Source organism: Aulostomus chinensis, chromosome 9 (assembly GCF_037954235.1).
Source record: "Aulostomus chinensis isolate RoL2024-O1b breed Wild chromosome 9, RoL_Achi_v1.0, whole genome shotgun sequence".
Classification (NCBI taxonomy): domain Eukaryota; kingdom Metazoa; phylum Chordata; class Actinopteri; order Syngnathiformes; family Aulostomidae; genus Aulostomus; species Aulostomus chinensis.
Window position 1 is genome coordinate 25,735,992 of NC_141328.1, and position 143,239 is coordinate 25,879,230.

General features: G+C 44.8%; 5 protein-coding genes across 9 annotated transcripts; 2 read left to right on the forward strand and 3 right to left on the reverse strand.

Annotated features, from left to right (window-relative positions):
* Nucleotides 1-4,350: 4,350 nt before the first annotated feature.
* On the forward strand, nt 4,351-14,602 carry perm1a (PPARGC1 and ESRR induced regulator, muscle 1a). Its single transcript, XM_086212774.1, has 5 exons — nt 4,351-4,591; nt 7,103-7,745; nt 8,104-11,552; nt 12,704-12,820; nt 13,105-14,602. The coding sequence occupies exons 3-5, from the start codon at nt 8,129-8,131 to the stop codon at nt 13,239-13,241; spliced, it is 3,678 nt and encodes a 1,225-aa protein (XP_086068900.1). The 5' UTR covers nt 4,351-4,591; nt 7,103-7,745; nt 8,104-8,128; the 3' UTR covers nt 13,242-14,602.
* Nucleotides 14,603-15,094: 492 nt separating this feature from the next.
* Nucleotides 15,095-29,190, reverse strand: plekhn1 (pleckstrin homology domain containing N1). Of its 2 annotated transcripts, none has more exons than XM_086214576.1 (16): nt 28,841-29,190; nt 27,119-27,209; nt 26,878-27,039; nt 25,614-25,694; nt 25,004-25,094; nt 22,605-22,738; nt 22,042-22,191; nt 20,931-21,011; nt 20,749-20,824; nt 20,362-20,507; nt 19,578-19,730; nt 18,608-18,844; nt 17,962-18,117; nt 17,341-17,568; nt 17,060-17,120; nt 15,095-15,934 (listed from the first exon to the last, which is right to left on the reverse strand). In XM_086214576.1, exons 1-16 carry the CDS (start codon nt 28,912-28,914, stop codon nt 15,750-15,752), a joined length of 2,106 nt encoding a protein of 701 aa, XP_086070702.1. In that variant the 5' UTR covers nt 28,915-29,190; the 3' UTR covers nt 15,095-15,749. The 2 variants fall into 2 exon arrangements, with proteins under 2 accessions (XP_086070702.1, XP_086070701.1); XM_086214575.1 differs by having other exon boundaries at nt 17,341-17,571; nt 28,841-29,189.
* A 9,168-nt stretch (nt 29,191-38,358) lies between these two features.
* Nucleotides 38,359-50,198, reverse strand: klhl17 (kelch-like family member 17). 2 transcript variants are annotated; one of them, XM_086214580.1, is made up of 12 exons: nt 49,975-50,198; nt 47,202-47,466; nt 45,680-45,801; nt 45,356-45,577; nt 42,746-42,862; nt 42,430-42,643; nt 41,662-41,806; nt 41,151-41,318; nt 40,923-41,011; nt 40,711-40,784; nt 40,432-40,613; nt 38,359-39,198 (listed from the first exon to the last, which is right to left on the reverse strand). In XM_086214580.1, exons 2-12 carry the CDS (start codon nt 47,413-47,415, stop codon nt 38,970-38,972), a joined length of 1,776 nt encoding a protein of 591 aa, XP_086070706.1. In that variant the 5' UTR covers nt 47,416-47,466; nt 49,975-50,198; the 3' UTR covers nt 38,359-38,969. The 2 variants fall into 2 exon arrangements, with proteins under 2 accessions (XP_086070706.1, XP_086070705.1); XM_086214579.1 differs by lacking the exon at nt 49,975-50,198 and adding an exon at nt 49,267-49,460.
* On the forward strand, nt 49,798-69,434 carry noc2l (NOC2-like nucleolar associated transcriptional repressor). 2 transcript variants are annotated; one of them, XM_086214577.1, is made up of 18 exons: nt 49,798-50,527; nt 50,894-51,040; nt 51,141-51,324; nt 51,401-51,638; nt 52,831-52,921; nt 53,015-53,093; nt 53,259-53,369; nt 53,473-53,586; nt 53,703-53,891; nt 54,773-54,912; nt 56,234-56,345; nt 58,454-58,567; nt 60,976-61,077; nt 61,672-61,815; nt 65,739-65,852; nt 66,064-66,205; nt 68,090-68,176; nt 69,115-69,434. In XM_086214577.1, the coding sequence occupies exons 1-18, from the start codon at nt 50,508-50,510 to the stop codon at nt 69,246-69,248; spliced, it is 2,262 nt and encodes a 753-aa protein (XP_086070703.1). In that variant the 5' UTR covers nt 49,798-50,507; the 3' UTR covers nt 69,249-69,434. The 2 variants fall into 2 exon arrangements, with proteins under 2 accessions (XP_086070703.1, XP_086070704.1); XM_086214578.1 differs by lacking the exon at nt 49,798-50,527 and adding an exon at nt 50,568-50,685.
* Nucleotides 69,435-71,008: 1,574 nt separating this feature from the next.
* samd11 (sterile alpha motif domain containing 11) lies at nt 71,009-124,119 on the reverse strand. Of its 2 annotated transcripts, XM_086214581.1 has the most exons (13): nt 122,758-124,116; nt 121,553-121,644; nt 110,074-110,249; nt 101,153-101,262; nt 93,217-93,309; nt 88,751-88,915; nt 82,995-83,148; nt 77,300-77,415; nt 77,025-77,103; nt 75,250-76,076; nt 74,152-74,285; nt 72,955-73,065; nt 71,009-72,722 (listed from the first exon to the last, which is right to left on the reverse strand). In XM_086214581.1, the coding sequence occupies exons 1-13, from the start codon at nt 123,458-123,460 to the stop codon at nt 72,459-72,461; spliced, it is 3,024 nt and encodes a 1,007-aa protein (XP_086070707.1). In that variant the 5' UTR covers nt 123,461-124,116; the 3' UTR covers nt 71,009-72,458. The 2 variants fall into 2 exon arrangements, with proteins under 2 accessions (XP_086070707.1, XP_086070708.1); XM_086214582.1 differs by lacking the exon at nt 72,955-73,065 and having other exon boundaries at nt 122,758-124,119.
* Between the last annotated feature and the right edge of the window lie 19,120 nt (nt 124,120-143,239).

Here is a 143,239-nt window from a genome sequence, read left to right on the forward strand (position 1 = left end):
CTTCGACTTGCCTCTTGTTACCTAAGCTCTCATTTGGCCTCTGGCATCATACAAGTGAAGAGTCTCTTTCCTTGGAGAGCTGCTCTCCGTGAGACCCAGACGAGCACTTGTCAGGGAGCCACCGTATTGTTGCGTGAATGGTGCGGCCTCGATGCAAATTCTTCCACACTCTCAGGCGGCAAAGGCCAGCATTGACTGACTGGTTGTGTTAATTTAGCTGCCTTTCAGCCCTACTTGATCCACAGTCTTCTGGACCTCAATGGCAAAAGAGTTAAAAACATCTGAAGTGTTGGTACAAGAATGTGCCATTCAATCCCAAAGCGACAATCAACCAGCTGTGGTTAAACAAACCGGGGTGCTAGATGCTACAGTTTGCTTCAGCGTCAAGACTCTGTTGTCAGCCATTGATAACCTCTGAGTGGCTTCAACACGGTGGGTGATCCGCATCAATAGGAAGCTAACAAGCTGAAGATTTGAAGGAGGAAATATGACGCTGTGGAACCACAAAGAAGCTGTAGCTGTTACTGCAGGGAAGGACTTGAACCCTCTCACTCTGCCCACTGACAGAGCTGCGACTGTGGCAGCTCAACGCCCACTCTCACCAGCCGGCTGACTCACATCAAGAGGGCATCCAGGGCACAGCACAGGAAGACAGGCATTTGACTCTTGGTGTGTGCACCTTCTATGCCAGTAAGTGAGCACAGAAGGACTGCCCACTCTAGCTGTGATTTATCGGCTGCTTTTGACAAGGTTGCAATCTGTGCCACACACATTTCCTTACTGCAGAGACGACACCCTGAAAAACTAACCCCATGTTTCTGCGGCGGTTTCTTGTGCAAGAGGTAACTTAATTACTTTATGGCACAGTAACTCTGCTCATATTAAACCCGAGACAATTCAAATGTGGCTTGATGAGATTCTTTCATCACTACAGGCCTTCAAAATAGTTACCGCTGCCATGAAGGTGAACCTTGTTAACAGTTTGTGTGCATGTCTTACATTCACTTTGCTGCTTTTACACAGATATTTCTGAGTAGCTGAAGGCAATTTAGTTTTTTTTTTTTTTTAAATGAAGACGTGTGTAAAAGATCAGTCATAATGTTATCAGTCCCAGGCTGTGTGCCCGTATGCCATGTAACCACGTGGGGGGGGGGGGGGTGTCTGTAAAGTGGTGTGTGTCTGGTATACGTGCCATAAACCCATGAGGCTATGTCATGAGACGCTGGACTGTTTTCTGATCAAGTCATGAGAGCAGTCAAAGAGATGAAAATTGAGATCTAAAACCGTGACTCTCACTGAGTCAAAGAAAGAAAGCTGGAGGAGCAAGATGAGTCGGAGAGAGAAACTCGTGAGCCACGACCTGAGAGAGCAACAGAGGAGCTTGAAGCCATCGATCGCTGCACTGTCAGCCTCGTAGAGTAACTGAAGTCACGAAAACCACCCCCCACCCCCACCTTGAAAATTCCTGCAGTCAGCCACGATGCTGCCTGATGACTTGGATGGAAGAGAACTTTTAAAGGTTGGTTTAAAATTGCGAGAAGTGTTTTGAATGATGAATTTAGAGAAACGCCACATACGTTATATTTCTGTGGTCATGAGGTTCTGTGGTGTGGTAATGGTGTGGTCACTGCAATCAAAATGTTACTGAAGCAGACACGCAGGCTGTATGATAACCTTATTATGCAGAAACATTATGGGTTACATCAAAATATGTTAGTCCAACAGTATTGCATTGTCCCATGTATGTCCCATCTAAGTCATGTGAACTGCTTTACTAAAGCTGGTGAACCACATTTTAACAACAGCAGTGGAACATTTGCATATAGCATGCATAATTTAGCTTAGCATAGCTTTTGTATGTAAAATGTAAAAAAATAAATAAAAATAATAATAATAATGATTGAATTTTTTTTTTTTTTTTTTAATCGAGGAAAGGAGAAATTTGTTCTCAGTGCAAATATAAATTTGATTCCTCTGATAATGTCAACTGAAGAAAAAACCCATTCAGGCTCAAGATGCAGACTGGAAAATATTCCAACAAAAGGTCTATTCTATCTCCATTAATACAATTCTGGGATGCTTGGAGGTCAAATTAAATGACAGTTTTGTTTTATAACTCAAATCATTCATAAACCTCTGTCCTCAGACCCTCTATTTCTGCGAGAAAAACGACCCCTCCAAAAAAAAAAAAAACACACACAAGTCACAATTCAACAAACATAAACTCTTAGCATCCGCTCACAGATTCACTGAACTCTTTACATTCAGCAGCACTTCCTTGACTTGGAGCTGTGTGTGGTGGTTCTTGCAATTTTTGTAGGTCCCACTTCCATGCAGCAGCAGGTGTGATGTCACTTCCAGTAGTTCTTCATGTCTGACTGTTGCGCGACTCTGTCTGCGAGCTGTGGCGAGGAACGAGGTCAAAGGGCTGCTTCATGCTATGTGACGTGCCTGCTGAAGTGATGACAGCACAGGAGCCTGGTGAGAGCGGTGGACGGACGGCTCCAGCGGCGTTCCTCTAAACTGTGTGGAGGCATGCAGGAGGTGAGTGACAAGGCTGCGATGTGATTGGCTGTACCACTTCCTTTTGTTCGCCGAGTCACTGATAACCCTGGTGACCCAGGCAAGAGGAAGGAAGGCCATCACTCGGTTTGTGGGAGTGGGATTGTCAGTTCTTTGTCCTCAGATAACTTATTAACTCACTAAGTCCACCGAGGGAAGAATGATTTCTCCCATTACTCACCATATGGTTAACCCAGAGCGAACAGCTTTCAGGGGTCCGTCGACAGAGAAGTGGAGACAAGAAAGGAAGGACGTTCTTTCAGGAGAGTGAGTGTAAACCTGCAGAGACGAAAAAAGCCCTCAAATAAACTGGAAATAAGTAGATAAATGGGAGCTGACGCCGTTAATGAAACTTAAGTATTTCATCGTTTGTTCATTTTGTGAGTTTTTTTTTTCCAACGTTGAGTTCATGCTTCATATTCATAGAAATTTTGAGAAAATATCATGTCAACATCATGCAAACACAGCGGGGGGGGGGGGGGGAGATAAACCTGTTGTTCCAAGTAGATGGAGCAAACTTTGTTAACTGCCTTTTCACAGTTGAAAGCAGCTGATGTGGCCTGCAGGAGTGAATGTGGTTGAGACAGAGACCAGAGTCAGCCGGGGTCACGACACACCTCCGGTACTGGCTACAGACGTGTGATACAATGTCACGCATGAGCCTGCCGCTGAAAGTGTAGCTCTCACTCAGCTCACCCTCAACAATCACTTCAGCTGTTTCACATCAAGGGAGCAAAAAAAGAGAAAAAATGGTGAAAAAATAGGCTACTTGTTTAATGTGAGAGGCATCAGACAGCCTTCAGGCTGCAACACTGACAGAGGAATTCAAGTTTCTGTCTGAAGATCTTAACAGCAGCTAATGTGAGATGATGCGGTAGCGGAAGGAAGCCATAGTGATGGATCATGGTCTTCAGCCCTGAAACAGCTGAAGACTAAAGCAAATGATGTTTCTGAACTATGAAAGAATCTCTTTATGCAGCTTTAAGTTCAATTAAGTTTAACAGCTTTTAGCAAGTCAGCTGAGCTTCTAATCAAAGGAAAATAATCTGTGCAGACCTTCACCGATCATCGTAGAGGAGCATGCATCCATTTCAAATCGGTCATTAACTGTACAGATCAGTGCAGGTCCTATAGAGTGTACTGGAGTTGTGTTACTGGGATGGCAACCAAACTGAAAGCTATGAAATCTCACTTTTACAGTAGAGAAAAATATTGAGTATCTTTTAATATTCCGAGGGTCCACAGGTATTCAGCCGGATCACAGCACACAACTTTTGTGCCTAAGCAGGGTTTGTCATGTGACACGTTGCTGGAAAGCTAAGATTCAAACCATTTGAAGACACAATCGCCACCTTTTCCTGAGAGAGCTGATGCCTGCCTTCCCTGGGTTTTTATTTATTTCTTTATTTAAAAAATAAAAGGGCCAAAATGATGCATATAAAGAAAAACACTGAACCTGCTGGGGAGCCTTTAAACTCAATTTACAAGTAGGAAGAGGAAGGCTAAAGAATTAATACCTAACATTTCTTTGAAAGTGAATTTGTCAAGGCAATTATACTACATTTTGTATCTTTTAATCAATTGGCAGTCAGATTTATCGTTTTATTTATTTATTTATTTATTGCTTGCTTGTAGTGGAGCCTAAGCGCAGTTTAAGTATTGTGCCCGTTTGGAAGAGACCTGAGTCGGCTAATTACACATCAGCAGCGTCGTGCCGAGGTGACGTCACAGGCTGTCAGACGATGGTTGTTTTCCGCCATCTAGTGGTCGATCCCGGGTATTGCGCTTTAAGTGACGCCATCAAGCCCCTGGAGGAAGTCAGTGAGTTCAACTGATTTACTGAACGCAGACGCGTCTCAGAGTGTTGTAGTCTAGATTTCACGGCTGGTCTTTGTCAAGTCCTGCCCAACGTGATGAACAGAATCCCTGCACCTGCTTGTTGTGACCAGGCTCGTCGGTAACGAGGCCCGTGGGAGCGATCGAGAGAAATTAACCGTCCCGGGCCTTTTTTCATCACAGCAGCCCCGAGGTAAAGTCTGATCCACCAGAGTCGGCTTGCTGCTGGTTTTTGACTTGATCCCCAGTCAACCCAGTGCACTGATACTGCTGTTTTGTCGGTGACATTTGAGGTGAAGACAATAATGCTTTGTCAGTGCGCCTGATCAAATCTCACCATTGTCCAGACGCCTGCAGGCGGTACCTCTCTCTCTTTCTCTCTCTGCTCCACAGCGAGGAGAAACCAGTTTAGATTGTAGAGTGGAACCAGTTAGTTAGTCCACCTTCAAGTTTCGGACGTTAAAGTCGGGCCTCTGTGGGATTGGCGTGTTGAAAGATGAGTTTTGAAACTTTCAAAACGACTAACACCCTGACAGCATCTACAAATGTATTCATTTCACATCCATCATGCAGATTTGATCCCCATAAAGCGTTTATGTACCAGCCCAGACATGAAGGGTGTCTTGAGAACGTGTACATGGCAAACATGCAGCAGCGTCGGAAAGACGAGTCAGAAAATACATCATCAGGTCATCAGCTGCAGGGAAACCTAGATCAGCACACTGACCTGCAGCAGCAGCAGCTGTAAAGACATTCAGCGTGATTTCTTGTGTTGAAATGAAACTATTCTGAACATTGATTTTGAGGGGGGGGGGGGGGGGGAAACCCACTTAATATGTGGTTTTCAAATATATTTTTCAGTGTTGAATTCTCAGGTCTCTGGCCACTGCAAAACATAAAAGCATTGCTTCATTCTGTGGTTTTATGTCTCGTAATGTGATGATTTAGCAGGAGAGTGAATCAGCAATAGAACAAGAATGCGTACGCGAAGTGGACTGAAATGTGACCCGTTTGTGAGTCTTCTTCTTCTGGACACAGCAGAACATCACTTCATGATGTCTTCTCGTGGGCTCACCTTGTTTTTGACTCTCCTCTAACTCTCCTGTGTGACACACAAACGCCTCCAAACAGACTGTGTGCTTTCGAAACAGTCCCCCAAGATCCAAAAGGGGACTCTTTTTTTTTTTAACCCATTGCTTTGCCATAATTAAGACTGCACTCCTGTTCGGCACAAAAGATGCTACCAACCGAGGACGCTTGCTTGGTAACGGGACTGTACACAAGCTCCTCTCTGTTTAAACATCATGTCACCGAGCCGCTGTAGAATGTGCCTGTTTACAGGCCTTTGTTTAATTTACGCTGCATTGCCAGGCCTGACATGGTAAACAATTAGGCTGAAATTCTGTTGCATTAGCCGCAGTGAAGCAGCCCAAACAGATTTCAATCTTAAGTCCAAGAACTGACTCATAAGAGCCTAATCCTGTTGATGGAAACAGAATCCCACCCGTGTCAAAACGGCCCGCCGCCCCAGGTGCAGCAGCCACACAAGCCCTGGCTTGTCTCCCTTTATCACAGCTGATGAATTGAAAGGGCCCTCTTGGGCACGCAGCCCAGGCTGTGGTTTGCCTAATTAGAGGGTCTGTTTTCTCATAAATATCTATAGTGATGAAAATTAGGCAAATAAAGGCTGCAGTTACAGCCTGTGAAAGTGTGAGATGCGAATTCCAAACGCAGAGTGACACTGGAAAGAAGAATCTGGCTCGTGTGTCTTTGCAGATTTTCCAAATTGTGTCTTCATGGTTTAATACGGTGCATAATTTTATTTAGCATAAACCCAAATTCCCCTCTTTTGATAAAATGGAGAAATAAAACAGCACAGTCAGCGAGCGGTTGATCGATGCCACCTCACCCTCAGTAATCCATGCATCTGACTGCAATTAAGACCCATTAGGCATCCGTTAACAGTTTCACAGCTGATAATAAGATCAGGACTGATAGCTTATCTGTCGATCTTTTAGTGTCAGTGACATTATGACGGCAAGGATGGACCCGTAATCACATTGTCCTGAGTGATAGCTGCAAACAAAGGCTCAAGCCCCCCCAGATAAGCTGTCCTGCAGAAGCTAATCCCTGTTTTTAACCTGACATCTGTGCTTTAATTTCAACAACCTCAGAGCCTAATTGTCCCCCGTCACTCCCCGGAATGTGCGCTTGCTGATTTAAGGAGTTAAATGCAATAACGTGAAGGAAAATGTGCTTAGTTGAGAATGACGCAGCGACTGGAGGAAAAGACCGCAGTTATAGAAAAACAAGCAGTCGTCACGGGAAGGAAGGAAGCTCCTGTTTGAACCATTTGGTTTGGAGAGTGGGAGTTCTTTTTGACATCAAGATAATCGAAGAAAAAAAACAACTAAAGGTCATTTTCTTGCTTTTTTTCAACTTCTAAACGCAGATTTTATGCCTCACTGTGGTGGAACCCCCCCCTTCTTAGTGGCACGCAAACATTGTTGCCTGATAGCAATGAACTCATGATCCCTTCAGATTAATTACAGCTTGGCTACCGGAAGCTGCTCCTCATTAATCTACGGATTAAAACGGAACTTTTTCTTGTAAAACCATTAATTGGGTGAATTAGACTGCTGAAGCAATGCTTTTCTAGAGTGTGTAACTCGGTTCTTTTGTCGTCCTCTCTGTCTGGATTCAGGATGAGTCACATGAGACTCACTTGTTGCAGCCCCGGCCCATCCCGCCTCTGCTTGTTCTCTCCAGCAAGAGTCTGGCACAGGAAAGATGGAGCTCCACTGTCCTCCCATGACATCACAGCCGTGAGCGATCAGCTGACTGACACACACCTCGCGTGACTCATAACTGCTGAGGGACTGAAAGTTGTTGGAATCGAGAGCAGCTGACTGGGAGTGCGTGTGCGCCGCTTGGCTGTGACGTCCGACACCAAATGAGGATTAATATATTATATAAGCTCAGTACAATAAAAAGCAATGAATGTAGATCTCACCTACACCAGTTACATTGCAAGCTTAATCAAGTGATATTAAAAAGATAAATCCTTTACAACAATTTCTGCAGTTTGCCAGTGGAGAGTCTATTTAAAGTTGTAACATCACACCTCTGTTGGAAACGGCTGCTGCGAGAACACTGTGTGTGTAATACGTGATCAGGAGCACCAATCTATTTTTATCAAATCATGGGGCTTGACATACTGCGCGCTCATGAACGAGGACGCCCACCTCAGGACGTAAAACGTGCTCCTGTTCAAGTTCCAGACCTCCGGATCTTCACCTCCTGTAGGATCACGGCTGAGCCGGGCAGGTGGGGACCCTCAAAGACGCGTACGTACATCAGCACACAACTGGAAGTGCGGATTGACTGTTCTTGTTTTACTTTAATTTAAACTTTCAGTCAGTTTATCCCTTGCTAGTTGTATCGCCGCGCTTCATGTAGAGACACTTTCACAAGTTGATGCGTTTTATTTGATGAATATATCTGCATATTTAGCACTAGCATGTTGCAAACTGTGCAATTAGCTGGTTTTTCATCTGATGTCTTAACGAATGTGTAGATGACATTATTTTGTGGCACCTCCATGTTTGACAGTCTTGTTTCAGTGTTACGACTCTATGACGCTAAAATGACCTTCGGCTGTGGTGATTTTCTTTTGAATTTTAGTGCTTTTGATTGATTTTGCAGGTTGTATTGATCCCTCCCTGTTAAAATGGAGGATTTTGAGTACAGCGTGGAGATCTGCGACCGCGACTGGGAGTGCTTCCTTGCAAAGTGCGAGGAGTGTAACCTGCTGCCTCCATCATTAGCAGGTCTGGATGACTCAGGGATGAGTGACATTGATGATACGGGGTCCATTCTTGCTAAAGGCATTCAGAAACTTGAGCCAACAGCAGGCATTGTCGAGGCTGACTGCTCCATCGACGGCCCCCTAGATTGTGAAGCCTCACCCGTGGAGCATTACCTCAGTAAACATGGCGTCGGCGGAATGGAGAGCGTCCTCTCGGGCAGCGAGGAGGATATACACCTGCAGTCCGTCAATATATTCTTTGAAAGGATGAAAAGTCTTACCGAGATGGGGAGTTTTATTGAGCCGAGCCAAGTGAAAGCTGGAAAAAACAGAGAGGCAACACAGGAGGAGGAGCTGTGTAATGATGGGCGACAAGCCAGGAGCTGCACTGTGCCAAAAAGCATCCCCAAGTTAAACTCTGGGCCTGCCAGGAGTGAAACAGCAGGTTACAAAGAGACCACAGAGCCTGTCGACGCCATCAGCAACACAAACACAAAGAAAAAAAAACAGTCTGCTTCCAATATTTTTCATAAACCACCAGCCAGTAACTCAGAGTTCAAGACTAACATATCAGATTACATCGAAACAGAATTATTCATCAGAGTGGAAACCACAGTAAATAATGTAACAGTGCAGAATCGGTCTCATGACCAGCCGCACTGGACTTCCTGCTCAGAAACCACGCCTCTCACTGACAAGGTGGAAATGTGCAGGTCTCTTGATGATGTTAGTTTGTCGTCCAGCCGGTCAAGTCTCATCAAGAAATATGATTCACTGGGTCATCTAGAAATGGCCAAGGTGAAGGAAGACCAAAACCCTTATTTTTCATTTTCAGACACAGCAAGCACACACAAAATCCCGAGCCAGGAATCTTCTCCATCTGGATCTGTCAAGAGGAAGAGGAGGAAGAAGAGGCAACCCAGCATTGAGCCGCAGGAGAGCGAGAGGCCGGTGAAGCAGAGCGACTCCGAGGAGGAGCGGCACGCACGGACGGGAGAACAGAGTCTTTGTGTACCCAAGGATTTCCATTTGCCTTATCTGTCTACTTCATATTCAGTCATAAGCAATGTCAGTCCGCCTCGCTCCATCCCTGCAAGCCCATGCCAGTATTTACACGAGAGCAGAGTTGGACAAGGAAGGTGTGAAGCTGAAAATAATGAAAATAAGAGACAGGAGGTAACATCAGTGCAAACTAATGGCACTAAGGTGGCAACAAACTCACAACCATGCAGCAGTTTAGGCGATCTGAGTGGAGCTGAAACTGTCAAATCCAACCTGCAGGCCTCAGAAACCCTTAGCAGTGACGCAGGGAATCCACAGCACTCTGATCAGTTTAATCATTCTATCATGGGACGTGAACATAATCTGCTGGGTTCCGCAGAGGTCGAATCAAGAACCCACTGTATTTTACCGGACTCAAGTGATCCTGCCGTGGAAGTCAGCCAAAATGACAAACTATCCGCAGCTAAGTCAGTCTTGGCTCCAGAGGTCGGAAATTCTGGCAGAGACGATCCCACACTGTGTCAAACAGACGCTGAGCCTCCACAGCAGCTGGAAATTGTGTGTCACGACCAATATAGAGCAACTCAGAAGAACTCCGACTCCCTGTTAGATGACGTTCCCGCTCATGTGACGGGTAACAATTCACCACCTGATCGGCCTCAACATCCCTCCGGTTTAGCCGAGAACGTGGATCCTCCTGCGGAAGCTTTCTTAGATGTTTGGATAGAGAAAGCCGAGGAAGCAGCGGCTCCACCCGCTGATGAAGGCAACAAGAAGAGTGAATCTAATCTGGAGGTTTCTGATGACCTTCTCACAGGTTCCTCAGGTGGTACGTCTCTATCATCCTGCTGCACTCTGGACACGGTGTCTTCAAGGTCACTATCAAACGAAAGTATTGCAGACAGCTCATCTGTCAGTCAAAATGACTCCACAATTCATGCAGAGGAAACGTCCCACATCTCAAACACACACAAGAGAGAAGATGCAGCTCCTGAACCTAAAAGTCAGACTTCAAAAAGTAATTTAGGAAGAGCTTCCGCAGCTGGATGTGAGCCTGAAAAGAAACCGGATTCAAAGAATTCAGTGTTTGCCATGTCGTCCTTCTGGAGTGAGATGGAGAGGCTGACAATAAATGATATTCTGGGTTTACGGAGGATGAGCAAAGGTGCTTCCCCTGGTCCCCTGGTCCCCCTAGATGAGAGTGAGGAGCCTGACACACTGGCTGTGACAGACTCAGGTATTTTTACCCAACAGGATGATCTTGAGTCAGTGCGAACCAGCGTGGACATGTTCAGCGAGTCTAAATCTGTGGAGTCAAATCCACTTCCTGTTCTGGTGCTAGATGCTACCTCTTCCCCAAGTGTCATGTGGGAGAGCGAGCCCGTCCCTTTGGGAGCTGCTGTTTACCCCGAGACACTAACATTAACGTCTGTGACTGATGTTTCTCAGCCGGTTCTTTCTGCCAGCGCTCAAAACGGTTACCGAAAGATCTCCAAAAATGTAAGTGTGCACAATCTGCAAGCCCTGGCGTCAGACTCCTTCAGCTACGCGTGGAAAGGCCAAACCTTACAAACCTTAGATGAAGGCGAAACAGAACAAGAAGAGAACGATGGACATCCGTCGAAGCAGGACGTGGACACATCTTCATCTTCAACAGACGGCTATCAAACCTCCCTCACAGATGTATTTCAGTTCCTCTTTGGGGGGAAACAGTCGGTTCCCAGCCAGTCAGAACATTTAACAGCCTGCAATACTGGTGGAAGTTCGGTCTCAGAAAACTACGATCATTTCTTCTCAGAGTTTGACACGGAAAGCTTTTTCTACCCCCTCATCACAGCGCAGGATCAGAGTAAGATGGCGCCAGTGTTTTCCTGCTCTCGCTCGAAAAACATGCAGTTTCCTGAGGCCTACGACTACTTCTTTGCATCTTCTTCTTCGTCCGATGATTCCTCCGAAGAAGAGGAGGATGAAAGCTGCATCCCTTTGAAGGTGGTAACCAGGTTCAGCCAAAGGGAAACTCCAACTTCTACAGACATTTATGACAATTTCTTCACCGATTGTGACGTCAAACAGAATTTCTTTTGGAAAGCTGCGTTTTCCTTTAGGAATTTTAAGTTCCGGGGATCTAGGGTGGAAAAACAGAGTTCCAGTGCTTTGTCTCTTGTACCCGTGAGGCAAAGCGGCAGATCCCTTCAAAGGAAAATTCGGCCACTGAGTGCTTCCAGATATGAAGACATTAACTTTCTCGATCCACGTCTCTACCACCTTGATGACAGGATCTCCAGACAACTACTGCAGCATCCTCTCACATACGAGGACCTACAGACGGCCGTTCCAAACCCGAGTGAGTCCAACCGCATGTCATCAACGTTAGTGATCCGCTGCTGCCAACTGTTTTCAGAATGTCGGTTTTACCTTCAGATGCTCCTCGAACCAACTTTTCTTGTGGGCGTGAACTCTACAGACACGCTCACAACTGTCACACAATACCCTAGCAGCACAAGACGGCCCTCCGTTCTTTTACGTTTAGACCCAGGACTTGCCTTGATTTAGACCTGAGTGCGACAATCTGACAATTTCTCAGATGTCAGGTGAACTCAGAGTTGCTGCAAGAATGTTTTTTTTTTCATGAAATGCAGTCAAAAGTGAAGCAGATGTGTTGCTTTTAGCAAATTATAAATGCATTTTTTTCCCCCAGGAGTAGAAACATTGTGTGTTCGCAATGTGTTATGGCACTTAATCACTTAAAATGAGGCAGTTGTTTTGTGCAAATCTTAATTGGTGGGTAATTTGAAGTACAAAACAAGACTGGTTTAACTTCATGGACCAAACTAACAGTTAACGCTCACATGTAGTACAATCATCTGATTAATTACCCTTAAAAATGTTTTTTTATATCATAGTAAAAGTATTTGTACTCTGTCGTGGAGCTGTGCAGCTTTAGCATTGACACATCAGCTTCTCAGTCGGCCGTCACGGCCATGAGCAGGACAGTTTGTGTCAGCTGTCACAGGACATCGCTGCACTGCCTGCACCTTGTAATGAAAGCCAGCAGGAATGGTTGTACGTGATAACCTGCCTCCCCTCCATGACGGCCCTCTCTCTGCAGCTGTGAAGGTAAACAAGGATTCTCTCCGCCAGTCAATTATAACCTACTAATGTGGCATCTCGCACCAAGCAGTTGGCAGGATGATTATCTTTAATGCTCCGAGACTCGACATTTCAGACAACAGCAGCAGCGTGAAGCAGCCTCGCGTGTTTGCTCAGGTGAAATCTGTGTGAGCTAGAGGGATTTACCAGGTCTCACAGTGACGGAACAGGAAGTCTCGACGTGTCACACAGGCGTCATGTTCAGCTGTTGGTGTGTTAACCCCAATTATAACATCCCTGACCCCTCACTGGACACCCTGTCACCGTATGTCTGTGCTGCATTGCATTGTGTGGTATACTCAGCGATTACAGTAAGGAGTTAACACTCTGACACTTACTTTAAAGGGCTGGATTCGTCCCTGCTGCCTCTCAGACAGTCAGACATGTGTTTGGTCTGTATCGCGTTCGCTTCGTGGGTGCTGAAGACTGCAAACCCACAAGTTGGAGATGCCTGGAAGGCTGGTACGTACGTAAATAAATAGCACTGATGTATTAAGATAACATGCAACTCATGTACTCCTGGGAGTGAAATAGCAAAATAGTGCATAAGATTGCTCACTAAATTTCTATTCAGGCCACATTTAAAAATGATTGGGCAGGAACTTTCTTGAGGCACCTGATATTAGTCGAGTCACATGTCACTGAGGATTAAAAAGAACACCCACAGTCCAGATAAGACTATTTGAGCTGATGTAAACTGTCAGGAGTAAAGTGCTGGCTCTCCTTTCATTTGCTTTGTCACACAGTCCTGCTGGCAAATGTCAGCGCTCTGTCAGCAATCCGATACCTGCGAAAGTACGTCAAGGTGGAGGGAGAAGCAGCAGCCGCAGCAGCAGCAGCCAGACCCAAGCAACTGCAGCTCACCGCCACGTCGGATTCTTGACCTCTCAGAGTCTGAATGTGATCAAAATCATCGTTAATTTGCACTGCGGTAGCTTCATTAATCTTAACTGTTGTTGCTCACTGAGTTGAATGTACATATGTGGAGGTTTTACTGACGTGATATCCCATGGTCGCATTTGAGATGCTTACAATGATGTGGTTGGAAGTTGTGAAAAGACCAAATGGAAGGTTGAGAGGATTCTGACTTGCGCAAAGAAAGCTTCAGGAAGTGATGTGGGACGACTACAGGCAGCGTTGAACCACTGGATGGAGGTGATGTGGACTCGTCTGATGAGGGATCAGGCTGTTTGACTACTTTTATCCTTCAAAATAAATCTCTAATATGGAAATCGAACTAAACTCTATTATCAAAGTGGAATGTTATTTGGGGCGATCACGTGCCAGTATTTTATGATATAAAGGGCATTTTATTTTCATGGTAGAATAATTTATTTTTTTGTCTGTACAGTATTGTTGAAATGTTTATGTATTTTAGTTTTAACTGAAAGAAACATGTCTGAGATTTGTTTTACTGTTTTCTTTATTATTATTATCGTCATCATGGGATTCAGACTTGAAAAATAATGTATTCCGACACTAGAGGGCGGCACAAGCGCATATAAGACCCTGAACTGGAGTGTCACTGCTGTGAGCCCTGCAGTACCTTGAGATATTTGAAATAAATCTGAAATATCTGAGATATCTGAAACTTTACTGTGGTCCAATGTTATTAGTTCACAATATTGATAGGGAAATAGAGCAATGAAACTTTATTGTTTGTCATGCAGGAGGCCCTCTGTTCCTCAAGAACCTCATATTTTCTCCAGCAGATGGCAACATAGAGCTAATATGCAATGTGGCCTATTGTTGGTGTGCTTAAGTTGTTTTATTTTAGAAGCGTTATCATAAGACAGACACTCAGCAGCAACTCGACACTGAGCCCAGCGTTTCAAACTGACTTTCTTTTTTCTTTTTTTTTGCTGGCGCTGCGGCGAAGGTGGTTTGTTAATACTGTCAAAAGAAGTGAATCCAGTGGAGGCCTCCGTGTTTACTGGCTCCTCATTCACTGTTTTGTCATTTCTTTTATCTGAACACAGTTTCATCACTTCAAATGGTGATAACATGTACATACCACTGGTTAAAAGTTAAACCTCAGTGTGCATGACCAGCAACTCGCCGGTGAGCTCAGCGGAGAAGCTCAGGAGTCGATAGGAGAGTCAGACTGATGCCGGGGTTTTGGAGCCGATGTTTGGAATTGGAACATTTGGGGAATGATTTATTGACAGCTGATGGTTTTTATTTATAAAGCAAAACATCCTGGACAATCTTGTGTGCAATATTTTTACACTTTGCTGTGCAATACTTAACATGGTACTGTGCAATAGCCGACGCTTGCGCTGCCAAGCACTTGTGCTGCTCATATTTTTTGTAGTTCTGATCGTGTATTGTAATATATTATAGTTTTTTTTTTACTGTCGTTTATTGTAGTTTCTATTATTTATTGCTCTGTACTTTTTCTGTTGCTACTTCTCTGTTTCTGCTGCTGTAACATTGCCAATTTCCCCACTGTGGGACGAATAAAGGGTTGTCTTATCTTATCTGATCTTATAAGCACCGGCAGCACGTTGGACTGAAAGCATCAGATGAGAATGTAATCATTTATGGTCATATTATAGTCATATAAATATGTTCATGCTAGCATATTAATATTGCAACAGTTTGCAACACTCTGCTTGCTGACAGTTCGCCATATCGTCTTAAAAAGTAAATAATGTGTCAGTGTTGTCGTGTGTCGGCCCACGTAGGATTAAATATATCATTAGGATAAGACAAATTAGAGATACTGCAAACACATTGGTTCGGTTTTCCAGTTTTATTTTGAAATATAAATAAACACCTCAAACAAATGTGACAAAGGAAGCCACGCAGCTATTCTGGAGCAGAGATAAGAAGAAGAAGAAGGAAGAAGAAGCACCTGTAAGGCAGCCAGTTGAAACTACTTCTATTTGCTCAGACAGCGTAGCAGAATGCATGAAATGTACAACATTTACAAAAATATACATCCATTTCTACAACAAGCCTCGATGGAATGCTTTTTTAGCTTTAAGTCGACACAAAGAGAAAAACAATAGATTCACAAGTGAGGATGTTATAAAATACTTAAATAAAAAACATAGGGTTTTTGCACTCAATATGAAACCTTTGACAGTGCAAAGATATGACACTACAAAAATAAGATTAAAAACTACACATTATTTACACTCTTCCATGGTTGCTACATATCAGGCAGCTGAATCTTGTTTGGTGTTTTTCGCCTGTTTGTCTTCATACCTGCGCTCGCTGGTGCTCTGCCCGGCTGCCCAACATCAAACAGCTGAGTGGATTAGCTGCTTCCTACTGTACGCAGCAGCAGGGCAAACCCACGCTGTGATAGCTGGTTTTTATTATCCCTCTGATACGGATCTGTTGTTTGCACACGTCCAGACGAGTGCCGGGCTATTGTTTTGTTTTATGACCATCTCAGTTGGGTTGCCATGGCACCAAGGCCTCTGGCCCCAAAGTCTAATCCTGTCCAGTGTGTCGAAATTCCAGACGCTGGCGGTATCATTCCAGTATCACAGTTGTACTCCCAAATGTTGTCATAGTCCATTTCCTGGTCATCTGGTTCTGTGGGTTCAAGGTAGGAATGATGATCTGTGGGAGCGAGAGAAGATTCACTGTGGGTTTCTAGTTGCACACAATGGAAGACAAAACCTCCCCGTAGTCCCAACATGCTTTTATGTGGTGTCGACCTCGTTCCAGCCTATTATTATACAGTAAAACCTGTACAGTAGCATGCCACTACCACACCGTCTGCTTTTGCCTCTTTTATTCACACACCTGCTCGTGGTACGAGTTTGCCGAGAGAAAAGCCATAAAAAAGTGGGTTCTGTGCTTCAGCTCGTATGTGACACGAGCCTGACGTTATGACAGATTGTAACCCCGCACAGTTGGGTGCTGTCAATAACAGTGAAAGTCCAGTCCGAGGAACCGTGTCCTCCACGAGGGACGTCTGCACAAACAACGTTTCAAACTTTTACATTCCATTTCATTTGCACATTTCCTGCACTTTCAATTAGCCGCTAAGCTTCGCCGACGGACCCAAGAGATCGATCAGTGCAACGTGCACACCGTGTTTCATTTCTGGGTTAATGGAGTGCGAGCATTTCTCTGTGTCCTTGGTGGTATTTAGGTAGGCGGCTCTCAGAACTCTTGTGAGGAAATATGATGCTGCAGCCGCGATTTTAACGAGCCGCCATTGTTTGAAGTAGGGAAATTATTTCGCCATGACATGGTGAACCTACTCCCTCTCTCTCTACTCTTTTTTTTTTTTTTGACAGGATGAAAACTCTTCTGATCTTATTTTATGAAACCCAATATGTTTACTTTAAACCGTTGAACAGGATGTCTACAAGTACCACTTTATTGCTTTTTATAAAACCTTTTCAAGATAATTTCAAATGACTCCTATGACAGATTATATTTCTCTTGTTCGAGCAGCTGGGTTGAGGTTGAGGTTGAGCAGATATAAAAAAGATTGAAAAAGAGCTCGACTCATTTTGACGAAAAGAAATTTAAGTTGCATGAATGAAACCAGATCAAGTGTCCGTGGCAATGAAATCCTGCAAACTCAAAGTAAAGACTACTAATTACTTTTTACCAAATATTTATAACATAGCATGTAAGATTTTGAAGGCTTTCTTGTGGACCCATCGACACCCTGCTGCCCTCCTGTCTTCACCCCAGAGAAGAGAATGAAAGCATGAATCCAGTCCCTACCTGGCGAGTAACCGTAAGACATCTGGGAGGTGTTCATCGCAGAGTTTGACCTGGGGTGTACCTGTCATCAGATGTGAAAACAAGAGAAAATTACTTCCTATGATCAACAATAACAAACATTCTTGTCTTCGCTGTTGTATCTGTTTCATCTGCACCTGTTCAAATATCACCTGCAGCACAAATATACACACACATTGTGCTGCCATGCAGTGTTGCGTGTTGCGCCGCTGCATTCCAGGAACCGGAGTGTCCTGGGAGATGAGGAGCCCTGCGTTTCTCACCTGTTCTTGACCTTGTCTGGGTGCGGGCAGCAGCTTTAGCCTGGACACGGCCTCGGCTCTCCTCTCTGCTTGGCTTTGAGGAGTCTCCATCTCCAGCTCCAAAGTCTGTCCCTGGGTGACAGTCAGGACCAGGCTTCTCCTGCAGCGCCTGCCCACGGGAGGGGTGCAGAGCTGGAAGGACGAGGGTAGGAGCTGGGGGGCCTGCTGCTGGACGTCGAGCCTGTTCTGCTGCTGATGAGCAGAGGAGGAGGAAACATGTTAACACAGGCATCAAACATTTGGATTAATCACACATGAATATTGATTTTTTTGTATATATGACAACTGGAAACTGCACTTTTTTGTGGTGATTTAACCAAAACAGTGAAACAAGTGATTTCTAAATATCGCCTGATGATAAATCTCGCTATGAGACGGTTTGAGATGAAGAAAGATTAAATTAAAGATGAAATCAGGGTAAATATGCATGAACTCGAAGTGTGAACATGTTTAGGGATCAGCTTAGTTATGCAGACCTGTGACTGATTGCTGCAGAGTCCCTGCACTTCTTTCGCTTGCATACATGTTTACATGTGTCTTCACTGCTTGAAAGTACAGATCCAGTATCTTTGACCCTCTTACCACTGGCCCAGCCTCATCCAGGGAGTAGATTTCAGGGCTGCAGGGCTCATCATACAGGGGTGACAAGGGCTGACGGGGTGCACACATGTCCGAGTGGCGTTGTGGGGTACCCAGGGCGTAGTTGAGGGATGTCTGCGGGGTGCTCCAGCTGTTTGACTAATCACAAAACAGATCTCAGGGTTAGTTTAAAACACCGTGTGATGAGGAAAGTCTATCTCCAGCTTCCGACTCTCGTATCTATATTTCTAGCTGTCTCTCTCTCCCTCTCACGCTCGGAGGGTTCACAAGGCGATCACATAAGCCACACTGGGATTCAGGATCCAATTACCAAGTAGAGATTCTGGACTATAGCCAGACATGATCTGCAGCAGTGCTGCTGTGGCAGCAACCTGTTGCCTCACAAATAATCTGTCAGCTGTAAGTGATGTGTAGAACAACTGCAAAGCCGTCCACAGTGTTTTGTTGATGAATCATTGTGTCTTTTAACATCTATAACCTCATTTATAAACACATATACATCATCATTCATCTCAGCCCTCTGCTCGGTGTGTCTATTTTAGTTGATGCACACATGACATGTAAAATAAGTCAACAGTCTTGCAGGGAATATTCAGTTATCAAGTTATACGCCGGACTGAGTTATTACCTTGACAAGCGGGGCTTTCTCCAGGCGTTGTGGGCTGGCACGGTGCAGGGCAGAGTAGGGCGTGCTGTAGATCTGAGATTTCATGGAGCTCTCTGCAGGCTGGAGGTAGGAGCTGCGCTGCGGGGAGGAGTAGCGCAGTGACAAAGGTCGTAGGTCAGGCTTGGTGTGGGAGGACACGCTGTTGGTCCTGCTGCCCAGGCGGGCAGTCTCAGTTGAGGACGGACGGCTGGAGCTGTACTGTAGAGAAAACAATCATGGCAACTGTCAGACTTTATACCGTGAGTGATGTTTGAACCACCGAGCACTAGTAAACCCAACATTATACATTGTGCATTTTTCCAATCACCAATAGTTTTCTGGATCATTCTGTGTTTTTATTAACCCTCTGTTTCTTATTGGATGAAATTTATCTTCATCAATTTAATTGGAGGAGTGGTTGAACAGGTCAGAGGCTGAACAACAACATGTCTGCTGGGCTCTGAGCCCTTTCCAATTAAGGCTAATTGGATAGGCAGTCAGCCTACATAGCACTTCTGCCGAGGGAGTATCGTCAGAAGTCCTGATAAAGTCAAGAGCTGCAGGATTTTTTCAAGTTTGTGAAGTTAACAAGCAAAACTTTCCCTGCTGAATCAGCATATAAGGGCTTCATACTTACGTAGAAGTTGTTTTTAAATAATGTTCCCGCACGCATGTACGTGTGTGTGTGTGTGGGTGGGTGTGTATTTGGGTGGGTGTGAGTGTCTTTGTGAGGCTTGAGCTTTATCACCCGAGCCTTTGTAGCTGAAACAGGAGCGGTGTGTTAATTATTAACTTTGAAAAGTTGTGTAGCTCTGCTCCTCCAAAACAAACAAGAGAGTTTTCTTCATTGATGTAAAACTACCTGATCATATATTTATGTTTGAGCAAACATTGCTCTGTCGGTGTGTGCGTTTAGTTTATTAGTCTGAGTGCTAGCAACCTGCTGACTTACACAGAGGGGTTCAGAGTATCCCGGGGACAGAGGGTTGTCTTCATGAATGGGTAACTGGAGGTTGTAGGACCCTCGTCCACTCTGCGACTGGCTGAACTTTGAGGAGTCGGAGCGTCCTTGACTGTTTCCACTCCACCTGTCAAACTGTGGAGCCTGAGACAGAAATGGCGTAGATTCACATGATGACATCAGCAAACCTTACATTTTTGTTTCTGTATCGCTTTTATTTTTTACAAATACACTTTTTATTTTCTCTCCTGCATCAACTCTTTGACTTCAGAATGCAGGAAGAAACAGCCACGTATATTTAGCTTGACGCTAATGGCAGATGACGACTAACAACAGCGCCCAAACAAACTGTCCTGTACGTCATCCGGTATAATCCACATCTTCTTCATCCGACCACACACTCAGTAATCAACAAACACTTTGACTTGATCTAAAACAGATTATAAACCTTCCTGTTTTGAGGTCTTTCATAGCCATTAGCTTCAAGCTGAATATAGGTGGCTGGTTCTCTCTCTGAATACGAGAGTCACGTGACGTGGGAGGGAAAAAACTTCTTGCGAGCTCAAGATACCTGTTTGTGAGAACATTTTTCAATGAAGTATCGCTTCAATGTACAAAAGAGGCTGAGCTGCATTGTCTTGCTCTGTGTTCACTTGTATTCATCCTTAAATTCCCTCCAGTTACCAACCAGATGGAGATAGTCTGCCTTGATAGTTATGGATCAGCTGCAGCTGTGAATACTTTGACTGTTTCAGCCAAGGAGGGCGGGGCTCACCTCTCTGTGCGTCGGGGTGTAGATGATGTCATACACTGGGGGCGGGGGGCTGAGAACTGGAACATCAGCAGCTTTGAAATGCTGGATCCAGTCACAGAACTCGGCCCTATCCAGACAGGACACCACTATGGGGTTGATCAGCTTCCCTAGGAGGAAGGGGGTGGGGACAAAGCTTGTCATTCGGTCCAGTCACTCACTGGAATGTGCTTTGGTCAGATCACCATTCACTGAGGATAAAACCAGCTCATTCATGGAGGGTTACACTTTGTGACGCTAGCGGATTCATGATAAAGTCCCCCCTTAGCGGGAGCGTGCATAAGAATGTAGACTCATTAAAAACTCTTTCGCGTACAGAAACGCCAGAGAGGAGTGATTCAGTGTGTTTACCCTCAATCATAAATGTGTTGGGCTTGACGTCTTGGCAGGGCGTGGTCACGGTGATCATGTTGAGCGGAAGTTTTCCCTGTAATCATAGCGACGCTTTAACACAACAGTCTGATTGAACCCTGGATGTACTAAATACACACATAGATAAGGTCACGGGAGGGGTTCAGTGAGGTCAAGTGTACCTTGTAGAAGAGCCCGTCGTTCTCCTCTGATAGGATGATCAGCGTCGACGGGTACATCACCAGTAGTCTGTCGCTCTGCTCCTGTGGACACAAGAGCACGAGTGAGGGAAACGCCTGCGCCACATAGCTGGATTCATACTTTTCTCATCCGCTTTCCATTTCCGTTGTACCATCATTTCACCATCACTGAAAAACCTACTGAATGGGCGTTGTTTTGTTTTTTTTAAACATGTGGGATTACTTGTTCGCGGAGATGTTGTTTTCTTCTTTTTTTTTTAGAGCAGGTTAAAAGAAACATATTTCTATTTGAAAATAAAACCAATACAACAATTTTTATCTCAATTTTCAAAGGTTTCTTTTTTTAAGGCAGAATGGAGACACGTGAGACATGAAGCCCCTAAGTTCTTGGCCGTGCGCAAGTAAAACTAAATTGCTCAGACTAGTTTTTATCCTTTGTAAGAACCTGAAAGGTTGAGTCTGATTCCCAGTACCTTTAGTCAAACTGGCTGAAGGGCCATTTCAAGGTGCGGCAGTTTATATTTCCTCTCCCTCTGGGAGGGTGTGTCCATAGAGACAGCTGACATTCCAGCTGTGAGGTGAGTCGAGTCACTGCGTGAGCTGGGCAAATGCCTCTCATACACCCAGGCCCTAAATCTCTCTCACTTCAATAGGATTGCCACTGTTTCCCACAGAGAATTAATTGCAATTATCCACACAAGTCATGACAGGACGACTGGGTTGTTTTTTTTTATTATTGGATGTGACATGTAGCTGTGTCAGCATCCTTTATCCATGCTCATGTTTGAGTTGGTGAGTTTCTGACGCAGTGTTACTCCTCAACAGGAAAATACAGGTCACTTAAGTATTTGGAGATTTACGTTTTTCCATAAGATGGACGCCTCCATTTTCTCTGGCCCCTGAAATCACGTGTGTTGCACAATTTAGAGAAAGAGGTGAGTCACCTGCCGACAGCTGATGTCATCCTGCATTTTACCCAAGTCAAAAAATTCCCAGGGTTAGAAAACATGTCTGTTTTGAGAGTTACAGTCTCATGCACTGTATATTTCCATAAATAGTCCTGTGACTCAGATATGAAGGAGCGATGTTGTACCTGACAGGGGAGGTGCTGCAGTCGAACTTTTGTAACGTAGGCAATGGCGCCCAGGCTATCCCGCTGTGAGCCCTCCCACTCATAGATGGGCTCTCTGTTGACCGAGTTCCTCAGCTCCTCTTTGCCCTCGGACGTCTTCTGCTGGTTTACCTACAACAGAAACGGCAAATAATGAAAGTCAGAAGGAAGTGAGCTCACGAGTTTAGTTTGACACATCTACAGGTTCCTGTCTTTCACCCACGTCCCCATCTGTGGTTGTGGACTCAGCACTTTGAACCAGTACAGATGTGAGAACTGGTTTGATGCAGGCTGCTGTGCGGTCAAGGCCGCTCCCTCGTCTCCAGCCTTCAGGGAGAGCCAGCAGTGACCTACTTGACTCACCACATCTACATGCTCATGCACATCCTGCTTCTTCAGACATGCTTTTGTCCAAAGTATTTTCCTAGCTAAGCTGCTCACGTGGATCTTTTTTGTGTTGCAATAAACGTGCAATTTTTTTTAATGCACCTTGATAAAACATCTAGAGTGAAGATACAGAGACTTTGTTTGGGGAAAGAACTCACCTTCACTCTGGTGTAGTTTTCAGGTGCAACTGCAGTTCCTCCATTTAGCTCAATATTTTCTTTAAGCAGGCCAAACCATAGGTCCATTTCTTCTTGGTTGGCACAATAAACAATGATGGGGTTAAGGCTGACACCTGCAAGGGGCAAAGGTCACAAAGTCAACAAATGAAAGGGGTGACACATTTTTTCCAGAAAACTTTCTGACATGGTGGTGAATCATGAATCTTTTGGTGTTGAGAACTCAGCGCGGTGAAGGTTAACACATGTTCTCGACATTAAACCACATTTAAGACCTTTATTAGATCCCCCCCTTGACCTGCTTCCTTTGGCATGTAGCAGGACTCTTCACTCCCACAAACCGAGCACCCAGGAGGAACTAACAGGACTCGGGATGAAAAGATCTGGAATCTCCCTCTATCAGTCCGGCACATTCCAGAGATAAACAGCAGAGATGGCTATTTCATTCCAGCGCAGTGGCTTGAACTGTACTGGTCAGGAACTGCAGCCCGCGCCTTCATACGCCGCCAATCTGGACTCATCTTATTCATACTAGCACTTAATTGTACACCTCGATCATAAAACTCCCTTAAAAGTCCTGTTTTCCCACAGTTCAAACAAGAAAAGTGAAGTGAAAACTCTTCAGACTGAACCTCAGTTTACAGAGGTCTCTAACTAACTCTTGTTAAAAGTAATGAACTGCCATTATCTAACATTCACAGCAGCGTTAATTCAAACCACGTGAAGGTTTTCCGGGAATTTCATCCAGACCCTCCCATCCACGCTTTGCTTTGTCACTCGCTAACTCACCAGCACCACTAAAGCTGATTCATATTTTCAGCTCAGCGTGAGGAAGACGAAGGTCTCGCAGAGGAAACCTCCACATCTCACTTGACTCAGAATTCTGTCACGCTTCCTCCACATGTTTCCCGTCAGTGATACCTCCCGTCAGGTAAACAGAGGTTCAAACTGCTGAAATACAATACCTCAAGATAACAAGCCCGAGCTGGGAAATTGCAAAGTCAAGTATGAAAGGGAGAGTGTCAATATTGTGACAGCAGAGGTGTTTCGAATTTCAGCGAGATATCAGTAGAAAAATATAAACATAGAAGGCTTCTCATGCTTGGGAGGGACCTTTGATGAAGTGGGATTTGTCTTTTATTTGGTAATTTTACATTAATCCCTAACATCGCGGATTGTTTTGCTTCCCAGCCAAAGACCAAATCCTTTGAGTCCGTACAGCAGCTTATATCTACACCAGAATAAATCTGTTTCTGTCTATTCAAAGTTCAAAAGTGAAGCGGTATTACTACCAGGAATTAACCTGGCTCGCTTTTGGAATGCGCCATAGATTATCGGCAGTGACAAGGCTAAGAGCAGTAGCAGGGCTTATCGGCACGACAGCTGGGCCCAAGCTGAAGTGCACCTGTTGTCTAATAAGCTGGGGCTGGTGTGGCCCCCTGACCATGGGTAGAGGGGGCCCAACTCTAGTTAGTCTTGGGGTTGAGTGGAGGTGAAGAGGGTCCCAGCACCTTTGAATCACTGGAATGTGACAACATAGAAAATGCTGCAGCTTGAAAATAGCACGTGGTTTCTAGCCGTTTTTTTTTTTTTTTTAAGCAAAGTGTATTTTTTACTTTGTCATCGATGAGAGAGACAAACATAGCGGACCACCGGCAGCAGAACCGTCTCCTCATGGCCATCAAATCGTGATAATATGACCATTGCTTTAGTTCATCCTTCTTCCTTTTTAGAAGTTAACCGGCACACAGCAAAAAAAAAAAAAACAAAAACAAAAACAAACAAACAAACAAAAGTATAGCGAGTGTATTTGTCTCATTTCTGGTGAAAAATCTCAACCCTTAATATGAAACAGAACCAGTTAACAGGCAGTATCTCAGCAAGATTAAAGGGCTCCTTTTTAACAATCAAATCGATGATAGATGAAAACGGTTTGAATCATTTTCAGGTCATAAGGGTGATACTGATCGTGCCGGGTGGGGGGGGGGGGGGGATATTTTAACCATTTTTTTTCTATTAAAGGAATAATGACAGAATTCCAAAAATAAAGCCCAAGATTCCAAAAGGTTAGGATCATACACATCCAAACAGGGTATTTTCAGGTTGTAGTAAATTAAATAATCTGTCATTGCCTCAAGCAGAATTTACTTTAAGAGTATATTGTTTTAAACACAAGCCCTTTTATTTAACTAAGTGATGTTTTATATTCAGTATGATGCAATTTCTCTGAAGTGCAAATTGGACAAATATATGAGGCAAGACTTTGTTTTCCTGCTGGATCCGTGAGAACGACACGATGGATAGAACTCCAAAACGGATGAGCAGAACCCTCCATGACTCGGTGCCCACTTTTGTCTTTTCTTTTTGTTTCCCCAAATTACCGTTGATTTGAAAGGCGAACTCCTGAGGTTGGCTGTGGTTGCAGTTCTGCTGCAGGTTGCAGATGGTGAGTTCTTTCAAAGGCAGAGTTCCCTGCACACAAAAATCACAAAAAGTTCAGTCACGCTTCTTTGGATTCCCTCAGTCATACCCACTTTCTGCTCCATTTCATTTGCTGTTATGCTCTATTTGATTAAGCATTCCAGCTCAAAGAAAAACACAGGAGGAAAAAAAAAAAGTGCACGGTGACATTGAGATCAGTCTCTCAAGATGGTGACGTATTGAAGTCTGCGCTGCATTTGCCGTCATCAATATTCTGACTAATGCTGCAGACAGGTGCTTCGTTGTCTCCCGTGCAGTTGAGGCCTCCACAGACACACAGCCGTGATGATTAATGGCTGCTCATGCTTTATGAGACAGGTGAAGAAACATAATCATACTTTCTGTCTAACAACACGCTGCTGGTTGACAACTTACTTCACGTGTCAAAGGGTACGATGACATCACGTAAGACTATGCCTCCAAGGGACATTAAAGCCATAAACATATTCCAGAGAATGTGACTGCTTATTACTGCATACTGGGTGAGTTTAAAACAAAAAAGAAGCTCACCTGGTATGTCAGTCCAGTTGTGTTGTTGGACACAAAATGAAGGTGTGTCTGGAAGAGATCCAGGTAGCAGTCGTGCACATCCTGCAGAGAGAAGAAAAAAGATTTAAACAGTTGCTAAAATTAGACCTGAACGTGAGAATAAATGCTGAACCAGAAAACTGCAAAAATGCCTTTGCAAACCACACCCACAGGTGGCTTCATCCATCAGTACAACCCACTTAAAAAAGAACGAAATAATGTTATTGATCATCACAGTATACACCAAACAATTTTGATGCATAGCGTTCAGGTTGAGCGGGTGTGTGTGTGTGTGTGTGTGTGTGAGAGAGAGAGAGAGAGAGAGAGAGAGAGGCTGTACTTGTTCTCTATTATTCTATCTTCTTTTGTCTCTCCACAGTATTCTATAAAATGTGTAAGCAAGTCTGTGCAATTATAATTTTCTTAATACAGATATTTTAAAAACGGTTTTCTAGGTCACAATAATCATATCAAAGCCCCAGGAGCAACATTAATTAAGATTAATTGCCCGCTGGATTCCTGCAGCAGTTCTTGACCCTGGAACATCTTGCTCCTGTCTCAGCTGCTGATTCATGCATCATCTAAGCGTTTCGATTCCTTCAACTCTCAGAAATGTACACATTTCCTCACGAACCACAGAGTGTGTGATTAATCGTCTTTTTGGCAGCAACCGCTACTTTGTCAACACAGACTTAACCCGTTTCCTTCCTTTGTGGTAATATTTCGTAGATATAAAACACTGTGTTCTTCTCCCGTTGTGATGTCACTGAGCACGCCAACCCCTCGATCAATCTTCTCATCCGACAGCTGTTGTGTCACAACCCCGAGGAGTAGCGGTTCCCACCGTGTGGAGCCGGCGTGTCCTCTATCAGTTCCTGGGATCAGAGCTTCTCTCTCTACCCTGAGGTTTTCTCCCAGAGGTGTTTCACAACTTCAGCAGAGGGGAGCGTGTCCCAACACAGGCTGCGGTCCTCTTTGTGGAAAACTGATTGGATTATTCACAATCACGTCAACGCCAGCAGCCAGTTTCAGCGTTGGTGGCCGGCTGCAGAGCAACATCCTGTTACCCTTCACCTGTTCTGTTGGTTTTGACACTCATGAGGCCTCAGATGGATGACAGGCGTGATGTGTCATTGTGGGCTTGGTCATAGTTTTAATCCTCATTAACCACAATGGAACCTTGATCACCGTTTCTTCCTTGATATTTCAACACAGGGTCATGGGGAAGTTTATTTGCTCTGCTCACCTGGCAGTGGAGGAAACGGAAGCGGACTTTGGAGCTGTGAATCATGCGGCCGTAATTCTTCACATTGATGCTGCTCTTCTTCCAGCCACTGGCCGGGTCGTAGGGAAACGGAGGGTCCCATTTGATGTTCTCTATTGTCTGAAGGTCTTTGTGGGACATCTCCTGTAACCGGTCATTCCATTAGTCAACTACAGACATGGAGAAAACTGAAAAGCAATGAGACGCTTCAGATTTATCTCACCTTCCGTGGGGTGACAGTGCACAGGATATTGATGATGCTGTTGGACTTCTCCTGTCCCTCTTGGGGATTCTTCTTGCGAAACAGGCGACTGCTGCTCAAAAGAGACAAGAATCAAATGTTACTAATGTTTGCCATCCGCTCCTCATTTTCCAAAACGCAGGAACATTTCCTGTTTATGGGCGTTCACTATCATCCACAGAGATGTCCCACACACATCAGCTTTCTTTCTCCCAAATCTAAATAGCACACAGGAGCTGGACCCACTGATGATTTTCCCAACTATAAATCACAGTTTACGTCTCATGTCATGGAAGTTAACCGGAGCTTCTTCCTTCCTTTGTCTTCATTCTATCAATGTCAGCCATTTAAATAAGAACAATCAGGTCCAGTGTGTCAGATAGCCAGGATATGCATAAGAAAATCAGCATTCAATGTTCCTCTTTGTTTTGCATGACCCTCATCTGTTACCATGAGTGTCACGGCTTTATGAGGAAGCACCCCCAGAGCAACGATAAGGCTCAGGGACTGCTTTTACAAGCTCAGATTGTAGTTTATCTGCTTATCTGCACATACGTGTACCAGCGTCCTTACAGCAACAAGGCAGGGCTTTGTCTACACGGTGGGAATCAGGCTCTGTCTAATCAGGAAGTCCATGAGCAACATCAGTCGGTATTAGTGACGATGAGCGTTCACTGATGCTTCCAGGCCACTTTGTGACCCAGAGACAGATATGATAACCGCGCATGCTGATGCAATCTGCACTGATGAAATCTGCGGCTACAAAGTGAAAGAGGAATGTAGATAATAAACAGGTAGTGGATTCACACACCTCACATTCTCCAGTCACTGCTGTGGCATTCGACCCTCTGTGGGGAATACCTGAGCACAAAGAGTTTACGGGGAACACAGGAAACTGGAACACTGAATGTATTGTTCGCGCCGAACCCTCCAACTTAGATGGTGTATCACAATTCAACCATGAGCCGTTGGGATTTTTTTTTTTAAGTGCCCCCCTCCCCCCACCACCACCACCACCACCACCATCACTACCGTTTTTATTTGAAAACCAAGCGCTACAGGACAAAACCAGAACCTGAATCATCACCCAGAACTGGGCAGGAGAACGGAGCTAATGGGAATCAGATGTGGTGATCCAGCAGAGCAGAGTGAGCTGTACCCTGTGTAACATGCCCAGGCATATAATCCCAGAGGATTAAACCCATTCGGATAGAAAACCTAGAACCCATACATGTCTGTCGGCGCTATTCATCTTCAAAGTCTTCGGATCAGATCACAACAAGCAGAGAGCATAAAGCAGATTTATCAATAAACAACTTTTACAGCCCCACATCAAGATCATAAAGGGGGTCATGTCCTGGGTTTGCAGGGTAACCGGAATCATTGACAGCTGGCAGATCATCTTTACAGAAATGCAAAGAGGAGGCAAATGGTAACTGGATCATTGACACCGTTGGCCAGACGGGCACCACTCAGGCACGACTCGCGGACTATCCTGTGTTACCATCTGATCCTGACCTTGGCTTCAGAAAATTCACAGCCTCTGTTTCACCCCACTCCTCAAACCCTGAGAAATACCAAGAATTCCTTCCAGCTGAAACACTAGAGTCTAAAATAACAAACGGCAGTCAAGGGCATGACATGTGACACGTGTAGAGCACAATCCTGAGACACCAGTACCTGGACTAGTTGGTTTGTTCTTACCTGTTCCTGCGGATAAAACTCTTGCTGGAGAATCTGAAGTTGTGCTGGGGGACACATGACATGCTGCTCCCCATGCTGGTGGGCTCTGAGGGGCCTGCTCTTGTAGACGAACTGTACCTCCTCCACCTGTGATGGATGAGTGTAATCCAAGAGAGCAGTGCTGTTCTGGCTGAAGTCAGAGTTGTACTGAGGGAGAAGCAGGCGGGCTGAGGGCTGTATAGTCAGACCAGTGAGAGTGTGTCTGCGTAAAAGGGGTGGAGTTTGTGTGTGTGTGTGTGTGTGTGTGTGTGTGTGTGTGTGTGTGTGTTTGTGTGGTGAATAATCAGCAGGACTCACACCTTCTGTGAGTTGCCTCTGTCTGTTAAATCAATCCGAACAACAAAGACAGGGGGTCCAGAGAGAAGTGTGCCTTTTCACACCTTCCGGGAGCCAAATGGAGCTCATTGTGGGTCGCCCCTGAAACGAGCGGTCACTAAACACACTGGATGGTTTGTGTCAATCAAGGGGGAAGACGTGAGCTTCCAGTGGCATGTCCAGACATGAAAAATGCTTGCAGCTTTAAGTGTTGTTTTTCTTCTTTTTTTTATCATTGTCCTACATACTTTAAACACATCAGTGTCACATTTGTTTCTGTTCTTGGTGCAAATTTTGAAAAAAAAGCTGCGTTTTATTTAGCCAAAGAAGGAAAATGATTTGGGTATCGTCTTCTTTTTTAACAACACAATGAATATAAGATCTTCCATGACTTGTTCTGGCTTTGGGGCAGTCACGGTGTAACAGGAGGATCGTCAAAGAGGACACTTGTGCAGTCTAAGGCTCTCATTTTCATGACACAAGAGATACATGCAAACAGTGGTCCATTTGCATTTAAGGAGTCTGTGAAAGGATGAATCAGATAGCAGCACCTCATGGTGACAACTTTCCTGATAAATTTATCAAGCCTAAAAGAACCAGAATGTCTTTCTTCTTTAAAAACTACTTTTAATTGGCTTTTTGGGTAAAGAACTGTTCCTGCGCGATGTAGATTTAATCTTTGCAAGGGAAAAAAAAAATGTAACAAAAAGAAATGATGCATGGTGGGTAAATTCAGGTTTTCTTCTTTCAGCATCTTGTACATTAGAGGTGTTGGGTTTGATTCATACAGTCACCATGGTGTGAAACTGACGAAGACGTGAGGATAATGAGATGAATCTAATAAGTAAAGATAATGTTTTCCACTTGACTTTTTGATAGTTTGCTGCAATTGCAAATATATACATATATTTACAGTTCTTCTTAAATATTCTATTCATCTCATGTTTTTTATGCCCAGAGCCTTTGCACCAAAGGCAGTTGCTCTTCATCTTGTATAGGATACAACGACAATAAAGGCTTTTGAACTTTGAGCTTGAAGATAATCCTCCTATATAACATCCTCTGTTAACTCTATAATGAATTGCATGACTGTGTCAGCACCACACGTGACTCACATAAGAAAATGTGGTGTTTCTTTTGCGTCCTCCATTGAACAAGAGGTCTTATCAATCAGACGCGAGAGTCATAAATGAAGTCACTGTGTGCAGCCGTAGACGTAAAACCAAACACACGCTGTTGGCTGTCAGGTGATACCAACCTGCCGAACCAGATCTTTGAACGGATGCACCTGAGGCAGCAACAGTCATCCATCTGTTCCAGCCAACTGCAGAGTCGATGTCACCCTGCTGCCTTCGACGCGCTGTGCGATTGTTCTCTAAATCTGGTTTGATCAGGCCCTTGACAAGGTCAAGTAGGTCTAATGTAATCAATGAGTAGTACTGATTGAACTTCACGTGGTAGTCAAATAAAATAAAACAACCCGGCAAGTGGCAGACAAAACAAATTCCTTTTATCACGTAGATGAAGTGCCGACAGATAACACAGGCCGCCGGTCCCTCGTCTTGCCTCCATTTCTGGGTTAATATCACATGATTTGCACTGAGCTCGTTCCTCAGGAGGCAGAAGCATCACATGAAACACTTCTACAAACTGACAACATGCAGACACCATAGGGTTGAAGTCATGACCACCAAAAACACGCTGAGTCACACAAACGGATCACAGCATGTCATTTAGATGCAAATGTTGGAAAAAGGCGAGTCGTGTGGATTAAACTGGATACTTGGTGGCATGTTTTGGAGGAATATCTCGGATATAAATCCCTTGTCAAAGGCAAATTGAATTGTGGCCTTTAAGTCTTGGGCCTTTCATTTTTAAACATTTCAGTGTGTGAGCCCTCACTCGTAGCTGCCGGATTTGGAGCTGCTGAAAGTAATCTGATTATTTCACTAAGTAATCCATCTGATTACACGGTGTTCAGAGTAATTCAGCAAAATCTGTGTGAAGGCACTGTTTCAGTTTGGTGAGGATCATCACGGAAAAAGCGTGACGGTGGACTTGATAACACACCCAAACAGCTTGGTGACTCATGCATCTGGGGCAGTATTCCTTGAATATGAGGAAAGGAGCCAACTGGGAAAACATACAGGGATTTTCAAGTTTACGTCATCCCAGTTTCAGTTGGATGTTTCAGGTAAGGTGCATCATACAGCCAATTCCCACTTGAGATTGCAGATTGGGATGGCAACGCTTTTCCTAGAATTCCGCCTTGCATCAGCCACAGAGGAAAGAAAAGAAGAGAAGAACGAAAAGAGCGCAGAAAAAAAAAACTGTCTCCGATTGTATAGATGGTATGAACTAATGAGCATGTCAACATTAAATTCATTATTAAATGTCGATTGAAAGGGAACGAAGCTCTTATAGATCATTCTAGAGGGCTTTACGAAGTTAATCTCAGTTCACGTTGTGCTTGCATTCACTTGCTCCTGCATGAAATTCATTCACGAAAAAAACCAACAACAACAAAAAAACGAGATATGGAAAAAATTAGGAGTTTATGACCTGTTGTTTAGATTATATGTTTCAGTACTGTTTTATTTATTCCGAAATTAAAATGTTTGCTAGTTTTTGTAAGTTGACATGTTTGTTAGCACTGAGCTTGTCCCGCTAATATTCACGTTAACAGAGCAGTGAGGTTGTCGGTTCCACTCCCGGCTCCAGCACGGGATCTTTCTGGGTGAGTCTGCATGTTCTCCCTGTCCCTGTGTGGGTTCTCTCTGGTACTCCAGCTTCCTCCACAGTCCAAAGACATCAAGAGGGACCAGGTTATTCCAGACTCTAAATTGACCGTAGGCGTGGCTGGGAGAGCCAATGGTTGTCTGTCTCTATGTGTTGGCCCTGCCATGGACTGGTGACCCATCCAGGGTGAACCCCGCCTCTCACCCGAAGGCTGCTGGGTTAGGTTCCTTTACTGCTTATCCTGTTTAGGATAAGCAGTTTCCTAAGTATCCTAACCTCATCCTAAACAGGATAAGCAGTAAAAAATGGATGGCTAGATGCTAACAGAGCTAATATTGACCAAATAGCACCACAGACCTTTTTATACAGTCTGTCTAATACATGGGTGTCCAAATCATGACATTTTAAACTTCCTGATAAGTTGTAATTTAAAACTAAATTTAACCAGAGGGTGGCTTATGAAAGGATGTTTTAGATCATGGCGTTCTCTCATGCAGCATCATACAGTGTCAGGCCATTTTCTCTCCATTTATACGGCATGCAACAATTTTGGCAACCACGTAATGAGCATCATAGTGTCAGGTTGAGTAACCTATACTGAGACTCATTTCATGCTTAGCTGTGGCAATGGCAGACAAACAGTTTTTATTTCTCCTTTCATAATAGGACAAACACATGCCCTTCACCACAAATCATAGGCAGGGCTAAAAGTGTGACTGTAGATTTTTGGTTTTGCTGTAACGGATATGTACTTTATGTTTTATATTACTCTCTTGATGGGTAAGTTTTGTCATGATGTTCTGACAACCAGATTTAAGTGGCATTTTGTTGCCGTGCAAAATATAATTTGGGGCTCAACAATAGCAAGTTGTTAAAAAAAAAACCTGCTGTAAAAGACATGAACAACAACAACGATGAATGATGAAATACATGGCAACAGACTGACAGAATAAGTCGATGAAAGATCAGCCCATGAAGAGAATCATAACGTACTAAAGACAGCTAAGATCAACCAACGGAGACCGCAAACGTGTACTTGTTTTCATGAAAAATTCAGTGGAGTGTGAACTTTTGATGGAAAAACAAAACTTCGGTGCTGTCACCGCAAAAGCACAGTCTCCCTAAACCAATAACTTTGATCACGGAAGTGTAAAACCTATTTGTTCGGGGGATCTTGGAGGCCTGAGGCGGAGGTGGAGGCAGAGACATGTTTAAATACACTGGGGCGTCAGGCTGCACAGTGGCTGAATGTTAAGCTCTGGGCTCCCTGTGGTGTTAGAGGCCAAAAACAATGACCTCTGTCTTCGGTTGACTTGACTACAGTAGACTGCACGCCCTCATTCTAGTGTCATATTGCTTGATGAAAAAGCAAATATACCCAGAAACTGAAACTGTTTGTTCATTTTTCCCAACGCATTTATTTATTTCCTCACAATCACCCATCGAGTTTCCCTTTAAAAATAGCAACTTCAGCTCGTCAGTCTCTCGTATCTGCCGCTACATTATGGCTCGAAGTCGAGAAAACATTCCCAACATCATTCCCTCCGTGTGTGGTGGGTTGAACTCTGGCTTTCCCTGAGAAGTCACTCACTCGTGTTTATCCAGACTCAGCGGGTGAGAGCGGCGGTGCTAAAGTCACACCTCGGACCACTAAAACGGAGCCTGGATATGAGGCCCCCAACATCAGGTGTCCGGAGGAGAGACGGACGTGCCGAAGTTCTCACACGGGGCCGTCATTAAGGAATCTTAATTGGACCCTGAAACCTCCTTTGAAGGCCAGATCAGTCAACGTCAGTTTTCCTAACTTGAGGAGATCCCGGTGTTGCATTTGCTCAAAATAAAGTAGAGACATGACCAAATACAAGAGGAGTTTTGATTTGGACAAAGCCGCCCAGACATATGGTTTCTGATAATTCACTGCTTTTTACTCTCATTATCGGTTTCTCTCACTCTTGTAACACTGCCAACGCTGAGACTTCTCACAGGGGTGTGTAGCACCAGCAGGTCAGGAGAGCGATAGTAATTCATTCACAGGAAAAAATGACTGATGATGAATGAAGTTAATTTCCCAGTACCCAGAGGTTTTTTTTTTCCTGTGTATTGTTTGAGTCAGGGCCTTATAGCCTCTCTGACGATACTTTTTCAGAATGATATTGATTTCATAGGCGGCAACTCCTGAGCATCTCTTTTTGACATCACCTCAGACTGGAGGGGGGAGTTTTTTTTTTTATGGGGATGACACATTTTTCATGGCATGCGTTGCTTTAGAAAGCAGCAGGTAAAAACGTGTGTCTGACAAAGTGAAACGGCCCAGTTGACACTTTCAGAGATTCTGGGAAATGGCAACCAGAGGGTAAGGAGACTCCCAGGCAAACCCTTAACTGGCTGTAGTTTACAAAAATGAACATCACATGATCCAAAAAAGAAATTCTTTACAGGGGAAATAAATCGAGAGATAAACAAGCACGTCAACAGGATTCCGATTTAGGGTTGGTCAAAGTAATCTTGTCTGGGCCCCGGAATTACACAAGTTAATATTGTTTACCTTTCATTCAACAGATTCCGAACGGTTGTACCATGCAACAAATGACGGTGGCACCAAACTCGACTGGATCGTCACACTCTCCTTTCACAAACCAACCCCTTGGTCTTCCTCAAAATGTACACCCCAAGCGCATTAAAGTACTGGAGTAAACATTCCTGCAGCCAGTTTCCAAACTGAAGGTGTCGTTTTTGAATTCTCTCGCCTTCGAAGCTGTTGCAGGCAATGGAAAACAGAGCATCTTTAAACTTCAGAGTTTCATAGAAGATATTAAGAGATGCATGACAAGCATTTATCTGTGGACCCTGTAACTTTAATGTATTCACGGTCTGCTGTTGTGGATGTGTGTGGAAGCGCTGAAGTGCTCAGATTCTCTGATTTTTCTCTCGACTGCTGATTTTTCTTCTTTTTTTTGCCCACTGGTCTGAAATCTGCTTTTTTCAGGCCACATATAACGGTCAGACTACAAGACCCACAATCCCTCAGCATTCCGCCCACTTCTTCGCAGTTGTTCCCAATACTCATTGAGCTTGATTGGATAGCATTCTCTCATTCACGTTAAATTGCAATTCAGCCCAGGAGGTCGAGTGTCTCGTATTCAGAAGACCCGTAGTTCAAATCTCTGCCTGCCCCATGGTGACTTTGTGCACCGTACCTGCTGCAATCGCTCGTCCTCATTTACTCACTCACCTGTCCCTGCTCCCAAGTAGCTTATCATTTGATTCCGACGCTTCTGCACACGCACTTCCTTCTTTTCTCTCATCGGTCTAAATCACAGAGAAATTCAGTGACTACATTCTGAAAATTTGCACACACACACACACAAGAAAAAACAACTCTGCTCATGAATTTAAAAAAAAAAAAAAATCAGACAAATTACCCGTTCATTTTTTTTCCTCTCCATAACATTTCATAAACTCCCACTACTGTTGGATGCATTCTCCTAGCGCCTGCCCCCCCCCCCCCCCCCCCCCACACACACACAGTGCTGTCAGTTTATTTGTGTCATCGTAAGTGTTTTGCATTGTGTGTTTTTGGCCCGCGTGTGTGTGTTTTTGGGTGAGGGGGAGTTCAGAGGTTTACTTGTGCAGAGGCAGCCACAGGTGTGACGGCCGTGTGACTCAGAGGTCAAGAAGGCTAAAGTGAGAGTGTTCAGCTGTCTGCTTGGATCACGGTGAAAGAGGAGAATGTTGGGAAGGTACCGAGCAGCAGAGTACATGAGCCTAGCAACACCGGCTACCGAGTGTGTGTTTGCATGTGTTTTCATTGCCTGCATCTCCAGTACACTGAGACTCACGGTGTTTGCCAACGCTACATGATAAAACCTGCCGCTTTCATTTATGGGCTTCATCGAATGGTCGGCTCACGTCTGAAACATCTTTATTTCTTTTCTTTTTTTTATTTTACAGTGTATTGCTCCATTCGCAATAGTGCAAAATTCAATATTTTAAAGTTCTTCATAAATAATAAACATCTCATAAATAAACAATCACCACATTTAACACAAAACGAAGATACAGCCACGTTGAAATTGCACAGAGGGATTCAAGATAACCTGAACCTTTTTTTTTGTTGTTGTTGTCTATCTACAATTTGATCCACAGAAGTGAAGCCGAAGTCTTACGTGGTTTTTTTGTCCGTCCCTGATGAATACTGACTACAGAATAACAGCATCTCCGTAAGACTATCACAGGCTCTGTTCCACTGGGTCCAGGCTCGCACATGACGGAAAGTACAGTCGTTTCAGATGAACAGAACAGCAGAACAACAAAATCCTTCAAAATTAACTTCCCAGAAGTTTGGAATGGAATCACTGCACCACACGTCAACAGAGTCCGCTTACGGATAGTTGAGTAAAAAAAAAAAAAAAAAAAAAATGTTTTAAATAGATCTAGTTACCATAGACCAGAGGTTTCCCAAGTGTGAGGACATCACGTAGAGCAGCCTAAACATCTGTGAGGGTTAAATACTGAACATGGTAAAGATAGAGGACTGTTTCAGTGGAATTTGACAGGGTTTGTTTTTTCCCCCTGACCTTTTTTGTCAGTCAAAAACCAATCAACGATGGAGGACACACAGTTTTCACATATTTGGCTTTTCTGAAGAAATAAAAGTCTCGCTTGACTAAATAGTTGACCAATAATCAAACTACAAAATATCCCCCACCCCCCTAAAAAAAAACAAAAAAACAAAAAAAAAAACTAAAAGTTGTGCGGGGGGGGGGGGTTACAGGGGGAGCTCACAGTCTCACACTTAGAAAACCTGTTCTATAGTCGATGCCAGTTCAACAGCACATATTTGGTTAATTACACGGTCGTCATGTTTCTAGTTGTCATCAAGTTGGATCCATTTCAACAATAATATCATATAAAAAGACACTGGACAGACGCGGGAAGGAACGTGACAGCACCGAGTACAAACGGCACGAGTGCCAAACGTTGGTAGTTAAAATCACTGCACCGCCATGAGGGTCGTATTTGCCGCCATGTCCTGACAGATCAAGCGCCGTTTGCACAACTGTAGGGAACAGCGTCATCGCGTGAGCTTGTGCGCGTGGCAGTGATGAAACGTTAAGAAACACAAATGAAATGCTGCATACAACAAACTACCCATCGGTCCTCTCAGCAACTCTCCCTCTCGAATACTTCCATAGATGGTGCACACTTAAATAAATACAACATTCTTAAATAGACATAGCTCTCTTCTCTCTGTCCTTCTGTTAGCATCTTTAAAGTGAAATATATTAGAATTTACACATCTTTATAAATACACATAATTCAACATAATTCTGTTTTACATATATATATAAAAAAAAAGATTCAAAGTAATGTACAGTTGTCAGGGCTTGGTTTGTCGAAATGTTCACGTCCATGCTCACTTGTGATGGGGGGGGGTTTAGAAGGTTGCCTGTTACTGCCACCTAGTGTGACACAGCAGCACTACCACATTTTATCCTCCAGCTGGGAGTCAATGCCAACATGTAAACATGCGCTGTACAACCGGTCGAAAGCTACATTCCAAAAGTAAAATCTTCTCTCTTTTTTCATATTATATATATATATATATATATATTATTACAAAAAAAAAACCCTGACATCCAAAGGAAAGACTTGAAGAGGAGAACAAACGTCAAACCAGAAACATTTGGTTTTGTTGTCGTTACTCGACAGAATCTCCACCACATTTGTGTGTGTCAAACACTGATGTGGTGGGAAGAAGGGTTTGAGTTTGAGGAAAGACTGGTGACTTCTTCTTTTTCTTTTTTAAAAGACATCTTTATCCAGGAGTATTTGTGTACTCTTGGAGGAGGGTGGGGGGCAGGCATCTGTATGGAAGTTCAGGCATCCAAACCACAGTGCAGACTTGGTTAAAAAAAAAAAAAAACGAAAACAAAAAAAAACCCCAGCCAGATTGCACAAAAAAAGACAAGTTTTAACAGGAAAAACGGTCAAAAAAGACTAATTTGTCTTTTCTGACAAAAGCAAGCAGCTGATTTTGACCTCCAAGTCAACGACACAACACCAATGAGCATTTCTACGCTCTATTTACAGTGACTGCTGAAGCTTTGTTTGCTTGGAATCCAAAGCTCCAGCACTTATCAAGAGCACCTGACAAGTTGATATAATTAATAAAAAATGAAGACGTACTTGTGAGACGTGTCTTGCAAATACAAGAGGTATTTTTTTTTTTTTTTTAAGTTAAGCTTAAGTTAAGTTCAAGATGATCTCCTGTGCCTAGGGGGTGTTCACTGGTGTGTCTGATTGTTAGGCCTTGTTCACGCCACACGCCGAAATCTGATTTATGGCAAATCCAGGTTGACAAAAACAGTCAGGATAACCAAAAACACACACTTGAGATTTTTTGCAAAGCTGCCCCCCCCCCCCCCCCCCCCCCAAAAAAAACCAACCACTTTGGAGGTGGTTTCAACTCTCATCAAGGCTGTGTCTTTCGCAGCACTGGATATTGGCCAGCTTAAGTCTGTTCCTGTGACTGGACACAATAAATATAATCTCATCACTTATCAAATAACAGTGTGGACAGAAAACAATCTGACTTGAGACAAATCTGATTTGGGAAAAACCAAATCAGATTTGCCTGCAGTCTGAACAGGACCTCAGGTGGTAGGAGGATTTTTTTGACCCACTACGTAAAGAACAATCGGATGGATTCTGATAAAGATATGGTAATATAGTGATGAGGCCATGTTTATATTCTGTATCCCTGTAGCCTCTAACCAATACGCTCTGAGTGCTTTCTAGTTACTTATGTGTATAATCCATTTTTATATACAGGATTGGGCCAATATTACCAAACGTGCCATTAATTCTGGGGCCTCATCCTCACCTTTCCTCTCTCTTCTCTCCATCCGTTCATCTGATCACACCCGCCTCTTTTCCTCCTCCTCCCCTCTCACACAGAGCAATTGCGTCTCTTCCCAGAGCCGGTCTGTGTTGTAGCAGCAGAGGCTGAGGTCAGCCAAGCGGGGACCCCGTGTCAAAGACTGGTGGAGGACACCGAGAGGGTCGGTGAGGAGGGTGGTGGGAAGTTCAGCAGCTCCAGCACAGCCACGCCCACACTGCTGCGTCGCGTGAACATGCAGGAAGCCGCAACCCATTTGTTGCTGCGTGGGTTGTACTTCTCGATAGAGTTGAGACTTGAGCTTCCATCGTTCCCTCCGACGGCGTACAACCACCCGTCCATAGCCACCAAGTCATGGGTGCTCCTGGGAGGATGCAAGGAAAACCAATTCAGCGTTTTCACTTTGAAACACTCACATCTGGCCTAACAACCATACAGTACACCTGTAAACAACAGGGAGCTGAGACACACCAAAAAAAAAAAATTACGAAAAACTCAGTGCTGTTTTCACCTGTAAATCTGATTTAAATCAAACCAATCTCAACTCAGTCCAATGATGATTAAATACAGCATTTACCATCATTTTTAGACATTTTCAAATCGGCAGCTGTCAAAAGTGAAATTAGGAGTGATAGGTGAGAGGTCAATGCAGTGTGATGTGTTGGGAGTGTAAACTGAGCCTGTCAGCAGTCAGATAATAAAAGAACTCAACACCATGGTTTATTCATGGTGCTGCACAGCCAACTGCTTCCACAGTAGACTGACTCACACACAAGCAGGCAGGCGGGTGACTGAGTGTGTCTCGGGGGCTGGGGAACAAGTGAATTTGCTGACGCATCCACATATCCAGGACTGCCACATTTCCGAATCTCACGCAACTTGTATTGATGCGTTTCTCTGAGTGTGTGCTTGCATGACTGCTCTGACTGCACTCAAAAACAAGCATCATCATCTGAGGACTGCTGCGGTAAAACAGACACGCTTAAGGTTTAAGACGTCCAAATGCAGCAAATCCCCCAGCAGGAGGAGTAAAGAGTTTCCACTGAGCTGAATAATTGTGGCACTGCCAGCCGTTTCTCAGACCAACAACAACCCAGTTTGTTTTCAAAAATGTCTCTTCTACACAATTTTCCTCAGTTAAACCATTCTCCCCATAGCCTCGTTGGCGTATACAGTATGTCACATTCAAGGTCGTTTGTCAGGTGTGATCTCCCTCCCTCCGCTTTCTCCCCCCTGCTCTCGACCCCTCACCATGGTTTAAGCATTTACTCCACTCAAAAAGTTTCATTTGCCTTTCAAGAACTTCACATTAGTTGTCTTCACAAAGAATTTCCCCTCCTGTATTAGTTCTGCTTGACTCCAGAAGCTGCATAACACACCAAGTTTGACTAAAAGTTAAATAATAATGCAATGTGCTTGTGTGGCATAGCAACCTTCATCTAACAGTATAAAACACCACCTACTTATTATGTATTCTAGGACAGATTTTGAGTCTTTGGATTGAAATAATTCCAAATGTTTCTGTTTTGAAGAACATGCTGATTTGGACCGAGATTCTCTGTTCTGTTTGATCTGTGAATTCTGACTGCCAACAAACCTGCGAATGTTCATGGCGGCCACTCCCTCCCAGGTGTTGGTCTTGGGGTTGAAGCGCTCCACCGAGTTGAGGCAGCTGGTCCCGTCATTGCCTCCGGCCACATACAGCATGCCGTCCAGCACAGCGACGCCAGCGCTGCTGCGCCGGCTCAGCATGTTGGCGATGGCTGTCCAAGTGTTGCTCTGTTCATCAAATCGCAAATCACATCCAGATTCGTCCATCTTATATTTTCTTATAGAAAAGTTACTTTGATGATAAATGCAAGAGTTGTAAAAATACCTGGGGATCATATTTTTCTACTGTTGCGAGATGTGAGGAGCTGTCATAACCTCCTACGGCATACAAGCTGCCATCTGGATAGGAAAATGGAGTGAACACTCAGAATGTAAATATTAGCAGATAAATACCAAGGTGGTAACTCCCTCTTGATTGCATGCAACAGATGTAGCAGACGTAAACATTCAGCAGAACAGCAGGTTCATAGTTCCCACCCAGAGTTGCTACCCGAACGTATCTCCTGCGGGTGCTCATGGCAGCGATTGAGGTCCATGTGCTGGTCAGAGGGTCGTAACGCTCTGCACTGCAAGAACACATAGAAGAGGTCTACTTACATAAACTAGACTTGGAAAGTTGGTCCAAAAAAAAAAAACTGCAGCAAGATACAAGACAGTGCTAAATGTAGCTTACAAGTCTGAAAACGTTCACCCTTATCTGCATACCTATTGAGACAGGAAGCTCCATCATAACCTCCAGCAGCATACAGCAGTCCATGCAAGACGGCTACACCCAAACAACTCCGCCGTGTTCCCATGGAAACCTCTGGTTGCCAGGAGTTAGTGATGGGGTCGTATGACTCCACAGTTGCCAGGTCTGAGGTTCCATCATAGCTGAGGAGATGTGGACTAATGAGTCAAAGGTGGTTGATACTGAGGAGGCAGAATGTGATGAGTAACTAAAGCCCATTGTGAATTTGTGAAACATTGCACAAAGGAAAGACTTCTCAGCAGCAGCAGGTCAAAGCAGGTTGTTTTGAATCACCAATCGCTGCAGATTCTACATTTTTTAAAAAGTAGCTTCCTCCTCATAACGGTGCCAATCTCATTCTCAATGCTCGAGGAGGAGACGTGATGGCGCACGAGCATAAGTTCAACAATGACTCCATTCCTTTGCTAATTAATAAGTGAGATCACTATCTTTGCTTTCAGATCAACACTGTTTCCCATCTCTCACCCGCCAACAGCATAGAGCCTGTTCCCGATGGCTGCCACGCCCACCCGGGCCCGCCGAGTGGACATGGACGCCACCATATGCCAGCGGTCCGTCCTGGTATCATAGGCCTCGCAGTCTCCGTGAATAGCAAAGAGGCTGCCACCACCTGGGACACACGGACACACAATCAGAGCAAAATGTTTAGAACTTTTTTTCACAACATGTGAAAAATAAATATATCAAACTTTAAAATACAAAAAATATGAAAAATATGCAGTGGATTGTGCACACAGAGGTTTTTGGCAGATGTGAGCCATAATTTTAGAGGAATTTGAAAAATATTGTGGTTCAAAATTGGCTTTTGTACTGAAACTGATAAACTCGATACATTTGCCTATGTTTTGGTGGCACAAATGAGTCAATTAACTTGAATTGTATTACACATTATACTGTACAAATACACTTTAGATGTCAGGCTGTTGGCTTCACTTGAACATGAACAGTACAATGTTTTCTTACACTGTTTAAACTGAGCTAAGGGATGGATGATATGACATTTGAGGGATAAAAACAATACTGATTTGAATACAAGGGAAGCAGGAAGTGGCATTCACGGTTCATTTCCTTCAGCTCAGTCAGACTGAAACAGATATTTAAAAAAGACATCTTAGACAATATCTAGTTTCCTATAATACTATAAGCATTGCTATCTTGATAAATGACATGAGAGGTTTCATTTATTGACGTGTGGCTAAAATACCCTCATGGGACCTTCAGCCTCACACTGACCGACAGCGAAGAGCACAGGGCTGGCGCCCTCACAGCGTCGTGGGCGTGTTCTGCTGTTGCTGAGGACGCCTCTCTGCTCGGGCATCAGATGGTACTTGAGAGCTTCGATCAGCAGGTCCTTGCACTCTGAGTGGTGACGCACCAGCAGCTCTGTATCCACATTGCTCATCAGGAAGTCTCGCCTCAGCAGTGGCAGCCGCACACACTTCATCAGCTAACAGAGATCAGGAAAACCGAGCATTTAGTCGTGGTGTTATGTTGGATGAAAAATTTCACTGCAATGCGATGCCCAAATGGAAGGTGAGACGAGTCTTACCCACGGTACATGTTGCCTGCGTCCATCTATGTCATGTTTCACCCAGCTCAACACGGCCCGGTACACTTCCTCTTCAGATGGGACATTGAGATTATCACTAGAGATCAAATCCAGGACCTGTATGGAGGACGGAGCACACAACACATGACGAAGCAACAGAGGAAGCTGCCAGACCCAAACGTCAACCACTGAAGTTCATAGTGGAGACTACAGACGGTATTAATTCCTGCCGTACCCGACTCAGTCTGCTAAACTGCTGCCTCTCCTCTTGCCTTCCTCTCTCATCTGACAGGGGTGGGCAGCACTGTCTTTAAAATACGCTTTTAATTAATAGTCAAAACAAATGAAACCAGGTCTTTGCAGGCACCCTGTTAAATTTTGAATATCATACATAATTGCTGGTGCTTGCTTGCATTATAAGAGCTACTGTGTGTGTGTGTGTGTATGTATAGTGGCGCTATGATATATTTGCACGTGTATGAATGTGTGTGAGTGTTTGTGTCAGAGTGAGTGCTGCAGTCAGAGTGCCTAGCTGGCACTGTTCCCAGACCAGGATGAAGCTGGCAGGGTGGGTGGGGCCAGAGCGGACAGTTGCTGCTGCTGCTGCTGCTGCGGCTTGCCTGGTCAGATCAGGGCAACAGTTAGCAGCCTCTGCTAATCCACTGATTAACAGTCCCAAGTAGTATGGCAAAGGGAACCAAGACTGTAGGAATAAAAGAGATTTCGCCTGTCTTAAGGTACTTAAGATGTCTTAAAGCTCCGCACACAGTCATTAGGATGCGATCCTTTGTTGATGATGTCATACATGTGAAGCTACGGGACATGTGCGAAGCCAGCAAGTCACAGTTCTGTCATGCCTTCCCACCTCAAAGAACATGGAGTAAACATGGAGCCCGTGGTCCTTTACAGCAGCCAGTCTGCTGCAGATCTGTGATGGGCACAGGGCTCCAGCAGAAAGGAAAGGTCTATTTTTATTCTGCTTTAGTGCATCTTAACTTTGACTGTTTTCATGAACTGTGCCCACACACTCCCATAGCAGATTCAGTCTCAGGGCTTTGAGGGCCACAGACAGAGAGAGATGGGAGGTGGTTTACTATCACGAAGCACTATCTCTTTGGTGATGCCAGGAATTTTCCTTCAAGAAGTAACACAATCACTTCATCTATTTTGGCAGCTAGTTGTTATTTTTCTTCCCTGCCAGTTACGTGCGTTGTGACCTGAAGAGGCTAAAAGGCAATTTCGCCAATTCACCTGAGAATTTACGCTCAATATGAATCCTCCAACATTTTTTAGGAGAGGAATGTGCAACCCGCTGGGCTCTTAACATGTAGACATCATCTAGCAAAAACATTCGAGTTAACTAAAGATGATGTTCAACCAGTGAGTTTTTTGATAGGTACAGCAGCGCGCTGTCCCAGGGGTTGACTTTAAGTGGTGTTACATCCCTTCAGTCTGAAACTGGATTGCAGACTGTACCGAGTATCATTTGTTCCATCTTCATTTAACCCTGGACAACCACTTTCTTTTTCCAAGATGCCCCACCCAATGCACAGTTGCTGCAACCGCAGCTCCTGCTCCAGCTGGTACGGCGCCTCCTAGCTGAGCCTCCTAGCCTTGCCGACCTCTAGTCTGAGAATCTAACGAACAAACCCTCTAGCGACTGCTGCCTCACTTCATGGTGGATACAGAATTTCATTAAACATGACCCACTTTTCCTGAAATCACGGCTCAATCCAGTGAGGCGAAAGAGAAAACCTTACCGATACCTCAGACAGCTGTGAAAACGTCACTAGCTTTGCCTCGTTAGGGCTTCCAGGACAGAAACCACAACGCTGCTGCACTGATGAATAAGTGATTGTCTGGCTGAGGTGATGAGGCAGATCAAGTATTCCACCATGGCGGCACAGTGGGCTGATACAAGAGTAAGAGACAGGGACTGACACACCAGGCTGAAGAAGAGAAGTCGCCCTAATGGACCCTAACATCGCACGGGCCACATCAAGGTTCGTCTCCATCTTTCTGCTTTCTTGAGCATATTTTTAAGAACTGAGTGGATTAACCAAGTTCACTGTTCTTGCCATGAATTCATTTCAAATAATATTTCATTATTACTTTTACATTTCATTAGTTTTTCCTACCAGGCAAAAATTGTTTCGTTTTTACTATGAAAATGGCTCCAGGAAAGGGGAAGTGGTGTGTTGCTGGGTTGTGCACACGGTTTCTGGAGGCTGTTCTCTTGTGGGTCTCCTATTGAGCATCTTTGGGACGTTCTTGACGGTCAGTTGCATCAGTGGGTTCGTGTCTCTGGGAATATCCATGAACTCCTCACCACTCTTGTGGAGGAATGACACGCCATTCAGCAACCCTGCATATTGTGGATTTCCTGTATCTGCATTATTTGGTTAATTCCTATAACTATACGTTTCTAAAATGCTTATGAATTTGTCTGTTTACTCAAATGTTTTCATTCCAGATTGCAAATGGCGCTACTGTAGTGAGACACTAGCAGCAGTATTGACAGCTTTGTTAGTTTTGCAGCTCAATAAATCTGGGTGTTTTGGAGACCACGGACCCACCGAAGGAAATCGGAGAGACATCAATCACCCCTACCTGCTTCAGTGGCAGCAGCATGAACTCCTCCGTCTTGGACACCTCCACAAAGTGCTGCAGAACATACTTGTGTGCTGACTTGAGCAGGTCACTGCAGGAGTGCGTGTCAGCGAAGCCTCGGATCCCCAGGCAGTTGGAGGGGTCCAGCTGGCTAAGGAGAAACTTACAGCAGGCGTCCCGCACCCCATTGAGCTGCAGCAGGCTCGCGGCAGGGAGCAACGTCTAGGGAAGGAATTACAGGTGGAAATACACCGAGTTGGGAGCACGACTGGGAAAGAAATAAACGGCCTAACTTGATCAAAGCCTATATAATGTCTAGCTTACCTGAACATTGCCTTCCCCGACCACGATCTCTGCTGTGTAGGCGTACTGGACCAGCTGCTCCAAAGCCTGAGGGTCGATATCATGGAGGGTCACGTGGGTCTGTCGACTTTCCGACATCTCGTCTGCATGGCCACACAGAATGACAGCAGTTACAGGTTTTCTGCCGCAAAGAGATGATGTTCTCACCCATCTCTGTTGGTTTGTTTGTAAGCAACTCACACAAAAACTTCCAGGCTGGCTTTAAAAACCTTGGTGAAGGGCTTATTATGGGGATAATTTGGGGGGCAAGCTACTCAGTTAAACATGGTGTTTTGTTTTGTCTTTTCCACCTTTGCATTGGTGGAGGCCTGTGCTCCCAGAACTCCATTCCAGGATTATGCAAGACAACCGGGCCCCTCTTTGGGGGGTGATGGCAGAGGGAGAATCTACTCAATTTTTGGAGCAGATCTGGACATTTTCATTAATTGCCCCGGAAATATTTTAGGAATCTTGGTGGAGATAAAGGGGGGAGGGGAGGATTTTGGGTCACAGTTTCATTTGAAGGTTAGTTTATCGATCAACACACTGAGCTGTAAACAAATACATGAAATGAATAATTCCCATAAATAAACATAGTCCCTAGTGTGATTTGCTGTCAGGAGCCATTGTGTTCAGTGTGTATACTCTTCTTTGCACTCTCAGTGAGGGTGCTGGCACCACACACACACACACACACACACACACACACACACACACACAAATTTTTCCTTGTGAAACCAAAAAAGTGCCGTTGGTAAATGGAACCTTGGGTTGTGTACTGAATGCTTCACTCCCTTGTGCCCTTCTAGTTCTTAGAATTTATAACCAGTAAAACTCAAGCTGATTAATAATTAGTAATTGCCTCCAGCGGACACATGGTAGCTCCTAATGGAAACGGCATCTTCATCAGCACAGCTCTTTTTTTTTTTTTTTTTTAATGTCCACTTAATAGGTTGTTGAGGGTTTTTTTTTTTTGGGACATCATGAATCTCAAGAATGCAGTACATTCTATCCTAACATGGATAGGCCTGCCGAGCTTGTCATGATATTCAAAATTCACCATTAAATTTTCCCTCCCCTGTTAGTTACAAGACACCGACATTGTTCTTTGCAGAGGATCTCTGATGTCGCTGTTAGCCTGATCATGACAGATGAGCAGGCGCTATTCAAATGAGCTAATCAGTGACCGCGGAAGAAGAGACGAGGCCTCGCAGCCTCCCAAAACACATTTTATCAGCACAAAGGTCGAGTGTGGAGAGGAAACCTGACACCCCCCCCCCCACACACACACACACACAAAGAGTCATTGACCACCTGTCCAGGAAGGGGGGGGGGCAGGAAGTGATGATGCTGAAAGGTGGTGTTGTCCACTGCACACGAGCAAAATGATGCAACTTTTGTGTTTGACTCTCCAGGACCGGCAACCTGCTGGCCTTGATGGACTTCAGGAATAAAAGAACAAAGTAAAAACACCCGTTTGGCAATCACATCAGACTGAACTTACTGGTGAACATAGCGTGGAAGTAGGGGCTGCACGATGCCAGCACCACTTTGTGTGCCTTGATTTCTTTGTTGGAGACATGAAGCACGATGTCACACAGCAGCCCGCGCTGTCGCATCCTGTTCATGGACACGAAGGAGTCGTGGTAGTGGCGCTTTGAGTTGTGCGAGATGCTGTGGCCATCGCGGTTGAGCAACTGCATGCCTCCTTCCATCATGGTGCCTGATGTGGCGGGCACGGGCTCTTGCCTGTGCCGCACTCTGGGCAACTGGAGTAGGAAGAAAAACATGTTCATGTAAGATAAAACCAAAGTGATTATAAAAAAAAAATCCTCTGTCATTTGAAAAATCCTCCCTCTCTGAGATGTGAGTTTATCTGCAGGGACTGAGGTGTGAGGATGGGTGTCCTGAGCAATCATTGTTGCACCTGACATGTATGACAGAAGTCTGCCAGCATGACAGAAATCTCAGGACAATCATCAGCAGTAGATGGTTGACTGACCTGATTATTTTGTCATTCAGTGTCAACTCCGTTTAAAATCTCACTGTGACAACATTGAGAGAGTCAAAAGATGGACATTATTCCTTGAACTGGAATCGGGTCGATGCAGGATTTCATCTTCCACCTTTTTAAAATCGTACAGCTATTTCCCTGGATTAGCTGGTGTAATTATGCAAGAGCGAGCTGTGAAACCTCACAACTAAAGGCAGGTGCAGCCTGGAATACACAGGGCGGGAGGAGAAAAGGATGTAGCACGACTTACTGTAGCCTTCTTCTTTCAAGTCTTTGTGCTATTACGTTGCATAACCGTAATCTCATGACACAGCATCTTATAAGTTGTTTGTTGATGAATATTCAGAGTTCACTTGGAGTGTATGAAGTAAACTGGACTGCAACTAAATTAGGTCAAAAACAACGACAACAACAACAAAAAAACAAGGAATAAACAAGCATATGGGCAGAAGCTGACTGGTTTAACTGGAAAAGTGTCTCCAAAATGAGGGCGCAGCAAAACACCGAGAGCCAGTATGATGTGTAATCATCCACACATGGCAGAAAATTCTAATCACTATTCCACAGCATAAAGCAAATATTTAGAGATGTAGTCAAATTATTAGTGTTTCCATTTAAACAAACTGAAAATGTGGAGGAAAAATAGAGCTGGATGGAAACACACCAAGTGTTATTTGTCTGGGCATAGAGCAAAATGTGTTTGTTCCTGCCCTTGAAAACTTACATAACTATCAGAAAATTCTAAGCTAAAGCCTGTGAGACTGTACGTTTATCATGTTGTTACCTCGGTAATGTCACGTCCATCATTGCTCTTGAAGGGTTATTAAATAGATGCTGATGATATAGAAAATAAAATGCAGAGTAGTATACTTTATTCACAGTGATAGTCAAAAGAGAACAGCTCTCCTAGCTAACTAAGTAAGAAGGTTGGTTATGAAGAAAGTCGGGAGGACCAGGATCAAAGTCTAAAAAACAGATATCTTAATTCTAATAAAAAAAAAAAAAAAATCCATCAAATCAAGTTGACTTGGTTGAACATGTTTTTCAAGTCAAATACGGCCATCAGTGAGACGATCACTTCTGTTTCGGAGCTACTGTTACCACAAACACGCCACTGTCCCACAGAGGCTATCTCAAATGTCACACAGCTGTCTGGATGCGGTGACATTTTTGGGTTGACACTTTCCTCAACACAGTGGGGGTGCTCCTGCATGAGAACAATCTGCTCTCATGCCAAATGTAATAACGAGATTATTTTAACGACAGATCATACAGACAGGATGTGCGTGCAGACACTTGTACACTGAAGGATGGGACAGACATGACAACACAGATAAAACTAATAAGAGTGAAGCACGTCTCCTGCTTGCCTCTCATCTCTCACTGTCCTGGTAGCCACAAGCCAACAAGGAGGATCCAGCCCTGCATACTCACCTTTCTATTCCTACATTAACCCCCTTATGTGGTTTAAGGAAACCCCAACCCCCACTCTATTTATTTGCAGCTATTAGCATAAAGCAGCAACACAGAGATTGAATGAGTAATATAAATTTACCGGTGGCTTGGTTGCGGTTATATTTGCAAACCGTGTCTTCCTAGAAATGATGGAGGATAAGTCAGCAGCTGTCGCAGTCAGGTGAGTTCAAAATTGTCACCAGTGTCCGGTTATCAGTCCATAATCGGACTCAAGCCAACGAGATGAAGAAAGCCTCTGTTTGTGCTGTATACGCTTGACGTCAATGTAAAAAAAAAAAAAAAATCCCCAAAAAAACAAAAACTGCACGAACGTTAACATCGCTTTGTTAAGGTGGTATTCATAAAAACCTGAGTAGGAAGAACCTGTTGTTTAAATTTGATTTCCAGGGAAAGAGAGGCACTCATAATACACACAAGATGTTTCTATATTAGCGCAAAACACTAGCATTTGAAGAGGAATAGCGGATATGCCTTGCTTTTTGGGCTTGACGGCACTTACGACCTTAAGTGCCATCTTTGTTTAGGTCAGAGTCCGGAAGTAAGTCTCATTAACATATCCTTGGTCGAGCGAAAGGCGGAGATTCCCTCTAACGCGTCATGATTGGTCAGAGGCAAAACATTGCCCCGCCTAGTTAGCCTTGACAACAAATCATCAGACTTAGTTTTTAATACCGTCTTCATCAAAGCCGAAATTGTGTAATTTATCCATTTGCTATCAACCAAAATAAACGTTTTCCTTGACCGTCCGTGAGGCGGCTCACTGGATTAGCTTAGCCAGGCTACTCACCTCCACCAGCTGTCGTCGGTGTCGATGTGACAGCGAGGATTTCTTCCTGTTTGTAAGCTTGCCCAGTTTTGTGTAGTAGTGTAACGTTTTAGACAAAAATTTAAAAAATAGATTATGATATTCCTCCCCTGGCTCAGCTGCCTGCGTCCTGGCGGCAGCCGACCGTTTAATTCATTTAAATAAGACCTCACGTGTAGCCCATAGACCTGAAGGCAGCATCTTAACGCCGCTTGTTCGCCCTTAATGCAGTTGCCACTTAACTATTTGGGTTGCCGTGCTCGCCTCAAACTATTTTTAACAACAATTTGGTAAATTGTACATTGGCTCTTGTATTAATATTGATGATACTATCAAATGTTTTTTTTTTTTTAATTTCAAAAGGTGGTTTAGTGTGACAAACGTATATTATTTGCGCGTAGCGGTGAATTAGCAACTGGTTTCGCCGTCACACCCGTAGACGCAAAACATAAAACCAACCGCACCGTGGAATTGTGGGTAATTGAGGAGCTCTGGCGTCACATGTTGGAGCAAGCATGGCAGGGAAACAGAAAAGGTAAAGTAACGTGGCTATTTTCTTGAACCATGTACCTATTATTTTGATTTTGAACTCCGAATACGCGAGTAAGAGTAGTTAAGTCAGTCGGTGTAATTTCTAAGGTTACATTTTGACTGTGCAGTAGTGTTTACATCGATCCTGGGCGATCTTCTAATGTAAGTCAGCTAGCTTACTTTACACTCTTGCTAATTGTTTCCATACAGGTTGTCAATAAATTTTAAACTAGTCCGTCGATCCGACACAATTCTAAGCTACAGTTAAGGCGAATTTTGGGATCATTTAGACGCTGTCAAATGAGGATTGAGCTAAACGTATTTCCCAGGTCAGTCTGGATAATCTGTTGAGCTGATGTCTGTCTTGTAGGAAACTCGAGGAACTGAGTGTGGATGAGTTCCTGTTGTCAGGCTTTGACTCAGCAGATGAAGATCAATCTGAAGATGAGACTCCTAAACAGAATGGCCTCAAGAAAAAGAACAAGAAGAAAAACCTGAAGCCCTCGGCTGTACACACGTGAGTCTATCATGCACTGCTCCAATGTTTTGATAAGATCCACCCTCCTTAGGGTAGAGAAGGAGCTGGTATTGATCTTGTTTGCGATGTTTTTCTGTAGAGATGAGAAGACAACAGGTAAGGCCTCGGAGCATAAGGAGCAGCTGTCCAGGTTAAAGAACAAAGATCCGGAGTTCTACAAGTTTCTCCAAGAGAACGACCAAACGCTCCTGAAATTTGATGACACGGATAGCTCTGAGGATGAGGAGGATAAGAAATACCATAGGTTGCCGTCAACGCTGGAGGTAGGCTGATATACCAAGTATGATTTCATGATTATTCCTGCTGCGAAAACTGAGGTCCTCTCTATGTTGCGTGTAGGAGGCCAGTTCTGATGAGGACGATGAGGAGGAGAGTCAGAAAAGATCGAAGAAATCCAAAAAAGGAGTGGACAGTATCAAAGTCACAGAGAAAATGGTTGAGGAGTGGAGGGCGGCAATGAAGCAGGAGCCCACGCCTCGCCTCGTCAGAGAGGTCACCCAGGCCTTCAAGGCTGCTGTCGCCACAACCAAGGGTGAAGGAGGAAGTCAGTGTCGCTACAAGGTGGCCGACAGCTCAGGTGGGAGGCTGGGCGCGAGACACTGACATGTAGATATTTGTGACCATCCAAGAGCCTTGTTCTGAAATGCACTGTGGGGGGGGGTTTGCCTGTGCACATCTGGGGGACGGGTTGATGCAGCTTTGCTGAAATGTGATCGATTTTTGATGCAAAGATATCTGTATTTTATCTTAAAACTGTGGCATCCAAGTTTGTTTTTTTTGTGACTCCTTTTTATGATCTAAAAGAATCGATCAGAGAGAAGTTCACCGTTGATTTAGTGGGCAGTTTGCTGTTGTGGCTTGTTTTGATCGCCTGCTTTCAGGGGTTGGGATGCATTTGCTTTATAAGTGTGTCAATGATGCATTTCCTTTACTGATTCCTTGACTTTTTATACAAGATCCTGAGCAATTAGATTTTAATGCAAATGATGCGTAAAGATGAAATCACAACCTAGAGATTTACTCTTCAGTCATTAGAATCTGGTACTGAATGACGTCTTTCAGTCCTGAGTAGTACTGAAGCAGTTCAGTTGGTGCCAGAAAAGTGTCAGTTTGGTGGTCGGGCCTGGTTGAGTCACACTTTGTATTTGTATTACAGAAGAAATGAGGAGTGTTTGATGATGTACTGAATATTAATTTCCGGTGTCTAAAATTATCACCGCTTTAAAGGATTAATAGCACAACATGGCAACACATTAATACCAACCTCGAAAACAAACTCTCAACAGAAATGATGGTATGTGATGGTGACGGAACCGTTATGAAAAAAAAAAGACCTATTGCGATTACTAATACATGATCGACCAATGGTATCGTGAGTCTGCTTGATGGGTTCTTAAAAGAAATGAACGTGAATTTCAAATTTGTGATTCCCAACTCATGCAAGCTTAACCGGACAGGAAAAAAAAAAGGAAAACAACAAAACTGTGTTGTGTTGTAACAATTTTTTTTTTTTTTTTTTTTGTAAATTGCATAAATTGTGATTTTTGGAAAGATTTACAAAAATAATCAGCTTTAGTAACGTGTGCAGTACTATTCAAAATGATTGCTGGGCTATTTTGTGGCTGTGTCATTTTAATTTCTGCTTGATTAATTCATCAAACACAGTCTCAGTTTTTGACGTGTTGCATCCGTAGGTCTGTAGGGTTTTTGTTGTTGTTTTTTTTTTTGTAGAATCTGCATGAATATTTGTTTCGCTCTTCTGTCTGCAGTCTTCAACGCTTTGGTCCTGTTCTGCATCCGAGACATCTATGTGGCCCTACAGAGGATTCTCAACCTGCAGCCAGACAAAGACCAGAAAAAGTATGTCGATGATCTTAGACACTGCCGGCACCTTTAATGCAGCTGTGGAAAGATGGCTCCCTCGTCACTCTGTGTCCTCTGTTCTGTTTTCAGGCTACTGCTGCCGTCGTCGAGCCCAAAATGGCAGAAGAATCAAATAGACATCAAGATGTATCTCAGTGGAGTCGTTCAGGTAGCTGCGCACCTCTCCTGTGCGTCTGTGCGCTGCTCCCATTAGTAGTTGTTGTGAGGGAGACATTTTTTTATTTGTTCTAAACAAATGGCTTCAGAGACCTGCGCTGTGTCCTGAAAATGCCCCCATAATAATGTGAGTTCCTCCTTTTGTGTTCCCCTACAGCTCTTATCCTGTCTAACTGAGGCCACGGTCATCAGCGCTGTGCTGCGTCACGCCAACCAGCTGGTGCCCTATTACCTTTGTCTGCCTAAACAGTGTCGACACCTGGTGAAGGTACGATACAACTCGCCACTCTACCACGGCCGTAACCTATTCATCTTTGGGATGCAGGTTTGAAGTGATTTTCTCCAAATCCCTGTCACATCGTGTTTTTTAGCAACTGATCAAACAGTGGAGCACAGGGGAGGAAACCGGTCGAGTTCTTGCCTTCCTGGCCCTCAACAAACTCTGCAGGCACAAGCAGGAAATGTATCTTAACCCTGTTCTCAAGGTGAGCAGAGTGATGCAGAGAGAGATGTTATGAAGCAAACTCAGAGGAGGGAGCTCAGTAGCTTGATTGGTTCCATTAATGGAGGGTTGCTGTTTTTTTTTTTTGTCTCCATTCAGCAAATGTACATTTCTTATGTACAAAACTGCAAGTTCACATCTCCCAATGTGCTGCCCATGATCAACTTCATGCAACGGACGCTGACAGAGATGTATGCCCTGGACTCACAGGTCACGTACCAGCACGCCTTCATCTACATCCGACAGCTGGCCATCCATCTCAGGAACGCCATGACCATGAAGAAAAAGGTTGGAGTTTGATGTGATGTGATACTCAAACACTGGAATGCGTCAATTCAAGACAAATTCTACTAACTGGGCATCAAACTGGACAAAAACCCACGTCTTACCGCCGTTAAAACACTGCAGCCATGTTGGGGCTTTTTTTTGTTTTGTTTTTTTGAGGTTCTGCTAACTAGCTAACTAGCTGCAATGCAAGCACAGTTGGAGTCCTGCTGAAAGCTGTTAAAACATTCCTAAAACATATTCACAGACTGTAGCGTTTCATGTGGAGGTGACGATACTGTCAGGAGCACCAGCTCACGGTGACACAATGTGACACGCTGGCGGGAAATGTAAAGGCTCATTACAGGGTGCGATGTGGAAGAAGTCAATTTCTTGCTCCTGGTGTGTAATACTAGGGTAATAGAGTAATTAATCCTGCCTTAATTGTTTGTTTGTTTGTTTCTTGGCACTTAGGAAAGCAGAAACTAGTTGAAGGCCATGTTGACACATTATTATGAAGATAAGGGAAATTTGCTTGCCCACAGTTGCTTATTTACTCTTAAAGTAATTATGGAGATTCAGTAAGAGACTTGTTTCTCTTAGATCTGAACAAAATGATTGCAGTTTTAATGATTTTTTTTTTTTCTTAGTCAAGATTATACAAGTGCGCCTCTGCTGGGATTACATTTACTTAGCGAAATTGTTGGGCATTAAATGTGTGTTGTTTTTTTTCTTTTTCTAAATTGATTCTAATTGTTTATTGATTTCATGCACTGCAAAAAAAAAAAAAAAAAAATAGAGACTCTGTTTTTGGTGTATGAACGTACAGCAGAACAGCCTGATGCTGGATTGTAGGGAACGTCGACGCGCCGCTGATGCATGCTGTGCTCGTGTGTGTTCTCCAGGAGACGTACCAGTCTGTGTATAACTGGCAGTACATCCACTGTCTGTACCTCTGGTGTCGCGTCCTCAGCACTCTGCACCCCAGCGATGTTCTCCAGCCTCTCATCTATCCACTCTGCCAAGTCATTCTTGGCACCATCAAGTAAGCCATTTAATTACCCGCCATTTGTTTTAATGCAGGCGATATCAATTTAAAATTGTATTGGTGTATTTCATGGTTGTTGGGTTGTTGTTTTTTTCTTTTCGTTTTGTTTTGTTCATGGCAATGACATCAATGGTGGTGTGAAAATGGCACCATAAAACGGTTTCATCGCTATATAGTCCTGAGAGCTGTGCGAACACAAATATTGATTTGGAAAAACACATAATACTCACCTTCACCAAGCGAGACCAGCATATGGAAATATGTCTTCATGAGGTCATTTTGGCTTTTTTCGTTCTAAGTTTGTTTTCTGCATCAGTTTCAGATGCAAAAATCTGACTTGGTGTTTACAGGTCTTCAGACTTGCATTCACAAATCAAATTCCAGGGCTGAAGCAACGACCGACCGTCAACACCTTCCTGATTTGGAAATTCATCATTTTAATTCTAATTCATGGCTGAAAACCGTTTTTTAATATTGGTGTTTTTATTATATCCATTCAGTCTTTCCAACATTCCACAGAAGAAGACAAAACAACTTATTAGTGGTTTATGTTTCCCACGAGCCTGCAGACGAACGGATCTGTGAATGAAACGAACCTCCCTGGAGTCTTTCATGGCCTCACAGGTCCATGAAGCCCCTCCTCCCACCAGTGCACACCCCGTTATCGCGAATGCTTTTCTTCATCTACACGAATGTCCAGCTGTGACAGAAGCGTCCACAAAAATAAACCAAAATCAACGTCAAAATAAACCAGCGTTATTAGAGGTGTCTGCAGCGGTGCAGAAAACTGGCAGGTGGGAGAGAAGAAGAAGAAGAAGAAGAAAACCGACGTACAATTACACGTTGAACTTGATGATGCGCGTTGTTTGCTGTACATAAAGCAGCTCTACTGTAAAGACTATAAAAACAATATGACCATTAAAGTTGCTTATCTGTCAGCAATTATTTTATTGGTCATTTATGAAATATGCGGCCTCCAATACACATCTTTGTAACAACTCTTAAATTTAATCGTCCAATGTGTGTGTGTGCATAAGAAATCCCTTAAAACATACTTAGTTGGGATATAAAGCAGTTTTAAATATCTCTTTTAGCATAACCCATCTTCAGTTTCTTAAAAAAGTGCTGTCCAGCTCCATGTCGTATTATTTTTTCATTTTTAAAAATCAGCATAGATGGTTCTGAACCCTTGAATGCTGAATACATCATTTTTAGACTGCATAACTAATGTGTCACCCTTGAGTTTGAACCTGTCCCATCCCTATACACTTTTTCAAACAGCAGGTGGCGCCATTGACTGCTGTTTTTCCCTACACAGGCTGGTGCCCACCTCCAAATACTACCCGCTGAGAATGCACTGCTGCAGAGCCCTCACCCTGCTGTCCAGCAGCACCAACACATTTGTACCCGTTCTTCCTTTCCTCTTGGAGGTAAGAACTTGTAGCCACTACTCACCACGTGCTCTGAATCAGAGTTTCACAGGCCGAAAGGGTCCTGACACCAGTGAATCCACGAAACTAAAAGACCCCAATACATTTTGACCAAACAAGTCAGTTGGTTGTCTTTGTCACAAACGGAAACAATGAAGAGTTTGATGTGACAAAACGTTCCATTGTCGGTTGACTGTGGAAAAACAGCAGCAGTGTATGAAGTACATTTTGGTCTCAACGGTTGCAACTGAAGGGGCTCTGGAGGAAACGCATCGGAGGGTTGGACTGTGTGTGTGTGTGTGTGTGTGTGTGTGTGGTCACAGGTCACCAACTGACTCTGGGTCAAGTGTTGAGTATCTGACGATGTGGTCTGCCTTCTATGTGCAGTTGTGTGCACGTGCGTGCTGTGGTTTGGCGAAGAGATGAGTGATTGTGACAGCAACTAGCTTGGCTCCCTGGGAGTGGTCAGTGTGTGTGTGTGTGTGTGTGTGTGTGTGCGCGCGCGCGCTTGTGCGCACATACTGCACTTTGAACGATGAAGGCATGGTTGTGGTTTACACTCTGGTCCTAACACGCTGTGCAAACCACATCCTCTCTGCCTATGGCCCACCTCTTTCTCCCTGCACCCACACTCTGAGCCCCCTCCCCCTTTCCCTAACCCCCAACAGCAAGCCGTGTTTATTTGTGACGCACGATATTTCCTGTCTTTTTTTCTCCTTTACGGTTCTCCTTGTTAAAGGCAGGCTGAGGTACACAGCTACTGTTTTAATTAGAGCAGCAGAGGCAGCCCCTTCCTCCTGTGTGTGTGTGTGTGTGTGTGTGTGTGTGTGTGTTCTTGCATCTCCAATGGGGGGGGTGATTTGGAGCTTCCTGCTTCTGGAGCCGTGTTTGTGTGCATGCATCAGGGTTGGCCCATGCCGTCCCACTTCCCCCTGGTTCCCCCGCAGACCGCCACCACATCCTATGTTTGTACAGAGAGCACCGACCAACTGCGCAGCTCTGCATCGCACACTGAGCACATTAACGACCACACAGGCACACAAAAACGCGCATGCACAGCAACACGCATTGGTACAGGGAGACAGAAATAGTTTGATACACAAATGCAAGAAAGAAATTCACTTGTACCCTGTGGGCAGATGTGAAAGCTAAAGAGATAAATAGCCCACACACTTGCACAGATGAGGATACAAGTGTGTCATCACTGTAGCATGATGTAAAATCAACTGAGTAGAAGCGTAACTGTCAAAATTGAAGGTCTAATATGAACACAGAGCTGGTAGCCTGGGAAATGACTGACTGGAGAAAGTTATTCACAAATGAGGCAGCTAAAGTTTGTTGCTCCGTAGCTGTGGTTTTGGAGGAGAGCTAGCAGGAACGTCTCAGAGACACACATTGTTCCCATTTAGACTGCCGTGTTAACAGTGTTGCAGTGTTCAGGCATCCACGAGTGCACACACGCATTACATAACGTGGCTGCCACCTCCCACTGTCGTCATCAGATAAGTAAATAAAATTAGTTTAGTAGAATACTCAGCAGCTTTTTGTCCACACTTGGTGAAGGCAGAGGGTTCAGTGTTTGGTGCGCCATAGCCGGGGTTGAAGACCAGGGAGGGGTGACCACCGCCCCCTGCCTTTGCTACACGTAGACAGACAAAAGTAAAAGTTTCTGTCTTCCCCGCCGCTCCTTGAAATAGAATGGATTGTGTTTATGTAGCGCCTTTCCATGTTTTCAGTACCGAGGTCTGCCTACAATGTTGTCTCCATCATACACACACACACACACACACACACATGCAAGGTGCCAAATTACTCCAGGAGCAATTTATTGCTCAAGTCCACTTCAACAGCTCACTAACAAGCAGCAGAAAGAGTCGGGGACTTCAAAGGTCAAGGAGGTGGCAGCAATGAGATGAAAATGATGGCACACGATTTCCAATCTGCAACATTTCCTCAAAACAAAACAATACACGCATTTATTTTGTCCAAATATCTGCACGTAATGAGAGGGCGGCATTTATCCTGGAGTGATCTGGAAGGTTAGCGATGACGTTTCTATCTGTAATGGGAATCCCATTTCTGAGCAGCTCTCTGCTTTTGCCTCACAGATCTTCCAGCAAGTGGACTTCAACAAGAAACCAGGACGAATGAGCAAGAAACCCATCAACTTTGCGGTCATCCTGAAACTTGGCAAAGTCAACCTCATGGAGAAGGCGTACAGGGTGAGTAGTCATGTAGGACGGATTAAACTTTGAAGAATTACATGTAGGAATGTGCTAGAGAAGAGCAGTTCTCTGCTGAGTTTGAGCGGTAAGACATTGATCAAGGTGACGTTTTAGGAAATGCACTTATTTACCATCAAGAGCCAGACAAGAAGACGGATCCCCTTCTCTCCTCTGTGCTGCGTTAGGGACACACAATGACTGGTGGTGGATGGCCGGGTTAGCATAGCATCCTGCTCACTTTCTCTTCTGTGTACTCTGGTTTAAATGAACTGGATTTGTCCCAGACATAATCCTCCTCATCCTCACCTACAAAGTCGGTCATTATTCGTGGCAGCAGTCGCTCCTGTAGTTTCCTTTTAAGATGCTGTGTGATATCACTGCGCCCATGAAAGTAGTTCCCAATATGTATTAATGCAGGCAAATACTGTTTTGGAGAAAAGTATTTTTGATGACTTTGAACAGAAGTATGCTAACACTTACCACAAACCTCCACACGCACAGTAGAGAAAGGGACCTATTTTCTTGTTTGGCTTCGAGGACGATGGCAAATAAGTGCGTTTTCCAAAAACCTGGTGTGTTCCTGTAGGGCCGAGTGTGAGCTGTTAGCCTGTTGAAGGACCTCGGCTCATAGTTGCGTTTGAAGAGGGGGGCAGCAGCTGATCAGGCGACAGGTTCAAGTCTTGGTTAATGTTATTTCCACGTTACTGACACTGTGTGTTAGTCTGCGTGTGTGCCTAAGGGGATTGAAGGCTGAAAGCCCCTTGCCAGGGCTCTAAAAGGGGCCCTGAGTCACCACGCTCAGCGCTGCAGCCAAGAGGATTGTTGCACGGCCTTCTGGGATTATCCCCCGCACTGCGCTTGCGAGAGCTGTTTTCACTGCCGTCACCTGGGAGGCTGCCACAACCCTCCAAGACTTACAAGAGACCTGACTGAAGGTGTACTTATCCGTCTCACCCTGAATGCCTTCTAGCCCACATACACACTGAACACGTCACACAAGGAGGCGAAGTGATGATGATGGTGGTGACGAGCGGCTAAATGGGGTTTTAAATGAACTGACCTTTTATTGAAGGTGTCTCGCTGTTGTGGTACCTAACTTATATGCTTCTGTTCCACAAGTATCTATGGGTCTGTCCTTGAATGCAGTAAAATGTCACATATCTTGTATCTACCACTGGGCTTTTAGGATCAAAGTGGTTTGACATCATCTCCTGCTCTCTTCCCCCCAACCAGTCAGAGCAGAAGGCAGTCCCCACTGAGCCTGGGTCTGCTCGACGTTCCTGCCTGTTAAAAGGAAGGTTTTCGTCGCCGCTGTTGCAGGATGTGCTGCTCATGGAGAATTGTTGGGTGTAGATTCATTGAAGGAGCGTGGTACTGGACCTGCTCTACCTGGAAAGTGTCATGAGAGAACTTTTGTTGTGATTTGGCGCTATACAAATAAAATTGACTTGACTTGACATCAAGCTGAACATCAGACTGGAATGCAGTACCAATTCTTACCTCTAGATGCCACATTTGTTCTCCCTCGTGGATTAAATTCTGTAACGCTTCACCACGAGTCCACCTCTAGCTTCTCACCTACGGTCCGTCTTTGCTCGTCGTCATTAGAGTTAACGTAGGATCCGGGATGTTCCAGACCAGGATTTATCCTTGAGAATCCTTAAGCTGGTGTTCGCTCGGTGTGCAGATGATTCGTGGACACAGCACAAACACACCCTCTCACACACACACGCACACACACGCACGCACACACACACACACACGGCATTTGATTTCAACACTGCACTTATTCAGGACAGGTGCGTTCCAAACCGAATGACCCTCCCCTAAAGTTCTGGTACAAACATGTGGACCTTTGAGAAACATCTGCGTTCCAAATGTGCCTCCACTCATGTTTGTTTTCCTTCTTCACCTTTACATGGCTTTTACCTGATGGGCATTAGACTGCTTCAGGTAACGGCTGCTATAATTAATGGATAAATTGATCAATAGATAATTAATCAAAAAATTATCATTTTGACGTTTGTTTGTTTTCAACCAAGTGTCAAACATTTTCAGGCTCCTCAGTCACTTCACTGCTGCTGCTGTTCGTAAAGCTTTCAACTGAACTACTACTTAAAAAAATTATAAAGAGGATTGTTTTTTCTTTCATTTGCATTTTTATTGAGATTATTTTTCATGCTTTTTCACATTTGGTAATCTGGGACCCCCCACCAGAAGGTGGTTCACATCCATTCATGATTGTTTCGGCGCTGCTGAAAGAACAGTTCAGATGTGAAGTCTGGTTTTATTTGCCTCTTGCCATTGCAGTGATGTCAGTTGCACAGCAAAGAGCAGAATCATAAATTGTAGCTCATTCAAGTTTATATTTTGCGTGTGACTCTGGTTGTGCTGACGCTTCGTAGGATGGACTGATTGACCAGCTGTATGACCTGATGATGGAGTACTTCCACACTCAGGCCAACTCCATCAGCTTCCCAGAGCTCGCCCTGCCCGCCGTCATCCAGGTAACACGACTCCGGATCTTCTCTTCATTCAACTTCTGTTCGGTCTGTATCGATTGCACACGCGCGAGCTGCTCCTCTGGCCATGGCGGTCAGTGCGGTCTCCCTTGGATACAGCTGCTTGACAACCCAATCTCAATGTGAGGTCAGACTTCCTTGTTCCGAGCTTTCAGACACATTTCCTGACCTTTATCACCATCCTGAGTTGACTCCGTTGTCTAGGAGATGGTTTGGTTCTTACCACATGACACATACACAGCCTCAGTCTTCTCCTTGATCTTGGATGACCTCTGACCCCTAGCTGATGACCGGAGAGCTGGTTTGCGAGGTTCAGTACCATCTCACCACGTCTATGGAAGCGTTGCAGAATCAGAAAGCATTCGATGGATGGTTGAGTCCGAGCTAATAACGCAGTGCCGGTCAGCATCGTTCACGCGCACATGAATGGGTGCCACTTCAGACTTTGCCAGGCTGAATCTGCTCACCTCCATGGAAACAAATACAAACCTTCCTCTGCTCTCACTGAGCAAACTGGAACTTAACAGTGTTCCCCTCTTTCTCCTACCCCCCCACCCCACCCCACCCGTGTCCATCCAGCTGAAAGCGTTCCTGAAGGAATGCAAAGTGGCCAATTACTGCAAGCCGGTGCGCCAGCTGCTGGAGAAGGTACAGGAGAACAGCAGCTACATCACAGGACGGAGGCAGAATGCAGCCTTTGGAGTGGCCGATTCTACCGCTGTGGTGAGTGAGTGTGTGTGCACGCGTGTGTGTGTGAGAGAGAGAGAGAGAGAGAGAAAGAGACTGAGGGGGGAAACACAGGAGAAAGTCTGTCTTGTCCTGATTTTACAGGCCGCCATTCTGAAGTCCTCACTGCACCTTTTCCATCTGATTATATCAACTAAAGCTCTTTCCCATCATGCCACGCTGAAATATTTTCATTCTGACTCAGTTTTAAAACTACTTATGAACCTCGACGCAGCTTTCACGCACGCAGACGAGGGCAGGTGAGCTTTAGCAGGCAGGACACACAATTCTACAGATTAGAGCCAGAAACCTGTCAAACTGCAAAAGAATATATTGGCTTGAATCTGTGTGACGTGTTTATTTGCCTCTAAAATCAGCTTTTAAAATAACAGAGCTGATGTGGAGTTTGTTCAACAGGCGGCTGAACACACACACAGGAAATCTCACCAGGAAGAAATATAATTTGAGAACTTTCGTCTTCGTCAAATAAAAATCAAACGTCTGGTCCACCAACGCTAACTAACGAGTGGATGAATATGACTAAACATGACGAGGAGTGACGTTTGATGCAGGAATCAGACGGCATTTAAGGAAACATGAATAGCTTTCACCACCTGTGACTGCAACTTCCTTTTTGAATTTGGTGAAGTCTCCCCGCTGAGGCGTCGTCTCTGGTTGGAACAATAATTTGTGTCTGGTAGGGGTTTTTTTTTTTTTTTTGCATTCACCACTTCTCTCTTGAACATGCAAATATTGTTCATTTTAGAAGGTGGCCTGTGGGAGGTCAGATGCCTCCTTCGCTCTCACCGTTTGTGCTTCGTGTCTCCTCGTCACACCTTGTTCCGACCAGCTCCCTACTGATCTGAGATCAGTCCAGCACAAACTCTGACCAACTCTGCACACCAAAGCTCACCACAGTCATTTCTCAATGGAGGGAAAGAGATCAGCCGCTGCTGTTGAAGTTCACGGGGTCAGATATTTTAACTTGACTCGTTAAAACTGTATGGACTCATTCATGATGTGCTTATGGAAGAACGTTTTATGTTGTCAGCAAATTATGTCTAGTGAATCTTAAGGCAGAATGATTATCATTAAAACAAATTACAGCCTCAATAATTCATAATTATTGGTTCATACATTATCTTTTATGATGGACTCATTGAGAGTAGTTTTACTACACTGAGACCATCGTTCCGGTGTGAGTTGCCCTCTCTCTGCCTGTATTTTGCCTACTTCAACTACAGTGGTGTGTTTAAGGACCCGTAGAACCTGCATGCTGTTCCTCCGGAGCGCAGATGAACGTAAATCCTCACACAGCGCGTCAGAGCAGCAGCATCCTCTTCGTCAGGTGTGCACCACATGTCTGACAGGCCGTCAAATAAGTCTTATGGTGCCTTTTGCGCTGGCGACGTGCGTGAAGACTTCAGGTCGAGCGTCCATCCGTCTGTCCCTGAGGTAGACATCCGGGTAGCAGTCAGTGAGCGTGTTATGACCCGAGTTCAAGACCATATTTGAGTAACTACCCTCTGGCTTCACTACATATGGTGTCAGTGGTGGGATGTCCTGCTGTGAGGTCATCGGAGGTCTCCCCAGAGCGAAGGACCCCCAGGTGAGATGACCCCAGAGATGCACCAGAGTGAGGGGCACCGTGGGTTCACCATGGTTGAGTATGCATCCCACCCTGGGCTTCTTGACGTCGTGTCCTCAGGGTAACAAACATGCTCCCTGACTGCAACACCGAGGAGCCAGGCTTGTTGGCATGGCAACCAGAGTGCGTAGTCAACCGTGGTGACATCACGCTGCTCCAGCCTCGTGAATGTGATGTAACACAAACATCCACCTCGGCTCCAGGATGAACTGATTAGTCAAAGGTTCTCGCCATATGATGGTCAACGTTTCACACAAATGTCTGAAGAGAATGAAATGATGAAGTGTTTGAATTTAATATCCGGACGTCCGACTGCATCCCGACGAGTTTACAGAGAGAAACGATCACGAGGCAGGAATTAGTTATTAATTAAATACTTGCGTCTTTGATTATATCTGATGCAGCTTATAGCAGATTTGACAAATAAGTCAGCGGTGCCAGACGTGTGACACAATCAACAAAACTGTGATTGTAAATTAATGAGGCTGGGAAGTCTTGAGCATGACTCCCTCTCGCTATCACATCAATCAGAGCTAATGAGGAGATGTTTGTTGTCAGTTCGTCAGCTTTGGGCGAGACTGAGCCAGCAGCTGGTCTATGTCAGCTGTCGACCGGCTCCACTCGCCTAACTCTGAAATCTGATAAATAATAACGTCAATTTGGTTGCAACAAGCGCTGAATCCAGCATTGATGTCAGACTGTCCTCCTGTCTCTGGAGACGGGCGGTGGAGGATGACCCCCCCCCCCCCGTCCTCTTTAATGAAACACAGTAGAGGTTTTTGAACTGCAGGCACCACTGCTGGGATTAAGAGAGTGAGCTCGGCTTATTTCCTGTGTCTCTCAGTCTCTAAATGCTATCAGTTTACACCAGAGATGAACACAAGTCCTTTCCTGCAAGTCCAAGTCAAGTCTTTGGTGTTAAGTCTTCGAGGGTCATGTCCAAATGAAGGGTCCAACGTCTTTACCCTTGTAATAAAGTGTGGTCACCCATCCCTTGTTAGGTTCAGGTCGTCATTTGGAAGTTCATGAGGCTCAGACGTGTCAGCTCTGCTAGCCCACCTGACACGGTGCTTTCAAGTTCTTTCAGTCAGGAATAAAATGTCAAGAACAAACAGAAATGACGGGCCTGCTGTGTCTCTTGAACTAGGACGTGTGCGTGGCTGGGGTTTGTTGATTATGCCGTAGCACCTGAACACCTCGCAGAGGATGGACGTCAAACAGAAGTTGTCGTTGGGGAAATTCATGACCACTGCTAAGCCTTTTTGAACAGCAGGGCCTCGTTTTTATTCACTTGGAGTTTCGTCATTATTTGAAAAGAGAATTTTTACTCACGTTCATTGAAATCTCATTCATGTAACGAAGTCCAACACTAACGTGTGTGTGTGTGTGTGTGTGTGTTAGTATTGTGGTGATACTGTGGCGTGGCAGCAGTGCCGGCGCCACAGCTCTCTTCTCAACGGGGGCTGTCGCCATGGCACCCCCAACCCCAGCAGCTCCCCCCCACCCCTCACTGGTATTGTGTCAGCAGTCGAGGTGTCACCGCAGGCAAAGGAAGGGGGATGACCCTGCTGGGTAAAAGGCCACAGCCCCCCTCCAGCCTCCGGCCCCCCGCTGACATGTCGCCCAAACTGAGCAGCGCTGGTCTAATTAATAAAGTCCAGGCTGGACGCCGAAGTCGCTCCGTTGTTTGTGTGGGGAAATGTTTGTTGAGTCGAGATGCTCCCGTTTCGTGAGTCGGGGTTCATCAAGTCTGCACATTTTCAGCAACTCAGCAAAAGAAAATGTGAACGTTTCCAACTGGTACTGCAGGGGTGGGATGCAGTATCAGTACTGCAATATGTTGTCAAACTTGCTATTGCAGTACATTTTCTTTACACTGACTCCAAACATATTTATACCACAACAGTCGTTAGAGAGCGGTATTTCTCCTTCAGTTCTCGTGAAGCTGATTATCACGCCATCATGAAAGTATCAAGTTACTCCGATTCCCTCAGGCTCTTTTACTAATATTTAGAAGTTTTTCCATGCAGGTAAGCAGTAGGTGGCGCTCTAATTCTCCCCTCTACCACCACAGAAGAAGAGGGTGCAGCGAGATGATGTAATTAAAATAGCAGTGGAACCTCGAATGATGGAAAACAAAGTAGGGTGGATGGAAAACGAATGACTGGACAATAGAACCAACAGCTCTGACCATCACGAGGTTGGGCTACAGTATTCACTCGCTGTACTTTCATAGTACTCACTCAGCACCTCTATGTACTTGTTTGATCAGGTGGCCTGGGAGAAGCAGATCGGGACGGAGGGAACTCCTCTCACTCGGTACCACAGCCAGTGGAAGAAGCTGAGAGAGAAGGAGATCCAGCTGGAGATCTCTGGCAAGGAACGGGTAAAGAAGCAGAGCCAGCAACATCGTCCCACTCAGACATCAGGAACCATTTTCAGCTTTTTGCCCACAAGAATTAGTCTTTTATGTAAATCATGAAGCAGTCATGCTATACAGTGGAACACTTTACTGGCAGAACCGAATTTATGACCGTCTCTCCTCAGACCATGAAAGCGGCGCTTGTGTACTGACCCTGTTTTGTGTTTCTGTCAAGATGGAGGATCTGGACCTCCCAGAGATCAAACGCAGGAAGCTACAGGAGAAGAAGGAGGAGGACAAGAAGGAGTTCAAGGATCTGTTTGATTCTGACAGCGAGTCAGGAGGTGACGATGATGATGCAGGGTTAAAAATCAAAGGTGAGACGTCTCGCTCCATCTCTCTCTTCTCTCTCTCTATCGCTCGTTTTCGTCCAGGCAGCAGCTTCTCTGGAGCTGGAGAGTTTGATGTAGTGCCCATCTTGGCCTCTAGGGGGCTGTGTTCCATTGCAGCGTTTTCCTCAACTTTGCAGCAGCAGCACAGTGGAAGAGGTGGTGACAGCTCGGTTTGATGACTGTTATCTTTCTCAGTTCAGATTTGACTGCACGGAGCAGGTGACCCACGAGGCTCTGAGCTCTGACGTGTCCACCGCCACCATCTGACCCTCTTTGGGGAACTGAAAATATCTCAAATAGACCTCAGGAGAAGAACTTTGCTTATCAGACGATCAGTTCTCTCAGCAGAGAGGAACCATCCGCTTCCTCCCCTCTTGTGTCTCTTGTCCTATTTGGGGTTGTCCGGAGGTCACAGGCAGCTGCAAACTCGGACGTGTTCCAGGTCGAAACAACAAAAGCCCGACGCAAGGTCACGGAGGGAAAGAGTAGGCGGCAGGGGATTTTTTTCTGCTTTAATGCATCTGGACTTCATTGTAGGGAGAGTCCCAACAAACGGATGGGCAGCTGCCGGCAAGCGTCGGGCCTCCGCCTCTCTACCCCCCCCCCCCTTCATCTCTCCTCACACACGCACGCACACACACACCCCCGACAGGAAGTACAGGCTTGGATCCCAGCGGGAGTTCCTAATTCAAACCAGCCCAGTGGAACAGCTCGAGATGGCCGCTCCCACTCCTCTCTACCTCTCTCGCTCGCTCTCTCTCTTTCATTCAAGCTCCTTTTTTTTTCCCAAGTCCACCCCACCCCCCACCCCCCCACCCCCCACCCCACCCCACCCCTCCTCTTTCCGCATGTCCTTGCAACACGTGCACACACACATTGAGATGATAGCACACACATGCACACCCACCACCCTGTCGTCCAGTCTTAAAGAGCCAAGAGCTTTTGGGCAGCTCACCAAAGCTTTTGTGGTCTCACACTCCCGGAAAGAGGGGGGGTGTGAGTGTGGTGGTGGTGGTGGCTTAGATGGATGTGTGTGAGTGTGTTTCAGGTCATTTAGGGGCAACCTTTGAGGTAGTGCTGGAATCTTCTAGCATTGTCTGAGCAACAAAGAGTGACAGAGACAACAAACGTGTTTGTCACCTTAAATTTAGATCGTGAGGGAAGTACCTGATATTTTAATAGATGTTGTTTATCTGCATTTAAATCGCGTGTGTGTGAGAGAGAGAGCTTGTGTGTGTGTGTGTGTGTGTGTTTGTGAGAGCGAGCTTGTGTCTGTGCGTGAGACAAGAGGAAATAGCTCTGCTCTCTCGCTCTCTCTCTCCCTCTCTCTCTCTCGCTCCCTCTCTCCCCCTCTCCCCCTCTGCTGCCGCCAGCCTCTCATCACACCTCAACTTCAAAGCCTGTGGACCCCAGTTGTCCCTTTGGCTAGACAACACACACACCAACACCCTGAGTATAACACAACACCATTTCAGACAAACTCCCAACTTCTCCCCGACAAGCTTTCCCGCAAACACACACACACACACACACACACACACACACACAGACTCCTCATTGTAGCTGTGAAACCTGTCTGCTATCTCCATTTACTATATTTAGGCCGTGAGCATAAGATGTCTGAAATTGCCAGTAGTAAACTGTCATGGGTGTTTGTGCGGCGGCGGCGTCTGTAATCGACTCTCCGCTGCATCCCAGGAGGAAATAGACACTTGCAGCCTCTGATGCCTGGCCCACATATAGGTGTCTCCAACGTCCTCAGACGTCAGCGACGGAGCAACGCACACTTAGGAAACAGTGGGGGGTGGGGGGGGGCGGTTACTGCAGCTCAACACTTGAGTGTAACAGTTTTTCTGTGTCTCACCTCAGGTAAAAAGGGCAGCCGCGGGTCAGAAGATGAGGATGATGATGAAGAGCTCGTTGACCTGTCTGACATGAGTGACGATGGAGACTCAGGTTGGTGCTAAAAGACTTCGTACCTTTGGATGAACTCCCTGCAACGATTCGTGCAGGGCTGTTGAATGAGAAACAGACCGTTCCGACAGCGTAGTGGCAGAGATAACGGCGTCCAAACTGGCGGCTGTTGTGATTTTGTTCCCGTGTTGTAACAGTTAGCTTGAGCGTCCGTTTGTGACTTAGCTACGTCTGTCAAAGCGCAGCGTCGGGACTCGCGTCCAAAGATCCTCGTCAACTCGTCCGACATGCAGATGAATGTCAGACCTCCCGGGCAGCCGTTTTCACGCTTTCACACGATGGAAGCTGAGCTGCTTCACCAACTTTAGTACATACTTTTTTTTTTTTTCTTCCATCTAGAATTGTCACGGTGACACCTCATAGGAGGCAGGCTGGTTGCTATAGCAACAGCACAATCGCACGTTCCATGAGTCCTTCCCCCTCTAACGGTGGACACGAGCGAGAGAAAAGTCTGCTTCAGCAACATCTTCACAACGTCATTTCAGACAGCCGCCACCAGCCTGAAGCCTCCGCAGGTGCAGCCGAACCGCACGCGGTTTCAGAGCCGAACCGGTGAACAGCAGGTGCTCCCAACGCTTCGTCCTCCATCTTTTCACAGGTTGAGTGAATATTTACAGCCTGGCATTTAACAAACAGCCTACGAGCTGCGTTCCCGTTCTGATTTAGCGTCAAAACTGTCATCACCCTTCCTGTCCGGGGCAGAATCGCATGAGGCAAAAATACGACTGAACAATATTTACCTGCCATGAGTTCAGTTTTGTGGCGGTCTTCGCTAGCGTGCGCGCCCCTCGCTGATGAGACGAGTGCCGTAACTCAAACCGCCGAAGTCAGACAAGTTAGTGATTCAAGGACAAGCAAGTCATGTCGCGGCCAAATTACTCGCAGCTGAATTTGAGGTGTCAACTTCCTGTTTTTCTTAGATGGTGATGACGATGGCGACGAGGAGGAAGGGCCGTCAAAGGCTCCTCAGCCGCTGTCTTCTTCTGCTCTGGTAAAACTGGCCGAAGGGGACGAGGACGTGCTGGAGGACCTGGAGCTGTCGGACGAGGACTGAAGTCAGCTGACGGACTTTCTACCAAACGTCTCCAGATGATATTCCCCGTATTCTCATTTCTGTGCTTCTGGGTTTTGTATTCTTGAACTTGTACAGCACAAACGTCTTCTAATGGATTTTTTTAAAGTAAACTGTAAAAAAATACAAAGTTCAGTTTGTCTGCCGCTGACTTAAAATAAAAAAATGAATTAATTGAAGCGTGTGCTTGTGCGCTCCCTACATGTGCACACCCGTGGGCACCCTCAGGCTTTATGAAGACGGGCTATTTGGAGAGGCCTATGAGCCTCAGTGAACCGGGCCGAGCCAGGCTGGGCCGGCCAAGAGGAGGCGGGTGTTGAGCCCTGAGGCGGCGGTGCCGTGCCAGGCTGGCAGGGTGGCGTCTGATGCTGTGCCAAGACTCTCTGCCCAGGTGGTAGAGCAGCAACACAGGCTGGTCTGTTTCTCTGCCAATTCCTCCCTCACCCCCCCCCACCCAGACCACTGTCTTCTCTGTCTGTGGACTCGCATGCTCAGACGCAGCTCGCCTGCTGCAACTTCAGGGCTCCCAACAAGTCCTGAAAGTTTAGAAAAGTGCTCAATTTTTTTTTTTTCTGTGAATTTAGTAAGGCTAAAAAAAAGTCACTGAATTTGAATACACTCCTTTGAAAAACGCTTGATTTCTCCACATAATCCAGATCATCAGTATTTAAGAACTCAACGGTCCTGTAGCCACATTTATCTCTTTGCTCTGAAATCAGCATCGTTTTAAGTAGAAATCCTAGTTTTGACGGTCCGATTAGAACAAATATGTTTCATCATATGAAGTTTTGGTTCTCCTGTGAAACCCTTCAATAATAAGATTTTTCATTACTGTGACTTTGTATCCGGACCCACAGAGGAGGAGTGTCGACATGTGGTGGCTAATGGCGAGCTTAGCCTCTCAACCGTCCTCCTCTGACACGGTTCAGCTGAGAGCGGCGGCGGCGGTGAAACAAATGCTCTCTAGTTGCATTAAGAGTTATCTATTTTGACGAAAGGAGCTTTCTGTATTTCCTTTGTCTGATGGCAGAATTACCACGACTAAATTGGCGAGAATTTTTTTTTGTTTGTTTAGCAAATTCAGGGAATTGGAAAGAGATGTTAAGACTTAAGACCAAGACAGAAGCAAAAAAACATACCTCTTTATCACATTTATGCAATTAAAGGTCAAATCGGTGATGCTGGGTAAGATTTCATGCGTTTGAATAATTATTGAACTTTTGTGGATTCATGGAGGATAAGATCCTCGTCTCAGAACTCCTGGTTAAGGTCCCTTGAAAGTGCTTTAATTTTCCTCTTGGGGGAGAAAGAAAACAAAAAAACAATTAACCCTGCTAAGAGTTTAACTCACCTTTGACCAGCACTCACCCCTGAAAGTGCTATTGGTCGGTCGAGCAGCTGTGTGTGTGTGTGTGTGTGTGTGTGTGTGTGTGTGTGTGTCGTCACCTCCTCTGGTGGTGCTGAACCTGAATCAAACCCTCCTGCAGAGCTGCTTCTCCCTCTGCAGGAGGAAGGTGAGCGTGAGGAGGGTCCGGTTTATCCCCAAAGGCAGGGGAGGCCTCGGCCTGCAGATGAACCTCACACTCTTGACAGCTGGTGTTGACCTGAGTTGCCCCCCAGGAGTCAACACACACACACACACACACACACACACACACACCCTTATACACATTCTTTCACAAACACTCGAGGAGGAAAAGTTTCTACGGACACAAACACGAGAAGAGAACGCCCAGGAATTTCTTTAGGATTTATTTCACCTGTGTGGTGAATAGAAAAATAGGATGAAGACAAAACCTTTGAAGGGAAATCTAGACCATTTTTAATTAATTGCTTGCGTAGTTTAAAAAAAATCATAACAAATTCAAAACATTTGCATTAAGAGCTTTGTGCCTTTCTTTTCCCTGCAACCAAGAGAAAAAGTAAAAGTATCTTTGGAATCCATCTCAAGGGCTAATTATAATACATATCATAATCTGCTTTATCTACTACATCAAAAGTCCTATAAATATCTTTTTCCTCATATTTATATGCTGAAGTAGCATTCAAGATTGGAGCGTCTTTTAATATTACACTTTAGAAAATGGCAGAACCAAAAAAAAAAAAAAAAAAAATTATAATAATGAACAAAAGTACCACCAAAGTTCAGCAAGTCACATTTTTCAGTAAAGAAAACCTTAATCGTGCATCTACATTTAACAAAAATCAAAAGTACCACGTATGTAACCTTCAGGATATTTTCATCTTAAGCATGACTTTGTACAATTTTGCATGTTTTTACTTCTTTTTTTCTTTTTTTTTAACCTCCCACAGTAGTCAACACAAGTGTACAATGAAGAAAGACGTACACGTCATAGCCGCTATCGAGGCGTTTCTATTTCAGCAACTTTTTTTTTTTTTTGAAGTCTTTTTTTCAGGAAATGACACCTGCGTCACTTCAAATCGTCCGTCATTTGAGGCACTAGCCTAGCATTCCCCTGTTGGACCAGTCTTTCTCTGAGACCATTCGTGTAGAACCAAGCAGGCTCCAAGTCAAACATGTTTCCAATTCCACACATCCGGTCATCTTTGGTATCGGGACAGTGGAATGCATAGTTGCAGTGATCAGATGGAGCTGGTATGATTCAACTCCAGCCTCTAAGAAGTCAGCTCCATGCTGCTGTTTGGCCTCAGGAAACAGGCGAAGAAGGGAAGGAGGGACCAAAAAGAGGGAGAGGCATCATTTTAATTCCTGGGTTCTGCAGGGCTTGTGGTGAAAGCAGCCGGAGAGACGGAGACGAGAGAAAGAGTGAGGGAGCAGAGCTGCCTCCAGCCCAGGAAGGAAGGAAGAATTTCCGCTAGCGTCTGACTGTCTGACTTGTAAGAATGTCGCATTTGTGGCAGGGCTTTGCTCCTTTTTTTTTGGCATGCTGTCTGTGACCAGCTGTCTCCCTTTTCTCTAACGCCTCATGTGACTCCAAACCCAGTTTCTTTGGATTCTGCTCGGCTACAGCCACTGCACCGGAACTCAGAAGCTGACTGGTTTGTGGGATACCCTCCATACCGTCCCCTCAATATCTTCCCATAAATATCAGCTTCAAGGTCTCAGTTTTTGTGAGCATGTCTGGTGAATATGGCCTGGGAGTCCCATCTCCCCCTGTACCCCCTGGTCCTGCTCTCCTCCTCCCTGCCTGTCCTCTCCTACGATGCCTCTTATCTTCCAACCACCGTGGAAGCATTACCGTTCTCCTGCTTGGGGGAGGAGCACCCTGGGTTGGGTCCACTGTATGGCGAGGAACTGCTGCTGGTGGAGGTGGGTCTGTGGAGCAGGGACAGAGAGAGGGGCAGAGGGGTGTCAGGTGGCATGTTCAGTGGATCCCGATCCCGTTCTGGGAGGCGCAAGGTGGCAGAAGGCGGAAATGGGAACGCCAGCGGGAATCCAGTCATGTAGAAGAGCCTGCCAACGCGCCGCGCCACCTGAGTAGATGAGGAGTAAACAGGAATCAGTGCAGTCTGACAACAGTTGAACACGTGAATGTTGTTAGAGAGAGAGAGCAGAGGAAGAGAGGCTGCAGTCTGTGGGGCAGGCTACCGTCAGGAAATCAACTATGCTACGCTAGCAGTTTGTCTCGGGCCTACGGACAGACACGCACACTCAAACACCACGTGATCACACACACAAACACACGCAGACCTGTGTTGTGTGTACCTGCGAGCGGATCTTGAGGGCGGGCCCCAGCTTTAGTCCCATGGTGTTGAGCAGGTGCTCCTCAGTGAGCAGCGGTAAAGTCTCTCCATCAATGGCCTGCTCCCGAAACACCTGGCGGAGACACAGCCGCTTCAGCCACAACCCCGGCATACACACACAGAAACACCTCCACCCACAAACCTACACACACACATACACACGCACGCACGCACGCACGCACGACCTACCCAACACCAGTTCTGTCCGAAATCTTACATAACTGCCCTCGGAGGAAAATGTTTGAATTATATTCAACAGGATCCCGTTGAATCTTTCTCATATTCACATGCCGCTTCACACTGATTTTTACCCCTGAAGTAACAATAACGATAATAATAATAACAATAACCAAGGTAACCTACTGGTGAAGACGGCTGCCGTGTGTAAATGTATTTTAGAGTCAAGTTGGGCAACAAGGACACGATGTCTTTTAGCACAAAGACAAGTGAGTACAAGCATGAAGACTCAGCAGAGGTCCAGACCCCTCCTCCCTGTGTGGACTCCCTTGATGCTGCTCCATCTAAACTCCACATTTCAACTTTAATATCCGCATGCAAAATAGTTTATTTTCCTCTTTTCCCTGGCTGGAAAACTCTTGTACAGAGGGGTAAAATAAGAAGAAGAAAAAGGGCACAAAATCCACAGTGGCGTTTGCAAGAAATATTTCTAAATCAAAAAGTTCAGTAGAATAATTATGAACTTTTTGGAGCTCAGTGTGCTAAAGCTAAGAGTTTCAGGGCTTCAGGTGAACAATCGCCCTTGAAACCTTCAAAAAAAATCTAAACTACTCCTTAAAAAAAGTACAAATTTTGCTTTGTTGCATTCAATTTTTTTGAACGATTTAAATATATTAATAGTTTCTCAATTAACTCACACGAGCGACAGGAAAACGCCATCATGCACGACATCACTCTCTTTCACAAATGTGGCTGCTTCAGACGCACGTGGACATCCATGCATCAACGCACATTTCACAATAAACTTGAATGAACTGTTGAAGTACTTCTACCTGAACCTATCGTAATTAGAGTACTAGGAAGAGCTCTTCCTCTCCGGTTAGTCATCAGCCTGCCCCCCCCTGCCCTCCATCTCCCCTTCACCCCCTCTCTTCCCGCCACCCCCCCCTCTCTCTCTCCTCTTGCTTGCCCACATTCTCACCTGTGTGTATTCAGCACATCCGGCCAAGCTGCTTATGAAGCCACACACGTCCTCCACACTCCACTTGCTGATGTCCTCCACAGAGTTTGCTGTGGCCGAGTCCTCCCCGTCCATGAAGAGACCTCCCATCGAGCCTGAGAGAGCAGCGGTGGGTGAAAACGCCGTGTCAATAGAAACACAGCTAGAAAGCTGCTATTCAGACCAAAGATGCTGCTGCTGCTTCACAATATTTAATGCTGCAAAAGCTGCAGGTGCACAAACACATGATGCTTTTTTGGGGGGGAAAAATTTATTTATTTATTTATTGATTTCTACCTCTTAGCTGTTAAGGGTTGTGGGGGGGAGGGGGTGGAGCCTATCCCAGCTGACATTGGGTGAGAGGCGGGGTTCACCCTGGATGGGTCGCCAGTCCATCGCAGGGCCATCAGGAGCAATTAGGGGCTCAGTATCTTGCACATGGATACTTGGACATGGTCACCAGGGGAAGTGAGGATCAAACCAGCGACGGCCATGTTACCTCCGAGCCATGCCGCCAAAAATGATTTATTGCGTCATTTATTAAATGGAAGCAAAAATGTGTCCGGGTTGTTCTTGTCTCGTGAGGACGTGGAAACAGCGAAGGTTCTGACATTTTTGCTTGGTAAATCAGTTTTAATTTCGATTAACTTTTTTTTTAAGGTCTGCTCCTGGTAGCTGAAGTCACTTTGTGGTACTTTTCTCTCGTGTTTTCATTGTTTCATTTAATAAAGTAATGCTATTGCATGTTTAAACAAGTGTGGTGGTGTGTGTTTATACTGTGCGTACAGCAAGTATGAGGACAAACAACCCACTCTCCCCTCCCCTCCCCCCTCCCACCGTCTGCCCACGTGGCTGTGCTGCTGCTGGCGTGTATGAAGGTCACTCTGGGGTCACGAGCAGGGCCCCTAACAGGGAGAGGTCTCACACTGGAGACATGCACACAATGTGACGCTAATGGGTTTCACATGTCGGCTTTTATCCTTATATATATGTGTGTGTGTGTGTGTGTGTGTGTGTGTGTGTGTGTGTGTGTGTGTGTGTGTGTGTGTGTGTTTGTGTGAGTCTGTGTGAGTCTCTCACCCATGTGAAAGTAGGGGTTGGCGTAGGGGAATCCAAAGGGCAGTGACTGGCCGTGAAGACCCGGTAGAGGTGGCATGAACCCGGGAGGCAGGTGGTACTTGACATCAGACTTCCCCAGTCCTGAGGTGAAGAGGTGGTGACTGGGAGACTCGGTACCTGCTGAACTACACGGGGCGCTCAGCCTTCCCGAACTCTCGCCGGCCTCCTTGGCACTGTCACACTCTCCTTTGCTGCCGGTCTCTTTACCCCGGTCTCGCTCCCTCTCCCTGGCTTTACTGCTCGACTTTACACTCTCCTGCCTCTCATCACACATTTCTGTGTCACTGTCCGAGTCCTTCATCTCTTCGTCATGCACATCCCTGCCTCCCTCCCTTCCTCTGTCCTCCCTTCCTCTGTCCTCTCTTCCTCTTATGTGATCCCCAGGACGGAGCGGAGTCTGGGGGCCCCTGCGGGTGGCCTTCCTGGGCTCAGCGTCTGTCCCAGTCATGGAGCTCTGTGGCTGGGAGTCTTTGGGTGTGTCTTTGGAGGGGGTCCCTGGTTGCTGCTGCTGGTGGTTGAGGGTTAGGAGGGGTGTGGCCGCCCCGTGACGAAGCACAAGCATTGCATTGGAGCGGCGGGCCAGTTCCTCACGTAGCGGGTGACCCTCGGGGATGTCGTGAAGGCTCCGCAGGGCTGGGTGGTCAGATGGCAGACCAGGAGGTAGAGTCCCCAGAGGGTCGGAGGCCAGCAGACGCTGCTGCTGCTGCTGCTGCTGCTGCTGCTGCTGCTGTCGCTGGTGGAGACTTTCCAACTCCTTCTGCCTCAGTAGCTCTGCTGACATCTCAAGTCTGAGGGAGTCAAAGGCACACGAACTTCAACATCACCGATACACATTCAAAACATTCACACCTTGTTTCCGCACAGGTTTGTCTCATGTACATCAATCTGTGTAATATAGAGAGAGATGCCCTTTGCTGTCTACGAAAGGAATGACAGTTCTTGGATTGACAGAATCGCCACCTGCCAGCTAGCAGGCTAACAGGGTGGCCAGGGGTGACCATACAACCTCTTTTACCCAGGCATGTCCACAAACTTAGTCCAGGGTTGTTGTTTTTTTTATTAATTTCTTAAGATTTGCAGGATTTTATAATCCCTTTCCTCCATTAAAAAAAAAAAATCTTCACAATGTAACTTTTAGCACAAAGTATTCAAAAATAAATAATTCAAGGAGAAGTCCTCTTTCTTCATAATCACATCATGGTAACCCTGCTGTTAGACATGGTTGGGATGCTTATTTAAGAAAGGCTTTGATGTCTTTTGAACACAGTCGTGTGGAATATGTGCACAGAGCAACAGAGACAGGAACGGTACCAAAACTCTATGGTAGCCTGTTAGCTGCTGCTAGCACACTGCTCAGAGTGTCTAAACGAGTGTGTGCGAGTGTTTAAACGGAGCCTGTGCATATGAATCGAGACAAGTTTTGTAAGACACATCAGAGATTACGGAGGTTCTCACAGGATTATGGACTTCTGGTTTACTTGCTTATCTACACAGAGCTTTGTGGAAATGAGGTATTACATCATCACATTTTCTCTAAAATTATGTATGACTTTACTCTGCTTTTACATCCTGAAAGGAAAAACTAAAACTTTGCTATGTTTACCATCATTATACCAGGCTGTCAACACACACACACACACGCACGCACGCACACACGCGCGCGCACACACACACACACACACACACACACACACACACACACACACACACACACACACACACACACACACACACACCTGGCCAGATTCTGCTTCCTCAACATCTCCTGCTGCCGAGCAAAGATCTCAGCCTGAGCTGGTTGGAGGAATCCATAACCTGTGATTAAAAGACAATATACACACCTGTAAACAACTCTGTCAGTGACACAGTGGCTCCCGAATGTTGGACAGAAAGGTGAAATAATGTCAAATTAACCACCGTTAAGCAGTATTAGCACAGGTTCCCACTAAGTGTATGCATACCTAAAATTCTGTGCACTGCTCAGATCTTGTTAGCATTATTGATGACTCACCAGGGGCCTGGCAGAGAGCGGAGGGCATGCCCAGGAAAGGAGGCCGCAGGTGAGGTCCTAAGGCGATGTGAGGGGCGGTTGGAGGTGATAGTAGGGGGGGAGGGTGGGACAGTTCCCTGCAGACACAAGCATATATAGAGGCAGCATAAGTTAGTTTGAATTTCACTGATTAAACTCTGATGACCAAGCAGATGTATAATGAATATTTTAATTAGAATGATTCTGTGTTAAAACAATAGTTAACTATCTATTAACTGTAGGTCCCTGCAAGTGTGTGTGTGGGTGTGGGTGTGTGTGTGTGTGCATGCTGCCGCGCTAATGTGTGCAGTGTATTTTTATCAGCGGTGCTCCAGAGGCCCCTGTGTCCCCCCAGTGCCTCATCAGTCTTGTCACGCTGCAGCAGGCACCGCTGGCCATTGCTGTACCCTGGACTGCAGCCTCTCCTTCCTCTGTCGCCTCGCTCACACTCACTCACTCACACACACACACACACACACACACACACACACACACACACAAACTCAAGAGCCACACACATAATGAGGGCTGAATGCACAATGCCAGTGTGTCATGCTCCGACAGCTGGGGCGGCCCCTGCGTCTTGACCGGGGCCACGGGCTGAAGGACCTTCTAATTAACACTCATCCCTCCTCTCTTCTCTCCCCTTTTTATGCCCTTCTGCCTGTTTCCCTCCCTCTCACTCTCCGGCTGTATTGAAGCCGGTGAAAAGATGGAGCGTCCTGCAACCTCAACTTCTGAAAAGGCCTCTCCATTATTTCCTTCGTCTTTTGTCCTTCTTGAGGGGGGAAAGGCGCCTCTCACCTTTCTCCCTCTCTCCCCGTCTCTTGTTCTGTCGAACCCATCTTTTTTCTCTTCTTCACTCCCGACTGTATACCTCTTTATGACCTTTGAAAAATCTGTCCTGTTCTCTTCTTTCTTTTCCCTCACTTTTCTCTTGCCTCTGTATGTAGTTGTCTCTCCCCTCTGTATCACTCCATCTCACCCCGTCTTGTCCTGCCTCTTTGTATTTCTTTCGGTTACGCTCCTACTTTTTTCCTGTCCTTGTAATACTTCTCTCATTCTGCACCCCTCTCTCGTTTTCTTGCACATCCTCACAGCACATGATTTTGCAGAAGTGGTTTAAAAGGCTAGTGAGGAATCTGTGTTTCACCCTTTTATTGTGCCAAAATGTGTCAGGCTTCCAGCTACAACTGTTCGATTACAGCAAAAATGAAAAAAATGCGATGCGTTCACTTTGGAAAAAACATGTTTGCATGTTAATGTTCTTCATCTGCCATAAAATGAAAGCAACATCCTGAAACAGAATGCAAGGTGATAATCATCTGGATCATTAGAGGTCAAAATCGTAACTGAAAACAAAATTTGATTAATTTCTTGCTCAGTCCTATTTTGAGCATGTAGAGGAAGACTCTCTGCTTGCTTGGTGCCTCAAACCAAAGTTGGAGCTTTTTCTAACCTCTCTCTCTCTTGCCTCCAACCCACACCTCTCCTGTCTCTAGTTTCTGTCCTGAGCCACCGCTATCACACCAATCAGAGATCAGCTGTGTGTGACTGCACACAAAAGGATACATGGGAAACAAGCTGAGGAAAAACAACAAAACCAACACTGGGGTGCATGCAACCGCAAATATTGTTTTGCAACAGTGTTCAAATTAGCTAGCGCCTGCATGTCTCCCACTTGACTAAATGGTGAGGGAACAGGACAGAGGGAGAGAGAGAGAGATGGAGGAACAGCCAGGAGTGAGAGATGAGATGAGATGAGAAGAGAGGCGTTGGAGCCAGTGCTGGCTGTGGTGGTGTGTGTGTGAGTGTGTGTGTGTGTGTGTGTGTGTGTGTGTGGGGGGGGGGGGTGAAAACCATTCATCGATCGCCTCCGCCGCTGAAATGTTAATGCTAATCGTATAACCGCTCTCTCCGGCGGTGCCTTGCACTCCAGTGGCAGTTCCAATTAATCTTGGGTGAGGGCTGTGGCGCGTGACCCCAGAGCCGCGAGCCGGGGCCCCGCTAGCCGCTTCTTATGTAATTACACTGCCCAGTGTGTAATCACCTGGCTTAATCCCTCAGGGCTAGCAATTAGCCTTGTGACGTGCAGCTCCACAAGGCTACGCAAGCTCCCGCAAGACTCACATCTACCCCCACCATGGCTCCCGCATGCCAAACTCCCACCCCCCCTTTTGATATTCCCCCTCTTTCTTCCCTCTGTTTGCACCGCCTACCCTTGCCTAGCGTTAGCCCGCAGATGAATAACGGTCAATTAAAGCTGCATGACTGGGGCTGCCAGGCGTCTGCACCACCATAATTAGGCCTAATCACGGGGAGTGAGAGAGACAGAGAGAGAGGGAGAGAAAGAGTGTGTCTGACACTCCCCTCCACTCCCTTCCTCCATCTCTCCCTCTCTTCCTCCTTTTATACTGTAGGAGGCAATTTTGAGGGAGGAGTGGCAGACATTAGTCGTTCTGCTCTCCGTGTGACTATTGAGTTTGTCTGTGTGGTTTTTGTTTTATCCTATCTATGCATTTTGTTGGCAAACCACTAACATGCTATAAAAAGACGAAGCAAATGCTCACCTAGTTTTTGCAGGAGACTGGAAAGACTCAAATTCACAAATGCAAGGTGGGCTCATAATCACGCAAAACTACATCCCATCTCTCTCTCTGCCGGCAGTGAGGCCAGGGGCTCCTGGGGAATTCACTCATGTGTGACGACCTGTCAGAGTGGCGACAGCGTTCCTGTCCTGCAGCAACCCAGGCGACGTGTGTGTGTATACGTGTAAGCGTGTGTGCGTGCGTGTGTGTGTGTGTGACAGGGCTGCCCTTAATGACGGGAGCGTGGGGGGATTAGGAGCGCCGCGCGGCCGCCATCGGCTCCTTCTCCGCAGGAACACATTTACACAGGAAGCTCATTAAAATGGATGAGGCTCCCTCGTCGCTCGCTACCCCTCTCTCCCTCCCCCTATCTCACTCCCTAGATCTCCTCACTCCCTATTTTGGTTCATCTCTCTCTCTCTCTCTCTGTCACATCGTCCTCTCGCCATCTCTTTTCTCTCTTGCTTCCCTCTCTTCATCCCCATTTTAAGCTCCCATGTTTTCTACTTCCTTCCTCTCTCTCTCTTTTTCTTTTCTCCATCCTTCCCTATTTGCCTTGCAGATGCTTGGTGAGCTTAGTGCCATTTAAGGCCAGACAAATGGAGCGCCAGGCTCTAAGCCCATCGAGCGGCCCTAATGATTTGTTTTTAACAATGGGCCCTAATGGGCCCCAGATAATCAATGATGAGGGGTCGATGGAAAGGTGAGCCAAGGAGAGTTACAGAGGGAGAGCTTCCGCTTCTCGCTCAGCCATGGCTTTTCATTCTATCTCTGTATTCAGCTACAACTTACCAATTATATCAAATTTTATTTATTTTTTTTATTTTGCTGGCTCTGAATTTTCATAGGGAGAGTGCACATTCTGTCCCTTTGGCACACTTGTCCACTATGGCTGGAAGTATGTGGACATTACACCCATGTGAAACTGTTCAGCATCTCATTCCAAACCCCTCAGACATTACTGCGTCGTTGCTAAAAGCCTCCGCTCTTCTGGGAGGGTTTACAACAAGGTGCTGGGGCTCGGCTATGGGGTTTTGCTCCCATTCTGCTTTAAGAGAAGAGTGAGGTTGGCCTGGCTCACAGTCACAGCTTCAGGGTGTGGCATAAGTCTGAAGTCAGGCCAGTAAACTTCATCACTACATCCTCTGCTCAGTAGTCAAAGGCGTGGTTGACATGCACCTTTCTAGAGATGTAACTGACAGGGGGATACAGGTGGTATAACAATGGGGGCCAACACATGGGTCCTTGGTTCTATTCCCCCTGTTGGTTGGATATCCGTTCAGACGTAATTGATTGTGTTTGTGGGTGGGAAGCCAGATGAGGGTACGACTCTCCGATGCTGCACTGGTGCCTCCTCTGGTTGGTCGGGGGGGAGGGGGCAACAACTACGTCCTCCTGTTGCTATCGGCCAGGAAATGTAAGGAGGGTGAATTGGTTATACAGCTGTTAACACAACTGTTAATTCAATGACTCCCATTTCAGCTGCCATCATCAGGAAACTCAACACACCACCTCGTGTGCCAGATGTGTAACTGCAGCGTGACACAGCAAAACCAATGCAGATGTATAAATTCTCACAACTGGAAAGTACATTACCCAAGGTGTACAGTCCGCTTTGAGCCAACTATAAATCAGCCTTAAGGTTATTGTTTGTTTTTTTTTAACCAAACCCCAATTCTGGCCCTAGGGTGTATGCTGACATGTGTATTTGCAGCTGCGAAATCAGGCAGCTGCTGCATCAGTCTTTGACTTGTCCCTTTTCTTCTTGCATTCTCTCATTTGGACAAAGGTACGGGCAATGGAAAGGGCACTTGAGCATATTTTTCCCATTAACCTCTTATTTATACTCACTCCTAAAAAACATGTTGAGAGAGAAAGGGTTAAAGAGGAAGGGGGGATGGAGAGAGGATGGAGAGAGATGGAGGGAGGGAGGCCTAGTTAACTCTCCCTGGTCCTGTGTGGCTAATTACTCTGTGTGCTGTCGGAGAACAGCCGCGGCTCACTGACCACATTCACACTGCACCACTGGCCACACACACACACACACACACACACACACACACACACACACACACACACACACACACATTAGCAGACATATTCACACAAACAAACCCAAATTCAATCCGCATAGATGAGCACACATGCAGAGCGTCAGCTCAAAAAATGGAACAAACACGCGAACAATCAGCCCCTCCTCACCACAACACACACACACACACACACACACAAAATATATACACCCCCACAGCCTCCCGGAGCTGCACCACACAGCGCCTGGCCGCTCTGCTTCCTGCTTATATCCCCACCCCTACCCCTCATCACCCCCTCTCTGTCTCTCTCACAAACACACAACCTCCCCCCCTGCTGCCGCACCGCCGGCCCATTATCGATCCCCCGCCTCTCCCCGCGCCACATAAATAATCGACAAGCAATTACCCGCCCACTCCCGCTGCCCCCGGCTTTGTTTGGGAGGCGCAGGGGCCAGCGCTGGGGGGAGAGGAGGGAGGAAGAGCTGGGGATGCAGCCGTGCAGCTCCACAGTGGTAGTCAAGAGGTTATTGGATCCTTAGTTCAGCCATGTATGTGGGGATGCAGGGATGCACGCGCGCACACACTTACACACACACACACACACACACACACACACACACACACACACAAACGCACGCACGCATGGCACCAAGCTGAAAATATAAGATCAGATCTGCTAAGGAAGATGGGAATGGGCGACTGCATGGAAGGAAATGTGCAAATGGCGTTGTAGTCGTTCCTGAAAACATGAATTTTCAACTATTCTTTCTTCCACTTCCACGTTAACATCCGCTGACATCAACAGGGGCCTGTTTTGAGTGTGTGTGTGTGTGTGTGTGTGTGTGTGTGTGTGTGTGTGTGTGTGTGTGTGTGTGTGTGTGTGTGTGTGTGTGTGTGTGTGTGTGTGTGTGTGTGTGTGTGTGTGTGTGTGTAGGATGTGGGCTTTTTATTAATGATGACTAATGCTGGTAATACAGACTGGGCAAGGTTGCTGTATCTCCAGCTAACAGTTGAGCTAATACAGACATCAGGTGTGTGTTTGTACCAGTTTCTCACCTGTCAGTGTAATGTGCGTCCCGGTGTTGCGGTAGACCCTGCTTACGTCTCTGGCTGGATGACGAGGAGCTGCCTCCCGTGGGCAGGTGAGCTTCTAAGGCAGCTGGATTCCTCGCCGCAGCCGCCAGCACCTCCTGCCGAGCACGCAGCATATCTAAATAAGGAGAGAAGATGATGAAGGACTAATAGGTAAGGTAAAGACGAACGCAACAGTTACAGAGGAAGATACACACAAATTTAACAAAGTCGGCTGCTATCTTCTATGCTTCAATGTGAACATAAATTTAGCTTTGTAAGGAACATTTCAGACCAAAAAAGTCTGTTTAGCTTAGCTTTAGCTTAGACACGTTATGTAGTGTATGTAGAAGAGATGAGGCATCCTTAAAAAGTTGTTTAGGGTCCTGTAGAAATGGATGACATGCCAAACATCCACATAGCTCATAAAAACACCCAATATGTCATTTTTAAACTCCACTCAGCTCATTCCACGTTAAATAGTGGAAATGATTCAGGCATTTCTTAATCCCCATGTTACAGCCGTTTCCACGTAAATGCAAACATAAATGAACCTGACATTTAAGCAGAGGTGGACGTACAAGAACGCCACGCTCAAATCCATCTGTCGTGCTTTGGAACTGATCACACCAGTTTTGAGCAAATTTGAGGAAATGAAAAAGGTAGAAGCAGGAAAACGAAAAGTCTATAAAAACCTTATAAAAAAAATAGTTTGCATGAGTGCATGTGAGAGTGTGTGTGTGCATGTGTGTGTGCGTGCGTGATAATGTTTCCATAATTGCAGGTGTGTTTATATTTACTAGCGAGCAAGAGGCAACCTCATACATTTCTACCCAGCCTCACCTCCGCCACCACCGTCACATCGTCTCCCTCTGTCTCTGCCTGCCCTCTCCCTCCACCTCCTGCCCTCTAACACCTCATGCTATCTCCTCCTTCGCTCATCCCTCTTTCTCTCTCCTACCCCTTACTCTCTCTCTCTCTCTGTCTGTCTGTCTGTCTCTGTCTCTCTCTCACCCTCATAGGAGACGAGACCTCATCATTATCAGCCAGGCCAGGCCATACCAGCAGACATGGCTTCTAATGAGAGAAAAATCCATCCTGCTTTCCCCTCCTCCCCTCTTTCTGCTTTCTGTCCTCCCTCCCTCTCTCTGCCTCAATCTATCTACCCCCCCCTTCTCTCTTTTTTAATTAGACAGATCCCTCAGGTGCTAGGGGCCATTTCCGCCGCCTGTACGGGTGTGATGTGTGTTTGTGTGCCTCTACGTGATTTTGTGTGTGTGTGTGTGTGTGTGTGTGTGTGTGTGTGTGTGTGTGTGTGTGTGTGTGTGTGTGTGCGTATGCAGGCACTGAAGCAGTTGAGCGGGCGCCGGGTTGGGGGGGTGAAGCGACAGATATTAATGCGGCCTAGCTCCGGTGTATCGATCTGTTTGCTGCGCCAGGCCGCAGGGGACTCGGCTGGCGGCAGACAAGGGTGTGTGTGTGTGTGTGTGTGTGTGTGCACGCGTGTATGTGTGTCTGTCTGTGTGTGTGCGTGTGTGTGTGTGTGTGTGTGTGTGGGGGGGGGGGGATAAGGGATGGATCAGAGAGAACTGGAGCCCTAGAGCGAGTGTGCAGTCTGTTGTGCACTTGCATACACGGCGCAGGGGTGACAGGGTGGAAGCGTTGACCTCTAAGAGTTTCCTGTGGTCATAGACACACCTCACCAATTATTTTGTATGACTGGCTCGGTTAAAGGGACACTCCAGTGATTTAGTATTGCACAATCATGAAGCTTGAAGTCTTCCAAGAGACAGATTTTCAAAAGAATGCTCAAGATCGATGTAACAGAGAACAAGACATCCTGACTAGACTGCAGCCAAAAGTCGGGTTACCTGTCTGCGAGATCCTAATTAAGGTGTGTATCTGGCTATTCCCACCATACAACTTAATGGTGTCTTACATTTGACCCTCTGGTCTACCAAGTAAACACATTCTGCAAACTACACACAGACAGTTTGCAACAAAGGCTTATTGTTAAAAGTTTGTAGCCTCCGAGATGAATTACTTAGGTGAAATCACGTTCAGCCAACTGTATTTTTCTGTAATTCTTTAAAAAAAAAAAGTGTACTTGCCAGGTATTCATTTCTGGGGGAACTAAATTCCATTTATTTTTATATTCAATGTAACAGAGGAGGCTTCTGTTTGTGTGCATGTTCCCCCAGGGAGCAGACTTTTGGCAGGGATAATCATATGACCCCCAGTCTCTATCAGGCTATATGAGGTTGACCTCCAAGTTTGTTCTTTTTGAAAAACAACATTTTTTGTCCTTGATGGGAAGAATATGAATGAACCATGAGGCACAGTGACACATTTTGTCAGAAAAGGTTGGAAAATTACACTTTTTTCCATTCCTTGTATATGTACTGGAGCAGCATTGAGGCGAGGAACTCCTCCTGGCCTGCAGATGAACCTCTCTTCCCAGTAGAGATTCAATATCCGATTGGGAATATCGCAGTAATGGTACTGATCCGCATGCCAGTCCATATTCCAGGCTTGGCCTGGATCATGACCACAACACGTCACAAGTCAGTATCAGCTCAACTAAATCGCTTTGGAAGACACTAAAATGTAACAAATGTGTGTATTCTTTTACTTCATTAATAAGAAGTGTTGTTTGGTTTACTGCAACCTCACGATGCATCCCTGAACTTAATGGCAACAACAAAAGTAGAAAAAATAATCATGGAAACTTCTGTCGCGGGCGTCCCCAGATGTGTATCGGAATTGGATCAGGACCGAAAAAATGTGGATCGGTGCGTGTCTCATTCCCGGCGGTGCTTTTCTTCTCCTCCCACCTGAGCTCCGACTTCCGATTGACAGGGGCGTTGAAGCCTGCTTTGGGTAAATCGGTTTTATAATTAAATGATGTCATTGCGATGGTAGTTATGTGTCTAGCAGCGCTGATTTCAGCGCTTTAACATCAAATATTATTGAAACCTTAACAGAAAATTGCTGATGATAATTTTATGTCCATTAAGTCGGATGAAGTCCCCTGAGCTAGCCATATGCTAAGCTTTGACCAAGACTTGTTTTCTAATTCTCTTTCATGTGAACGGAGGGTAGCAGGGTCACCTGGGGCTTTATCCTAAAGTATGTGTACGTGCACTGAGTAGGTATTCCATCCAGAATTTACCCCTTTAAAAGACAGAGGGAGAGGGTCTACCTAATATCAAATGAGTTTTTTTGGGGGGGGGGGTCTCTGTTTTTCTCTCCTTTACTCTCACTTTAACTTAAGGACACGCTATTTATGTACATGCTCTTTTGTTTTGTGGGACTTTGTAAAACCACTGAACAAACAGTATTGGAAAAAAAAATGAGCAAAGACACACTCAGATGTATGTCTTCCTTTGCATGAGTTATTTTGGGAGGTCCTAGTTAACCACTGGACTCATCCCGCTTATCCCTCTTTTGTGACATCCTATTTTTCTCTCCAGCATCGTTCCTGGAGTTGGTCCTAAATCCCCTCAGTTAAGCCTGGTTTTCCTCGGCATGAGAATGCAAAGGAGCACTGCGCTGATACAGCTTGGCTGGACATGTGATAGGTTTGGTGGACTGGCAGGATAATAAAACCGACATCCATCCGCTAAACGCAGGAGACACAAGGAAAGTCTCCTTTTGGAAAAGTGGCATTAGCCAGTAGTAAATAATGAGATGAGTGACGAGTGAGTGTTTTCTAGTTCTTGGGGATAAAGAAGTGGTGTGTGCAGCTTCATGTTCCAAATCAGACTACAACTACAGGAGACAAAACAGATGAGCGCTCCATCCGTCCCATCATGCCTTCACTTTCTACCCCAACCTCTCTATCTCTTCTCTCTCTCTTTCATCATATAAGGGAGGGAGGGAAAGCCCTCTTGGCCATTTCTCCCCCCCCCCCCCCATACTCTTGGTTGGTCCATCAGGTCCGGAGAGAGCCTCTCAACAACACCTTGCACCTACACATCCACACACAAGCACAGAGTTCCTCCTCACCCCCACCTCTTTCACAGACTTTCATTTTCTGTGCCCTGCACTTCAAACACATGAAAGGATGCTCTGCGGGGACCAAGGCTAAAGGGAGAGATGGAGGTGGGGGTGAGGAGGGGAGGGGGTATGAAAGCAGTGCTTGAGAGAGAGAGAGAGAGAGAGAGAGAGAGAGAGAGAGAGAGAGAGAGATGGTGGGTGGTAGGGTAGAGGGTCAAAGGGGCCCCATTGGAGACCAGGTCAATGTCAAGGGGGTCTCGCTGAATTGATTCATGCCAGGCTCTCCCAGGAGGTAGGACAGCCATGCCTCTGTCCCACCTCTGAGGCTGTCTGACAGTGTCCATTTCTAAACTAGCTCTAACTATTAATATGAGACCAGAGAAGATACTGAAGTGGAGAAACCAACTTGAAATAGTCTGACAGGAAATTGGCAGGTGTGAAAAGAAAAGTTATGTCAGCAGGATTCGAAAGCACCAAGGGGACACTCACAGTAAGTAAATTCCACCAAAACATTTTGTTTTAAATGGCAGTATTATCTACCTGTGCGACCCCAGCATCATTAATAAACTGCTGAAATTATTTATTCTCTCTTCTTTGGTCCTTTCTGCTCCTCCCTCACCTCCTTTGACCATTTCTCTCCTCATGTTTTTTTAAATCCTATTTCTGGTGTCTCTTTACCTCTGCATCTTCTTCTGCTCACAGAAAGGCTTTTAAGTGCATCTTGGAAGAAGAAAGTGCGTGTGCAGAATAAAGGACGGTGTGGAAACTATCAAACAATTTGGAAAGTGGAAGTGAAGGAAGGGAGCGGGCATGTCTGTGTTTCGCCAAAGTGTCTGACTCATACCAGCAAAGCTTCTGGGAAAGGAAGCCAGCAATCAGACTGCACCCTGGGCCATAAAACCCCCACAATGCATTGCAACTCGCCTCTAACTCCTCTAAGACACGGGGAAAGGGCAATTAAAGCATTTATAGGCTTCGCCCCCTAGATTTGCAGCCAACAATTCAAAATCATTACTAATCAAATAAAAATAAAAGTAGCTCAAACTACAATTCGACCAGAGCATCGATTGGATTTAAGCTACTACGAAAGAGCTTGTAAAGACTGGTAGGACTTAATGGTACATGCTTTACACATAATCTGAGAACAAGGTTAACATTAAGTGGCTGACACAGTGAAATGACAATAAGCCAACTTGTAAAATTCAAATAACTTTTCTCTTTTTCCACCTACCGAACTATGAAGCTAAGACTAGTAAATTTTATTTGTCTACAGAAATTGATCAAAGCAGTGGAGGATTCCAGGGTGTTGGGAGATTTAGAGGGTTGGCAGGCAGCCAATGAGGGCTCTGGATCAATTGCGGTGTTGATGCATGCAAAGGCTTGTGGGTGTTAATGACGCAGGGCCACGGTGGTCAGAAATCAACGTGAGTGACACTCTGACGCACGGCGGCCAAGCAACCACCAATAGAAATGTCAGCTGGGTTTTTACAACGGCAGCAGAGTGGCACACTTTAACATCATAACCATGAACGCAGTGCGGTTTACTACTGCATCTCTGTGAGACGTGATGGAAGAGATGAGAAGTTCTTCTTGAAGCTGATCACAAGTTACTTCCAAATAACAAAAAAATATTGAGGAAAAGTACCTCAATCACATTCAGGAGTCTGTTCTTACTGACGTACTAGGAAACACTATGTTGGAACAAGATAAACATCACATACAAGTACAGAGAGTAGACTGACCGTGACCGGGCAGTCCCATGCTGCTCGCCAGCTGGTAAAGGCGTTGCTGCTGTTCCTCATAAGATCCTTGCTCGCTGAGTGCTGACATCATACGCCTGTAGTGCTCCTCAGGGCTCATGTGACTGTGGCTCCCGCCTGCCTCCACCTCTGGGCTCTGGGAGTTCTCTGTGGAGAGGAAGAGGATGCTTATATTATTACCAGCCCGTGATTGACAATATCCAGCTGCTATTACAGCGACTGACCTATCTTTTCAGCATATGATTAAGTAACTGCCTTACATATCTATCCAAGTCCAAATTCTTCACCGCATTAGTAAGGATTGTGAGGAATATGCCTCAAGCCGGAGATGCAAAGTATTTTCTTCAAATTCAGAGTCAAGGATCAAGTCTTTGGTGTCAAGTCCAAGTTAAATCTCAAGTCTTTTTCCTCCTTTCCCTAAATGTAGTAGTTGTGCTGATTTCCCACGTTATGTCTTTCTCTCAGATTAATATTCGTCAGCAGGTAGTGGAATGGGGACGTGGATAACTTATAGTCATGGTAACCCCAGAGCTGGAAAACACGCATTATTTTAAAATATTCAGTGAGCAACAATGTAATCAAGTTAACATCCCATAACGCTAACAGCAAGCTAACATCTAGCTGTGGCAGCTAATGTTAAATATGTTTGCTAACCTCAACATTAACTTTCTCATTAGCAAGTAAATGACATATTCAGAGTTCTCAGGTGCCTAATGAATTTTGATGTGGTCGATCAATCGCAAGCTTACAAATGACACAGGTGTGCTGTTGCTCACCATGGCTTTGTTGCTATGGTGTCTCTGTGGCCACGCCCAGCAGAAAAATGCCAGTGGACACACAAGACATTGGGGTTTGTCCGATAGTTCTTTCATGTCAACGCATCAAATAAAGATTATTCACAAGTCCCTAAGCCCAAGTCTGCATCACGTCACATGTGAACAAAGTACGACTCAAGTCTAATTCACAAACACAAGCTCCCAAGTCACTAGTGGCCCTAAACGACAGGCAGAGGTTACTGGTAGTGAGAATTTGGAGAATCCCCAAAAAGTGCAAACAAGGCTGATTTAAGAACAAAGCAGTTCAGAGGGCAGTTCAGTTTCAGACCTCTTTCTCTTGTTGTGTTTTTCCTAACTGTATCTAAACTAAACAGCAGAATTACAGCAATCGGAGGTGTACAGGTTAACATGTTGGAGGGATTTTTCCGTCACACTTTGTAATTTTAGCTGATAGGGCAGGTCTATTTTTGCACTAAATAACCCTTCCCTAAGCATGTCTAAAAGCATCCCAAAAGCAAAGAGGACACATCGCATTTCATAAACACAGCCATATCAGAACAAATCACCCACAATTAATAGTATAAAGCCATTAACCTGCACTCTCTGATGCATCAGCCAGGGGAAATGCTTGTACAAAGATGATACATTAAGACACCAGCCCTCCTGGATGCGGAGCTTTTTTGGATGGAGATGTACATGCGCATCAATGCATTGTTAATGGTCTGTGCCTGACCTCAGCATGAACTCTCTCTCACAGACAGCACCACAGCACGGACGCCACGAGTGTCATAGTGTTAAAAGGTTAAAAGTAGGCATCAGTATTTTGACCGGACCTAAATCTTACTACTAAAAGAAAACAAGAACAAAAAACCCAAGCAACTTCCACAGTGTGTGTGTGTGTGTGTGTGTGTGTGTGTGTGTGTGTGTGTGTGTGCGCGCGCACATGCAAGTGTGTAGTACTACTGTGCTGTGTTTAAGGTGTTGTGGGAATGATTGGTGTATGATATCTATCTAGCTGTCAGTCCCCACACTTAATCTCTCTCCCTCTGACCTCCCTCCTCCCTCTTTCTGTCAATAGTAACATGATCTAAGGTAAGGGTGGTGGGGGATACAGGGAGGTGGGTAGAAGAGGGAGACGGAGGCTGAGCAGGAGGGAGAAGCAGAAGAGAGCAGGGGTTATTTTTACCTCCCTCCTCCTTATTGAAACCTGAGCCTGGCCCTGGGCAGGCAGCAGGAGTGGCGCTGAGGAGTGGAGGTGGTGGTGGGGGAGGAAGTGAGCATGCAAGCATCTCTGTATCCGCCGCCAAGCTCCAGCTAATCCACCCTAGGTCCTCAGGTGTATGTGTGTGTTGCTGTGTATGCATGTTCATGCAACTAGTCTGTGCCTGCCTAAAGTTTTCTCGCCTTCTGAACACAGCAAGGGGTGATGACTGTGCTACAGAAAGAAAAACAGACATCATTTACACAGCAGCATCCAATCTCCCTCGCCAGCATCCGCTGCAATCTCCCTCTCTCTCTTTCTCCCGCTCCTTCTCAATCCATTTCTCCACCTGCAGGAGTCATTAAGGGATAGCGTCTGTCACCAGACTTGGAGGCGATGTAACACACACACACACATGCATGCATACAGGTGCAGTGTCAGGGTTTGGGGTGTGGACAGAGCTCAGGGTTGAGACTCAGGATCAGCAGTGTTTTGACATGGCTTAAACGTACTTCTCTCACAGCATGCCGCACAGACACACACACACACACACACACACAAATACTGTCTTCTATATTTTTCTCACTTATGCAAATATGGTATGTACGAAAACTTTTTTCCATCCAAAGCACATCCTATCTACAGTTACTCTGAGAGGTAGACTGTTGACTGCAGCCTGGAGAACGAGGCAGGGCTACAGTGCACACGGGGCGCAGCATATACATGTTGCCAAACCCATGATTATAGAGACCATATTGATGTTGCATATCATGTTTTAGTTCATCCCTTTACATTAACCACATAGTTATTACTATTACCACAATGATGGTTACTCAACATTTAGGAAGTTGTAAATTTAATCCAAACATGTAAAATGTGTGTAAAGTCTATAGAGCTCTGAAAACTATGCTGTTGTTCTCCCTGCTGAAAGACTTGAGTGCATAAACCTTACCAGACCTTAGCATGTGTTAGCCTCTCTTATGTTGTGTTTTCTGCCTATTAGCCTCTTGTATTCATGTTTAGCTTCTGTTCACCTGCTCGTCATCAGTAACTCTAAAAACAATCTGTGATATCATTGATGATGCTACGTGGGTTTTGTTTATTCCCACTGTAAAAGATGGTTGAGCCAATGAAAACTGCTGTGGGTGAAGCTACAAATGAAGCGTGGTTCTCCAGGCTGGAGCAGAATATGCTTGCACAAGAGCACAAAGGTAGGAAGGTAGGTAGGAAGCCAAGGTTGGGTAAACAAACACACACTAACACACACGTCCTCATAAATCCCAGCATCTTTCAGATGCAGAGATGCAACTGAACAAGATTAAAATGGTCAGAGTTGAGTGCCATTCTTCAGGCAGGGCTGTCAATCAAAGGTTACCCAGAGGGCAAAGGTCAACACAGAGCTCATGCTGAATTCTGCACCACTTTTAATATGACCCCCAATACACTCATTCATTTATTTTTACATGAAACACGTGTAAATCTGTCAAATAATCAGCCAGCGTTCAGCTGCTCTGTGTGTGTGTGTGTGTGTGTGTGTGTGTGTGTGTGTGTGTTTGCGCGCGCAATTTATGTGTCAAGAGATTGGATGGTTGGATGTGTGGTGAGCTGCCCTTGGTTTTGCCTGCTGTATAATGCATCAGTCAGGAAGTCTTCAGGAGCCTACAGGGACAAACACGTTGGCTGTGTAGGCGCCATGCCGGGCACACGGTTTCACGCCACAAAAGGGAGATATGAATAATAGACGACGACGGCTGGATTGCTGCAGTGGGGCATTGTCTTGTCAAGGTGTTCCTATCATGATCCATTATTTATGCTGTACTCACGTCCTTCCCATTAGTAAATAAAAAGGCATCAATTGAGTGTTTAGGTTTTGGAATTCGCAGTAATACTGATGTTTTATGTAAAATGACTATTATACAAAAAAACCTATAAAAGTTTAGATAATTATCTGTGCATTACAGGATCTACTTTTGGATACTGTCCATTGGAAGACATGTTCCACTGAGGGTGTTATACCATGCTGTAGGGTATCGTTTTATGGGGCTAGCAGCAGACACCTCACAGAAACTAATGCTATCTTCACAGCTCAATACTGCAGTTTGGTGACTTGGATGAACTGAAGAACGACTGATATGAGGTGTGTGTTAGCGCGTGCGTGTGTGTGAGGTGTGAAAGAAATTGGGATGGGTTTATAGAGAGACATCATGGAATTGTATCTTCAACTATGTGTGAAAGTGAGACTGTGTGTCTGCAGGTGTGTGGGTGTGGGTGTCCCATCACACTAACCCCAATGCCCTGACCACCAGCAGCTAAATCAATACTCTACTCTGAGGCTTCCATCCGGTCTCTTTCACTTGTTGTCTCAGTCATCCTTCTTTCTTCTATAATCCAATATTTGGTAAGTTCTCAGAAACTGCATGTGCATGCACTCATGTAACCAAAGCAACAAATAAAAATACTGTATGTCTTACCTTTGGGGGATACGCTACGAGACTTCTTACTGTCAGAGGGACACTCACTGCTGCTATTGGGGGAGAAGGTTCTCCTCTTGCCTAGAAGGTCATCTGTAAACACAAAAAGAGTGAAATAGCAGTCAGTAAAAAGAAAAGGAGTATTGCCGCTCGGCTCTGTATCTACCTGAATCCATAGCAGCTGCTTTGGAAATGCAGTGTTGGAGGAGCCAAAGAGAAAAAAAAGGGATAGGTGGAGAGAAAGAGAGAAACAGAGCAAGTGAAGCAAGCCATGAGCGTCTGGAGATGTGCCTGTTCTGTCAGAGATGAGAGGGGGCCTGCACCGCCGTGGATGACAGATCTGCCCGGCTCATTTATGTGTGTGTGTGTTTGTCTTGACGGAGGGAGGAGGGCTCTGTCTCTATGTCTCCTCCAACGTCTCTTTCCAACAGTCTGTCCTCAAGTGTTATCGCTGCTCTTCCACTCTCTTCTCTTCCTCTCCTTTTCCAGATGTTGGCACAAAAGCCTTTGACTGAACCAAAGTGCATGAGAGCCCCTCAGCTGCTTGAGAAATTCCTCTCAGCCTATATTATGCCTATATCATGTGTTCATTTTTAGTTTTTATACTCCTCTACAGCACCCCCCCTTGATGTCCATCCCTCATAAACACTTCTCCCCCCACCATCTCCTCCCAGTTCTTTTATTCCTCCAAAAACATCCTCCCCCTTTCTCTCCCTGATCATCTCCACAGCGCAACCAAAGAAGAGCATCCAGTGTACCATTACAACACCCCCTACTGCTGCCTCCCCCTCCTCTCCTCCCTTCTCATCCCTCTCTTCCTGCCCGCCCCATCACCTCACCTCCACCCCCTCAAACACACCTCAAATCAATACGGGCCTAATCAGCGAGGGAGGGGATGCAGAGCACATCGCACGCAGAGACGGCAGGAAGGGGAAAGACGTTTGTCATTGCTCTCTCTCGTTGCCTTTCTTTCTCTATATCTATCACATGCACCTCTGCTTTCGCTCCAACTCTGTCAGCCAAACCACAGCAGCCACTGTTTCCTCTCTTCTACTTTTTTCTCGCTTTCTCTCTCACCTCTCAATGTGTATTTTTAGGGATGGGGGGGCATTTTTTTCCCCTCTCAAGGAGAATGGTTCCTCTGTCTTTCATTTTCAACAAAGCAATTTTTCATCATTTGCACAGAATGTGTAAACACCACGGCTAGACAATGAACAAGGCGTGTAAAAAAACAACAACAACAAAAGAAACCCACAACATAATTTCATAGTAATACCCAAGCAAACATCTGCCGATTCCTGTTATTGTTGCTACCTTAGCGACAGGCAGTCTGACCTTTAACCTATCACCCAAACTTGTGTTGTTTCTTCTCCAAAACAGCCAAGAAACACGGAGTGGAGGGAGAGAGAGATTTAAAGAGGGCTTAGATGATTGTGTTTGGGTGCTGATGGACTCCTGGTGTTGATGAGAGGACGAGTGAGAGAGCTAAGGGATGAGGTTCTTTAATGATCCAGTGTTTGATGTTGCCGCTCTGGTCCTGAGGAGATGCACACCCTATACCACCCTAGAAACACAGCAGGAGAGAGAGAAAGGGGGGTGCTAATGCACATGCATCTCCTGCTTTTCAGTCTCTTTTTAGTCCAAATCAGGACATTTCTCTTGCTGGTCTTTTCAAAAAAAGGACTCCATCTATCCTATTAGTGGGATATTAACAAAGAGAGAAGTCCCATTAGTTAAACCCTCTGCTCTACTACACCCACACACACACACACACACACACACACACACACCCAGAGACTCTCATGATCAAACATACATACTTGAGTCGTCTCTTGAACACACCTCACTCAAGACACTGTGTCTCCTGAGCGAGTGCCTGAGGGCCAGAGATTTGAGCGGAACGCTTTTAAAGCCAATTAAATGGGGCTTCTTAGAGCACCAACGCTCCCTTTTAATGCTGAACCCTGAGCTCTGCTAGTATCTATGCTTACCCTTTAACTCCCACTAAGGGCGCTCACAGTCAAACTTGCTACCTCCGGCTCTTCCCTGTCACCTGCTTGTTATCATTGCGGAGGAATTAGTGGCTGTGGAGTTTTACTTGGGCCTCTGTGCTGTGATTTTAACTGTCAAAATAGCATCTGCTGCCATGATATAGCCCCCTTCTCTTGCTTTTCTAAATTTTGGAAGAGGTCAACCTGAAAGCACCATATTTTAGCCTCTGCGGCAGTTTCTTCTGCTAGTTAACCTCCTCCTTATCTGCTATTTCTCCTGCCGAGAGGAAAGACAGATGAGAACAGAGGGACAGATAGAGAAAGAAGAAACAGCAGGACCTAAACCACTTCTCTTTCATGTGACACCACCAGGGCGAAGCATCAGGCAGGGGAGCATTCCTCTTTCTCTCTGATTTCCTCTCCTCCCTCAAACTTTAGTCCTCCTCCTCTCCTCTCTCCATCCCATGGAGCGTGGTGACAGCTTAGACAGCCAGACTCCTTAATTCCTCTTTTACTCCGTTAATCTGTCATCTTTATCAGACCGACGAGGGCGAGGGCGGGGGAAGCAGCATGAGGAAAGGCGGGGTGACAGGCGGGGACGTGGGGTGGGCCGCCAGCCGCAGCCCCCCAATCAATCTCCACATTACAGCTGACAGAATGGTGCTAATAACTTATTGATCCCCCTCCGTGCGCCGGGGCCTCCGCCGGCCCTGAAAGCCCCGCCATTGATTGGCTTACGGGCCGATGCAGCTGGGAGAGGGTGGGGGTGGGTGGGGGGTGGGTGATGGAGATGGGAGAGGCGCTTCTGTTCATGCCGAGAGGAGGATGTGCCACTGCCAACACGTACAAAGTACACACACAGTGGTACAGCTCTATATACGGCTCCGCTATTTGTTCTTTCTTTCTTCAAAAAAGGAGAAATGAAGAGATGTGGACCGGGAGGAAGACGAGAAAACATGGGAGTAAAATGTGCAGCCAACTCTTCAATATGTACCTGGAAAATGGCAATTATGTGGTGCATAGGTGGTGATGCAGCAATGTTTCTAGCTGCAGTCACACAAAGGTCCTGGGATGTGATAGCAAATGTCTCTGAGAAGATGTTGTGAATGAGAAAGTACGTTATCTAAATGGTAACAAGATTAGATTATTCTCCCATTAAAGATAATACAACACAATTCACAGAACAGCTTACTTTCTAAAAGCCTTTAAAATGGGAAGAATGCAGATAAAATAAACATCTGAATTCATCTTAGTTCACTTTTATTAGAACATTAACTTCTATCTCAAAATTAAAGCTGCTGCATAGCGATGAGTCAGGGCCGGACATGAATAAGTATGCAATCTGTGTCACTCTCATTACTACGGAAATGAAGATGAGCGTTAGCTGATTGAGTGGGGAGACAGGGCTTTTTACTAGGCTGAACTTAGGATCGAACCAGGGACCTTCTGATTCCAACACAACCACCCTACCTCCTGCCTCTGATCCCCTAATATGAATTTGAGGGCGAGCGAGACGTTCTTGTAATAAAGCAGGTGAGTCTTGGAAACAGCTGCGTATAACTGCTGAAGGATGTCTCTTATGCAGTATGAAACTGCAGATTACAAACAAGTGAAAAACTTAAGTCATCAAGAGAAAATTCCAACCCAATCAAACTTCAATTTCTTTCATGCATAAGAAAATGCGTTCTTCGGAAGAAGAGGAAGAAGAGGGGGGGGGGGGAAGACGGGGAAAGGCAAATACAAAAGGGACTGGCAGTTGGGCTGAATCAAATTCTTTACTATCAAGACATCACAAAATGCAAAAGTATACAACTGCTTTCTTCATCAAATCTCTCCATGACTGTCATCCAAGCGTTTATATGCTCTCTTCCGCTTACAGCGGCTGTTGCTAGGCAACAGTTCTGCATATAAATATTCTTTTCATATCATTGGATAAGTCACAAGTTATCCAAGGCTATTGAAGTTTTAAAAGTGCCCTCTGATAATTTTTGAATGAAATACCACGATTAGCAGCATCTTCACAACCGATGTCACTGCTGAAAATGTAGCTGTAATATTCACCTTCCTGTGAAAAAAGTGTTCTTCCTCTTGTAGACAGGGTAGAACTTTAAGGTTCCCTGTGTGGGGTGAGGCTTGTGCTAGTTTGAAACAAGAGGTCAGTTTTCAGATTCATAAATCTAAGTGTACATTTTATAAGAAATTGGATCCAATTTTAAAACATGGAGCGACATGAGTATTATTTGTGGCATCGCAAATACTTTTGAGGCAAATCCTGTTCCAATATTTAACAAGTGTGTGTTGTAAAAAACCTGAATCAAACACTGAGAACGTACTTTATAGTGGACTTACATACAGTGGACTTTATTTGAAGTGGGAGACATCTTGTGACCAGCAACTGACATGAACTGTAAAATATTTGAAAATTCTTATGTTCTGGATTGAGTGGGCAGCTTTTAAAGGATTTTGTTGATTGTTAGTCTGTTTGTTCTAACAAAAAACAAAACATATCGGACAGATATAATATTTACTTGATTTTTGTGTGTGTGTGTGTGTGTGTGTGTGTGTGTGTGTGTGTGTGTGTGTGTGTGTGTGTGTGTGTGAAAGAGGTCTTTCAGTTACTGTGCCAAGCTTAACACCTGATTCTACTCCCATAAAGACCAGATGAAGGTTAAGGTGCAACAACTTTAAAATAAAACAAACCTGAGTTTTAAATTTGAGGGATGTAATGATTAATATACAACTCATGTTTCTTAATAATTTCAGGATCTGAATGAAGAAATATAAAACATGTACATGCACACACTGTGAATATTAAGAAGTAAAGATGGCACAGAAATGAAAAGGAAAAAAGTAGAAGTAGGACATGGTTTAAAATTTCCTTTTGTTTCCTTCAAGTGCCCTGACTGGCACAAAAATTCTATTTTCATAATTTTATGTGTATAATCTATAGATATGAAGCAGAGAAATTTTGAAGTATTTGCCTCCCACATTGATTCTGTAGGAATGATCTAATTTAATTTTCGTTAGCATTTCCATGCTAATCAGGTAATTGGTGGCTGTTAATACTTTAAAGCAACGCACTCATGATTTGTGAGAGAAAAGGTCTTGCACAAACATGCTGGGCTGCAGATTCACATGCAAGTAAACATCTAAAACCAGGCATTAAAAACCACACTGAAAAAGGTGCACACTCAAGTCCCAAACCACTGCTACAACACCCCCTCTCCTCCGCACACGCGCACACGCGCACACACACACACACACACACACACACACACGCACCAGAAAGCTGTAACTGCCTCTGGGAGTCTGAGTGGAGGGAGCGGAGGAGAGAGCGGCGGTCCAAAAACACCTTATCTGCCTGTTTGAGTCTCCGGTCTGACCGCAGAGCCACGGTTTACAGTCTCCACAGGCCGCCAGACGCTCAGCATCGGCGCCCCTGCTTCCCCCCTCCCTCTTCCCTCCCCTCCACCTCTCCCAGCGCCTCCGAATAGCCAGCGGCTGGGGAGCGAGAGAGCGAACGAGGAAGGGAGGGATAGAGAAGAAAAGGAGGGAGGCAGCCCTCCTGTCTGTCCCTCAGATTTAATTAACGGCCCACTCCGGCACAGAGACGACCTCCTTTCCTCCTGACCCACACACACACACACACACACACACACACACACAAAGCTGTCCGCCGCCATAGCTGCCGCCAACCCTCCCCTGATACCGCCACCGCACTCATTCATCTCTCTTCCCTCTGTCTCTCTATTTCCAACTGTTTCTTCCATCACTGCATCTCTGTCTCTCTTTATTGCAGACTTTTACTCGCTCTCATTTCTCATTTCCTTCATTTCCCTCCTATTATTTATTTTGTCTCTTTGATCCCCTCCCTCCACCATTCACTGGTAAACTTGAAAAACTTTCAGAGGCTGGTCAAATAGGAGAGTTGACTGACAGAACAGAGAAAAGACAATATCATAGACGGAGAGCTGCATTTACCATCCCATCTGTTTCCAAGTCAAATAATCCGCTGCACTAAAACTTCATACAAATTACACCCACGTATGTATTTGGATGCAAATTAAACCTGTGTTGATTTTGCGTGGGCATGCATCTGTATAACTATGGGTTATTTGTGCGCTTGTGAATATGTGTGCGTCTAATTTCACTGGCAGACAGAATTAGAGGCACTGATCGGATTGGACTTGTTTACAGACACAGAGCGAGCCGCTTAGGCAGCCTGTTAAATCTCACTTTAATGCTCAAACGGACAGATTTTAGGGTCTCGGACCCCCTCTGGCGAAGGCCACACTGTGCTCACCCCCCTTCCGTCACCACCACCACCCACCTTTATCCCTTTGTGTGTCTTCCTTCATTACTCAAAGCTCTGATTTCTACATTAGCAGCAGATCAGGCTAGTATTTTGGAAGGAAATCCATCCCAAACTGGGGTGTAAGACACCACCCTGGCTGGCTGGTGAGCAGTCTAATACCCTCCACCTTCCACCCACACGGCCTGATATCACAGGTGCCGTATGGGCAATTAATCTGGCAGACGCAAGTGATGAGCACACAGAGAGAGGGTATGGAGGTGTCGGTCTGGGCTGGTTATGCCACTTGCTGTGCCTCAAGCTAATGGGATAAGAAAAGACGGGTCAGACCTGAGCAGCTCTGAAGCAAATGTTTGGTCTTCGCTAATAAAACAAAAGCTCCCTTTTAATGAAGGTTGTGTTGATTTTGCTGATGAAATGTGGATAATTTTTCGTCATAACTATAATGACAGAAAGGTACATGTAGATGTCAGGATACAAAACACTAATTAGTAATAGTATTTTTTGTAAATTATACTAAACTGACTTTACCTTTGAAGTGCATTAAAAAGACATCCACATATTTTAACATCAAACTAACAAATAAAAACATTTGTTATGTTTCCTAGGAGTCCCCGTGTCACCCCTGTATGATCAAATCACTATACTAGTTATGGTGATAAAGTGATACACACTATATGTCAGATTAAAAAAATAATATCCAGGCCATATAGTTGACATTTTGCTGAAAAACTTGTTTTAAAATTTCTTTAAGGTGTACATAGTGGCAAAAATATCAAAAAAATATGATATAATAGCCCAAAACCTACAAAGAGGTTGAAATTAGTTCCAAAATCAAAGTTCATGTTTATGTCAATGATAGTCAACAAAACTGCTCTTCATTAATTTGGTTGATTAGAAGCTGTTTCAGCGTTTTAAATGGAGAAGAGAATGGTAATGATATTTGTGTAATGATATTTCTGCATCGCTCCTATCACCCTTGCTTGCTGGGTTCCAGCACACTGCACAAAGAGAAGCCATTGCAGCAGAAAGCTCTGGTACAGTAGGATGACTGCTGATTAGTTGGGCTGTTTTACAATCATATGTCTCTGATGGCAGCACAGTATCCTCATACAAACTACTTGACAAGTGGCTGTGATTAAATGCTGTCTGTGTTCTGTCTGTAAGCTGAAGGAAAAGCTCTTAGCTTAGCACACGCACACCATGGGTCCTCTGCTCACATGAAGCTGGATTAATAGCAAACAAAGCTATTTATTCAGAGGTAATTTAAAACAGGGGTTTTAACAGAAATCCTGGAGTGCAGTAGAGAATGTAGGAAGAACATTAAGTAATCAAGTTGAGAGCGACCTCCAGGAATGAGTAATAAGCTTATGTTAAAATCCCCCCCAATCACACACATTAGAGTAAATTAAATGGGTGATGGAACGCTTACATATGTTACTGGGGGACAGAACATCAGCTGTGATGCATGAGAAGAAAGCAGGAAAAATGGGAACAGAGAAAGTAACAACACCTACTTTGACAGCACCTGCCACACACACCCAAATGCACACACCCACATGCCCCCCCCCCCCCCCCCCCCCCAACAAACACACACAAACACATACACGCACAGCATCAATGGAGGTCCTACCTGTGTGTCCAGTACTGGTGTTGTGGTCAGAGGCTGACTGGCCCTCGGGCATACCGTGCTGTCTGGTGTGGTGCAGGTTGGAGATGATTGTGGAGAGGTCACTGTCACGACTGTAACACACATACACACACATACACACACACACACACACACACACACACACACACACACACGTACGCAGTGTAAAGGGAGGATCAACACATTCATAAGTTGCCCCAAACAAACTTAAATACAAGACCAGTACGATAAAGTGGCAGCGCATCACTTCATAATGTTTCACATCCTACTTACCACAGAAATCCTCCATCCAGACACCAGCGTTCTCTCCAAAATGCATACCTCAACACAAACTCAGCAGCTACAAGTGGCTGCCCTGACAACCTCCTCTTAGCTCTGAGGTGTGTAATGCACTCTGACAGACTACTGCATCCAGCACTTTTGGGTCTCATCCCCACTCATCTTCCATACTAAGATTAACGAACATATTCACAACTCCTAAGTAGTTTAGCAGCTTAAAATCTGATTATGGCCCTTTTTAGACCGAGGCTGCCAACAGTTGTTTTAGAGGCATATGACAATTGAAAACAAATAAAAAGATAGGAGATGAGTAATCAGGATTACAAGAATAATTAAGCCTTGAAGTGGTTTTAATATTAAAAAAGACAACACCATTTATCTAGTGCTTTCCATCGACTGGCATTCAACAAAACCTCCTTCAAACAGTCTCCTCAACATGTTGTTCTGCCCTTCAGCGCCCAAAGGAGAAGCAGGAGGGTTCACAGATTAGGCCGCAAGATGGCCGGAGCAACTCCGCCCTTCCTGATGCCCCACCAACTGCCTTTTTTCACCTCCCCTCACCCGTAGACCCACACAACTGTGTCATGGAGGTATTTCATTTGCAATCTGATTACCATCCTGATCGCATTAAATGGCATAATGATGGGAAATAAGCGCTTAGTATTTGAGGGGCAGCGGTGCAGTATAAGCATTGTCACAGTGTAATGGCAAACAGCTTGTGTGGTAGGAAAGAAACAGTGTTGAAAACTTTTTAAGCTTACGTTAAAAAAAAGGTTCATCTACACCCTCATTTTGTCACCAAAATGAGCTTGACAACACGCATTTTTTAGATATATCAATTGGATGTCATCAGCATGCTCTGGTGTCAGCATGAATCTCACTTCTAGCCTCAACTGGCAACTTTTATTGAAAGCAGAATCATCTACGAAGGGGGTCTGGTATGACTAGGCAGGCAGGGTTTACGGGACAGAAGCGGTGAAGGGCTCTTAGCAGCCACCACTATGACGAGGCCACACTGTTTGTGGCTGCTGGATTTGGGTTTTTACAGTCCCATGATTACAGGCTCCTGCTGTAATGTCAGGCTGTCAGTCGCCAAGCTGTTTTCCACACGCTAACAGAGAAGATGAAGGGGAGTGTCGAGGGCCTAATGCAGGCCATGCTGGCTCACCAGTCACCTCTCAGTCACAGAGAACCAATGACTCAGAAAACAGTTCCAGACAGTCACCAGGGTTACTAGCAAGGAGATTGTAGATGAAATCCCGACACAGTCCTGTTTGGCAAGTTTTTAAACTCATGATAGATTTCTTTTTAAAGTGTAACTTGCTAAAATTAGTATCTATCTGTGTCTCAAAAAGACCAAAAGTTTTCTTAAAAAAGAAAATGAGATGCAGGGAAAGCTTGTTTGATTTAAGTTATATAATAATGTCACCGAGTGACTCCAACAACACACTGCAGTTGCACACTCCACTGAGAGAAACTTCAGCCAAATCCATAAATCAGGCGGCTGCGTTAAAACACCACCATCACTCAAAGTGATCATGATAATGCCATCCTGAACTTCTCAGAGAGGTTATAGGGTTATTATCCTGTGGCGAAGCAGCCGCTCTAAGCCATGAACGGCAAGGACACTGTTGGAGGGGTAATTACTGCACTTTTCCTGAGCCATCCCGCCTTGGCTCAGGCTAATGAGGGGCCTAACCCTGTCCCCGCCCACTTATGCCCTTCCTCTACTCCCTCCTCCTCTCTGTCAGAGGGTGGAGGCAAGGTCACACTCAAGCCCTGGAACGTGGGGAAGGGGGTGGGGATGGTGTTTAAAACCCAGTCACCTGAGTCAGCACTCCCGAGGAGCTCCTGAGGCTGGGGTTAGCTAAGAAGGACGGGGGCCTCGGCGACAATGGGGAGGGTTTATATTAGAGCTATTGGGCCTGATAGCTAAGAAGGACATGAGCTGCTTTCATCCAGGTGCACACTGGAGACAATGATTTCACCCTAAGCTTATCCCTGACCTGGTCAGCCCCGCTCCTTCATCCCTAACCACAGGACAGACGCACTGACCCAGACACTGCTGTGATTCATATGTGCCAACACTCAAAGTCTTATCAGTGAGTGTGCGGCATAACTCAGCCCATATCATAGTGCCTACATTTACATGGACAACTGATCTGATTCTAAATGTTTACATGAGTTGCCAACAGAATAGTCCACCTGTTATCTTTTCTTTTGTTATCACACACATTTCAAAATTGCACTCTACCGGATTTAGTTTGAATTTACACCGACCATGACCTAATCTGGTTAAATTCATTCAGAATACTGGTCACCTGGCAGTATGGGATTCTGTGTTGTCTGTCCCTGAACACACACTTCAGGGGTTTAAACTTTATGTTGTTTTTAAGGAGAATCTGCAAATATATCCTTCCCTCTAATCTGAAACATTCACACATCCACTACACAATTTGAAAAATAATGATACATCAGCCACTTGCACTCCACATCTGTGGAGTTTTTATGGATTAAAACACTGTCATATGAACGTGCGTGAATGTCAGTTTAAGACTGGAGTCAGCTTGTGAGAGTATTTGTTCTCACTTGATAACTTGACGTCTGCAAGCATGTCAGGTCAAAGCGACCGGTGAATTAATCAGGCATTCACTGACAACAGCAACAGGAGAATTGTTAATTTGCTCAACACTGTATGAGCTGATTGACAGATAGATCGATTTATTGAGTCCCCACCACAGATCTTATTAGGATGATCATGCCAGAGGAAGCTGTGCACGGTCATCCCTTTTATTTGATCTCAAAAGGAGGTAGAAGAAGTAAAAGGAGAAGAAAAAAAAATAGAGACGGACGCAATGCAAGAAGTTGCTGTACTAATGGTTGGAAAATTAGAAGAAGAAAAAAGAAAGCAGACAGCCAACCAATCTCTATGTCAAATTCATTGAAAGCGAGTTGTGAGTTATGTTTTTCAACAGTACTAGCGGTTGCAAGCTAACATTAGCCTAACGGCCAACAGTGTTTACCGATGCTTAGCAACACTGCCAGCTTATCAAGGACTGCTTTTTTGTTTCTTGCTCCATGTGGTCTGGCTCAGATAGTACCGATGTAATCATCTTGATTTAAATCCTAAATATCACGCGTGTTTGAAACAGTTGAGGCGGCTACGATGGATCTGTAACCAGCTCACACAACCAGATCATCTGGCCAGAAAACAGTTTCCAGGCAGCCTTGAGTTGACGATGTCTCTGCCATCATCGGAAGTGCTGACCTCAAAATGGCCTGATTATACTGTAGCCCACCACTGATCAGGTTAATATGTGAATATTGTGGTACATGAAAATTGCATAGTCACTGCAAATGAATAAAACCGTACTATGCAAATTGTTTTTAAATTTGTGTGAGGTGCAGACCAATAGGAGCTTGAATGCATTGCATTGTGAACTTTTATTTGCCACATTTTTTTTTTTTTTTTTTGCTGGTATCTAACTAGGGCTGGGAGAAATGGGGAAAATAAATCAAGATATTCAGAAGCCCCTTTTTTGCTATCAATATATATTTAAATATCAGTTTAGGCATAAGACATTGGGGCAATCCAATCTATGTTCATCCGATTGGTCCTTCATGGTAATGAAAAGCGTGATGTAATCATTTGCAAATGTAATTTTTATCTGCCATAGAAGAAATAATTTATGAGACATCTCGATTGCTACAGCATTTTAGCGCTGATTCATACAGCAAAAATGTGTATCACAATTTTTCAATATTGAAAAAACCTCAGTAGGATAGCATAGTTTGATAATATTTGATGTCTGAGGCTGCTCTTTTTCTCCATATATAACTTATTCATCAGTGAGTCATATGACCTATAGATCACTACTGATACCAAATATAGAAAATAATTGCCATATTTACTCAAGACAATACTGGACACGGCTAGATAGTGACGGCTGCTCAGGGAAATCAATAGAGAAGAGTTGTGAGGCGTTTTGAATCACACATCTCAACTAAAGAATAAAACTGGAAACTATTTCCATAAAAAGTGATGAATTCCATCTGCCACATCACTTGTGTGGGCTCTCTCTTTTGTTAGGAAGTGGTTTCACTCCCTTCTACCATTACAGTAGGAGTTACGATTCAGGACCGTCCAAACAACAAGAAAGGATTCTTCTCCTGGCACTGGAAACCGTGTCAGTATAAACACCCAGCGGTGCCCTGCTGCGGCATTGGCACGTGGAGCTGAGGTGGCGAGGCTGGAGGTCACAGTGTGTGCTGGCAGAATCTGGCAGCCCAGGCGCCCTGACGCCATGTCTCACACCACCACTGGGAAAGTGCTGACAGACAGACAGCAGGGACGTGAAGGTGGAGGAGCGCAGGAGGAGGAAGAGAGAGGGGTCACAAGCAGTGTGTAACATCTGGTGCTTGCAGGTTTACTGTGTAGCCTCCTCTGCTCTCCAGACAACAGCCAGAACACACAACTACAGCAATATTCAACTACTCCCAGGCAATATTTGACCGGCGCGGCTGAAATAGAAGAAACCAGTGAAGTTTCACAGATGCTCCGTAGCAAAATGTATTTCGTTGAGGAAATAAGCACGCTTAGCGATATATGAAGTCTAAAGAATGAGTTCAACCTATATTTATGATACATTTCTGTCTGGCACCTCAGTGCCTGTGAGTAACGGAGGCTCAACTGTCATGCAGCGCACAACTGGGAACCCAACAAACTGAGGATGTAATGCATAAATAAAGAAATAGATACATAAAGTTCACTTGGGTTTCACTTTTCATTGTTGATCCGTTGCTTCCCTGACTTGTAAGGCAACAAAGAAAGAACAGAAATATAAACTGTGAAGAGTGAAAGACCACCATGTAGTGTTCTGTGAGACCATACACCAATCCTCCCACATAGAACGACGCGAAAAGACGACAATAACCACAACTTCGTAAAATTGCTATAATATGAAAACAGGAAGTCACTTATAAACCTGTCATAGTGGATAACAAAACAACTGGTTCAACAATGTCATAATCTGGGTTGCACTTAATAATTAAACTTAGAAAATTTCATTCTGTGGTAATTCACGGACAACAGCTTATTGAAATTTCATTCACTGTTGGAAAAAAATTGTTACGATCTGTCAATGCAGTTACAGTCTTCTTTTCAGAATGTGATATGATTTTCTGGAACTTCCAAAGATCTTATTTTTACTGTTGATCCTCTGTTTCGACAAAAAAAAACAAAAAACTATCATCAGCTAAGTAAGGGAACAATCAAATTTTTTTCTCGTAGTCAGTGCCCAATAAGCTGCTAACGTGCTGTGACTTTGTTGCCATGGAAAACAAGTGTAAACAAGGCCAAAACTTTGCCAAGCAGAAAGCTCCTCGAGAAAGCCATAAAACCTCCTAGCTCACTAATTAGTGCTTCAGGGGAGAGCCTTTTTTCCAGTAATTTCACACTGTCCATGACCCCTTGCTGGCACTAAGCAATGACACAGTTGTTCAATAAAGCTAGAGGACAAAATGTCAAAAGCAATAGAAACACAGTAACTGGTATGGGTGCTGGTTATTGCTCAGATCAGCGCAGCCATTCACAAATACAAGCCGATGCTCCTACGTGAAAGGATGTGTTTTCATGCAGAGAGGTGGACTGTGAAGGGAAATTGAGAAAACAACGTGATAGTAAGTAGCAATATCTGATTCTTTAAAAATTTTATGAACGTGATCCTCTTCTGTTTGCATCGGATTTCCAACGCAGTCCTCCATCAGCATGAACCTGTTACAAACACTGGCGGAATTTTCCAACACAAGTTCCCTCAATGTGTCACTGGGGTAAAAAGCAGACACTTCAACCATAATGTATTTGTTTCGATCAGCTGCACTCTCTCCACCAGACAGCATGGCCTTTATATGAAGAGACCTTATGCTGGTCTAGACTACTGGAAAGAAATCCAGCTTTTACTCTGCTATTTATCTCTTTAGTCTAAAATAATATGAATGCATTCTTTTTTAATGAATGGATCGAAATTTAAAAAAAAAGAACCACGAGGAACTGCCTTGGTTTGTTTTGATGAAGGTTAATAATGGGTATGGTGGCGTTTCTTTTTCAAGAGGGCACAAGCTGAAAGGCAGACGTCAGCGGGTGTGACTTATAAAACCTTGGGTTGGTTGCTGGGTAATTACCCAAACTCTCCGTCAGCACTTTTCAATCAAGCCCTTGTTATCTACAACTAACTGAAACAAACACTAAAGAAGGCTTTGTTTTGCCCTCGAGTAAAACACTAAAATCCTACGTTACTGACATCAAATATTTAGTCCATGAAATGAAATCCATAAATCAGACTTAACGAATCCAAGACAGATCAGCAGCATCGATAGCAAGGTGATAATAAACTAGGTTTTGTTTTCACATTTCAGTTAGACACGTTAGACGCTGGTTTCAACTCCCTCGGGAGCTACAGTGTACACCTTTCTGTGCTGTTGTGATAATGATTACTTGGTTGTGGTTTGTCTCCCTTTAGCCTCGAGATACTCAGTACTAGTTGAGCAGGACAAACTCAGATCCATGAAGCACACACTAAACTGGTAATCTGGTAGCATGTAATAGGTTAAAGGGAGGAGGATCCACTTATAACGAACCTGGATGATGAGCTATGAAGGCATCACCTGTTGACAAAACCTGCAGCCAAAACCAGGAGTTGGCTCTCTGAACAAATGCAAGTCTCTCCTCCTCTCCATTGCGCAATGAGAAATTATAATGTCACCTGAAGTTAATTTGCTGCTTGAGCTTTATGTTGATATCAAATTGTGGATAAACCCTTGACACATGCTGCTTCAGTGCACCGATTAAAGTGCAGTTACAGTGAGCAGGTTGCCCTCCCTGATGATGTGTAGATGAGACAGCGCAGATACACTCATGTATACAGAGGCCCCTTATTTTTCACATCCATTGGCCAAATCCAATTTGTTAAGACCCTTCCACGACTAACTTACGAAGCTGCGGTCAATGGAAATCACATTTCCGTGATTGGACATCCCATTATCCCTTTCATCCAGACCTGCATCGGGGGATAAAGCAGGGCTGAGACGGATGCTCAGGACAGACCGGAGCTGCGGCTCCAGCAAGTCCGTCGCCTTTCAAAGGGTAAAAGCCTGACATATTAGTCATAAGTGTTCTTTAAATTCATTATCATCTTAACACGCCAGCGGCACAAGTGTCAGGGGGAGGGGAAGCCCTTTTAAATGAGGTTAGTGGATCCATTTAAAGCGTCACAGTTGGTGTGCTGTCCGCCGTGTCACACGCAAGTCTCAAGACATGAAAAACATCCCCTCCTGTAATGAGGCTGCACAAGCTGCTTATAATGCAGCTGGGGATTTTCTGAGGTTAATCAATGAACAGCTTCTGCATTATATCTGTCCATAGCCTGTCTGATTTCCGAATCATACAAATCTGTTTATGTACGCACCACGTAATTACAAATCCATGTGATGTTTATTTCAGATTTAAGTCTTGATTACACATGGATCAAAGTGTTCATTGTAAAAGGAGCGGACTTAGAGATAATCCATTTTTTTAAAGGCTCCACACAAAGTGTGCCGCATCAGAGAGAGGCAGCACTGTTGATTCATCTCAGTGAGAAGGCCTCAATGCGTGTGTTTGCATGTATGAGGATGTCCATACCAAGGACATTTCGAACCCACTCCATTGCACATTACTCCTAAGCACTCATCTATTATCGTAAAATTGTTTTGAGTGGTTCACACAAAAATGCAAAAATGCTTGATTTCATGAATAAATTAGGGGATTTTGTGAAAACAGTTAAGCTCTAATCTCAACACTTTCGGTTTTACGGAAACTCTCAAACTTAATAATAGCAGTTGCAAAACAAAACATTCCTGGAAGACATAGACATTTTTTTTTCTCCTGATGTGATGAAAGGAACAACATGACTGTGGCGGGCGAGGATTGTTTATAGATACATGTTCCTCAACAAGTCTGCTTTGTCATCCGTTATGAGCAGATCAAAAGGAGCAGAGATTCAGACCCTACCAACGTCACAATAAATATTTCGTACCTCTGCCAACAAGGTGCAGTGACATACAATGAAGTCATCAAGACTTGAAGTACAAATACGGCGGTGACTCAGGTGACTCAGTGGTTCAAGTCAAGACAGATACACCCAGACTTGGCAAGAAAAACAGAACACAAACCGACAAACCAATTAACACTTTCAAGGCTCATCCTTTCAGAGCAAAAGCCTTACGAGTATTTTTTGGAACAACAAGTCTGTTTCTTTAACACCTCAAAATTATCCTCAAATTACTTTAGATAACAATGCTACACAAAGTCTGAAGTGACAATTTTTCTACAAAAAAAATGTCTGTTTGTAGACGATATGAAGAAAAGCAAACAGCACACCACTTAATATTAAAGTATTTTTCATTAAACCTGCATTTTTTGCACTACACACATGTATTATCAGGCACGATACAACCAGACAATATTCAACAATATGTATCAGCACTGAATACATGCATTAAAAATGTACTGGTATGTGATATTAGACCCAAATGACACGAATCAGACCACACAGAAGCCACAGTTACAGAAGTTACAGGAGCCTCACCTCTTTCTCATTATACTGTAATGCAACTCGTCCTCCTGCTTGATGTGGGCATGATCGCCACTGGCCCGCTCGCTGCCTTCACTGTCGTCACTGCTGAAGATAGAGGCCAGCTCCTTCTTGGGTACCCGGTTGGGGGGCAGGGGGATTGTGCGTTTCTCAGCCAAACGCCCACGGTTCTATACAACAGGGCACAAAGAATAGAAGGCGCTTAAGCAGTGGCACTCAGCATTCTTAGAACCCACAGTAATAAGCACTACATGAGGGTACATCTGTGGTGGTGGTGGTGGTGCTGCTGCTGCTGCTGCTGCTGCTGCTGCAACCTGCAGCTTTTCTCTGTTTGCTTGTGTTTTTCTTGTTAGACTTTCTTTGATTAACTATCAAACTGTGATATGTGATTCTTTATTTGCTTGTGTTGGCATTTATTCAGTAGATTTTTCGGGTTTTTTTGTATGTGGCAACATATACAGTGTGGATTTTAATGCAAATTTATGTTTTTTTCTGTTTATAATAATAACAATAATAATAATAATTAACAGTCGTAGAAAGAATGCATTAACGTTTCAATTTTGCATAAAAACATAGCATTGCAGCAATAGTGTGACTAAAACAACACTTTTATCTGTAAGACTGATGTTCAACCTCCAATCATTCAGTCTTGTTAATTTATGGAAGTGTTTCTCCTAATTTTATGTCTTATACTGATGAAAAACCACTGTAAAACCACTGGCAGGTTTCCTTTAGTAGTTTCCGCCATGTTTTCTGTATGTGTCCAGCTGATATCACTAATTGTCTTTATGAGGTCATCTAGTCATCTGCTCCAGACACAACACTGCCCCTCTGCAGACTTCTGGAAGATAGCAGCTTGTTTCAGAGAGGATGAAATGAGGGGCAGCATGGAGTCAGTATAAGCTAACAAGGACTTTATTAAAATGAAAATCCACTGAAGCTGCTCCAAAATATAAAGATAGAAATAATGGGTAATGTCTGGATATATTGTGAAGGAGTTTCCTTTTGGATTCTTTCACCAACACCAAGCACAGAAGTCCTGTTCACCCTAAAACCAAATGTTGTTTTCTCTAAAACCAAAGTGATGGGTACAAAAGGTGGTTGGTTTTTGTTTATTTTGCTGCCATTAGTAAGAGGAGAAATGTAGGGATAAAGAGGAGAGCGAGGCCCCAGGGGCGTTAGGAAGTGAAGCTGGGCGACCTTTAATGTGACCTGAAGAGGTCACTGCAGATTAGTACGGTCCTATCACAGGCAGGTTGTGGGTGTGTGTGTGTGTGTGTGTGTGTGGGGGGGGGGGGGGCAGTAGAGGTGATGGGAGCAGGGAGAGAGAGTAGATGAGATAGAGCCAAGGGGAGGAAATTGTAAGAGAGCAAGGGAATGGAGAGTTATGGAGTAAAGTTAACATGGAAGAGACTGAGAGAAGATGTGGGATTTGTACAAGAGGGAACAGAGAAAAGGTGAGAGAAACTACTGAAATAAAAGAGACTGTGGTGATTCAAAACATGAGAGAGAAAGTTCCACTAAAGGAAGGTCTGTCCGGTGTGGGAGCACACTTGGATTTGAAACTATATTCTCCCTCTCGCTCTCGCTCTGTGTGCCTACATCGCTGCTCTTACTCCCGGACGCCTTCAAGCCCTCCAGCAATCCCTTCCACCACACGCAACCCCACTCTTCACCACTCCTCCCCTCTCCCTCCTTCCCTTGCTCCTTCCATCCCATGAGGCGCAGCAGCATGAGTGGCAGGCGGGGGCAGGAGGAGGGATTTGGGGGCTCCTAGCCAAGAGGCAAACAGGTGCAGCCCCTCTGGAGGCTCTCAAATGGCAAACATTAAAAAGAGTTGGGGGGAGACAGAGAAAGATGAAAACATCCCCCAGGATGAGCAGGCCACAAAGTTCTGCGAAAAAAAATTTCATTTTCTTTAACTGAGAGGAGGGTTTTCTCCCTTTTGTCTTTGCTCCAGTATTTGAGGACAGTGGATAACTTTCTGATTCTTCTGCTGCTTCAGCATGGGGCCTGGTTATAGGAAGTGAGAGCTGGAGCTCTGGCGAGGTGTTTAGAGAGAAATCAGGAGCGAAACATCACGTCAAACACACAGGAACAGCAATCACACATCTGTTAAATAGAATTTCTCCATCTCAAAGTCCCTTTATTGCTCTGTTAACGTGCACTGCCCTTTGCCTACACACAAGTATACACATTCACTCACACACAAACACACACCTGTTCCTGTTCTTTACAATCCCCCACCAAAGCAGGGGATTTTTCATGGAGCATGCAGGCGATATAGCATGTAAAAGAATAGCAAATCTATGGTTGTGTACTGAGTGTGTAGACAACCACCCACATGGCCGTGACATACCCAGTCTGACAGCCCCCCAGCCCCCCCCCCCCCCCTCTCTCTCCTCTCCTCCCGGAAAGCCCCGATCCTTTCTTTAGTGGCACTGACGCAGAACTGGGGGTGAGCTCCCACTGCTTCCGGCAACACTTCCGCAGCGCGGGGGAGGGCTCTCCGAAACAACACATGAAGCAAAACACACCCCTGGCTGCCCACGTAGGAGTGCTTAAAGGAAGGAAGGGCGCCTGAACACTGAGGCTCGTACACGCACACACAAACACACTTGTGTGTGCACAGAGCCGCGGCAAACTTACTGTGTGTGGTCAGCCTCCTCTCAGCCATGGAAAAAAGTCTCTCATAAAAGTCCCACTAAAAGCACCTCTATGAATATCGCCTCCCACGCTTTCTGTCTGACGGTTGGGAGCCAAGAAATATATCTGGGCTTCACATTTAGATGATAAAAAAAGAGACACACAAACACGTGCACATACATAGATGAAGATGCAAACACATAGAGGCACACTGACCAACTTATGACAGATTCTACACATTATTCTATTAAAATGTGTGTGTTTTTAGCACATGAAAACATCAAGAAAGACAAATAACATCTTCTTCCAAATTACAGATTATCATAACTTGATGCATTTCCATTGGATATAGTATTTATTCTGAGAATAATTATGCAAACTAGGGAGCACAAACCACCACCAAGGAGGTTATGTGGCTACAGAAAATGAACATAGCATCATCAATAAGTTAATCACTTGACATTGTAATATTACAGATCTTTCCATCAAGTGTCAACATAATCCGTCCACTAGTTTTTTGAGACACCCTGCTAGCAAAGAAACAGACACAAGCTGCTGATCTCGTGGCCTCGGCAGAGATAATTTATCTAAAATGTTGATTATTGTATGTTTGGCTGAAGTTCAAACAAAAATGGGCATCAGTACTGCAGGTGCTTGTCTACAGATTTACAGCTTTACACAATACACAACTCTACACAACACTGCTGACTGTGACAAACATGGCTCCTAACTAGACATCATTCCCTCCCATTCATCTCAGCATTAATCTTGTCTAACTGATCTAATCTTGTAGTCTTGAATTCCTCAATATACAGTGGCGCACGAACAAAAAATCGTTTTCATATATCACATTGTGCCAGTAGGAACGATGGCTACATTGCAAACAAACAAACATAGCAACTGAGTTCATAAACTATATAACTCTTCGCTAACTCGCTAACACCATCTGACTGCTAGCATTTTGAAAAACTTTTTTTTTTTATTTGAGTCTCTTCACTAGAACCTCCAGTGCTTCCATGTGTCACTTCTGGTCACGTAGAGCTGTTTTGGTGGTGCTTTGGAAGGTCAAACTGAGGTCATGGTTGCTATAATATGAGTTCAACACTCAGTGGCAAACTCTAGTGGCGCCCCACATTAAGGGTAGCGCTTCTGCCTAGCTGGGCGTCGCCGCTCTCCACATAGAAAAAACAATGGCGCAATGCACAGAGGTCTCACCACTGATCATGTGTGGGCCGCATGAAACCAAAATAGAACTTTTCTCTCTTATTACATATTTTTCGGACACACATTGTAAAAATACTGTCTGCTTGTTTGTTTGCATTTCCAGAATCACTATTTGAAACAGCATTCAGAAAAATGAAAAGTCATGAAAACTGAACTGAAAGGTTGGGATCTGGTGTGCAAATCTGAATGTTTAGTAGAAAGTAAATTACTAAGAAGCATTACTGAATTGCGACATGATTGAACGAATCTCGAGTATTTCGCTTGTGTTGTAGGGTGACGTGATGGAAACACTGTAAAGGTCAAAAGAAGTTAAGATTTCTCTTGATAGGGTCCTTAGAGGGCTGAAAAGATGCTCTCATACAGCTTCAGTGAACATGTATGTTTGAGTACCAAAATAACAGTAGTCTGGGGACTACGTGTAGAGAAATGTGCTGACATTTGTGCCTGACATGTTTCTCTAACTCATTTGTGAGGCAGCTAGAATATATAATTTTTCATAGTGTTTGGTTGGAAAGCAGCAAAATACTCTTGTAATTAACAATAGGGGATAATATCACAAGCAAGATGGTGAAATCCAGGCAGGAATTATACAGCAATCAGTCTCTGAACATTTATTTCAGTCTTCTAAATGCCCTCTTGCTGGAAAAGGGGACTAATAAGAGTGTTTTTTCCCCCTCTCCTTGCGTTATTTCCTGAAAGGTGCAGTGCCCTGCCGCTGGCTCCAACTAGCATTAGCAAGCACACACCCACACACAAACACAGACGCACACACAGCAGTAGCCGCCCGTGACATTCCTGCAGCTGCGGCGCTCTCTCCCCCTCGCACGCGCCCCCCCAGCAATCTCCCTGGGGGACGAATGCCTAATGAGTCACGCGCCTGTCTGCCGTTACCTCGCTCTGTGTGTGTGTGTGTGTGTGTGTGTGTGTGTGTGTGTGTGTGTGTGTGGAGGCGGGATGGCGGGCCGAGTTGGCGCGAGCACTTGGGGAAAGGGGGAGGGGGAGTGAGGAGACGACAGAGAAGGAGAGAGGAGGAAAAAAAATGTGCGTGAGGAGGGTGGGGTGAAGCGGTCATTACCACGCTCAAACAAGAGCTCTGAAATCAGGCCAAAACAAACAAACTGTCTGCTTGTTTGCGTGAGCCGGGGACCCAGTTCATCACAAAACACAAATTACAGATTCAGTCAAGTCCCGGCACCTTATCTTTGACTCCGACACATGGACAAACACGGATGTTGTCACAGGTGCACCTCTGGAGGGTGATTAGCAGCAAGTTTGTCAAATTGTGATTGCTCATTATGCAAAAGTGACTGGTACAACCTGATTACTGTGAATAATCAGATTCAAATAATGAGTTCGATCTGTGTGTTTTCAAGGATCACCGATTTCCCGAGTAACCATGATAACCGCAACGATTTCTGTTTTTTTTTTTTAAACTTCGAAGGATATTTGTAGGAATATGCAGTCGTCTGTATAAAGTGTGATATCGGTGCTATAAACATGGAGGAAATAAAGCGACTGATATGGTTTCACTTCACTTTGACAAATTCACGAGAACCAAGTCTATGGGGTTAGTTGTGACCGAGAAGTTGTTTTGCTGTTACCCCCCACTCCAACAAGGTTTTTTTTTTCCTTTCTAGCCACCAGCCGCTGCCATGTCACAGATTTTTTTTTTTTTTATAGAAACAGCAATTTGTACCCACTGTAATTCCTGATACCTAGTTCCTGATGTATGTGGAGAGTCAAAAAGTGAAATAAATCAGACGATACCTACGAGAATGGCTGTGAACAACCTGCTGATAATGTAACTAGTAAGAAGTTGGACTAATATAATGCACAGGTAGAGTATAAATACCACCAAAGCAACACTCACCAAAGGCACAAAACACACTGGAGCTGCTGTTCAGTGTTCATTTATGCAGCATCTGATCCAATGCCATTTTTCCATTATTGTGCAAAACACATTAATTTATGTATATCGACACTCACTTTCTCTGTACTCACTATCCAGGGAGAGAATATATACATTTATACTCGATATATGTTATTGTTGTGGTAAACCAATTCCACTACAATAATACCCACTTGTTATTCATTCCCTATAGCCTAATATTTGATTGATAGATGACTGTCTGCTGCTTGTGTGTCTGCTTCGTGGATTTATGAAGATGGATCTGACACAGCATCAGAGGAGGGGCCTCAGTCATTCCTATGAATGCTGCCTACTGGGGCATGAAAAAAACGGCTTCTGAGTATGAAGGAAACACTCGTGTGCATGTCCTGGGCCACAAAGGAAAATACAGAAAACGCACTCTAGACTTTCGCCATCCAAACCCTCTCACTTCCAGTTTAATCCTCCATTAACTTCAATGGGGCTAAACCGATTTTAAGCGATGGCTCTTCCACACTTCGAAATGTTATTAGATCAAACTACGATAGTTAGTTGAGCCAGTCTGCGGCGTTATGAAGCCAAAAAAAAATGTATCCATAATTTTAAAGCCGTTTCTTTCTGGTGTATGGAAAAATCCTTTTCAGGCCAAAATGCATCCCTAGACAGACGCCATACTTGTAATTACACAGTTTGGCCACTATGCAACACTACCTCCACTGTCGGCACGCTTTCTGTATCTTATCTCATTGTCTTGATCCATGGATCTGCCTGCCAAATCGTCTGTATATATTAAATATATAAAAGGAAAATATGTACTGTGCTTTTTATACATATTTATAATGATGTGTTTAACAAAAAGCCCATGCAACCTTATGTTAGCTGCATGTAAGTCATATATTTACGACATTTTCTGCAACGTCAAAATGGAGAACATTCAAAAGACTGTCTATTTTTGAATTTTTAGAGTTTCCAGAAATCTTGACCAGCAAGGTAACATGAAGATATTTTTGTTGCACAATTTCAAATGGACAAATCACACAGATGGACAAACTGATGATATATAACTGGAGACACTACTGATCTCAGCTTTATTCTTCAAATTTAGTGATTTAGACAAAAGTTACAGTAAATTATTTCCTTCAAGTATAAAATTGTGATTGATGTCTAAGTGCAGCCTTTGTGGCTCCACAGGCTGTGAATTGTTTCATTCATATCATACAAAGATCTTTCCAGAATTAAATGTGCTTTAATATCAGGCACCAACCACATTAAATAAAATGTCTAATGATTACCAAAGTGCTCGGGTACATGAATCTAATTCTGGATGCGTGTGAGTGTGCGTATGTGTCTGTAAAACTTTGTTGTTCATGGCTGTGTGAGTGTGTGAGAAAAAAAGAAAAAAAGTGAGAAAGCACTGTGGGGCGGACAGGCATGCGACCAAGCCCCCACCTCCTCACACACAAACGTGCACACGCGCACACACTCATGCTCTCCTGCACCCTCGGCCCCCACGCGCTGAGCCGAGCGGGCAGTTTCAGTCCAGTGGAGCGGCACAGGGCGGGGGGGAGCTGTGAGGGGAGGTGGGGAGGTGCACAGAGGCTGAGAGGCGGCGAGGTGGGGACTGCCGGGGTGGCGCTGGGAGGTCGGTGGCGGTGCAGTCAAGCGTGCCAACGTGCCTCTCACTCTCCCCTTCCCCTCTTGTCTCCCTCTCTCACTCCTTCCTCTTGCCTTATTCTCTGGCTGTGTGTGTGTTTGGATAGGACCACTGAGGCCACCGCAGGGGGGGCTTACAGACAGGTAACAGCACAGGGCAAGTGGAGGCAAGGCCAAGGTTGACGTTTGAATATTAAACTGATGTTTTCTATTGTTCTGACCACCTCTGGAGTCAAAAATTGACCAAGAAACACAATAAATTCAACACAGGTTATAATAAATGCACTTGGAAAAACTAACTACTGACACATCTGCACTATTAAAACTCCTCCTCTTGAGACTATTCACTGACAACTTCACATTCCTTCAATGAAATAAAATATCTGCAATAATTCTAAAAGATGAGCAGCATTGTGGAGGAAACCCTAGATTCCCCTCATCTGCCTCTAACCTTTTTCATACTGACTATAAAACAGCATCTTATATGATATTATTATTAGAATTATCAATCAAAACTTATATGAATTACCATCTGCAATTAGAACATCTACTCAGCCGAATGTAATTTCCATTTACATCGATATCAATCAAGAGGTACAAGTGAACAAATGAATGAATTTCAACCTGTGCTCATATACAGAGTGTGTTTGAGCCCACTGGTGAATGTATGAAAGTAAAACTAAGACAGTGTAGGGGTGTCTGCAAAGGCCCGCCTTATGTGACAGAGCGAGACTGCAACTATCAGAGGAAATCACATGGCAAAAACACACACACACACACACACACACACACAATGTTAGGAGAGAGGGTTTTCAAAACAGTGCCGTAGGCTTTGTCGTGATAAACCAAATTTGGCTAATAGACAGATGCTCCAACTTATTTAAGTTGTTTTTTGATAGGGTCACCACTGTAACACACACACACACACACACACACACTAAGGAAATAGTGGATACCAATTACAGCCAATGATTTTGCTAAATAACTGTTTTTTAATCTGTCAAAGAAAGAAAAATAAATATTCACATCTGTTTACTACTGTGCGTGTGACCCAAATTAGAATTCATATTGATCGCAATCAGCGAGTTAGACGTGTGGCCAATGCACACATCATTAGAGTCTCACTTTGTGTCTGATTTGTCTGATACACAGAGAAACACACAAGCACAGATACGCCCGACACAACCACAGTTGTGCGCTTCTGAGCCAATGACCGATTCCGGTGTTACCATAGCAACGTCGCCTCAGTAGCATGCATGCACACAAACATGTAACACCTCAAATTGAGAGAATAGTAGGTAACTGATTTGTGAAGACTCCATCACGTAACAGCTCAACTTCTACAGGTGCAGCTGAATTTGAATTCAGCCTCTTGGAGAAGTGAAATGCCAAGAGATCGACCATAAGTTTGAGGCAAAAGTGTGTGGGTATGAATACAGATATTTGTGAGTGTGAGTGTGAGCAAATGTGTGTGTGTGTGTGTGTGTGTGTGTGTGTGTGTGTGTGTGTGTGTGTGTGTGTGTGTGCGCACGCATATGTGTGTTTGTCTAATTCAAGTTTGCAACAGGGGCCCTTGATTGGAGGAGGTCTTTATGAGCCAGAGGAGGGGACTGTAATTTCCTCCCGGCCTCCGCTAGTTCCGCTGAAATAACAGAGCAGAGGAAGCCAAGCTCTCCCGGGAGGAGACACACACGTACAAACACACACAGCCAGCAAGTCAGCCAGTCATCGTGCATGGGCTTACAAATAATCACAGACAGGCACACATCGAGACACAGATTAAAAATGAACAGATAAAACTGCTAACAGCTACACTACGTGAAGCCTGGCAAAGAGGGTCCCCGACACACAGAAAAAGCAGCCATCTAATAACTTCAAGGAGCAACTCATCAATCGGTTAAACCTGCCAAGAAAGATAAATCATTAAGCACCTATTATCACGTAATATCAAGCTTAATAGAAATGTAACACACTTTGACAGCTAGTTATCAGCAGCCCATCAATCACAGAATGATTTAATTTCAGCCAGTGAATAAACAACATCATCGACATATTTAAATTCTAACCCGTTGAGTGTGACAACGGTTCAGTGTGTGTCATGTCGTTACAAACAGCCTGCGCCTTGGCTGACACTGCAAATTATCTTCTATGAGGTCTGAACAGGCAGGTGGAACGTCTTCCTACCAGCTGCACTTTTTATGATCGCTTGGCTCATGCCTATAGCGAAACAAGATCACTCAAAGTTCAGCCGTCAAACTTTCAAAATAAATGTCTGCATGAGGTAATTTGTGTCAGTAGGCAGGCATATAGCGGTGTGTGTGTGTGTGTGTGTGTGTGTGTGTGTGTGTGTCTATGTGCGAGTGAGAAAGTAGGAAAGGAAGGGAGAGCTCATCAGTGAGGGAGTGCTGGCTGCCATACCCCGAGGGGAGTCAGAGGAGAGAGAAGGAGACGCCAGTAGAGGCCATACAAGTCCTGCTGCCTTCCCTCCTCTGCCTCAAATCAAACTGCCAACTTACTTACCGTGTGTGTGTGTGTGTGTGTGTGCGTGCGTGCGTGTGTGTGTGCGTGCGTGTGTGTGTGCGCGTGTGTTTGTGTGTGTGTGTGTGTGTGAAAATGTATGCAAAAGCGTCATGGTGGTATTCACTTGGTGGGTTAGACTTGAGGCTTCACCACCAGACAAGAAAAGGAAGTGAGGAAGAGAGAGGGAGAAGGCTATAACAACAACCTTAAGGCTCTCAAATCCCTGCTTACGTCAATAACAAAGTTCTACTCCGTCACAGCTGCGACTGAAGTCAAACCGTACAAGCCGCAACAAGCCAAAAGTCAATCACTCTGATATCTGTAATGAGCCTTAACATTCAGGTCTTTAAATCCGGTAAAAAACAAGACATCTGTTTTTCCTGCCCCCCTACCTCCCTCAGGTAATTCATTTTGGCTGAACCTGATGTGTCAGGGTACAGGTCTTCATTCTTGGCTGTGAAAAATGTCACCAGTTTACCTGTATCACTCAAACACCTCCGGCTTATCAAGCCCGCCTTTGCCTTGCGTGCCTCACACACAATAATCAGCAGTAGCCACGCTCAGTAGCTTGCTAAGCCTCTTACACCCTTCCCTCAAGATTAGTGCTTGGGAGCGACAACAGATGCGCTCCGTGGTGATAAAAACACACACACACACACACACTCTCTCTCTCTCACAACCCACCACACCTGTGTGAACAGATTTGGCGACGGTGAGCCGGCAGTGTGCTTGCTCAAAGCTCTCTCACACACACAGTGGTGATGCCGTAATCGTGACACACCTGCAACGCCTGAAGGTTTGGCACGGTGCCTATAGCCAAGCCCCGAGGGAGGACAAACAAAAGTTCATCAGCCAGGTGAGGAGACTGATTCAGCGGGACAGGGAAGCCCCACCAAAGACACCTAACATCAGACAGCAGCACTGGACAGCTCAATGTCCCTGAATAAAGGGCTGTTTGATGCCATGTGAAAGGCTGAAAGTGGATTTGGTATTCATGCTGAGAAAAATTACCATCAAATTTGACATGTTTGCCTGTAGGGTCTTCACCATCAAGGTTATAAACAAAGACGATGCTGCGACACACGCACACACACACACACCCTCAGATTCATGCAACACCAACATTGCATTTAAATTCAAAAAAGGTACAAACAAATGATAAAGGATAACTTTAGGAGACGTAATTGTAAGGTGTTGTGTAACATACAGATTGGAACCCCTTGGAGGCAAATTTGTTATTTAAGGCAATGGAAAGAACATTAACTTGATTTAACATAATAACCAAGTAGGGACAAGGCTCTAAGCAAAAATTGCTATCAAACTATAAAAAAACCCACACATTATGAGTAATTCACCAGTAAATGTGTCAAAGCTGCGTGCATTGTATCCCTTTAGAAATCAAACCCTTAAAGGTGACAGTGACAACTACAGCAGCTTCACAACTTCTAAACTTTCAAACAAGCTGTCCTCCAGTCAAACTTAATCTATAGTAAACAAAGTGACAGTGACACACGTGTGTGACAGAAAAGAAATTAGTCTTACCACTGGGGAAGAAATTCGACAACCAGGACAATCACAGATTGGAGGGTGCACTTGTAAGATTCCTTTTGACATAAGGGTCTTGAGACTTTTTCCTGGAACAAATAGAGAGGAGACAGCTGTAGAGTAAAGGACAGATGATGTACCAACCACATGAGAAGGCAGTAAAATCCATGACACATCATGTGATAATACTGTAGCATTTCGGGCCCTTGTCTTCAACCCATCATCTGAAGACTTTGAAAGGAATAAAACAATATCCAGAGACTCAAAAATAATGCAATAACCTGAGTAGTAAGTGAGCGAGTGTACCTGCAGACAGCCATGACTCACGGCTCTCTGGGTGTTGCGTTGAAGTTGGATTCTACCTGCAGTCCAGTGAGCGCGCCGAGCCAGAGAGCCTACTGTCATCTGTCTATTGGAGTCAGGACGATGTTCAACTATTTGGCTACAATTTTTGGCCTGGGGGCGACACCCTCCCCGCATATATCTTCATGTGTGTCACTTCTTCCCGAGTAATGTCGTGTGCGTGTGTGTGTGTGTGTGTGTGCGCGCGCGCGCGCGCGTTGAGATAATGCTAATGCTTTAAATGTCAACACACACACAAAAATAGCGGAACATGATCGCAGGCTTGATGGTGACAATGTGGCTTGAACTGAAAAAAGTTTACAAAATCATCTCAAGAAATAAAATCAATATTAAGGTGAAATTATCATAACCTTCTACTCAATACGCTACAGTATAATGTTGGGAAGATGATGCTACACAATGTTCTTAAACCTAAAATCAAATGCGTAAATGTGTCGACCACCACGCACAAGTGCAGCCGCACTTTGCTAAACCTTCCACCCAATAATCACCAGAGAAAAAAAAAGTAGGGCTACTTCAGCAGTCACACATCACATTATCTGAGTATTAATGTTGTTCACCTCAGTCCCGGAGCAGAACACTGCCGATGCCCCTCTTTGCTGTACGATCGCTGGCCAAAACTCTGTGTCACAGCCTCGGAGGGCTGGAGGATATGCGCCTTTTCGCATCCGTCTCCTTACGCACCGACTGCTGTAACTAACCCTTTCACTCCAAAACTCGGCGCCAAACCACGGACACCCAAGTTTGTACCACGGATAAGAGACAACTACAAAGTGATAAATACACGGCGAGGTACTACTTTATATCCAGGAACAGTGAAGACAGACGGCCGTTCTTACCTTTGTGTCTAATACTCCGTTTCCAGTCTTTGGCGGTCTCCCGTCCACTGACGAACTGGAACTCGTTGGGTGTGAGCCACTCGCCCCTGTATTTAATTGAAGGTCCCTTACTACCTTGACACAGTTTGTTAATATAAAGCAAAGCCTTGTTTTCGCCGCACTCCACCTCGATGCACGGCTCCCCGTTGTCAAAGAAGGGCTGAAAGTCCGGGATGGAAGAGAACCTCTCCAGCATTAAGTCGTCCGTGTGATGGTGGAGGTGCTGGTGATGCAGCGCCGAGTCGTGGAGCCCCAAGTACGCGCGGTGATGGGCGAAAATGTGGTTGTAGGGCGGCGGATGCGGGGTCACCACGGGGATAGCGGTGGCATTTAAAGGGGCCAAGTATTCGGACTGGTTGAACGCAGTCAATGCCATGTCGTCTCCATCCAGCCTCTCCTTTTTGATGGCAGGCATGTTAGTGGGAGCCGAGCGCCGGTAACAAGTGAAAAACTGCTCGCCCGATCCAACTTGAGCGTCCTCTCCGCCTGTGAGTTGGGCTGACCCAGACTTGGAGACGCGCCGCTTGGTTTTACGCAGAGACCCCGTGTCGCCGTGAGACAGCGGTCTGCTGAAGTTGCCGGATAGATTCCCATTCAGTAGTTTCCAGCTCACAGCGGCGGCGGCAGCGCTCTCCGCCAGCCCTACAGCTCCTACCTCCCACATTTAATCACACTCGCTCTGTTAATACCTGACATGCTGGGCAGCTCTGAGCCCCGGACATGATGTTACCTACGGTGATCATTACCAGCCACACGCGTCCGCCTCTTTGGGGAATTAAGATATAATTTAGTTAGAGGCGGTTTTGTTATGCAACCTTACAGAGTGCACTTGTGGGGAGTTTACATGTGCCAAATATATGGTAAATGTTGTTGTTTTTTTTAATGATATAAAATGCGGCATCAATTAGTCACCTAAACATTTCAGGCGTCATATTCTTGCGTCGCCTTTGCGCAATTAAGGTTAATACCTTTGAAAGTTTGTAAGGAGTTGTTTTTTAAACCCCTGTGAGTGTCGTTAGAGTCACGCAGAAGTTCACAGACCCAGACCAAACAAGATTTGCACTCTCTGCCGCTTCTCAACTTGGCCCATTTAAACAGCGGAGGCTCGGCGAGACTCTCCGAGCAACAGGGGGTGCTGCGAGGGACGCCGCTTCAGGGCCTCAAATGGAGTTACCGTCATTAGCGAGCATGCATAAGGAAGTTGAAGTCCACCCACGCCAGCAGCTATATCAGAATGAAGGATATACCAGCAATTTTTTAAATAATATTCACAGTACGATGATTAAGTATTTTAAAGTTTAACGTCAAATCTTGCTCCCTTAGACATGTAATAATTCTATATTTCTAAAGCTCAACAATAATAATTCAGGCTCTAAACCCTTTCAAAAGACAGTAACAGTATCAATGAATTCAAAAATTCACATTTGTTCTTTTCATATGAAGTCAAACAGAAAGATCAACCCTGTGAACAAAGACATATTCTGCTTGGCCACCAGAACTATCCATGACATCAGCTGCAGGTCTGTGGGTGTGTCTCAGTTCTAACATCTATTTGTTATAGTCCACCTACACTGACACCATCGTGTCCCTGCTCTACCAAAACACACCTGCTGCGGCTGCTTCAGTAAGCTGCTGCTAAAACAACTCGTCTGTGTTTGCAGAGCAGTCAGTGTTAACCCCACCTCCTCATGACGCCTTATATTAAGTTATAGTTGGACAAAAAATTAAATAAAACACTTGAAAAAAGCTGTTACATTTCAGGCTTTTTAAACCTTGTCTTTTAAAGAATGTCGAGCTCTGGGATACATGTTGACAACCAAGTGCAAAGTGGAAGGACATGTGCTTTTGACCCTTGTGACCTGGTTATGTCCTAAATGAGGATCCATTGGGCTGGAGCCTATACCAGCTGACATTGGGCAGGAGGCGGGGTTCACCCTGGACAGGCCACCACTCCGTTGCAGGGCCATCAGAAGCAATGAGGGGCTTGGCATCTTGCTTGAGGATACTTGACATGGTCACCAGGAGAAGTGAGGTTCGAACCAGCAACCCTTTGGTTGCGAGATGACCACTCTACCTCTGAGCCATGCTGCCCCTCCTGTATGACAATACTTTTAGAGAACACGTTGCCTTTTTAAAGTGCCAGTGTGTAGGATCTAGCTGTGTAGTGTAACTGTGTCACAGAAGCCACCGCATCACTGAGGCCCTGTTGGCTCAGAAAATGGAGGACAGGCTGGTGGTGTTTGTTATACACTCCACTGTTTGAGCCCCCTGACCTGGTGTGTTTAACCACTCCAGAAACATTCAAGTTAAGGGCAGTTTTCAAAATGACTGGCTGACAGCTGATGTCAGCCAGGAACTGTCAGTGATGAGTGCTTGGTCATTGACAGCTGGTGATCCGCTGAGCATGCTAGCAGTCTCTGCGAGCCAGGAGTGTTAGCTCAATGAGGTTTTCATTTCACAAACCCTAAAAACCAAGTTACAGTGGATCATAAATTGAACATCTGCAGGGATATAAGCTTGCAGCAAATTTCAGGATATTTGGTGACGTGGGGCCAGCCTCGTCAGTCCTGTGTGGGCTTGTTTTTGGCAGGGGACTGTAGAAGCAAACTGCAGCTTGTCCCAGCTAGTGTGGCGAGGCATGCTAGCTAGCGTGCCTGGCCACTTTCCAGCTATCTGCAACCAGGCAGACATTGCTGATGTTCCATCGCCGAGAATGGAGTTGAGGGTTACCGCTGGCTCCAAAATCTCTGGGTAAACATGATGTTGTCCGAGAAGTGAGCTCCTCCTAACCTAGCTAACTTCAGCACTTGCTAGCAGCCATGACCAGTCAGAGCTAACAGTCAGCGGTCAAAAGTTTAGGTGTACAAATTATAGGCCTAGTCTACATGAAACGACCACAGACTAAATGTGTAAATATCTCCCATTCTCACCTCAAGGATGTTTAAAATGAACCTACACGGTAGTACAACAACAGCAGCAGTATTTCCCTCCTCTTTCCAGGAGAATACTCGCAGATTCCCGCTCTCAAGAGGCATGTAAAAATAAACGATCCAGCGATCAAACGGCTGTGAGTAAAATGAGGCGAAAAGTTGTGTGTGAACACGGTTTTGGCCAATGACTGCTCAAACACAATTAGAAAATAATTGTGAGGACGCTAATGAGATCATGAAGGAAGCACTGGAGAGCAGAGTCTGTGGTAGCCGAGGATCATGTCACACACTTTTGCCGTATAGCTGAGGCAGGATATAAACAACAACAGCTTTGTGGGTATGTGGTTTGGATGTGAGGCTTGCCCCACGGCTAACACTTCAATGTTCCTTCACAGGAATGTGATCAGGGTTGCGCCCTCTGGTTTTAAATAAAAGCGGTAAGCCCTTCACCTCTTTTCTGTCAGCTCTCAGATGTGTTGCTGTCCACTCCAACCGTTTCAAAGCCATCAGTGTTGGCGATGGTGTCCGATGTATCTTCCTGTAGCCACATCTCTGTGAAACATGCAACTACTGTACACCCACTGAAATTCATCCGACTCTTAACTAGCCCCTCTGTCCTCATGACAAAACAGAGATACAGTTTCAGTTTCTTCACCATCAGTCTCTGCTGGCTCTCTTCACTCATCTCTTTGTTGCTGTCTGTCCTAGGATGTCCACTGTTGTGGTAGCCATGGCGGCAGGCTAGCTTCAGTGAGATCAGTCGGTCCCCGGAGTAAAAAAATACGACTGTGAAATAACTGCACAGATGCCTTTGGAGTAAAACATAACTGAACAAAAAAGGAATACCACAGTAAAAACTCTGCCCTTCACTCCCATATTGTCCTCATGTCACATCAGCACAAACAGGTGGAGCAGGAATACTCAGGTATGAGGAACACCAGCTATACTTGTTTACTTCATGCATACAAATAATTTTCCCAAAAAAGTGAATGAAATACACATTCCTGTTAAAAATAACAACATTATTTGGGCCTTGCCGGCTCCCCAACTAAGATAAACGGCTCATTTTAAGCTAGAGACAACCCAACAATTCTGTGTTAAAGGTGATTATAAACTAAACTTTACATTCAATTTCTGGCAATAATCCATCCAAAACTCTACACACTTCACCTGTAACTGTCCAATATCTTGACATAGAGTGAATTCAAACTGTACCATTAAACTTGATCAATGTTTGACACATAATCAAATTCAGTTATGGGTCACAAACTGATGCAGGGACAGAGAAGTTAAAAGGAACAGATCAGAAGATGAACAGCTGCTGCATGCTGGTTGTTTTAATTTCAGTAAAGCTCCTAAGCCTGGAAACACATTTTCTAAAAGCACTTTCTCTCCATGCTGTCGGCAGGGCCTGTTCCCCTGAGCTCCCGGAGCTCATGAGTAGGACCACATCTGACCCCCATCAGTGGAGAACCACCCAGGTGGATCCACCGCCGACACATGGAATAGCCATTCCAGCAGCTGAGGTGGGGTCCAAAGCACCGTGTGTCAAGGGCCTATAAATCAGGCCAAACAGCGCCTGACACACACAGGAAGGAGGCGCGCCACACCGCAGGCGGAAGCGGTGCATAGGAAGGCCAGAGACCACAGCCTGGCTAGAACTGGTATAATGCCTACAGCCAGAACCAGGCAAGCAAACACACGGCAGACATGCACAAAAACACATGCCAGCTGCCTCACCAATGACGATGGCAAACTCTAGAATGATAGTTTACCTTTTGGGAAAGGGAAGCTGTGACAACTGGATGGAATGTGGTGAATTAGTAGGCTTGAGAATGGGGAACCAAATCAGATTTTTTACACTCAAAAATAAAGAGGATGAAATCCACAAAGCTGCTTCTTACTGTAACAGTGAAAAATGAAATCAGAAGCAAGAAATAAAACATTTTAACTTGAAAATAATTTCACTTCCTGCATGATACACTGAACAGTGGCACTGAAATTAATCATGAGTTGCTGACATTTATGTATAGAAAGTTGTTTCCAGGAAGAGGAAGACTCTTTGATTCTGTCTTCATCCAACCAGCCTTCCCCACATCGACATGTCTGGATGGAAAACCTTGTTTATTCATGCGTTGGCGCTGGAGGTTGCACCATCGGGAGAGCCCTGGTGAAACCCGTCATAAAGGGGACACCCATGCCCACTCCTACACCCACTCCCTGTCTTTGATCGTGACTCATTCTCGGTGGCTCATCCCAGAGGGGTTCCCCAAACTCGTGCGATGATGAAACTTCAACTTTCACATCAGTGTCAACTCAGAACAGATCTTTCCATCAGCCTTTCTGTCTCTTCCGTGAAAATGTTTCATGTGATGGGGAAATGTTTCTAACCCTTTTTTTTTAACCTTGTTTAACCTTTTCTCTTCACTATCTTCTTTTGCAACCGAGTGGAAGAGTGCTGTTTCTGCTAAATGACAAACCCACGCCTGCTCTTAGACTTGGTTGATATAACTGTCTACGTTAGCAGTTGCCTTTCCATTATTCCGAATCAAAAGACTTGCACATAAGAGGAGTTGTCAAGAGTTTTTTTTTTCAGGTTAAGAGGAGATGTGTACCATGGATTTTGACCATTTGTGTATGTACTTTGTCATTGTTTAAAATTTGATCTTATTTTTATAAAATAAATATAGCGAGCAATGCTATCACTTTCATTTCACTTGTAATCTGCCTCATAGTCTTCTGCTTCAGTCGTCTGGGTTTCCCAGAAGGCCTCTGAACAACCTCCGCCTCTGTGAATTTAATAGATTCAGTTCATATTTACAAGTAACACAAGCAGAGTTCCTTATTCCAGTTGAGGGACAGCAAGACTGAATGACGGCCCATGCTGTCACTTCCAAGAATCTCCCTGGGCCAACATCAATATCCAATATCTTTAAAACTCAGTAAAATCAATCGATAAAATATTTTTCTTTCTTTAAACAGGAAAATGTGCTAGTTTCAAAGTACCTGTGCAGTTTCAATATTCTGCAGTAACTTAGTAATAGTTACTTCATTAATTGACTTTGCTAAGTAACTCAAATGCAGATGGTCTTGTATATTTATGGTAGTATTGTGGTAGGGTGGTAAACTCTGGTAGTTATGTGAACATTCTTACGTACGATGACTGGCATTTTTGTGATTAATTATTATTTCAACTGAAAATAAAATTTCACACGACTACTACTAACAGGTTATAAATTAATTTTCAAATATTTCTTTCCAAAGCCAAAAAGTCGGCGATATCTGATTTACAGTGCTACCAGAGAGCAGGACAGAATATGATCCTACTCCAAAACTGTTGGTAGTTTATCTCCCACATGTTTCAGTGTTAATGGTGATGAATCCTATAGAAATCATGTCCTGAAGTTCCCCTTTAGGGTTTAAGAAGGGTTATCAAGGTTTAGCTAACACATTTCACCAGGTTTTCATTGAGAAAACAAACTATGAAATCGTAAACACAAAAAAAATATCACTCCAGTTCATTCCCGGGATTTCTGAGATCACTCCAGCAAATTATAAAGACTGTTTATCAAAACGCCTGGGAGAAGTCTGACATCCTGTCTGTGTTTGCGTCCATTCCCTCCCCTAGTCGACCTTCGGTTACCCCCCTGACGCGGCCCCCGCCTCTGCGCCGTTGTTGGCAGCGGCCCGGAGCCGCAACGCTGCCGGCGGGGGAGAGAGGTAATAAATAACCCGGGGAGAGGAGCGGAGACCGCCGGGCGGTGCACAGTCTGACCTGACAAATACTCACTGGAAAACCATCAGAGAGCGAGAGCCCACCCCTAGCGCTTGGAGCCAGCCTTTCAGACATGAGCTGCAAAATATATAGGCCTGGCCTGCTGGAAAAAAAGAAAGGAAGACAGACAGAAGCGTCTCGTCTCTCTCTCCCCCTCTACACCCAGACACCGCCGGAGACACGGCGAGAGTAATTAACTATTTAAAGCAGAGTTTGAATTTCCTTTTAAAACCTACTTAGTATGCTTTGTCCACTTCTCCCACAGAAACACAGTCGATTATAAACACGCTGAAGGAAAGGAGAGAAAAGAAACTTATTTTTGCTCGAGGTGCCCAATTAGAGTACATTTAATCCTCCGTGTGTGGATTTCAGTAAAATATGACTTTCCATTTTCTGGAGTTAGTCACCAGTGAAAATCTAGTTTATAGCAATACTTAAAAGAGCAGAGTATAGTAGGCTTGTTAAAGGGATTTTTGGCAGAACACGAACTCAAGATCACCTAGAAAAATAATTTATACCTGCATGCTAATCGGTCAGGTGCTCTTCATGATGTGTAACAACACCTCTGTACAGGATGAGCTCTGGCTCTGGTGGCCAAAGCACGTAATTACAAGCATGGCGTCTGTCACTTGAATCCTTGTGACCAAAAAAAAAAAAGACTTTGTCCCACGAACTTAAACACCTTGGTCTCTAAACAAACTATCAGAGTATTTTGCGCTCTTCTTTATTAGTACAACTAAGCCTGATAGAGAATACATCTGCACAACAGTCTCGAGAGCTGACTGGCGAAACTGGGCGTCTGATCGAGATGGCCGCAGCATCAATGGACATCAACACAGAATCGAAGAAGACAGCCAGGTCACAAAAACAGACTGAGGGAGAGTCGAATCCCTGTACCAGACTGCCTTCAGAAAACAGCCATTTTTAAGGTTCTTCGCTTGTCGTCTCGCAGACAGACCCGACAAAGCATGAATCAATGCATAGCACTAAAGCACAGCAGCTCCTGGGGATGGCGGAGAAGGTCAAGGCTGTGCCTATGACGGCGTTTGGTTTTACGAGACATCTGGGACTTCCAAAAGTACAACAGCAGAAATGATTATAGCATGGTTGATGAAGGAAAGAAACATCTACACAGATGTGTTGAGCCCCTGCTCCTCTCCTATTTAACAGACAAGAGGAGTGAAAATTCCCAAGTTGTCACTTAACAAAAACCGTGTGCAACCATGATGGGAGTCCAGACTCCATGGGCATTCCATAGAATTATAGGTTATTTCCTTGGGATCCGTTAGGTTTTCCTGATTCTGAATAAGTGATTGATGGTGCTGACAAAAACAAAAGGCTGTGAGAAATTTGGGAGCCTAGAGTGGCGGACTACCAACTCAAGGGTCACTGGTTTGATCCTCACTTCACCCAGTGACCATGTCCAAGTATTCTTGAGCAAGATACTGGACCTTTTAATTGCTCCTGAAGACCCTTCGACGGACAGGCAAACCGTCCGGGGTGAACCCCGCTTCTCGCCCAATGTCAGCTGGGATAGGCTCCAGAAAATGGATGGAAGGAATTTTGGGAGCCCAAGATTGAGAAATTCCATTTCATAAACTAAATAACCTACAAGCCACCCAATGAACCAAAAGTTACATTTACTGAAATTAGATGAACACCAGAAAGACCAGAGGAAGCGACGGTGTGGAAATGTGTGGGAGGGAATGAGATGCTACGAAGCAGACCGGTCACAGCTGTTGCAGTCTGCTTGATGCGACACATAGTTCCATTTCTAGGGAGGTGCACGTCAGACTACACTGTAAACCACAGTGCTGATTCAATGCAAAAATATCAATCAAGCTTTAGCACGGGGGGGGGGGGGTTCTTGCCAAAGGGTTCAAACTGGAGTAAAGGCCTTCAAATCACTTTCCCACCACCCCAATTCTACTGGAGGTGATTGTAACAGCATTAAAACATTACATTTAAGAGTTGAAAAGCAACAAAAGATGCTATTGATAAAGTAAGTAAGTAAATTTAAAAAAAAAACAAAAAACAATCTTCCACAAGCCAGACCTGCTCCACTGCTATTCAAAACCAACATAAAGGAGACACAACTTCCTGTATTGGTAAGAGGCACTTAACTTCCAACTGGGTGGTTTAGAAATGCCACAATGCTGAAATAAGATATCTGATGATATTGGGAAAAGTCATGTCACCACCTATACATTACACTAGATTCAAATTCACTTTCATACATTTCAACTTCCTCTGACCTTCACGTAATTTCTCATTTCAGTGCAATTGCCAAAAAACAAATTGCCATGGGATGGACTGACACGTTTTGGTACACTGATTTGGATCTTGTCCTCTGCCCGCTTGTGGATGTTTCAGAGTTCCAGTTGTAACTCCAGAGCTCAACGCTGAATGTAACTGTCTTAAGTTGATTACTGTGGAATTTAATAACAGCTCACGATGGCTATGAGTGTACTACGTTAACGGAACAGAACAAGAACATCACATAAGGGAAAATTGGCATTTCAATAGCCTCCATCTGGTGCTCGAGCTAAACACCACATCATATTTCAAAACCTTTTATATGTGTCTCTAATTGCTCACCAGGCATTGTTCCTGGCCCCAGTGGGCAGTCTCCCAACAGCAGCAACCACACCAGCCCTTGTTTCAATTGGGTGTAAAATAAATTTCCCCTTCATTTTGGGTTTCAAAACATTTTTAACAGTGATGTGACCTTGGAAGCGCAGACACCTCAGTGCTATTTCTGTGGTGTAACGGAGGCCTTAAGCAAAATGTTCACCCAAATGCTCTCTTTTAGAACGGAACTAGTGTGGGACCAACACAGTCTTGTAACTCCAGAATTTCAGAGTTGGCAAGCAGCAGAGTAACATTAGACCCTGGAGGGGGCTGGGGGGAGGGGGGTGTTATGCTGTCGTGCCGGCGCCCTGAGCCTCCCCCGGCGGATCTGGGGGGTCAGGCGGCTGTCTGTGATCCCACACAGCGACTCTTCCACATGGGATTTATTTTCTTGCTGGATGGGCAGGCAGGCGGCCCATGAGGATTCTCATTTTAGACCAGCGTCTGTAGCTGTCAACGCCAGCCGACAGAGGCGAGCGGACACCCGACCCCGAGTATCCTCCCTCAACACTCCTCTTTGGACTCTCCCCCTCCTCCTATGCACTGTTCATACACACACACACACACACACACATACACACACGCACAAGATTTGACTGCCTCTAAGTGAGTCATTAGTGAATTTTCATTTAAACTATCATATGAAAGATACCATAAAAATGGTTAAATGATAGTTTATGAAATTTCTGTTTTTAAAAACCTTTTGCATCTCTGGAGTCCCTATCTTTGATAATAAAGCTCTGTGGCGAACTCAAAGCTTCACAAGCATCGAGGCAGGTCTATCTAGCAAAAAATGCACAGCGTCTCTCCCCTTCCTCCCCTGTGCCGTTAATAATTTGTGCAGTAAAAGATAGCGTGCCTCTCTGAGTTTGTGGGAGTTATTGGCACAGTATTCCCCACCATATTTGTGCGAGGCAGTGATAGGAACATAAATTATTTCTTATCTCTTCCGTAATCCATTTTTCAAAGGGCTCACTCTGTGTTTGAAGGGTAGCAGCGCCAACAGCTAGAGCCCAGATAGTCGGCTACATTAGCCTTCAAGAGATCCGAGTTAGTGATTTCAAACAATGAAATAAGAGCAGAACTCATTGATATGGGCAGTGCCTTATAGGCCACTAATATAATACCAAATTAGGCCCCTGGAATCCAACAACAGATCAAGACAATGGCCAGCATTACCGCCACTATAAAGGCAGTTGCTTTTCTAAGACAGCAAAGCATGTAATTAAGGAAAATGACAACAAAATATAGTGATAGTGATTTAACGTGAAAGTATCGCTGCATGATGGTATTTTAGTCAAACTATGCCTTCAAATTATAATATTTCAATTGCTTATTTCCACATATGGACATCTGGTGTCCATAATGTTGAATATCATGATGATCCAAATACCTGCTGAGTAGCCAGAGATGAGAGGTTAATTTAGTCTGGATTTCACTAGTTGTGAATGGAACATGGAACACTAAAGAGATACCTGCAGATTTAGTAATAGCCTGTTAGCTCACTAATAATCCATAAACTTGTTTTTGCTAGCACAGCATCCATGGTCTATCTGATAGGCAGTTTGCTTTGCAGCAAACGCTTAACTTATTCAAGTACTCTAGGTAAAATCCATACCAAAAATAAACAGAGAGGAGGAGCTTCACAAACGTATCAGGGACCACAGACGATCCCTTGGGAATCAATCGAGTTCCAGTGTGTTATATGGACTTGTGGACTTCAGGCATCCACACGTGTAAATGAGGCGTAAAGGCACACCAATGCCTTCGGAAGATGGAAACATAGAAAAAAGTCCTTGTGAACACACAAGACACTTTTCCCTAACAAGACAGCTTGGATATAACACGGGTCAGGAGTTCTATCTCACTGTTGAAACCACGCAAAAAAAGTTTTTTATAAACCTGAAAAAGTCACCTTGGCCTGGCCAGCTGTACGTCCAATTTTCTAGATATTCAAACTACAGTCATCTTTGGAAACACAAGGGTTGTCAGCTATCACTCTCAGGAATTTAGATATATTCCGGAGTTTAGGCTGATCTGCACATACAAAATGACGAACGATAAATATCAAAACCTCCTCTGCAAAGCATTAATGTCTGCTTGCAAAGAATAAACCTGAGCTCTCCCAGCTACTATTGATTTTTTCCTCTCTGTGTGATGTGAAACCAGCAATCAGCACTGCGGTTCGAAATAGCCTGAAACTGCAGCCGAGACGTCGATGAGTCGCCAACACATTTCAATTAGCGAGCCGCCCTGGCCGATCTCTCCCCCGGGGTACAAAGCACAGAGGGTCGGGCGCAGCCAGCTCACGTCCGCAAATGGTTCTGTGTTGGCTCAAATGAATCTGATAAGGCACTGAAGGAGAATTTATACATGCTGCAGCCAACTGACTTGTCCATTTCTAGATCTTTGTCCATAAAGAGCAAAAACTTTTCTATACACGCAGGTCAAACCAACTGCAGCCTCCAAAGAGTGTAGTGAGTTTGACACGAGTTGTTTCCGGTGGGAGGTGCAGGCAGACTCCACTGAGCCAGTAGCGACTCGCATAACAGGATTCTGAGATTTGAAATGATAAGTCTGTCAAGTGGGTAACATTTTATTCATTTGATAAATCCATCCAGAATATCATTTCAATTATGAAGTGCCCATGGTGATATAATGTAATGCTAATAGTAAGAAGGAGGAGTCAAAGGTTAATGTTCTACACAGAAATTTTCAGTGGCTGCTGTTTGAAAGCTGAATGTTTGCCTATTATTTCTCTGTGCATATTCAAGTATGAAAACTGAAAAAACAACTTTCTGTCAGAACAGTTACATAGTTTTCACCGTGCTTTTTTAATTATCTGTATAAGGCAGATAAAAACATAGCATACTGTACACGGTAAATATAGACTCTTACAGACGTGTTAAAGCAACTAGGCCAGCATGTTGACGCTCAAAGCTTTTTGGAATTTACCAAAGTATGTATACTATTGAAACCATAAAGTTCTAAAAGCTGGAATGTACTCTAATTCATAATCTTCTTAACAGATATTCCTTGATTTAAATTTAAAAAATGACAATGATATATTGTTGTATTGATATGCATTTTTTTTAGTTTTTATTTAGTTAGCAGGATAACTTAAAAATTTGATTGATTTTCATTAAATTTGGATGAAGGGTGGAACTTGGCTTGTGGAACAATCGATTCAAGTTTGGAATTGATCTGGAATTGGATCTGACGACATCATATCACCTTGGTATGCTTTCCACCAGAGCCCTGTAGTTCTTTGTTCAATTAAAAATGGCTTTGTTGAGAAACATGTATAGACCTCTCCAAGTAAGATATTCAAAAATGTAGTGGACTGGTGCATCTACTGTAAACATGGAAGAGATTCTCAGTCCGAAAAGTAAAAAAACAACGGGTTAAAATGTTTGTCAGCTTGCTCTCTCATTCATGGCCATGTTGTTTCTTTCTCTGACAGCTCTCATCAACAACAGCAGATTGGCGCTGGCGTTGTGTGTGCATGCATGCGTGTTTGTGTGTGCGTGCTGTACATTCTCCACAGAGGAGCCAGGGGGTTGTGGTCGAGCCACGGGGCCACAGCGACAACTCCCTGCCCCCACCCTCCTCCTCCTCAGCCCCGAGTACCCCTCTGGCCTTTTGCTCCTCGCCTGGCTGGCAGCCCCGCATCAAGCAGACACACCACAGGCTCTGCCCTCCCTCTCCTCCCCCCATCCCCACCAACACATACACAGAATGTTAGCTCCAGCAACACCCCCCCCCATCCCCCCCCCCCACTCTGCACCGATCGATACAGCTCTTCGCCTTTCATCTGACCAGAGCTTTGGAGGAGCCGCACTTCCTGAAGAAAACCCAATACAGTACTCCCTCTCAGGGTAGTGTGTGTGTGTGTGTGTGTGTGTGTGTGTGTGCGCGCGTGTGCGTGTAAACATGTTTCAGAATAAGAATGTGAGGGTTTGAGAGGCAGAGAAGCAAATTGTGAATGCTTTAATAAATCAAGAAGGGAATGGAGAGTTGGTTTGATTACATGGCTGTTTTGTATGACAGACATACGACCAGTTGCTGGTGATGTCATACTGCGAGGATTACCATGGTTTGATCAGTTTAATATGAGACCATCGCTCTGACCAGGAAGCCAGGATCTGAAAAAAAATCAGTTGCGCTCATTTTTAGGGCCAGTTTTTCCACTGCCCTTAATGTTGTGATGTATAAATACCTCACAGCTTCAGCAGGGGAAATAAGTTCCACCTGGTCTGACAGTTCAGTCTTGGAAGATCCTCATAAATACTTCAGAAGCAGAAGAGACAACATTCATCTCTCTCTCCCTCTCTCTCTCTCTCTCTCTTTCTCTCTCTCTGTCTCTCCTCTGCTTATCTGACAGCTTCCTGTGTTGTTGGAGGGTTGGGAGTCTTGAAGGTAGAGTCAGTCATCCTGGATCAGGCTTGTTGATATTCAAACTCAACAGCAAAACAAACCCCTCCCTTCAGTGCGTCTACAGAAGCTACGACCCCTAAGTTCATGGTCACGCATTGCCAACCACGGGCTTCCTGACCAGAAGAACATGGCGGAATGCTGAGAGTAACTATCACTATTGGCTACAACAGTGACAAGAATTCCATCATCAGAGATACAGACAGAAACATTGCTAATAATAAATTCTAACAGAACAAGACAGGAAGTAGCACAAAAGGGTCACAATCATACTATGGTTTCATTCAACACAAGAGCACATCAACGGGACAGAGAATTAAGAATAGAAGGTAAAATATGGCTGAAGCAAGTAAACGAATGTGAAGTATGAGTATATTGCGCAGTAAAGTTCAGTCAACAGCATGTCCTCTCTATTGCTGGCAGATCGCTGGCTGTTAGCTCCACAGCGCTGCTATGGCTAAGTCACAATCAGAATGCATGCAGTTCCTCGAGCCCCACTGTGAAGTAACCCTCAGTCTTTCCTTTCCCATTGTGTTGGTGAAATATCATGTTTGCCTAACATATAGCTGTGCAGGTAGTTTGTGCAGCATAGCCTTAGCTTAGCTTATAGCCTGTATGCCCCACCCCCCACCTCCTCTCTCCTGAGATAGTTGTCCAAATTGATCCTGGTGATGTGATGATCTCTGCTGGCATCTGCTTGCTGTCTGTCAATTATGCTTTAATTTTACAGTCCACAACAAACCATAGTAAAATCAGCACAAACAGTACTGGAGAACATGCTGCCATCATCTCAGTCTTGTGGGGTAAAGATCATAGTAAATGGAAATAACCAGCAACAGCTGCCAGAGGCAGATGTTGAACATCCACATGCCAGATAACATCGGCAACAATGATCCTCAAAAGAGAACAGGCCTAGAACCCACAGAAGAGGAGACCTGGAGGGAATGAGGATGAACCAGCCACATACTACGCTGGCGCAATATAGCATCACTAGTCAGGCCTTCAGGTGGAATCCCCAAACACAACGAGACCAAAAACAAGTCCTGTGACCCCGGAAACAGCTGGAGAGGATAACCCAGGACAGAAGACTCTAGCGAACTGGGGTCAACAGCCTATGTTCTATGAAAAAGGAGCGACAGGCATTCAAACTAGCAAGCGCTATTGGGTTGCAATTGCTGACTCCCTGTTTGCCCTCTCTGCTCATCCAATGGGTAACAGTTGTTTGTAGACAGGGCACCACCTCCTCAGTGGGGAAAGAAGAAAATGAACCTCATCACTCAGCATCCAAGTGTTAAATAATGCAGATCTGAAAATTGCAATACAAAGAGAAGTGAGGGCCAATTTGGATGGCAGAAGTTTAAATCTGAGTAAAATTTACAGAAAAAGGAATAAAGAGTGCAGGGACTGGTCGGAATTAAGTAAAACTTTGTCTAGATTTGAAATACACCAATTTGAGCAGTCAAATTCAGTCTGTGCTTGTCTGTGACTGTCAGGCATTTTCTCCACTGACTGAAAGTGGCCAAAAATCACAAGGCGTTTAACTTTTTTAGGGGCAAAAGCTGAAAATACACTTCACATTGGCCAAGATGGAGATCAGCAATGATCACTAACTGATTGCTTATCGAATGAAAAAAGAAAAAAAAAAGCTTCAACACATTAAACAGTTAATGTGACCAAGGTACTACATGTAGGTATTTTTGGTTAAGAACATTCTAAAACCAGCTGAGCAATCAGAGTGCAACCCTCCGCCAAGACCAGTGTAACTCTAGAATAACCACCTCATCTATTTATGCAAATACCAGTGTAGTTGGAGTTTATGTCCATGTTTGCTCAAACTGTCATGTGGTGTTGAAACCTTTTTGGCAAAGTACAACTTTATTCATTATTCCCTCGAGAAGTCAAGTACCTTGAGTAATGCCAAGCGAAGTGTTAATCGGAACATTGTGATATCATAATGAAGTATACTTTTTGAATACGAAATATCATCACTCTACTATCTAATGCTAGTAGACATTTGCAATCTAGAGTTTTGGTAGTCACAGTGACCTCTGACAACCAACTCTTACAATTTACAAATGAGTCTTTGAAAATTCTGAAGAAATCCCTTGAGGTGTTAGTTAAACATCCCATTCACTAGACCAAAAATATGCTTTTTGCAATCATAGTAACTATGACCAGTGTTCACCAGAAGTAATCAGTTCATCTTTTAGTCCAAGTGAACAGTGGAACTGAACGCAAATGGGATGGGCAAGCAGATAACCTAACACAGCAGGCTGCACGGAGGAACAAGAATGCAGTTTTATGTTTAACAGCTCTACACCCTCATTTAATTGCTTCTTCCATGACCCATAATGCACTCATTGACCAAGATTTGACAAAACAGTCTGATAGTTGTTGTGTAATCATGCTGACAGACAGATGGACTGAGCAGGCAGATTTTCAGTTATTGCTGCAATAAAATTTGTGACTTTCTAAAGGGAGTCTGGACTACAGGGATGACATGAAACCCTTAAATCATCACTGAGAAGTCTGCAAATACTTTATTCAGGAGTAGTTTAGTAGTTCCAGTCATGGTCTAAAAAAACAGATTCAAATCTTGCTGATATCCCCAAAAAATTCAAGTTCTTTCCCTTTTGCTTGAGACGGTAAGAGACGAATCTAAATTTTTAAAAAAAGACAGTATGTTCAGATGCACATGCTTGCACATGCCCACCCATCGGAGATTCAGTCAGGATGTTGTCCGAACAGATGTTTAGTCTGCCCAGAGAAGCACACTGTCTTCTGTTTTCATTGGCCCACTGAATCCATTGGCTTTCCACTCAGGCGGCGCTGCCTTGGTCACTACTTCCCTTCACACCAACCCACACAAACACTTGCCAGGTCTCCAAGTTGAAGGGTGAAGAACCAGGAAAGGGGACCGAGGTTCGACGCAAGAGAACAGCTGCCATATCCACAGGGTCGCAGATGAGGTTGTATAAACAAGCTTGAGTGTGGCCACCAGAGATTGGTACATTGTCCCAGTGGAAACGTCTGGCCCTGGATGACTCAGTCTATGACACAGCAGAGGAGCAGCAGCGCAGAGACACTGCTCTCCCCCAAACAGTTTCCAGACTATCCAAAATAGGCTCCCAACCTGATGATGGCCAAATGTGAAGTGAAGGATAAGAGAGTTTGTTGCTTGTAATTTTAAAAACTAAGAAGCTTAACCTGCTTACAAGGCTTCAGCACAAATACACTGTAGATACTTAGCATGAGTCAGGCGAAAACAATGGATTTCATTTATTAGGTGTGTATCCTGCCTGTGTATTTTTAAATGCTGAAAAGTATTTCTAAACTATGAATTCTTCAGGATCATATTCTGGAAAGGTCATTGTGGTATACCTACTGTAAGGTACAATATCTGAGAAGAACCTGAACCTTTCATATGTCTTTCCCGAGCAACACCTGCTTATTATTACACATGATAAATGTTTGGCATTCTAACGCGCCAGCACTGAGTTGATGTGCAGCCCTTCGCTTTGTCAGGTGTGAGTTAAGGACATGCTTGTTCCCTGCAGTCAGACGGAAGGAGGACAGGAGTTAGCCAGGGTAGGAAGAGAGGAAGGCATCCAGGAATGTACAGCAGGGTGATGGACATGGCAGGTAGATGAAGCGAAGATTACACTAGGCAGCATGGGGGTGATTTAATTCATGGAGGGCCGCATGGGAATGAAAACAAGGCTATAAATCAGCAATTGGGCCTCCATGCTAATTGTAATTGAAATTAATTTGTCTGGGCTATAATAGCGCAGGGAACTGCAATTACTATTGACCAATTAGGCCCCTGTGGTCCAAGGGAAATAAAGCATGGGGGGCGAGCTGCCCAAACCAAGACCAATACTTTATATCCAATAAATTGAAGTAGGTAGGGGTAAAACATCCAAAAGGTGAGAAATTTTGTAGGGTCCTGTGGTAAGTTTGACAATGAAGTTACAGTTGATGGACGGTAATAATAAACATTTGCTTTTTCCAATACAATTATTATGAGAATTTTAACAACTAACAATCAGAACCAATCTGTTACAAAAATAATCAAATCTAACAATCAGTTGTGATGTTTCTGGTAAAGTGACGTGTTAATCTGCTGAGCCTGGTTTGTACTAAAGCCTGGCACTGACGGTTGCATCTTACAAACCAGTTTGACAACTCTAATCCACGGATCATCTGACACCCCACATCTTTGTTTTTCATACGCCTGTTCACCAACACCCTGCTCGGTGATTATCGTGATATTAAAGATAAGATGATAATATCAAACGGATCATGACACTGTAATGATAGTGTTCTGAGCACAGACACACTGAGTCAGTCATTTCAGTGAAGAAGACATAAGCTATGAGCCCAGGAGTTTCTTTTTAATGTTTTATTTTAAATAAAATGTTGACGCCAATCAACCACTCTGTTTAACACTAAAATGAAGTCATTCATGCTCCTGCTACAGTGGCATGAGCACGAATGACTGTTAGTAGCCTCAGTAACGACATGATGATATGAAAATATTAACGATTGCCTTAAGCTATATAACATAAAACAGCTTTGCGCCTATAAGGATTCGTTGTTGCTTTGTCACATGCAGTTGGTCGCTCCAGGCGCTGGTTACCTTGGTAACCCTCTTGTATACAGCAGTATGTCCCATATTTCTCCTCCATTGGTCAACAGTGTTCTCCACTTCCATTGTTCGTCACCTCAATTCCCATGACTAGCCGTGACTTCCCCTGTCAACGTCAGTCATTTAAGTTCATTGACATTTGCTGGTCTCAGGTCACCACATTGCTCCTCATCTCTTCCTATGTGTATGTAGTTCAACTTATGGGGGAAGACGCCATAATGGACTCACTACTGCACCACTATTTCAGTCAAGACCTATGCTTAACTTCAAAAATGTCATGTGCTTGTTGCTATATAGGCTGTATGCAGCCAATCAAGACCCCAAAGACTCATATTCCTACTCTCACAGTAAAGTAGCAGGTAGCCGCCTAATCATTAACCCAGCCACTCGCTGGCTAATTGGGACATGCACAGACCTGCTTCTGTGAGTCTGTGCTTGAACTGCACTTCCAACATGGAGACTATGTGATATGCTTAGCATAACTTGTTTTAATAGTTTGCAGTAGTTGTAGCAGTTCTTGAATCCAGAAGTTTCTCAAATGATTATTCTACACCTAGCAATGCTAACCTGCCTATAGCCTTTTGGTCAAAACTGTTGTGTATTCAAGGGCAAATAAGACCACAACCTTGACAGACTGACACTCCCCTTCATGCATCGCATTTAATCATTCAAAATGTTCATTTATTGGAAATCCTTTGTTTTTCAAATTAGGTAATAAAATCATTTTAAACCTGTAGTAACTGGCTTGTTTGCCACATGAGGTAGAAATACCTCACAAACCCATGATTGACACTTCATTACTTTTAGGCTAATATGGTTGTGATGGACTGCCGTCACCAAGGTTAAACATGCTCTGGCTACCATACCATCAAGCCTGGCTCTTTGGCGTTGGGGTCCATGAGCATGTTTGCTACCCCATAGGTGTGGGTTGGATTCCAGGGTGAAGTGACTACCTCTGCCTCCACTGCAGAAGTCATCAAGGATCAACTGCTATTTGAAGTTTTTTTTCTGAACACTATTCATCCCTCTTTAAATCTGTTTTTGGCCTCTATCAGCTCCCGACAAATGATATACTATTATTAAAAACATATAATTTGAAGCCGCATTAAACAGATAACATCGCTGTTATGAAATGAATCTCTAAATGAACAATGCTGCTCAAAGCTAAAAAAGGAAAGTAGCCTTGGATAAGATGGATCCATGTTGTGCTGAGCACCCAGCAGAGTTTTCCCTGTCTCTCTGGGATTTGGTCTCCATGTTGTGATCTAATAACATGCCCCCATGAGACTGCAGATAGCATCGCAGCCTTGCTGCAGGCAAATAACATCCGCTTCCATTCATACACCAAGAATACTGATATTCATAACTTACCCTCATCAGAGGATGCTTAAAAGGCACCGTAACTGCTCAGGCAACTCATTAGGCTACCAAGTCTGGAGAATGCAAACATGCTGTCTATGACGTTTTGAGGGAACTGTAAAGAGAACTTTGATTTACATATAGGAAAATTCAGCTTTACACATTTGGCATTGCTCTGATGACTTCTCTGCGATAAGCTACACAACAACTCACCCCCGCAATTTATGGCTGATTGAACCTAGTTGGTGCAAAAACAATATAGGAACAAAGTGTGGCTTTTTAATTGTCTATGACAGAGTGAGTGGTGGCTCAGAGGCCTTCTCCCTAACTAGTCGAGCTGTGTTTGCAAAACAAGCGAGAGCAACAGCACACAGCTCACAAGGCTCCACACTCTCTGATACGACCAGGGGCTTTTCTCTGACTGCACACTCCCTCCACAACCTTACCTCCTCCCCCCATCCTTCCCCTCCGTCAGGAATCTATATTTCATAAGCGAGCTGTGGAGCTCCAGTGCCCAATTATCAGCAGATAAGGCGCAGGAAGCCCTGGAGCGCCGGCACGGCTATTTAGACGGGCGGGGGGGGGGGGGGGGGGGGAGCTGGAGAACGAAAGGCAGGCAGGCAGGCAGGCAGGCAGGCAGGCAGGGACCCAACCCCCCAGGGGCAC

Bases quoted from the DNA above. Each gene is read 5' to 3' on its own strand.
- perm1a (XM_086212774.1), top strand. From the start codon at position 8,129: ATGGAGGATTTTGAGTACAGCGTGGAGATCTGCGACCGCGACTGGGAG. The intron at 11,553-12,703 runs GTGAGTCCAACC...CTTACTTTAAAG, and splicing joins GACGGCCGTTCCAAACCCGA to GGCTGGATTCGTCCCTGCTG. The intron at 12,821-13,104 runs GTACGTACGTAA...TTTGTCACACAG, and splicing joins TGGAGATGCCTGGAAGGCTG to TCCTGCTGGCAAATGTCAGC.
- plekhn1 (XM_086214575.1), bottom strand. From the start codon at position 28,914: ATGGGGAGCAGCATGTCATGTGTCCCCCAGCACAACTTCAGATTCTCC. The intron at 27,210-28,840 runs GTAAGAACAAAC...TCTTTTGAGCAG, and splicing joins AGTTTTATCCGCAGGAACAG to CAGTCGCCTGTTTCGCAAGA. The intron at 20,825-20,930 runs GTACACTTGACC...CTATGATTACAG, and splicing joins ACGACGGGCTCTTCTACAAG to GGAAAACTTCCGCTCAACAT.
- klhl17 (XM_086214580.1), bottom strand. From the start codon at position 47,415: ATGATGGAAGGAGGCATGCAGTTGCTCAACCGCGATGGCCACAGCATC. The intron at 40,614-40,710 runs GTATTTTTACAA...TTTGATGAACAG, and splicing joins TAGAAAAATATGATCCCCAG to AGCAACACTTGGACAGCCAT. The intron at 39,199-40,431 runs GTTTGTTGGCAG...GCATCCTCCCAG, and splicing joins GCCGCCATGAACATTCGCAG to GAGCACCCATGACTTGGTGG.
- noc2l (XM_086214577.1), top strand. From the start codon at position 50,508: ATGGCAGGGAAACAGAAAAG. The intron at 52,922-53,014 runs GTATGTCGATGA...TTCTGTTTTCAG, and splicing joins CCAGACAAAGACCAGAAAAA to GCTACTGCTGCCGTCGTCGA. The intron at 53,094-53,258 runs GTAGCTGCGCAC...GTTCCCCTACAG, and splicing joins ATCTCAGTGGAGTCGTTCAG to CTCTTATCCTGTCTAACTGA.
- samd11 (XM_086214581.1), bottom strand. From the start codon at position 123,460: ATGTGGGAGGTAGGAGCTGTAGGGCTGGCGGAGAGCGCTGCCGCCGCC. The intron at 77,416-82,994 runs GTGAGAAACTGG...TTGTGTCTGCAG, and splicing joins GACGCACATTACACTGACAG to GGAACTGTCCCACCCTCCCC. The intron at 74,286-75,249 runs GTGAGAGACTCA...CTGCTCTCTCAG, and splicing joins CAACCCCTACTTTCACATGG to GCTCGATGGGAGGTCTCTTC.